The 107,050-nt window shown below is 41.6% G+C and overlaps 1 protein-coding gene and 1 pseudogene across 3 annotated transcripts; one reads left to right on the top strand and one right to left on the bottom strand.

Annotated features, from left to right (window-relative positions):
• Positions 1-9,052: 9,052 nt before the first annotated feature.
• Positions 9,053-87,520, bottom strand: MFSD14B (major facilitator superfamily domain containing 14B). Of its 3 annotated transcripts, XM_005582282.5 has the most exons (12): positions 87,134-87,520; positions 49,989-50,084; positions 39,189-39,251; positions 29,715-29,842; positions 26,856-26,970; positions 22,820-23,038; positions 21,032-21,145; positions 18,241-18,312; positions 15,814-15,926; positions 13,589-13,686; positions 11,516-11,658; positions 9,053-10,786 (listed from the first exon to the last, which is right to left on the bottom strand). In XM_005582282.5, exons 1-12 carry the CDS (start codon positions 87,239-87,241, stop codon positions 10,535-10,537), a joined length of 1,521 nt encoding a protein of 506 aa, XP_005582339.1. In that variant the 5' UTR covers positions 87,242-87,520; the 3' UTR covers positions 9,053-10,534. The 3 variants fall into 3 exon arrangements, with proteins under 3 accessions (XP_005582339.1, XP_073874046.1, XP_073874047.1); XM_074017945.1 differs by lacking the exon at positions 15,814-15,926; XM_074017946.1 differs by lacking the exons at positions 26,856-26,970; positions 29,715-29,842; positions 39,189-39,251; positions 49,989-50,084; positions 87,134-87,520 and adding an exon at positions 26,563-26,686.
• Positions 35,213-35,826, top strand: LOC102146963 (threonylcarbamoyl-AMP synthase pseudogene; annotated as a pseudogene).
• Positions 87,521-107,050: the final 19,530 nt, after the last annotated feature.

Raw genomic sequence — 107,050 nt, 5'->3', positions numbered from 1 at the left:
ATATGCCTGGAGGACATTATGATAAGTGAAATATGCCAGATGCAGGAAGACAAATACTACATGATCTCACTTATATATAGAATCTATAAAAGCCAAACCCAGAAAAATAACAATGGTCACCAGGTGCTTGGGTGTGGGAAGAAAAAGGGCAGTGTTGGCAAAGGGTGCAAACTTTGAGTTCTAAGTTGAAGTTCTAGACATCTAATGTACAACATGATGCATATTGTTAATATAGGTACTTGAAGTTTGTTGCGCTGGGTCTAACTTTAAAAATGGCCATCTAACACTGCCACCTAGTGGTCACTGCAGTTTAAAACAATGACAAAATAATCACTCCACTTCCAAGACAAGCAAAAGTGGCTTTATAAAAATGACACTGTTGGCCGGGCGCGGTGGCTCACGCCTGTAATCCCTGTACTTTGGGAGGCCGAGACGGGCGGATCACGAGGTCAGGAGATCGAGACCATCCTGGCTAACACGGTGAAACCCCGTCTCTACTAAAATACAAAAAATTAGCCGGGCGCGGTGGCGGCACCTGTAGTCCCAGCTACTCGGGAGGCTGAGGCAGGAGAATGGCGCGAACCCGGGAGGCGGAGCTTGCAGTGAGCCGAGATGGTGCCACTGCACTCCAGCCTGGGCGACAGAGTGAAGACTCCGCCTCAAAAAAAAAAAAAAAAAAAAAAAAAAAATGACACTGTTGGCCCGGTGTGGTGGCTTATGCCTATAATCTCAGCACTTTGGGAGGCCAAGGCGGGTGGATCACCTCATGTCAGGAGCTCAAGACCAGTCTGACGAACATGGTGAAACTGTCTCTACTAAAAATACAAACATTAGCCAGACGTGGTGGTTCACGCCTGCAGTCCCAGCTACTTGGAAGGCTGAAAGGCAGAGTTTGCAGTGAGCCAAGATCACACCACTGCACTCCAGCCTGGGCAACAGAGTGAGACTCGGTCTCAAAAAAAAAAGAAAAAAAAAAGTTAAAAACAGCTTTCTAACAATGCCCATGAAAAACAATTTAAAATATATGCCCCATTAACAAAACCACAAACAAAAGACCTAGATATTCTAATACACCTTATTAAAATATTTGACAGTCCACTTATCTTTACATGTTCTGCATTCTTGAATATTCTAAATGATTCAGTTTAATCAAGCTAATCTCAGATGGGACTGAAAAAAAAATTCATGCTGAAATATAAAGGGACTAATAACCTCCACATTACTATTCCCATTCATGGGTTTTTTCCTAACTTTTCAGGTTATGTTCCTTTTTATAAATTTTAGAAAATGCGAGTCTTTTTATTTTTATCCCAAATGAATCTCTACCCATTAGCATTTCACCTTCTTGACCCTCATTCCCACTGATTTCTCTCTTTTCTCCACATTCTTTTCTGTACCTTGGTGCCTGTATGTTGTTTTTTCAATAATAAGGGCCTTTCCCACTTCAGAGAGGAGTCCTGCCTCAAATGCAAGCTGGCCTAGCCTCCCTACACACCTGGGACTGTCCAGAGGGACAATCCCAGAATACAATAGGGAGATCAAGGATAAAAGAGGTTCCTTAGCTCATTCAATAAAGACAAGCCAAACTTCCTGTTAGCAACCTAGATGGAGGCCGGGCACGGTGGCTCACGCCTGTAATCCCAACACTTTGGGATGCCCAGGCAGGCGGATCACCTTAGGTGAGGAGTTCGAGACCAGCCTGACCAACATGGCAAAACCTGTCTCTACTAAAATACCAAAAAAAAAAAAAAAAAAAAAAATTAGCCAGGGATGGTGCACGTCTAGTAATCCCAGCTACTTGGGAGGGTGAAGCACAAGTATCACTTGAACCTGGGAGGTGGAGGTTGCAGTGAGCGAAGATGCAAGATGGTGCCACTGCACCCCGGCCTGGGTGAGAGAGCGAGATTCTGTCTCAAAACAAACAAAACAAGCCTAGATGGAGGAAACAGCCACTGCCTTCAGACTCTATCACCTAGCAGTGGAATCACATGGATGCCTTGGTGAAACACTGAATACAGTAATGACATGAACATACACATGTTAACAGAACAGGGGAGAAAAGACCTAGCAACATCTTGCCTCTCCAACATAAAAGAGCAGCTCCTTTGGATGTATAATGCTCAGGAAACACAAAAATTCTAGATGAAGGTTTTTAAACATTCCAATTCAGTTTTGCAAAGGATATAGTTGAATAAAGAGTATACTTTGTTCATGCCTGCTCCGTCTTCATTGCTAGATATGTGTGCAGTGTGGTGGTTGTCTTTTCTACATTTAGAGAAAGGTATATTAGTCCATTCTCATGCTTCTATAAAGAACTGCCCAATACAGGGTAATTTATAAAGTTTATTTCACACCACAGTTCCACAGGGCTGGGGAGGCCTCAGGAAACTTAAAATCATGATGGAGGGAAAGCAAACAAGTCCTTCACATGCTGACAGGAAGAAGTGCCAAGCAAAAGGGGGGAAAGCCCCTTATAAAACCATCAGATCTTGTGAGAACTCACTGTCACGAGAAGAGCAGCATGGGTGTAACCGCGCCCATGATTCATTTACCTCCCACCAGGTCCCTCCCATGACACAGGATTATGGGAACCCCAATTCAAGATGAGATTTGGGTGGGTACACAGCCAAATCGTATTGTTCTGCCCCTGGCCCCTCCCAAATCTCATGTCCTCACATTTCAAAATACAATCATGCCCTCCCAACAGTCCCCTTAAGCCTTAACTAACTCCAGCATTAACTCAGAAGTCTGAGTCCAAAGTCTCATCTGACACAAGGCAGCAAGACCCTTCTACCTATGAGCCTGTAAAATCAAAGGCAAGTTAGTTACTTCCTATATACAATGTGGGTAGAGGCATTGGGTAAATACACCTGTTGCAAATGGGAGAAACTGGCCAAAACAAATGGGCTACAGGACTGATGCAAGTCCAAAATCCAGCAAGGCAGCCAAATCTTAAAGCTCTGAATGATCTCCTTTGACTCCACGTCTCACCTCCAGGGCATTCTGATGCAAGAGGTGGGCTCCCACAGCTTTGGGCAGCTCCACCCCTGTGGCTTTGCAGGGGTTGTCTGCAGCTTCTCCAGGCACACAGTGCAAGCTGTAGGTGGATCTACCATTCTGGGGTCTGGAGGACGGTGGCCCTCTTCTCCCAGTTCCACTAGGCAGTGCCCCAGTGGGGACTCTGGGGGCTGTGACCACACATTTCCCTCTCGCACTGCCCAAGCAGAGATTCTCCATGAGAGCACCACCCCTGTAGAAAACGTATGCCTGGACATCCGTGTATTTCCATACATCCTCTGAAATCTAGGTGGAGGTTCCCAAACTTCAATTCTTGACTTCTGTGTACCCGCAGGCCCAACACCACGTGTAAGCCAGCAAGGCCTGGGGCTTGCACCCTCTGAAGCAACGGCCTCAACTGTACATTGGCCCCTTTTAGCCACAGATGGGACGCAGGGCACCAAGTCCCGAGACTGCACAAAGCAGCAAGGTCCTAGGCCTGGCTGAGGAAACAATTTTTTCCTCCTAGGCCCCTGGGCCTATGATAGGAGGGGCTGCCATGAAGACTTCTGACATGCCTGGAGACATTTTCCCCATTACCTTGGTGATTATCATTTGGCTCCTCCTTACTTATGCAAATTTTTGCAACCAGCTGGATTTTCTCCTTAGAAAATTGGTTTTTTCTTTTCTATTGCACTGTCAGGCTTCAAATTTTCTGAACTTTTATGCTCTGCTTCTCTTTTAAACGTAAAGTGCCAATTCCAAACCATATTTTTGTGAATACATAAAACTGAATGCTTTTAACAGCACCTAAATCACCTCTTGAACCCTTTGCTGCTTGGAGATTTCTTATACCATATACCCTAAATCATCTCTCTGAAATTCAACGTTCCACAGATCTCTAGAGCCACGGCAAAATGCTGCCAGTCTCTTTGCTAAAACATAGGAAGAGTCACATTTGGTTTCCAACACATTGCTCCTCTCCATCTGAGACCACCTCAACCTGGACTTCGTTGTCCATATCTCTATCAGCATGTTGGTCAAAGCCATTCAACAAGTCTCTTAAGAAGCTCCAAACTTTCCCACATCTTCCTTTCTTCTTCTGAGCCCTCCAAACTGTTCCAATCTCTGCCTGTTACTCAGTTCCAAAGTCACGTCCACATTTTCGGGTATCTTGACAGCAGTCCCCCACTATCTGGTACCTCGTTTGACAGAAAATGGAGCCAGTTGATGGCTGCACAGAAGCACGCACACACACGTAGCAGGTATGTTGATGGTACCAATGATTCAGTCCCTCAATTCTTCTGTCGTCCTCTGCTCGGCATGCCCATTTCTTTGTCAACTGGCTGTTAGTTCTACCAACAGAGGACACTACAGGGAGACTGCAAACTGAAGAGGGGGAGGCACTGACTGCTTCCCGTCTGCTTCTCACAGCTTAATTCCAACAATGCTCCTTCACCCTGGCAAAGGCAGTTCCCTCCCATAGCTGCAGCTGAACTGAGTTAGCAGTTTTGCAGTTTTTCCAACATATGCAAATTAGGTACACTGTGCCAGCCCCAGCCACTACCCCTCATGGACCTTTTCTCTAAACCTAGAAATACCACCACCAACCAGCAGGTGGCCCCTCCTCAGACGTCTGACTCAATTACATAGGGACCCTTCTGTAAGTTGCAATAATTCAAACTTACACCCTTTGTTCCTTCAGCCCTGGGGAAACTGCTGTTGTCACCCTTACAATACCTTAGAGTAGTTCTCAAACTGTGATCCTAGGACCAGCAACACTGGCATTTCCTGAGAACTTGTTAAGACATTCAGGTTCTTAAGCATCCCAGCCTATTGAGTAAGTAACTCTGATGGTGTCACCAGGAATCTGTGTTTAATGAGCCCTGACGCATGCTGAAGTTTGAGAACCACTGCCCACTGACTTGGAGTTCTTATTTCACTCACTCAGCTGCCTCCTTAACATTTACAGTTGACAATTCTATGTTACCGGTTTCAATAACATGTGTAACACTCTAACATAGTTGCTACTGGAGTAAAGAGATCAGATGGCTTCAGTGAATTCTACCAAATGCTTTAAAAAGTATTAAATATTTCTCAAGCTCTTCCACAAAACAAATGGAAACATTTCCTAACTCATTTTGAGGCAAACACTACCCTGATATCAAAGCCAGACAGACCTTATAAGAATGAAAACTACAGGCTAATATCCTTTATGAATATAGATGCAAACATCAAAAAATTCTAGTACACTGAATCCAGCAGCATATTAAAGTTATTATTCACTATGAACAAGTGGGGTCTATCTCAATAATGTAAGGGTGAGTCAACATATGAAAATCAATGTAATACACTACATTAATAGAATGAGGGGGGGAAATCACATGAACACACATCTGCTGCTGCTGCTGCCAAAAAAAAAAAAAAAAAAGCGTTTGACAAAATTCAACACTCTTTCATGATAGAAACACTGAACTTCCTATTTCAAACTAGTACTAGAGGGGAACTTCCCACATGATAAAATGTGTCTATGAAAAATTCACAACTAATACACTCATTGGTGAATAACTGAAAGCTTTCCCTCTATGATCATGAATAAGACAAGGATGCTTGCTTTTGACACTGCTATACAACAATGTACTGGAAGTTCTAACCAGAAAATTAGGCAAGAAAAATAAATCCAAAGACATTCAAATTAGAATAGAAGCAGTAAAATTATGTCCATTTGCAGATGACGTGACCTAATGCATAGAAAGTCCTCAAGAATACACACACACACACACAACTGGAGTAAAGAAATTCAACAAAATGGTAGGAAACAAGATCAACACACAAGAATCAGTTATATTTCTATACACTAGCAATGAACAACCTGAAAATGAAATCTAGAAAATAATTCAATTTTCAATAGCATCAAAAAGGAAAAAATACTCAGGAATAAATTTAAGCTAGGAGGAACAAGACTTGTACACTAAAAACTACAACTCATTACTGAAAGAAATTACAGGCATAAATGGAAAGACATCTCACGTTCATGTGCAGGAAGGCTTAATACTGTTAAGACGATTGTACTACCCAAAGTGATCTATAGTCAATACAATCCCTATCAAAATCCTTTTTTTTTCTTCTTTTTTTGGTGGTGGGGGAGGAGGAGAGCACGCAGGGAAGAATGGAAAAGCCAAAACTAAAATTCATAAGGAATCACAAGGGATACTGAATAGCCAAAACAATACTGAAAACAAAGGTGGAAGACTCATACCTCCTAATTTCAACAATTACCACATAAAAGCTATGGTAATTAAAGTCGTGGTGCTGGGCATAAGAATAGGCATATTGACCAATGGGATAGAATAAAAAATCCAGAAACAAATCTATATATCTATCTATGGTCACCTTTTTAGACGAGGTGCTAAGACCATTCAATGGAGAAAGTATAGTCTCTTCAACGCGGTAATGAGATTACAAATACCCAGACACAGAAGAATGAAGCCAGACTCCTACCTGACATCTTATACAAAAACCCACTCATGATGAGTTAAAGAACTAAATACATAAGAACTAAAACGTAAAACTATAGGAGGAACACACAATCTTCATGACCCTGGATTTGGTAATGTATTTATTCTTAGCCATGACACCAAAAGCACAAGCAACAACAGAAAAAAATTGCTAAACTTGATTTCATCAAAAACTACAACCTTGTACATGAAAGGGTACCATCAACAAAGTGAAAAGACAACCCACATAATGTGAAAAAATACTGCAAACCATGTATCTGATAATCACGTATCTGATAGAAATAATACCCAGAATACATGAACTATGTTTATAATGCAACAACAGAATTGTAAAACAGAGAAAAGGACTCAAATAAATTTATCCAAAGACAATATACAAATGGCAAACACACACATGAAAAGATGCCCAACTTGGTTAGGCATTAAGAGAAATGCAAATCAAAACCACAATGAGGGGCCGGGTGCGGTGGCACACGCCTGTAATCCCAGCACTTTGGGAGGCCAAGGTGGGCGGATCACTTGGTCGGGAGTTTGAAACCAGCCCAGCCAACATGGTGAAACCCCGTCTCTACTAAAAATACAAAAATTAGCCAGGCATGGTGGTGAGTGCCTAATCCCAGCTAGTCAAGAGGCTGAGGCAGGAGAATTGCTTGAACCCAGGAGGTGGAAGTGGCAGTCACTCCAGCCTGGGTGACAGAGCAAGACTCCGTCTCAAAACACACACACACACACACAGAGATCATTTCAAACCCACTAGATGGCTATAACCAACAAAACAGAAAATAACAAGTGTTAATAAGGATATAGAGATTGGAGCCTTCCTACACTGCTGATGGAAACTGAAGTGCGCAACTGCTGCAGAGAACAGTTCGGTGGTTTTTCAAACAGTTAAACATAAAGTTACTACAGAACCCAGCAATCTAACTCCCAACTATATACCTATGATGAGTTCAAAACATATGTTTGCACAAAAACTTGTACACAAATGTTCACCACAGGATTATTCATAATAGCCAAAAGGAGGGAGAAAGTTCAAATGTCCATCACCTGATAAATGAATTTTTAAAACGTGTATGTATATACAATGGAGTATTATTCAGCCTTAAAAAGGAATAAAATTTGGACATACTATAACATGAATGAACCTTGAAAACATGTGAAAGAAGCCAGACACAAAAGGTCATATACTGCATGACTCCATTCATATGAAATGTTCAAAACAGGCAAATTTCAAGAGACAAAGTAGATTAACGGTTGCCAGGGGAGGGGAAAGGGAGGATTGAGAGTGAATGCTAAAGGGCACAGGATTTCTTTTTGGGAAAAGTAAAGTTCAGGCATAACCTTGTGAATATATTTAAAACATAGAATTAATTGTACACTTTAGAATGGCTGAAATGGTAAATCTTTTCGAAATTTAAAACTAATTTTAAAAAATGATGTTTGTCATGCTGGGATATTTGTTAAAATGGGTAAAGTAACTGCAATTGTGATAAGCAATGATAAAAAAAGATGCCATGAGAGCATTTATTTCAAATGGTGGTAAAATATACATATAAAGTTATCCTTTTAATCATTTTTAAGGATACAGTCCAGTGGCATTAAGTACACTTTCACACTTTTGTACAACCTACCATTACCATCTCAGAACTTTTCTTACCTTGCAAAATGAAACTTTGTACCCATTAAATAACAGCTTCCTACTTCTCCCTCCCCAAGGTGAGCACTACTCTGCTTTCTGAATGTAACTACTCTAGGCATATCATTAAGTGGCACAATACAGTATTTGTCTTTTTGTGATTGTCTTGTTTCACTTAGCATAATGTGTTAAATGCTCATTCATTTTGCACCATATGTCAGAATTTCCTTCCTTTTCAAGGCTGAATAATAGTTTGCTGTATGGATATACCTATTTTGTTTATCCATTCATCATCAGTCAATGGGCACTTAGGTTCTTTTTTCCATCTTTTGGCTGTTATGAATGCTGTGAACATGGATATATGCATTTCTGTTCTGTCCCTGTTTTTTAAAAATAAAAATACAGATGGTCTCCAACTTCATGACAGTATAAAAGTGATACACATTCAGTAGAAACCATACTTCAAATTTTTATTTTTTTCCCAGGCTAGCAATATGTGGTATGATACTCTCTCATGACACTAAGCAGTGGCAAGTGAGCTGCAGCTCCCAATCACTATGCAATCAGGAGGGTAAACAACCAATACTCTACCATGCTGATAATGAAAGTGCTGAAGCTTCTAAGCTGTAACAAATGCATTTGCAACATATGATATTTTCAACTTACAATGGGCTTATCAGGATTGGAACCCCATCGGTAAGTCAAGGAGCATCTGTAGTTATGATGTTTTTGACGGGAGACTTTGAAGGAATTTTGTTAAAAATAAAATTTTTTTGAAAATACAAACCTTTTGCATCAGCTGAAAGATTACAACTCAGTTTAACTGAAACTCACCCAACAGAGAACACAAAAGAGCAATGATACTATTTGCTTTAAAAAAAAGACACAAAAGACATAAAAGTATCCACTGTAAATTTATTATGCATTAAGAAGCTTAACCTAAAAACCAATAGCATAGTAAAAAGATATGTTATCTCTGTTCATAGCAGAACAGGTTTCAAAATATATTTTCTTTTAAATGTATTCAGTCAGTACACAATCCTTTATAAAAGTTGTATATATTTTTTCTGTCAATACCTTCATTACATTTATAAATACAAGATTTACACAGCACCCCATCAGAAAAAAATTAAAACCCTTTACAAATATCTACATATATTTCATACCTATAAAACTTTCAAAGGAGTGCTCTGTTAAAGGTGGGCCCTAGTTAATGGTCCATTTACCGGTGCAGCAAAATACATATAAATCTGTAAAGTTTTCTTTGTCCATAAAACATCTCAAAAAACAGCAAGACACTTATCATGAAACTCAGCTTCATAAAACCTTATTTTAGAAAGCAACTTAATGTGCATATTCCCATGCGATTCGAAAGTCAAACAGATTGAAATAAAGATGAATTAAAAACAAATGCATACTACAACAGAGCAGTTAAGGCAGGAGTGTAATGAATGAGAAGTAGGACATGGGAGACATAGGAAGAAGCAAATCATAATGATGCCTATGAGTCTGAACTTGGATATAAACTTCACTTGTATCCAGTTATTAACTCTCATCCTACTTAGGAATTTCCAAATTGTTACTAACTTTCTTAGAAGCAGCCTACAATTTCTGTGTTGTCACCAGAATGCTTGAGTTGTTTTTTTCTTCTGTAAAATCACCTCGGACCAAACCAGGACACTAGGTCCAGGAATCTGCGTTGTGAGTTTTACATGATTTAAGTTTGTAATAAAAATTTCTTTCATCTAGTAAAGGTAATCACTATTCAATATTATTTATGTCCAGAAGTGTATATATGCTGAGTTTCATTCTAGCCAAGAATAGGAAGTAGAATAAAAGGAGACTAGGTTTTTATTTGACCTTTGAACAAAGACAATAGATCCCTGATACTGAGTGACTCTTAAGAGTGGCCACTCATCAACACCTATGGGCTGATTCAGAGAAACAGGAAGGTAGAAATTAAGAAGACATTCTTTACCTGAAATCTTGCCAGAGATGGCAGTCCCACTATAGTTCTGTACCTTTTGCTGAAAAGGGCATGGAAAGACTGCTGTCACTTAGTCTACAGTCATTACAGGAAAGCCATCCTTTCTACCAGAGAGATGACTTTTTCTATTTGAGTTTCACCTTGAGAGTTGCACATTATTTGCAGGGAAGTATTTCAAATCTTATCTTATTCTAATGTATAAACAGGAAAAAAAATGTAAGAGAAAAAAAAAAAAACAGGAGGAGGAAGAGCAGAACGATGGTGGTGGTATTTATCAAACTTGGCCCTGAAGGATGCCGCTAGCATCTCCCATCCAGCACCATGAAGTCACCAGGGGTGTGGCTCCCTCCATGGCTCTCAGAGATGGCGTATGCAGAATCCCACCTTCTGCCGAGTTTACAACTCAGTGCACTGATTCCCAGGCTCCTCAAATGAAGAGAGCTCCCAAATGCTGCTATCTTGCAGCAGTGGTTCAATGTCCTCATCACTGCCCCGTTCTGGGGTGTTAGTCAGGCTGCCGCTGCTGCTGTTACTGTGTTTTTGAACTCCACTGGCTTTACTGTATTCAGGAATGAATAAGGCAACCAGAAAAGACACAAGGACTATACATGCCCCAAATAAAAATGGTGGGCCTGGGATGACAGCTCCCTGATGGATGTGGAAAACAAATGGAGACCAAGAATACAGTTAGTCTTTTAACTCGAAATTATTCCTAGATTACCCAAAAAAACACACCACCAAAAAGTGAATCATATTCTCATAAGCAAATGTTTCATTAAATGTCAAGGCAAACTCCACTAGAGCTTGGTGTTTGGAATATGAAAAAGGGCAACTAATTAACTGCTTTCTGTACCACTTCTAAATAGCTTCAGCAAAACTGTAAGCTTTTAAGCAACAGCTGTTAACCTATAATCCCATCCTATGACTTCAGATCATGCACCTTTGTACGTTAACATTAATTCCAGCTTTATATAGATATCTATACTAAATATGGCTTAGAGGGAACAAGGGAAGAAATTTCAAATAAATAGCACAAAAAGTACCTTAGCTCAATTTTTAGCTGGATTTTTAGGTCATTTCAAATTTTAACTGGTCTGGGCTTAGCCAGAGAATAGCACAGTGATTGTGTAGGTGAAAACAGAATCTGAACAAAGTTAAGACGTATCTTTTACATAAGATATTAATTAAATCACTAAAATGACCCCTCCCTGATCCTGAGAAGCAATGAACACAATACTTATTGCTGTCAAATAAAATATAGTAACATAAGTATATAAGTAAGTTATAAGTAAGAATGCTCTCCAAATTTAAGGTCACAGGATTTTGCTATAATCATACATAACTGTTGTTACAAAACTAGACTTACGACCAAATTACCTGCAGGGGAACGTTGTTAGAATTCAATTTCGGGCCCAACTCAGTCAGTTCCACATGGAACATGTAGAATATGAAGCCATACAGTGCTGGCCCCAGGCCATTGCATAGTCCTCTTATTCCAGTTATGATCCCCTGGGCAACTCCTAAATCAGAACAAAGAAAAGAATGCCAGTCTTCTCGGAAAGGCATCACAAGATTTGGAGCTGAACAGTACTTTCTCACAACCAAGATATACTAATTTGGCAAGACTGAGGAGAAAGCATGCTAATGAAAGTAGATTAGGAAGACTTCATCCATTATAAAATAAAATCCAAAACTTTAATATCCTCCCATTTCAGGCAATTTCCACTTTTCTGTCAACTGAGATTTCCCTGCTGTGGTCATTTCTGGTGCTTTCACAACAAAAACCTGCTCTTCACCTCTGCCAGCCCTGGTCTCAGGAATACAGATCAGTCCCCACTAGGCAGACTTCATCTTCACAGGTGTATTCCAGGCCTGTCTCCCTAGAGACCTACACTGAAAAACCCAGAAGTGCCAAATGCTTTCTAACATAGCAAGTAAAAAGTTAGCTTGAACTGTATGAAATGAATGTTTCTGTAAATCAAAAATGGTAGTATATAATTCAGCCTAATACAATGTGTTCCAAAACTTTTATATGCTGACATTCAGAAACATGTATATTGACATGAATAAGTATAAAAACAGTCAAAAGAAAATCCATGCCCTAAATGACAGGATGGTGTCTGTCAGATGCCAAGGCAGTGACAGTACTCCATGGATGGGTCACATCTTCACTTCAGACACAGCACCTCCCTGAGGATGCAAGCCAAGTGAGTTACTGTAGTCAGGAGTGACGACATACAGAATGTGTGGTCTTCAAGGGACAATATTTAACAATGAATATGAGTAAGATACCTAACTTCTGATATAGAAAAAAAAAAGCAATGAATAAACTATCCTTTCCAATATAGTTTTTTACTAAAACTTTTTAAAGGGCTCTTAGGCATTAAAATTTTTTCTCCCTCTAAAATTCTCTACTACTTCTTCCTGAATACAATGAGGTGAGCCATTAGCAGATAGAGAAGGAAAGGGATTAAATCTAGCCATGGGAACTGCTTGAAAGGAAAGCAGGCCAGGCACGGGGGCTCACGCCTGTAATCTCAGCACTTTGAGAGTCCAAGGCAGGTAAACTGAGCCCAGGAGTTTGAGACCAGCCTGGGCAACATGGTGAAACCCCATCTCTACTAAAAATACAAAAAATTAGCTGGGCATGGTAGTGTGCATCTCTAGTCCCTGGTACTTGGGAGGCTGACTGGGAGATCACTTGAGCCCAGGAGGCGGAGGCTGCAGGGAGCCAAGATTGCACCACTACACTCCAGCCTGGGTGACAGAGTGAGATCCTGTGGGAGGTGGGGGTAGAGGATGGGGGGTGGGGGGTGGGGGTAGGAAGGGTGGAAAAAGAGGGAGGAAGGGAGGACAGGACAAGACAGGACAGGAAGGGAAGCAGAAGCACGGGAAGGATGAGATATGGATCTAGATGGTGGAAAGCTATTTTCCACATAGCAGTCTTAATTTTAATTTAATCTCTCACTCAACGTCTAACTATCAACAACCACACAGACTTTTTCTTACTACTCTCAAATACTATTTTCTAAATTACGCTCACAGACTATGAGTTATTCCAAATACATTTTAGTGAATAAAGTAATTAAGTAACTCGTGGTTAACTGGTTTTTCATTATTTAATAGACATCTGTTAAAATGTGACTATAGTCTGCTTAATTGTGACACTAAAGAAGAAAAGAGGTATCAAAACTGAAAAGGGAATATTAATAGTTCTAATTGTTAGTAATCTGAACTGCTAAGTCTAGCTTTAAAAAATATAAGTGTAAGATTAAAGCAGAGAGGAAAACAGAATGTTTCTATCTGACAAAGAAAATAGGTATGATCCTTGAGAAGGGGCCACATGGCTGTCAGCTCCTGCTGTCGATGGGGAGAACTCAGAGCTTCTCCGGCTTCTAGCAGGGAGGTCTACCACTGAAGGAGAAAAACAAGGGCGGGCAGTGACCTCACCTTGCTGATCTGACTCTGCATTCCGAGAGACGAGGGCACTGATTGCTGGAAATGTGATGCTGGACATGGCAGCCACGGTCCCTGCTGCCCACATCATCCTGCAATGACAGGACAGGCACAGTCAGGCAGCAGGCCAGCCTCAAAGAGCTCACTATTCAGAATGCAATCAGTGGCAAAAGTACAAATGCCTTCTGTTTTCTCCTGTTACATTTTATTTATTTTTTTGTCTCTAAAAATGCATTCTTTTTTAAACCTACAAGGTTACATATCACATTGTAGAAAACTAATGGCCTAGGATGCGGACAGAAGGGCCAGGAAACCTTTGTTTATTGATTTTACTTCTTTTACAAACTTTTCTTCTCTCTGGTCTCCCTATTGCCGTCTTCAGACATAACCTCAATGAAGTTCGCAAGGAGATTTTTGTTTCTATAAATATCACATTTTCTCCACTGACTTCTCATTTTTTCTTTGTACCTCTCAAAGGCTCACCTTCACACTGCCCTTGAGCTACACAGTTTGCTACCCCTCAACAGCATGGTGTGCCTCCAACTGGAAAAACAGACCCTGCTTTCCTCTTTAGACCTTTGTCCTTCTCTCAATAAAAGAGTTTTAACAGTATGAAGTGTGAGTGAGTAAAGTCAGGCCCCAACTTTGGGATGGTCATTACTGAAAAAGAAAAACCTTACATGATGACAGTCTTTTTAACACTGCATGGATGTGACTAAATCACCTACTGAAGCAAAGTTCACAGGAGCAAAATCAAAAAGAACAAGGAGAATCAAACAAGTTAATCTGGTAAAAAGTCACAGACAGCTACGGGCAGTGGCTCATGACTGTAATCCCAGCACTTCGGGAGGCCAAGCCAGGAGGATTGCTTGAGCCCAGGAGTTCAAGACTAGCATGGGCAACATGAGACCTTGTCTGTACAAAAAAAAAAAAAAAATCAAAATATTAGCCTGGCGTGGTGGTGCATGTACATACTCCCAGCTACTCAGGAGGCTGAGGTGGGAGGATCGCTTGAGCCTGGGAGCTTGAGGCTGCAGTAAGCCATGATTGTGCCACTGTACTCTGGCCTAGGCAACAGAACCAGACCCTCTCTCTCAAAAAAAAAAAAAGAGCAAGCGGATCAAATGAAATTCCGAATTTCCGAATGGGCACATGTACTTACTCCCCAAACTAAACACTGATAACTAAGGCAATTCTAGTTTCTCTAAATTATGTTGTCTGTTTATGTGTCCAAAGTAAGGACCAGCTCTACCATCTAAAATGGAGATGGCATTTCTGCATTTGCCCACCAGGCACATGGAGAAACCTGCCACATTAACAAAACAAAACTCACAATTCCTTCTATTTTTTCTTATTCCACTGAGCTTATTTTGACCTTCCTTGCTGTTTATGGGAATCTAATATGGTAGTAATAACTGCGGCAGAATGCACATGGTTTTGGAAGAAATCTTTGTGTTCAAACTCAAATGATTTATTAAGGTTATGTTATTGCCCCAAGGTCACTCAATTAATGATAGCTAATGATAGTCAATGATAGTGAAGCTTGCCATAATCAGTCATTTTTTTGTATCTTTTTGTTTTGCTTTTGACTATATTCAGTGTCTCAAAATTGGCGTATGTGGCCAGGTGAGGTGGCTCATGCCTATAATCCCAGCACTTTGGGAGGCTGAGGCGGGCAGATCGCAAGGTCATGAGTTCGAGATCAGCCTGGCCAACATGGTGAAACCCCATCTCTACTAAAAACACAAAAATTAGCTGGGCGTGGTGGTACACGCCTGTAATCCTAGCTACTCAGGAGCCTGAGGCAGAAGAATTGCTTGAACTCAGGTGGCAGAGGTTGCAGTGAGCTGAGATCGTGCCACTGCACTCCAGCCTGGGCAACAGAGTGAGACTCCGTCTCAGGGAAGGAAAAAAAAAAAAAACTGGCATATGCTTTAAAAAGTAGACATAAAACTTTATTTGGGGGCTGGAGGGAAGAGAGAGATACATTCAATTAAGGAACAATTCTGTGAAAGTCCAATGACATGAAGGCAGTCTTTATAAATAATCCTGTTATCTAGCTACACATTTCCCCAAATTAAAGCCTAATGGTTTCTGCAACGTTGAATACACGAAACCAGTAAAATAACCCTTGCTTCCTTCTCATCATACCCGTCCACCCCAAGCTCCCTAAGAGGCATCTGTCTGGCAGTTTATGAGAATCTAAGAGTGAGGCTTACCAGGCCTGAGATCCGAAACCGTACCAGGCTAACTGGAGCATCTGGAAGCCCAAGCCAAGGAGGACAGTATTCTTATTTCCTAATGATCTCATCAAGATGCTAAGAAAGGCCGTCTGCAAATTAAAGGAGACAACTCTGAAAAACCACATCAACACACAGAATTAAAATACAAGCTCTGTGTGTGAAGACCTTTCCCTGATGACCAAGGACCTCTAAGGGCACACTGCCTGACCTGCAACTTCAGAGTCTAGACAGAACTGATGACTCTCTACAGGGGTGGAGTGTTGGGGGCTCCCAGCCTGACCTGGGGCTCAACGCTTTCAGCCCCCTCCCTAAGAAGCCTGTCTACCTGGTGCTCTGCTGGCACTTCCCGAAAGAATATCACAACTGTTCACCAGTTACCATGATTGACAGGGACAGCCTCAGTCTCTTTGGAGAAATGCTAATCACTTAAGTATCTGTGAATAGCAAACTCCTGCTGAACATTTACAGAACATAAGAGCTTCTGCTGGAAGGTTATGAAGTTGGAATTGATGTAAGTTTGATTTTAACAAATATATACTCTGCTAAATATAACTAGAGTGAGACAGTCTGAAAAGGGATTGGATAAAAGATGATTGGGCTGGCCGGGTGCAGTGGCTCACGCCTGTAATCCCAGCACTTTGGAAGGCCGAGGCAGGCAGATCACGAGGTCAGGAGTTCGAGACCAGCCTGGCCAGCACAGTGAAACCCTGTCTCTATTAAAAATACAAAAATTAGCCAGGCATGGTGGCGCATACCTGTAGTCCCAGCTACTTGGGAGGCTGAGGCAGTAGAATCACTTGAACTCGAGAGGTGGAGGTTGCAGTGAGCCGAAATCACACCACTGCACTCCAACTCCAGCCTGGGTAACAGAGGGAGACTCCATCTCAAAAAAAAAAAAAAAAAAAAAGATGGCTGGGCTAACTAACTAGAGTTAATGTTTGATTTTGTAAAAAACCAAAATGATCAACTTGAAATGTTAACATAATTTACATTTGCAACACATTTCAACAAAAACAAAAATGGCCTTTGCCTTGATGCATTCCCATAAGCCTTGTCAAATGGAGTATTTTCGTAAAGCAGTTTTGCAGCCTTCTCATTTCTCCCTGAGAGAGGGTTACCACAGAAGAATGCTCTGCTTCCCTGGTAGCCATTTCAGGGAAACAACCGTAGGCAGTACCACACAATACAGTGAATGTGCCTCAGCACAACAGTGAATTAATTTGAGGACAATATGCTTCACCTTTTCCGGTACTGTATTTACAATAGATGGGGAAATGGTTAATGCTCTTTACTCACTGAAAATTTTATATATGTATATATTTTCCCCCCCTCTCTTTTGAGACAGTCGTACTCTGTCACCCAGGCTAGAGTGCAGTGGCACCATCTCGGCTCCCTGCAACCTCCACTTCCCAGGTTCAAGCGATTCTCCTGCATCAGCCTCCTGAGTAGCTGGGATTACAAGAACGTGCCACCACACCCAGCTGATTTTTGTATTTTTAGTACAGACAGGGTTTTACCATATTGGCCAGGCTGGTCTGGAACTCCTGATCTCAGGTGATCCACCTGCCTCGGCCTCCCAAAGTGCTGGGATTACAGGTGTGAGCCACCATGTCCGGCCCTCACTGAATATATTTTAATGCTCTGATTCATATTTCTTCAGTCCTGGGAACAGTAGGAGTTGGAGCAGTTACCAATTTTCATTTCTGCTTTTCACTTCTACTTACATTTCAAGATTAAAATAACACTGAAACATTTTCTTAGTTGATTTTGCAATCCAGAGATAGATTATAATTATTTACTATTTTGGATGGTGTAAAAGCAAATAAAATAATTGACCCAGCAGAGGTTATGACAAATATTCTAAAAAGTAGGGAAAGTTGTATCAAAGTTCTCCTAAATCATCTTCTCCGAGAAAACACTAAATGGCAGATGACACCGGTGCAAGGGGAGCACCAGAGGCCCCCAGCGGCCTGGGACAGGGAACCACTGTGGTGAGAAGGCTTAGGCAGTGGCATCGGGCCAGGGCCCCTGAGCTGAGAGAGGCAAGGCTGAAGACAAGGAGTGGATGCCAGTCACCAAGCTGGGCTGCCTGGTCAAGGACATAATTTTTAACACATTGTTTTAAATAAAAACATAAAAAATTTCCCCTAAATTACACCCTCAAAAAAGAAAATAACCTCAACACATTATGTAAGAAGGAATAGTTTTGTGGACCACATTCACATCAGTTTTCTTGATCTGGTATTATACTATAGCTGTGCAAGACCTTACCATAGCAGGGGGTGAGGGACTGAGGTAGCAGTTCAGGGAATATCTCCCTGTATTTTTATATGTGGCTTCCTGTGAAACTATGGTTATCAGGATTTTTTTTAATTTTTAAAGTATAGATAAAATGATACTCACCTGAGCCACAATAGACAGAATTCCTACCATAGCTATGAATGCTGCAATTTTAACAGATCCAAAACCTATGACCTAAGGAAATGGAATGAAAACACTTTAGTAATATAGATATTATAAAATAATAAGGAATATTATGTTCTATTACAGTAAGTTGAGGAAAATTCATAAAACCAGTGGCAAATTAAGACAGTGCTGAAAGCTGAACCTGTGTAACCACTAATTTATATCTAAAACTGATATAAGAAATCATTATAAGCAGGAACAACTTGTGTTATTTTCAGACATTTTCTATTATATGTCTACCTGTTGTTTTATATATCCTCTCCATCCCCAAACCACAAATTGATAAATATCAAGTAATAAAAAATGAAAAGAAAATGACTGACTTTTGATGCTACCAATACAGCACTGCTCATTAGCAAAGCTAGCGGCTTTCAACTTTGCCTGCACATTAAAATCATGATGTGAGCAAAAGACAAGGGATAAGGAGAGCAAGGGAAGGAGAGCAGTGAGATGCTGGAAGACCACTGGAGACCAATTAAATCAGGCTCTCTGAGGGTATGACACAGGCACTGGTATGTTTTAAAAGCTCCCATGGTGATTCTAACAAGCAGCCAAAGTAACCAGGCAATGATTTCTAAGCCTCTGACCATAACAGTATCTCTGAAATGTCTACAACTTTTAAGTCTTAAATATCAAGTTTTTAAAAAGTTAGCTTATTTTGGGGCTGGGCGCAGTGGCTCATGCCTGTAATCCCAGCACTTTGGGAGGCCGAGGTGGGCAGATCATCAGGTCAGGAGTTCGAGACCAGCCTGACCAACACGGTGAAACCCCATCTCTGCTAAAAATACAAAAAATTATCCAGACGTGGTGGCGCACGCCTATAATCCCAGCTACTCAGAAGGCTGAGGCAGGAGAACAGCTTGAACCCGGGAGGCAGAGGTTGCAGTGAGCCAAGATTATGCCATTGTATTCCAGCCTGGGCAACAAAGCGAGACTTCGTCTCAAGAAAAAAAAAAAAGTTACATTATTTTGCCCTATATTAAAATTCAGGAAAAGGACCTTAAAAATTATGGGATTAAATTATATACATTGTTCTCATTTCATAAATGAGTGTCTTGCTTCCAGGCACACAACTGGCTAATGAAAAAGACCTAGGAAAACTATCAGAATGAAGAATTTAATATATTTCATTTTTAAATATCACCAGAAAAAGAGGAATTTATCTTAGGAGGAAGCTTGCTCTGTCAAAGTAAACCATTAGGAAAAGGCCTGCCTTGCAGTGAAATCAGTAAAAGAGCACAGGATGCAATGGAAGGCAGTTTAGGTCTGAGCAATCCCAGAGAGCTGAAGAACGGTCGGAAAGGGTAAGTTTTTGGTTTTCTTTTTTTTAATTGCCTTAAGTCAATTATCTGTTTTGAGGGACAAAATGGGGTATAAATTTTTTTAAAGTGTAAAAGACTCTAGAGAGGGAAGATTTTGATTAACGCTTTTGAGCCCCTCTGAAGTCCACAGCAGCAGTTGAGCCATGACCTACTGAAGATGCCTCAGCAAGCTGGCTTCAGTCAGACTTGGAACAAGGGCATGTCTGAAATAAGTTTTATCTGTTAAATTTAATATTATTAAAGATTTAAAACATTACAGTATATGAATGTTACAGCAGCTTTATGCTCAACTGTCAAATTGGAAGCAAGTAAGGTGTCATTCAGTGGCAAATCCAAACAAATGCCAAAAACAAAATGAGCTATCAAGCCATGAAAGAACATTAAATGCATATTATTAATTGAAAGAAACTAATCTAAAAAGGCTACATACGGAATGAAAAAGGCAAAACTATGGAGACAATAAAGAGATCAGTGGTTGCCAGGGGTTGGTGGTGGAGGGAGAGATGAACAGGCATAGCACAAGGGATTTTTGCAGTGAAAATTCACTGTGTTGATACTGTAAGGGTGGATACATGTTATCATGTCATCATACATTTGTCCAAACCCACAGAATGTACAACACTAAGCATGAACCCTAATGTAAACTGTGGACTTTATGTTAAGATAATTTGTCAATGTAGGTTCATCAGCTGTAAAAATTTCCCCACCCTGGTGGCAGATGTTGATAGTGGAGGAGGCTATGCATGTGTGGGGATAGGGGATATATGGGAAATCTCCATATTTTACTCTCAATTTTGCTGTGAACCTAAAACTGTTGTAGAAAAATAGTCTATTTAAAAAAAAAAAAAAAAAAAAAAAAACTGGCCGGGCATGGTGGCTCATGCCTGTAATCGTAGCACTTTGGGAGCTGAGGCGGGTGGATCACTTGAGGTCAGGAGTTTGAGACCAGCCTGGCCAACATGGTGAAACCCTGTCTCTACTAAAAATACAAAAATTAGCTGGGCATGGTGGTGCATGCCTATAATCCCAGCTACTCGGGAGGTTGAGATAGGAGAATCGTTTGAACTTGGAAGGTGGAGGTTGCAGTGAGCCAAGATCATGCCATTGGACTCCAGCCTAGGGGACAAGAGCAAAACTCTGTCTCAAAAAAAAAAAAAAAAAAAAAAAAATTATGTTTCTGCTAATTCTGATTCTCAAGAAAAAAAATTTTCCACAGTAATTATCTTACTATAAATCATTGCATTAAAGGTGCCCTGTTTAGTAATTATATGCCAGCACCTACATTTATAACTAGAAGCAAGTTCACATGTTTTTTCCTCTGCAGTGGTTTCCTCAAAATATCTTTAGACAAATCTCCATCTTTGATTTTCCTGGTATTGAAAGGCTACTAGCCACTCACTACTCACCTGCCTAAGATAGAGAAAAAAACTTGAATACTGTCCAGCTTCAGGAAGGTATGAAAGAAACACGGTGATGCAGATTAGTAAGACAGTAGAATCTTTTCCAACTTTCTTCAACGACTGAGAATAAGCAGAAAGAACACACTTAAAATGCCAATACCCATTTATGTTGCCAATGTTCTGGGACATTAGCTTCATTATTTTGATCTATTAAGATGAATAACAAAAGTCAAATGGTTATAAAAGGAAGTTCTATCACCATCTTTCTGAGAAAGTTACAAGTCTTAATTTCAGAGGTATGTATTTCAAATCATATAGCTAAAAAGAAGGAGAAAAAAAACCCCCACAAAACACACTTATTCATCTTTGTTAACACACTGATTAAAATTCCTGAACAGATCCTGAACTTCCTATAAACAAAACCTGGAAATACATTCCTACAGAACCTTTTAAGAAAATCACTTCTCTCGATTCATAATGTAACTTCTTTAAAGTCATATTCAGTACAGAGGTTTCCATATATGTAAATTCACTCTATTCTTCAAAGTGTTCATATTCAATTTATCTGTATATCTGGTAGACAGATAAGTATGTTCCAGCCATAGGGTCAAACTGGTAAGAACTTGTTGAATGTTACAACCTTGTTGAAAAATCCTTCTTACATACATAGGATTGTTGAATAGAACCAAATGGTAAGTTAATACCAAAGGAATGGAAAGTGCTGCAGAGTTTCTAGGTCATCAGACCATAGCTTTTATGTAATTAATAGCAAAAGCAGCTTGTTTGTTGAGACTTTGCTGGGCAACAGACACTACGCTAGTTAATTTATACACATTAACAATAATCCTCACAATTGCCCTGAAAAGTAAGCCACAGTTGCTCTACTTCACAGAGGAGCTTTGATGTGTAACTTGATCACTACAAAAGAAGGTGGGAAGCCTAACTGGCTGGCTCCCAACCCCACTACTGGCTTCCTTCTCTAAATATTTCTTTTGGTGTCTGACATTGTGACAATAATAGAACAAGCAGGATCCCTAGGTCATGTGCTCGTGGTATTTTAGAAAAAGTAATTTTTAACTAATTAAATGAATTTTTCTGAAAGGTAAACTTGGGGGACAAAAAGTGAAAACCAAACCACTGGTTCTTTTCTTTGTGTACAAATTTTTTTTTCCCCAAGAACAATTTCAAACCAGGTAGGGTAGAGAGAAGGTGAGACATAAGATACTTTTTCCAGCTGTGTGACACATCACCTTCCCATGCCAAAAAAAAAGAAGGGGGTGGAGGAGAGGAGAGGGAGGGAAGGAGGGAAGGAGGGAGGGAGAGAGGGAGAGAGGGAGGGAGACAGGGAGGGAGAGACATATTATAGAAAACAATAATCTGTAACATACAAATTAAATATCTCTGGTCAAAATTAAAATAACTCATTCAAACCAAAGGCATTTATCCTTTTTGAGTTAAAATGAGTGAAAATGACCACTTCAAATGATCACTTTCACTTATTTTGTTTAAAAAGGATGAAAACAACCATGCAAAAAGAAACTTTCTTCCCAAATTCTCATCAAGAATTAACTAGACATTTTCTCTCTCTTCCCCTAAGACATGCTTAAGTACCAATTCTATATGTTTCTTAATACAAAGACTAAATCCCTTACTTGCAATTAATTTTGTTTTTCTATTTTTACTAAAGAAATAACTCAACAACTGCTAGGATCTTTGAGACTGCACATACATACTTTCATTTGCTTGGCTTAGAAAGACATTTAGGAAAGTAAATATTTCCATATTTTTATTTACCGCAAAAGGGTCCGCTTGTTTCCAAGAAATCTGAGCTCCCCAGGAAACCGGTCTCATTTTCTCAGGCAGAGATTCTGGAACAGCCACTAAGATGAAGCAGATGTCCAGAAGAGCCACCACTGTAGCCACCAGCACAACGAGGCTGTCTCCATAACTGGCAGAAAGATATGCTCCAATGGCCGGGCTGCTGACAAGACTAGCCGCAAAGGTGGCTGAGACCTGTGGGAAAGCACACTCTCACCCAGGGTCCCACAGGTAAACACCTGTGGGGAAAGCATCTCCTTACCCAGGTCCTGCCTGCTGCAGGTGCACACCTTCAGGAAAGCACACTCAACCAGGCTCCCACAGGTGCATACCTGCAGCCATGCCTCCCTAGCTTTAAGTAAGACAAAAGAAATGTGTTGCATATAAATTTTAAGAATGAAAAAGAATTAAAGGGATTTAAGAATGTGTTCACAAACTATTAACTAACTGGAGATACCCTGCAGAGCTACAAGAGTGAAAAACAATTATCTTATTAGAAATAAAAACTGTAAAAACCTTCCCCACAAATAAAACATTAGCTCTTTGGTCTTCTTTAACTGGGGACTGGGGATGTGAGACGGTATGAAAAGAATTCCTGTAGGGCTGATGACAAAACCTATGAACTACTCAGGAACTGTGCTTGATTTAATCTTCTAAAAACACTGCACCGTTTGAACATTTTATCATGTGGTGGTCATTTCATTAGCACTGCTGGGGGTCAGGGGGAACCATCTGCTATTCTTAGGAAAAAAACTATTAACAACAAAGAATTCGTTGAGGTGGAAGTTGAAGCTTTTTGACTAGACAGCTGTAGATTTGTCTCTCTGTCACCACCTGACCACAGAACCAGCTAAGCACACCCACAACCTAAAGCCACAGTGAAGCCCTTCACACTGCATTTCTATAAGCATGTGGAATGCCCACTTTATTTAGAACACAATCTGAATGGTCAGATGCTTATTGGGCAAACTCCAAATTATAACCACACTAAATGTCAAATGCATATCTCTAAGTTAGCTTTTTAAACTTCTAATGGATTTTATTAAAAATCATAAAAATTCTGGCAATAAAAAAAATTTTTATCCATCATCTCCCAACTGAATAAAAAAACACTATATCTGAAATTAGTATTATACTAAAAGTACTATAAAAGCTAAAAATAAGTGTTTTTGAAGGGAAAAAAAAGAATGTGGAAAATTCCAATTTGGGGAATAGGAATCCTTCATTCAATATTTACTGAGTATCTACTATGTACCAAAGACAACAAAGCTCTTGCCCTCAGTTTTTCCCGCTTTATTCAAGAGTATCAGGGCAACCAAATAACTGCATTATAAACTGCAACAACATGCAAAGTTATGGGAACATTCCTACACTCTTCTCAGGTGTTAGGGCAGCACTGCTGCAGCATCTTCAGGTGTTAAAGGGTCTATGGCCTCATGAAACTCTGCAAAATGTGTCTATCTTAAAGCCTAAAGTAGCCTACTTGCTTAGTTTGTTTTTTTATCTAAACTCCTCTTTCATTTAACATTCAATACAACTCTGATGAATAAATCTAAAGAATGATTTCACCACAACAAACTCTTAGTGTTAACTCACTTATTAATTTGACTAATCATTGCTGTAGCCCTGAAAGAATTACTACTTTCTTGGTTTAATGAAGAAGTTTGAGTAAGGAAGTTGCACATATTTTTATATTGTTCTTTAATGGGTCTCAAAATGCTCCTTAGAACTTGATTGACACATTCTGTAATTAATTGGCAATAAATTCTCCTATATCTGTAAGATAGGTAGACTGCAATCCAGGCAGCCTTGCATGCTGAGTTGCTTATGCTGGCTGGGAGCACACTTCAGCTGAGTGCTGTCTCAGTCCGGATGTGCACGCTCACTGATTTCTCTCAGTGCCCCTATGAGTAGACATTAATCCTAACTGCCATTATACAATGAGGAGTTGAGCTGGAGAGGGTAATGAAGTCACAGGCACTTCTGGTTAGAACTCTCTTAAATCTTTCCTGAAAGCACTACTGCTCAGCACAACAGCTGTGTGAATGGTTTCTCAGCTGAAAGGGAGGAACAAAAATCTAATAATATTGCAGAAAAATGAGTATCTCAACAGTATTTCCCATGCTGCAGAAGAAAGCTGTCCCTCACCACTCTGTTGGCCAAGCCTTATGGGCACATGTTGAACATGAACAACCTGCCTTCTTTTTTCTTTTTTTTTTGGCGGGGGCGCGGGGGGGTGGGCAACTTTTGGAGTTGGGGGGGTGGAATTTTTTTTTTTTTGAGGCGGGTCTGACTGTTGCCAGCCTGGAGGGCAGTGGCGCAATCTTGGCTTACTGCAACCTCCGCCTCCCGGGTTCATGCAATCCTCCTGCCTCAGCCTCCCAAGTAGCTGGGATTACAGGTGCACACCACCACGCTCAGCTAATTTTTGTATTTTTAGTAGAAACGGGGTTTCACCATGTTGGCCAGGATGGTCTTGATTTCTTGACCTTGTGATCTGCCCCCGCCTCAGCCTCCCAAAGTCCTGAGATTACAGGCGTGAGCCACCGCACCCGGCCTATTTCTGTTTTGGGTGTTCCTGAGTGAGCTCCAAATCTTGCCTTATTTGAAGCTTTCCTATCAGCTTCTATCTCTGTCCTCCTCCATCACGACTCTGGAGAAGCCCCTTTTTGGGGCATGGCATGAGAGGGACATTCAGGAGTGGAGGGAAGAAGCAAGGAGAGAGAGTGAAGGTAGAATAGTCAGAGGGAAGTGGGGTTGAAAGAGTAGTTTTCAAACTACTGATGTCTAAAGTCAACAAAGTAAAAACTGTTGTGTTCTGTGAAACGGTAGTAACTCATTTATATGCCCATCATTGATTCAGGAAGTTATTCATTCAGTCAGCGATGAATGAGAACTTACTCTACTCCAGGAAGCAGATTTAAAACACCCAGGAAAAGGAGATAAATAACCTAAGTTTCTGGCATTCAATCTCTCTCCAGCCTATTCCCCACAACCTAGCCAGATCATCTTTCTTCTTCCACTTTCTTATTCTGAATGTTTTCAAATACAGAGGAAGATGGGAGAATCGTACAAAGCATACTTCCATGTCTCACAGGTTCAGGCTTGGAACACATACCCACCCATGCACATCCACATGCTATGCTATCTTTTCCCTGAACTATCTGAAAATAACTGGCAGAGTCCTGACACTGATGTAAAACACTTCAGCTATCTTCTAACAAGTCTTTCTTCTACATAACCATAATGCCATTACCATGCCTGAGAAAATTAGAAACACTGTCTGGTGTGAAATTATCAGAAAAACGGTCTCCTATAACTTTTGTTATTCAGCAACTATGTATTTGATGAATGAGTGAACGTAGTCCTTTTCTACATACCATGTCCCAAATGTATGTCCAAAACACACAACCACCAATAGAGTTAACAATGGATTAACATTGCTGACGTTCAGCACCTCTCCAATTAAAATTAGGTGCACAAAGACTCGTGCACCTTGACTGCTTAACACTCCTCAGGATCAGATAACAAGAAACAAATCAGAATAATTTTTTTAAAAATTCAAATATTCAATTGTAATCCCCATTGTTGAAGATGGGGCCTGGTAGGAGGTGACTGGATCACGGGGGCAGTTTCTCAGGAATGGTTTAGCACCACCTTCCTTGGTTGTAATAGTGAGTGAATTCTTTGAGATCTGGTCGTTTAAAAGTGTGTAGCACCTCCATCTTCGCTCTCTCTTCCTCCTGCTCCAGTCATGTGAAGATGCCTGCTCCGGCTCTGCCTTCCATCATGAGTAAAAGCTTCCTGAGGCCTCCCCAGAAGCAGAAGCCTCTATGCTTCCTTTATAGCCTGCAGAACTGTGAGACAATTAAACCTCTTTTCTTTATAAATTACCCAGTCTCAGATATTTCTTTATAGCAGTGCAGGAAAGGACTAATTCACTTTCCAGTAAATTTCTAATACAATGTTAATTACTATTCTGGTTAAAAAAATATATAGTCTATTATCTTACCCATCCATAAGCTGTACTTCGCTCGTGCTCCTGAGTGACATCAGCTACGTAGGCAAATATTACAGAGAACGTGACCGAGAAGACTCCAGACACAGAAATCATCGCAAAATACCACCTATAAAAAGATTATTTTAATGACCCAAGAGTATATGTACACCTTTATTACCTGAGCCAAAGACATCATGTCAAGATTAAACATAAAGAAATAAGTATACTTGTATATGTATATATACTTAAATATACCAAAAAAATTTAAGACAGGAAGAAGTAGAAGTAATTTCATCATTGTTCAAAGGGGGTCAGTACATGCCCCCTAAAAAAACAAAAGAAGAGGAAAAACGGAAAGAATAAAGGGATTAGGTAAAAGTTTTATTTTTAAAGGTAGCCGACAGGAAAAAAACCTTCTCAAATATCCTAGCTATAAGTAAGAAAAAGACATACAACAAATGATTTGAAGATCTACATAAAAGCAGAAATCATAATGAAAAATATTATATTAGTGTAATTAAGACCAAAAATTTCTATCATGTGATAGATGCTTTTTTAAAAACCTAGTTTAAAATTAACAAAAAAAAAATCTTATAGAACAAAAAGTGGGGTTTACTTCAGGATAGACAAATATTTAATATTTAAAAATCTATAATATAATTATTCATTTTAGTAGCTCTAACGAGAAAAGGGGATCACAGATCACGAGGTCAGGAGATCGAGACCATCCTGGCTAACACGGTGAAACCCCATCTCTACTAAAAATACAAAAAATTAGCCAGGAGTGGTGGCGGGCGCCTGAAGTCCCAGCTACTCAGGAGGCTGAGGCAGGAGAATGGCGTGAACCCAGGAGGCAGAGCTTGCCAGTGAGCCGAGATTGCACCACTGCACTCCAGCCTGGGCAACAGAGCGAGACTCCATCTCAAAAAAAAAAAAACAAGAGAAAAGGCAAATAATATCCATTAATGCTATAAAGTCATCAAAATCTGACATGTACTCTTAATGTTTTTTAAAAATCTGTGTATACAATAGGAATATTTTTCAGTCTAAAAACTAGCTTAACACCTAATGACGAAACACTACAATACTCCCTTTTTATATATATAAAGAAAAATAAGACCAAAATCATCACTTTGATTTACTAATATTCATTAGTGAAAGCAATTAGCAAAAGCAGTGAGCAGTATGAAAACAGGAAGGAAAGAGATAAAATTACAGATGATATTAACATACCTAGAAAACCAAGCAATTAGAAGAGCTCATGTTGCAGCAGAACAAAAAGGATAAAATTTATAGGAACAAAACTTAACAAGAAATGTACAAGATCTAAAGAAAAAATTTTAAGCTAAAAAAAGGACATTAAAAAGTCCCAACTCATTGGAAAAGCATGACATCTTGGACATAAACACTCAATACCAAAAAATTCATCAACTCATAGAAAATAAAATGATTATGGGTACCCAATAAATTTAGAATGTGATAGATGTTAGCATGAAATTCCTACCAAATAATCAAATGAAAATATTTTCACACGAGCCCCCCCCAAAAAAATATATTAATAGGATTAAAAACCAAAACAAAACTTCCATATGTAAGTGTGTTCTTCACATAAGAGCATCTCTGCAATAGGAATACACACCAAAATACCATCTTCTGTTATCCAAAAAAAACCAACTAAGTTACAGCTCACATGCAAATTCCGACCCACCTTTGGTAACTAAATGGGCTTTGGTCACATGCTAAATACTCTCCTGATTTATACAAAGGAAAAAAAAAAAAGGGGCTGGGCACAGTGGCTCATGCCTGTAATCCCAGCACTTTGGAAGGCCGAGGCAGGTAACCAGGAGTCAGGAGTTCAAGGGAAGTCTCACCAATATAGTGAGACCCCGTCCCTACTAAAAATACAAAAATTAGCCATCTGTAGTCCCAGCTACTCAGGAGGCTGAGGCAGGAGAATTGCTTGAACCTGGGAGGCAGAGGTTGCAGTGAGCCAAGATACTGCACTCCAGCCTGGTCGACAGGGGAAGACACTCCATCTCAAAAAAAAGAAGGAAAAAAAACGAACTCAAATTCACATTATGATTTAAAATAGGCTATCAGCCTTACTATAGTATATTTTAAAGTGACTCCCGCCTATTATGATATAAACTATGTTTGTGTCAGTGCCCCATAGCGATGAGCTGACAAATATAATATATTTACAAAGTCAACTAAAAGCCACAGTGATGAAGACAGGAGATTGTTAGCCCATTTCCAGGGTTAAACTCCCATACCTGACATCATAGCAACATCAGCTGCCTGAAGAGGCATCTTTTATTTCTATTTCTTCACCTAAATAACTTATCTCAGACTTAATTCTAGAATGTCTTCACTTCCCCATTTATAAAATGGATATAATGACAACTGTCCAAACTGGCTTTCAGTATTACCAGAGAAATCAAATGAAAACACAAGTACGGGGCCGGGCGCGGTGGCTCACGCCTGTAATCCCAGCACTTTGGGAGGCCGAGGCGGGCGGATCACAAGGTCAGGAGATCGAGACCACGGTGAAACCCCGTCTCTACTAAAAATACAAAAAATTAGCCGGGCGCGGTTGTGGGCGCCTGTAGTCCCAGCTACTCGGGAGGCTGAGGCAGGAGAATGGCGTGAACCCGGGAGGCGGAGCTTGCAGTGAGCCGAGATCGCGCCACTGCACTCCAGCCTGGGCGACAGAGCGAGACTCCGTCTCAAAAAAAAAAAAAAAAAAGAAAAAAAAAAGAAAACACAAGTACAACTGCTTTGTTAATAGTTAAGAAGTGCTCTGCAAATGTAAGTATAATTTACATGTGACTCAAAACAGGCAGTCGGGAGGTGAAGGGCCAAGTCACTCACCATGGGCTGATCCTCATCAGCGGGATTGGGAAGCAGGTGAAGAATACAGTGCCGAGAAGAAAGGGTTTCCTCCCCCACACATCAGACAGGGCACCTATGAGTGGGGCACTCAAAAAAGAGAGCAGACCCTGGAGAAGAAACAGAAGAAAAGGTTAGTTTTGTAATTTGATCCCTCAACTACCTGTAATTCATATTTTCTAAATGCATTAGCTCTAATTCATTGTACTGGCCCCGAAACAGAATAATAATTTGAAACATTAAATACAAACTAATATTTAAAAAATAAAATTAGGCCTGGCATGGTGGCTCACGCCTGTAATCCCAGCACTTTGGAAGGCCGAGGCAAGTGGATCACCTGAGGTCAGGAGTTCAAGACCAGTCTGGCCAACATGGTGAAACCCCATCTCTACTAAAAATACAAAATTACAAAAAATTAGCTGGTCTTGGTGGCAGGCGCCTGTAATCCCAGCTACTCAGGAGGTTGAGGCAGGAGAATCACTTGAACCCGAGACGCAGAGGTTGCAGTGAACCAAGATCACACCTTTGCACTCTAGGCTGGGCAACAAGAGCAAAACTCTTGTCTAATTAAAATAAAATATAAAATAAAATAATGTAAAAACAAAAATGTAAATGTTCTATCAGAAAGGGAAGGAAGAAGTAAAAAAGCTTGTTTTCCAGAAGGAATCAGAAAAGAGAGATGATATGATATATATATATACACACACACCCCCACATTTGGCCCTTAAGATGAACACACACCAAGCATATGGGAAGAAGCTAGAAATTTAAATCACTTTAATAAATATATATGGCATATCAATTCTGCACAAAACTCTGCATTAACTGGTACAATGACACCCAAATGAATGTACACCATATACTATCCCCAGGGCCTCACAGGGATAAAGAAGAGGAGTGTACATATGCTTAATGCTCAAAAGCAAACAAGATTCTTTGTCAACTTTGTCAATCAAAGTAAAGTTCTCTCTGCCTGATGAGTTTAGGAAGAAGGAGATAATCCAACTTGAATAACAACTACAGTTGAAACTAAGGGGAAGAGTGTGAGACACAGGTAACACCACACAGAAGCAAAGGAAGTCAAGGAACTCACATTCACTGCTTGCCCACTATTTGCCAGTCACTCTGTTGGCTGGCCACCTTCATTTCAATGCTACAGATAAGCAGCAGAGTGGGGAGAGCAGGGATGGACAAGAGTAGAAAAATGCTGATGAATAATGAAATAGGTGATGAGTACACAGATATTCATTACACGATTCTTTTGTGTATCTGAATTTCCATGATACATTTTAAAAATTCCTCACCACATCACATAAATAGGACACTCCAAAACCTGGCTCCTGATACACATCCTATGCTGTGGCTGCATGCAATACTTCCAGTTTTCTGGACATACAATGTTCCTGTGTGCCAATGGGCCTTTGCATGGGCCTTTGCATGCATGTCCATCCCACACTTGGAGCCTAGAAACTGCTAGTGATTCTTACCAACTCTGGGAGAGAAGCACCTCCTCTCCTCTATCTAGTCTCTTAGTTCTTCTATTATGATTTCAACACTCCATTAAATCACTTGTTATTTGTCTATCTTCTCTACTGGACTCAAAATTGAGATTAAGGTCAGAAGGATGAGGTTTCTTCTTATCTCTGTACCCGGGGTGCCCATCACAGGGCCTGGTAAACACCGGTTTTCAAATACATTTGGTGAATTGAATAGAACTTTTTGGAGAAAATCAACTCACAGAAGTCTCCAAGTTCACATAGCTCAAAAGAAAGAGGAACAGATTCCAATACCCTATCAGCCACCAACTGATTAACCCAGGACAGCAGACAAACTGATAAGCGGAACGACTCAAAGTGAAGCAGCTTCGTTGTCTGGGGAAATACCCAAGGTTCATCATCTTGCACCAAGAAGAATAAGGACATGGGCACACATGGGTGGGTGAAGGAGGGGAAAGTTTAATAGGCAAATGAAAGAAGAGAGCTTCCTCATACAAAAGAAGGATTATTTTTAATACTTTATATAAAAGCAGCTGTGGGTAAGTTGAGCTTCAGGCACAGCTAGATGGACACAGGGAAGGAGTTGTTCATGTGGTGTCATCTGGGTTCTCTCACCAATTCTTAGTAAGGTGTCTCAACACAGTAAGCAGGACAGTTTTTGCAATCCTAGGCTTACTACAAGTTAAGTAACCCCAGTAGACTGAGAAAATCTCAATAGCTCTAGCAGGAAATTCCTCTGGAGAAATATCACTGATCTAGTTCGGATCATTTGCCCATTGTCCATGTATCTAGTTTAAATCACTACACAGTCAACCTTCTGTATATGCAGGCTCCATATCTGTAGATTCATCCAATCATGGATGAAAAATATTTGGAAGAAAACAATTAAAAATAAGAATACAACAATAAAAAATACAAATTAAAAAAATACAGTGTAACAACTATTTACATAGTATTAGGTATTATAAGTGATCTAGAGATGAATTATAGTATAAGAAGACTGAGAATGAGTGGCCTAACAGGTAGAAAGAAAACTATGCTAGGCCAAGTGAAGAAAGCAAGTAAAGAAAGCCTTTTAAGAATGAAAAAGGGGCCGGGCGCGGTGGCTCACACCTGTAATCCCAGCACTCTGGGAGGTCGAGGTGGGCGGATCACCTGGCCAGGAGTTCAAGACCAGCCTGGCCATGGTGAAACCCTGTCTCTACTAAAAATACAAAAAATTTGCCGGGCATGCTGGTGTGCGCCTGTAGTCCCAGCTACTCGGGAGGCTGAGGCAGGAGAGTCGCTTGAACCCAGGAGGCAGAGGTTGCAGTGAGCTGAGATTGCGCCATTCCACTCCAGCCTGGGCAACAAGAGCGAAACTCTGTCTCAAAAAAAAAAAAAAAAAGGAAAAAGGATCAGAATAATTCTGGTAGAAAAGTGAGTGTGGAAGTCTACTTGTAATGAATGTAAGACAGTATGGGAAAGAAAGAAATGCGGTAGTAGACTGAGGAGAAAAGGAAAAGAGGTTTTGTTTTTAAGACTGGAGAAATAGAATGCTTGTATGCTGGAAGGAATAATTTAGAGGGAAAATTTAAAATACTGGGGAAAAAAGGCATAATTGCTGAATTCCTGAGAATGGATGAGATATGTGAAGAAGCTGGCTTTAGCAAGGAACAAGGACAGTTCATCCTTAAAAACAGGAGAGGAGGTAGAGTATATGAGAACAGATACATGTAGGTGGATGGTAGATGTGGTGATGGGAGATTGAAATTTCTCTTTGGATTACTTCTATTTATTTAGTGACATAGTTAAGGTCATCAGATGGTGGAAAAGGTATTGCCTCCAGACAGAGTAGCTAGAGAATTAAGTTTTCAAGGGTTGGGGTTTAGCCAACCAAGTGTGACAGAGTAAAAAGAGAGCAAGCTTTATATGCAAAGCAGTGATCATAATGATTGACCACAGAATTAAAGCCAAGAAAGATGAAAGTGAAGATACAGGGTTAGGGGTGACAGTGAAAGGCAGGTAGGATGGGTTTTCAGTGCTGATATATTGAGCTGTAGTACAAAATACAGTAAGCTAGAATGGTAAGGAGGTAGTGGTTATAAGCTAGAATGGTAAGGAGATAGTGGTTGAATACTAGGGTATATAGAGAAACAGTATGTATAATGGTTAGAGTCTGGATGCTGGAAGCAATACTTTTTGGGATAAAATTCTGGTTTGAGCAATTGCATCTGTGAAACAACAGGCAAAGTATTTATCTTTATGTCTCAATTCACTTATCTATGAAAGGGAATAATGAGTACCTATCTCTTAGAAAGTCTGCCATTATTAATACTACGTAATGGTTAGAGTTATTATAAGTGAATGGCTAACTTAGGGTGGAGGGAAATAGATCAAGGAACTGAAAGACCACTATTATTGGAAGGATAATCTGTGTGGATATTGAAACAACCAAGAAATAAGACAGGTCTTGGCCGGGCGCGGTGGCTCACGCCTGTAATCCCAGCACTTTGGGAGGCGAGGCAGGTGTATCATGAGGTCAAGAGTTGGAGACCAGCTTGGCCAACATGGTGAAACCCCGTCTCTACTAAAAACACAAAAATTAGCCAGGTGTGGTGGTGTGTGCCTATAATCCCAGCTACTCAGGAGGCTGAGGCAGGAGAATCACTTGAACCCGGACAGTGGGGAGTTGCAGTGAGCTGAGATGACACCGCTGCACTCCAGCCTAGGCGACAGGGCGGGACTCCATCTCAAAAAAAAAAAAAAAAAAAAAAGACAGGTCTTGAATATTGCTAAAATTTCCTATTCAGCCACTGGTAAGATTATATTGTCGCACATTAGTGGTAAACACCAATTACCTAAATTTGGTCATAATAGTTGTTAAAAACAAAATTTTTAAAGTATTGATTTTAAAACTAAGTTTAACGTAGAATATTTTTTAGTAAATTTAAAAATTTACCCAAATTGTTATTTCACAATTTTTTCTTTCATATTTGTAGAATATACTTCTCTTTTTTTTTTTTTTTTTTTTTTGAGACGGAGTCTCGCTCTGTCGCCCAGGCTGGAGTGCAGTGGCCGGATCTCAGCTCACTGCAAGCTCCGCCTCCCGGGTTCACGCCATTCTCCTGCCTCAGCCTCCCGAGTAGCTGGGACTACAGGCGCCCGCCACCTACTTCAATAACAGCAACAAAAGGTTTCTCAACAATCTAGAATTGTTCAGAGTGAGTATGAAAAGTTATATTAGCAGTTCATAAAGGTCTGTTTTATGTGGCAACACAATACATTGTTATAAAGCATAATGTATTTATGGAAGTAGAAGGTAGTTCTTTCCAAGTTTATGAAAAAAAAAATTTCAGATTTTTAACTACTTCCCATTTTGAATTCATTGTTTCTTTCCAAGTTTATGAGAAAAAACATTTCAGATTTTTAACTACTTTCCATTTTGAATTCATTGTTTCTGATATAAGTTAAATGTATTTTTACTTTAGGATTCTAATGGTTTTGTGAGGATTATTCCAAACAAAAAAGTGGTAAATTGGGAATTTTATTTAGAAATGTACTTATGCATAAACTCTATATGTTATTAACACTTTAGTCATAGTTCTCTGTTTAACTGGAAACAGAAAGTCTGTAAACAATTTCTAGGTTGTGTTTCACTTATTTATGTGTCCACAATGTTTGGTAAATAATAAAAGTACCCAAATGGGAGGATGTCTCTGGTTGGCCCGGCTAATTTTGTATTTTTAGTAGAGACAGGGTTTCTCCATGTTGGTCAGGCTGGTCTCAAACTTCCAACCTCAGGTGATCCACCCACCTCGGCCTCCCAAAGTGCTGGGATTACAGGTGTGAGCCACCGTGCCTGACCCAGCCTGACTTTTTTTTATGCAATGTGTCTTTCTGAACACTGTAGACCAAGCCCCAGAAGCTGCACCTGTGGGAAAGGCCATTATTTGTTATTTGTAGTCAGTCCAGGGAGATCCGAGGACCACAGTGGCTGCCAGTATGGGACTGAGTGAGGGGGCAAGCCCAGAGCGTTCAGCCATGGCTGAGCTGCACACCAGCACCATGGTAGCCATCCCCACCGATATGCCACATGGCCTGGCCTGTGCAGCAAGCTGCCCTGCGCACTGTGTACCGTCTCAAGGGCTGCAGGAAGGCCAAGTGACTGGCTGTATGAGAGTACCCCAGGAGCTCCTGAAAGATCTACTGCCAGGACCAGTGCCCCCAGAGATGGAACGTTCAGAGGAGCTCAACAAGGACCCAAACACCTTTAACTCCTCTTATAAGGCATCCAGATTCCTGATTATGCCTTTATGTAAGACTTGGCCAAGATGTATGAGCATCCTCTTGCTCTCACTAGCGCCAACCTCAGCTCCCAGGACAGTTCTCTGAATGTCATGGAGTTATAAGACCTCTGGCCTCAGTTGTCCTTGGTCATTGATGGGGGACTAACTAGGGATAGCCAGACCCCTGAGTGTTGCCTTGGCTCAACTGTGGTTGACTTATCTGTGCATAGAAAGTTAGGCATCATTCATCCAGGCTGTGTCCTGGAAAGTACTCTAGCCTTCCTTCAACAGAGGTATGGGCTGCTCCCCTCACATGCATCCTACTTGTGAAACTCAGGAAGCAGGAAGGCCCATGGCCTGGTGCTGGATACCATGTGTCCGTCCACTGATAATTGCCAAGCCCTCATTTGCAGAGGCCACTGGAGCTCCTGCACTAGTCCGACTTTTTTTTTTTTTTGAGACGGAGTTTCGTTCTTGTTGCCCAGGCTGGAGTGCAATGGCACGATCTTGGTTCACTGCAACCTCCGACTCCCAGGTTCAAGCAATTCTCCTGCCTCAGCCTCCCGAGTAGCTGGGGTTATAGGCATTTGCCACCACGCCTGGCTAATTTTGCATTTTTAGTAGAGACAGGGTTTCTCCATGTTGGTCAGGCTGGTCTCAAACTCCCAACCTCAGGTGATCCGCCCACCTCGGCTTCTCAAAGTGCTGGAATTGCAGGCGTGAGCCACTGCACCTGACCTAGCCTGACTTTTTTTTTCCACGATGTGTCTTTCTGAACACTGTAGACCAAGCCCCAGAAGCTGCACCTGTGGGAAAAGCTGTATTTATTATTTGTAGTCTCATGTAATATCAGCCAAAGGCTGAAGAGGTTAACAACATTCCTAGGTGGCCTTATTCTAATAAGTTTATTTTTTTTAAGTGAAAAGTAATTGAAATAGCAGATTTAGAATCTAATGAGAGCCTCCTCTCTGCTGGGTGGTAGCATTCAAAATGGTTCAGACCAGCTGAAAGTGCCAATGCTGTTTAAAAAGTCTCAGGTGACCAAAGGCATGGGTTGGCCTCCTGAAGCTGGAACCACATAGAGGCACGGGCCAAACACTCTCTCCTCTGAACCAGTGGGGCCAGTGGTGTCAAGTACTGTAACTGCTGGTGGGGAGAGCAGTCATTTTCGTCTAACACTGGGACGTCTGCTCAGTTGGTGGGGGTTGTCCAAATTAAAGAATATTGAGAAATAAATCTTCACTATCCTTTCAGTCAGGGACTTTTTTCTTATTTATTTATAAATTAAGTTGTAGTTATACCTATAACACTTTTATCTAAGTCCAGTGTTCTCAGTAGCCTTTTGTCTATTTATATGTACTAAGTGTTCAACATAATTACTGTTGGGCATTTGAACTTTGCTTTTCTTTAGTAAAAAGACATGACGCTATAAAAAAAAAAAGTACCCAAATGATAAAAAATAAATAAAATGCTGTTTTACATATAAATATCCTCAACTTCTTTCTGAAAACAGGCAAATAATATTTATTAATTTATTAGTATTTAATATTATTTATTATATGAGTGTTTTGTAAGAGCTATGAAAACAGCGAATTACAATGGCTAAATTCGGCACATTACTAGGGCATAATTTTTTTTTGGGGGGGGAGACAGAGTCTCCCTCTGTTGCCCAGGCTGGAGTACAGTGGCGTGATCTTGGCTCACTGCAACCTCCATCCCCCAGGTTCAAGCGATTCTCCTTCCTCAGCCTCCCCAGCAGCTGGGACTACAGGCACCCACCACCACACCCGGCTAATTCTTTGTATTTTTGGTAGAGACAGGATTTCACTGTGTTAAGCCAGGATGGTTCCATCTCTGATCTTGTGATCTGTCCGCCTCGGCCTCCCAAAGTGCTGGGATTACAGGTGTGAACCACCACGTGCGGCCTTGGGAATAATTTTAAGTATGTTGTTCAGTACAAAGTATAATTATGCATAGATTGACATTATCTAAACTGGAAAGCACAAATTAGACCCTATACTCATATGCTTTACTATAACAGACTAAAAAATACTATTATACTTTAAACCCCTATTTAACCCTTTTCCTACTTAGAAAAAACAAGTGCAGTTCACCGCCAGCATTCATTTAATTTTACATACACACACTCTTTGAGGCTGAAGCAAAGCTGGCTGATTTTTCAATGCGAAAGTAAAATATAAAAAGTGTTCTTAGAGTTATTTCTAAACAGAACATCAGAATAACCTGAATCATCAGAACTGTCTATTTCAAAATACTGGATTCATCAAATGAACTTTAAGCTGATAACTGTTCAAGAACAATGTTAACACCACAGGTAGAAGTGCTGCGTTTTCTAGGATTTGACATTTTCAGTGACAGAATGTTACTATAGTTTGTAACTGGAAATACCACTACTGAAAACAGAAGGAAGGCGAGGCGCAGTGGCTCATGTCTGTGATTGCAGGACTGTGGGAGACCAAGGCGAGCAGATCACTTGAGGTCAGCAGTTCAAGACCAGCCTGGCCAACATGGTGAAACCCCATCTCTACTAAAAATACAAAAAATTAGCTGAGCATAGTGGCGGGCATCTGAAATCCCAGCTACTCGGAAGGCTGAGGCAGGAGAATCGCTTGAACCCAGGAGGTGGAGGTTGCAGTGAGCTGAGATCATACCACTGCACTCCAGCCTGGGCAACAGAGCGAGACTCCATCTCAAAAATAAAATTATTTAAAAGAATGAGGAAAGGTCAGGTGCGGTGGCTCACGCCTGTAATCCCAGCACTTTGGGAGGCCAAGGCAGGTGGATCACAAGGTCAAGAGATCAAGACCATCCTGACCAACATGGTGAAATCCTGTTTCTACTAAAAATACAAAAATCAGCTGGGCGTGGTAGCACATGCCTGTAGTCCCACCTACTCGGGAGGCTGAGGCAGGAGAACTCCTTAAACCCAGGAGGCGGAGGCTGCAGTGAGCCGAGATGACACCACTGTACTCCAGCCTGGTGACAGAGCGAGACGCCGTCTCAAAAAAAAAAAAAAAAAAAAGAATGAGGAAAAAGAATGCTATCAGTAGAATGATGTCTTTTGTTTCCAAAGTCTATATACTAAAGCAATGCAAAAATAATAATAAAAGCAACATATTTTGTGGCAAAGTTATCTTGGAGTAAATGCAGCACCACTAGTGAGTATTCTCGGTGCAAACAGGAAAACGGTTAAAAGCCGTTTTTATATATATCATATTAAAATCGACATAATGAATTAAGACTAATTATATCAAGTGGTTATTATAAAGCTATGGCCAATGTATCAGCTGGGCTTCCTTCTTCCTCAGATACACTTCTTTTTAATATACCTAAAAAGAAGACGGTAGCAATTGCCCACTTTATTCTGTTGACAGGCACAGAAGTTAAAAGTTACATAATTAAACCCTTTATGACCTGTTGTGTACACAATAATAAAAATGAAGTTAGGCCTATAGAGTATTCACACTGCTATTTGCCAGTAAACCATTCTATGCCTTATGTATTTGTGTTGTATTTTAAAGTGACTTTTAATGACCCAGCTAAAAATTTAGATTTCAGTCCCCAGAACAAATAGTATTTGTTTCCCAAAGTCCCACTAAAACGTCCAGAATTAAACTACCAAGGATTCCTGGCTTTGGTTCATTACAAACTACATAAAATTTTTTTCTTACCTTAACACCTTGAATGAGACCATTCATGAGGAATGTGTGTTGAGAAAATGTTTCATGTAGAACCTACAAAAGCAAACAAACATCAAGACAAATTCAAATTTAAGTTAAAGGAAAAATTTTCTGTCTCTCTTAATGGCATGCTACATAAATGAGCCCTGCAATGAAAAATTATAAAATATCAATAAAATCCAAAAAAATAAATAAACAAACTGTGGTACATCCAGACTATCACTAAAAAGAAATGAGCTACCAAGTCACTAAAAAACGTGGAGGAATCTCAAATGCACATAGCTAAGTGAAACCAACCTGAAAGGCTACATATCGTATTGTATAATTCCAAGTATATGACATTCTGGAAAAGGTAAAACTATGGAAACAATAAAAAGATCAGTGGTGGCCAGGGATTGTGAAGGAAGGAGGGATGAATAGTCAGAGCACAGAGGATTTTTAGGGCAATGAAAATGCTTTGTATGATACCATGATGGTGGATATATGCATTATCAAAACTCAGAGTATAGAATACCAAGAGTGAACCCTAAACTATAGAATTTGGGTGATAACAGTATGTCAATGTAAGTTCATCAAATAAAACAAATGTATCCCTTTAGAAAGGAATGTCCATAGTAAAAAAAAAAAAAAAAAAAAAAAAAAGGCTATGTGTATGTAGGGGAAGGGATACAGGGGAAATCTCTGTACCTTCCTCTCAATTTTGCTGTGAACCTTAAATGACTCTTTAAAAAATTAAGTCTTTAAAAAAAGGAAATTAAAATCTACTCACAAATTATTTCCAACCTTTTCTCTAACAACATTATTTTTAAGGTTTAGAAAAAGTTTGTCATCTCAACTACTGACATTTGAACTCTACTTGCATGTACTGAAGAAAAAGAAAAGCAAATGAAGGACACCAAATATTTCAAGTGAAAATATCAAAGTTCTCAGAAAAATCTTCCAAAAATAATAAATTTAAGTCACAGAGATATAGAAATTTTCTTTAAAGAATAATATAAAGACTAGAACTGTTGAATAACTTGATTTGTCACACACATCACAAAAATATGGTAAAATGCAAAACAAAAAAAGTGTATTTAAAAAAAATGCTTATCGGATCATGCCAATTTTTTTTTGGAGATGGAGTCTCACAGTCGCCCAGGCTGGAGTGCAGTGGTGCAATCTCAGCTCACTGCAACCTCTGCCTCTCAGGTTCAAGCAATTCTCCTGCCTCATCCTCCCGAGTAGCTGGGACTACAGGCGCTCACCACCATGCCCAGCTAATTTTTGTATTTTTAGTAGAGATGGAGTTTCACCATATTGGCCAGGCTGGTCTTGAACTCCTGACCTTGTGATCCACCCACCTCGGCCTCCCAAAGTGTTGGGATTACAGGCGTGAGCCACTACTCCCGGCCTGATCATGTTCATTATTAACCCATTATCTCTCAGTCCCACATTCTCCCTTCTATACTCTACTCTGTCAGATCAGAGCTAAGAGACTATGGACATTTCTCTGACTCCCCTTCCCCACAAGCTTCCTCTTAGTTTCTTGCAGTGGGAAATAGAGGGTGGAGTAAGTGCTGGTCAACACTGCACCAACACCTCCAGGGTTCTCTCATGCTGTCAAAGGAGCAGCAGTGTTGGTCCTTCCCTAATCCCACCTCAAACCTTACCCTCTCAACCTCAGACCGCTGCTATAATTCTACATGGAAAATGATGCAAACTTGCATTCCCTTTGTACAGGTGATGCAGTTTAGGAATAAGACACCATCATTTTAATTTGGCAAAACTGTATCTATGGATGAATGACAGAATATATACTCACTGAGCTACACACTAAACTAAATAGATCTCACGTAATTTCGGACAGTATGGGCCCATTTCAAGCAATCAAGCTACCATGCAGGCAATTCCTCTAAAAATTTTCAATCCATGCTTTTAGAAACTCTTCTACCGTTTTCTACCCACCCTCCCCAGCAAAAGGAAACAGTGAACCCTTACTAGAGAAGAAAGTAAAACAAGTCAGTAATTTAAAAAGGCTAACCTTCATAAAATAAAGAAGTTGTAAATAAAACAGCTATATTCTACTCAGGCTTTTGATAAAGTTTAAAAACCAAAATAAAGTATGTAAATAATTTAGCTACAAAAGGCAACAAATGTTATCAGAATAAAGTAAGCCTAATAATAAAAGGTGTATTAAATATCTCAGAGATCAAAGCTTTCATTGTTAACATCTCTATATTTAAAAAATCTCAAGCTTAGCCAGGCACAGTGGCATATACCTGTAATCCTAGCTACTGAGGAAGCTGAAGTGGGAGGATTGGCTTGAGCCCAGAAGATCAAGACTGCAGTGAGTTATGATTGCGCCACTGCACTCTATCCTGGACAACAAAGCAAGACCTTGTATCTATCTATCGATCGATCAATTTATCTATTGATCTATCTATCTAAATAAATAAATAAATAAATAACTCAAGGAAAATATCCCCTGTAAGTATTCTTGAGATGGACTACAGTAAACATAAAATAAAATGGCATTTGCTTGAAAAAAAAAAAAAGGAAACATTTTAAAAGAAAAAAAATGACATTTGCTTCTCACCTTTAAAACAGTAACTATAAAGTTTTAAGAAATGAACTGTCTTCTAGTATAACAAAGCTTAGAAATATCTACATGTAATAAACATACACAGAGCCGTGTTTCTCCACTTCCACAGATAAAACAGAAAAAAATATGAAATCAAATTTACAGCATTCCTGGAAAGCCAAGAATCATAGCACTTCTGGATGATACAAAACAGATGAGAAAAGGCTGACAACAAAACCTGAAAGAGCTGAAGAAAAGTAGCACTTGAAGGTGAAAGAGAAGACCCTGAAGAAGTTCATTTTCCAGAACCCAGAAAGAAACCTCCCAAACCAGAGGAGTAGGAAAAAATAGCCATAAATGAAAGAGTACTAAAAGGTCACAAAGTAAGCTCCCTGCTGTCTTCCTCTCCAGGGATTGTTATTGTGATAACAATCACAAGCATAGTTCTCTGAAAACTGTGGGACTTCTAAGTGGGATACTTGTAGAACTGAATGGGATGAGATTCAAAAAGGACGGTGCCCCAGATCTCTTAAGCTGCCAAAAGTGCACAAAGCCCTATGACCACATAATTCCATAGAGTACTTCAGTACAGTAGAATATCCACACTTTCACAGAGCAAGAGTGCCTATAACCAGTCCCTGCATTAAATGTTAGGGAATAAGGCTTTCCACCTGGGCTGAAGAACTACACTCTAGTAACCACAGGTATCTAGACTACAGGTGGAAAACTGGCTACAACTTGACCGTAAACTTGAAATAGCCTTTGCAAAATTATGACTGAGACAGTTAAAGATCTAACTTAACTGACTCCATCTTACTTCTGACCTCCAAGCTGTCCTTGTTCATTCCTGGGCATAGCATGAACTAACTTTGGGAGAAACTTAGTTTATAGTTTTTAAAATAAAGACAATAGCCCTTTCCCAAAGCAGACTTCCTTCTTGCCTGGGGACTAGACTGCCTTTGCAGGACCAACATTAGCCACAAGATTAGAAATTATGGGTATGAATTAGGCAACTGGAGGCTACAGGATTCAGACCCTCCCTAAACTGCTCCTAGTATCACTGCTTGCGATATTCTGCAGACCCTACATTTAATGGATCAGCTGGCACCACCCAGACTGATAAACTGGCTCATCTGATCTTGTGGCCCCCACTCAGGAACTGACTCAACTCAAGAAGACAGCTTCGACCCCCTATGATTTCATCCATGACCCATTCTGTAGTGTGGTTCATCTTCCTCAAGATTGCCTTGGTCTAAGATCTGCCTTTGTGTCTCCATATATTTTATAATCAGCTCTTCAATAGCCACAAAATAACCTGTTAAGAATTTTGATTATGATTGCATTGACTACAGATTAACTGGGGAAGAACAGACATATTGTCTTTCTTTGTTGTTGTCTGATTCAAAGTCTCACTCTGTCACCCAGGCTTGGGTGCAGTGGCACGATCTCCGCTCACCACAACCTCACCTCCCGAGTTCAAGCGATTCTCCTGCCTCAGTCTCCTGAGTAGCTGGGATTACAGGAGTGCGCCACCACGCCTGACTAATTTAGTAGAGATGGGGTTTCGCCAAGGTTGATCTTGAACAAAATAGGGAAACAGATGTCATTCGACAAATACCACAGTAAAAACTGTTGCAGACAAGCATTTATGGATACTAAAATTAGTAGGCCAAAGAAAACGAACAAGATATCTGCATAGTCTCAAAGTATTTCTCCACAACACACTCGAGACCAGGAGTTCAAGACCAGCCTCGCTGAAACCCCGTATCTACTAAAAATAAAATTAGCCGAGTGTGGTGGCACACGCCTGTAGTCCCAGCTACTCAGGAGGTTGGGGCAGGAGAATCACTTGAACCCGGGAGGCAGAGGTTGCAGTGAGCCGAGATCACGCCACTGCACCCCAGCCTGGGCGACAGAGTGAGACTCTCAACCAAAGAATTAATAAAAAAGAAAAACAAAAAAAGAAGACAACAATATGTCCATTCTTCCACAATCAATCTATAGTCGATGCAATCATAATCAAAATTCTTGGCAAATTATTTTGTGGATATTGAAGAGCTGATTATAAAATATACAGAGACATAAAAAAGCCTTAGACCAAGGCAATCTTTAGGAAAATGAACCACACTAAAGAATTTATACAAGATATTATGGCTGTGCACAGTGGCTCACACCTGCAATCCCAGCACTTTGGGAGACTGAGGCAGGCAGATCACCTGAGGTCAGGAGTTCGAGACCAGCCTGGCCAACATGGTGAAACCCGGTCTCTACTAAAAATATAAAAATTAGCCAGGCATGGTGGTGCACGCCTGCCTGTAATTCCAGCTACTCAGGAGGCTGAAGCAGGAGAATCACTTGAACCCGGAAGACGGAGGTAGCAGTGAGCCGAGATCGCACCACTGCACTCCAGCCTGGGTGATAAGAGTAAGACTCCATTGCCCAAAAAATAAAAATAAAAAAAATAATGCCTGCAGTGAGCAAAGACTGCACCACTGCACTCCAGCCTGGGCGACACAGCGAGACTCCGTCTCAAAAAATAAATAAATAAATAAATAAATAAATAAATAAATAAATATATATATATACACATATATATATATATATACACACACACACACACACACACAGCTCAACAGAATACTAAAAAAATTAGAAACAAACCCATATGTGGATGGCTGTCTCATTTATGACAAAGGTGACACAGTACAGTGGGGAAAGAAGAATTTTTTCAGTAAATGATGCTGGTTCAACTATATATTCTTTTGCAACCAACGTGAATACTGACCCCCTACCAAACACGATGATCTTTTTAGATTATAGGACTACATGAGAACAGTAAACCAATAAAGGCTTGTGGTAGAAAAAGTTTTCTTAAACAGGATTTTTTAAAAGCACTAACCATAAGGAAAAATAAATTGAACTACATAAAAACTTAAATTCAATTAAAATTAGTGTCATCCAAAGGCATTAAGAGAGCAGAAAGGCAATCCCAGGCTGGGCATTCTGGCTCACATCTGTAATCCCAGCACTTTGGGAAGTCAAGGTGGGCAGATCACTTGAGGTCAGGAGTTCAAGATCAGCATACCCAACATGGTAAAACCCCATTTCTACTAAAAATACATAAATTAGCCGGGCATGGTGGCACACGCCTGTATTCCAAGCTACTTGGGAGGCTGAGGCAGGAGAATTGCTTGAACCCGGGAGGTGGAGGTTGCAGTGAACCAATACCACACCACTGCACTCCAGCCTAGGCAACAGAACAAGATTCCATCTCAAAAAAAAAAAAAAAAAAGGAAGAAAGGCAATCCAAGAATAAGGAAAAGATATCAACAATAAGTATATATGTGTGTATAGAGACAAATGTACACATGAAAAAAAACTGTACCCAGAATATATAAAGAACTCCTACAAATAAGAAAAAGGCATACAACCCAATTTTAAAAAAACTGATGTCGCTTGAACTGACACTTAACAAAAAGATAGTCACATGGCCAAAAGATATATGTTATATATAAAGGGAGTTAACTTCATTGGTCATTAGAAATATGCAAATTAAGACCATAATGTACCCACCAGAATGAAATTCAAATTGCCGGTGAAGATATGGAGTCTGCCTGGCTGAAGAGTAAACTGTTCACCCACTCTGGAAAACTTTTAGCACTACATAGTGACGCTGAACACAACCATGCAATTTTACTCCCAGATATATACTCCAAGAAACACGTATACATGTTCACCAAAAGATATATACAAGAAATATTGCAACAGCAATATATGTAATCGGCAAAAACTGGAAACGCAAATGTCCAACACCCAAATGGATTTGTGTCAATAGACTCCGGGACCATCTCTAAGTTCAGCAATTTGCTAAGAGGATTCCAGGACTCTGAAACTGTTACACTTACAGTTTATTACAGCAAAAGGACACAAAGTAAAATCAGCAAAGGGAAAAGGGACATCAGGTAAAGTCTGGAGGAAACCAGGTGCATGCTTCTAAGAGTCCTCTCCCAGTGGAGTCACACATAAAGCATTTAATTCCTCCAGCAATAAACTGCAACAATGGCCAGGCACAGTGGCGCAAGCCTATAATCCCAGCACTTTGGGAGTCCGAAGCGGGTGAATCACTTGAGGCCAGGAGTTTGAGACCAGTCTGGCCAACATGACAAAACCCCATCTCTACTAAAAATACAAAAACTAGCCAGGACTCGGGAGGCTGAGGCAGGGGAATCACCTGAACCCAGGAGGCGGAGCTGCTGTGAGCCGAGATAGCGCAACTGCACTCTAGCCTGGGCAACAGAGCCAGGCTCTGTCTTGGGGGAAAAAAAAAGAAAAGAAAAAGAAAAAGAGAAACTGTAACAACATTATGTGAAGTGTTGTCTACTATGGAAGCTCACAAAAGCCTAGGAGTTCAGGGTTTTTCTTGGCGGGTGATCTTGAAGGCACACAATGAATGACCAGTTACCAAAGCTCTAGTTCATGAGAAGGAAAGGAGGTGTTCATCATAAATAATGCTGTTTGCACAAACTGGAACAGTGAAGTTCAAAGATTCATTCTTATTGAATGCAGAATATTCTAAGAGCTCAATTGGGGCCTGTCAAGGACCAGTCACAGAAAATGGTCCTCTTGGGAACATGAAAGATTTGAGCAACTCGGGCCTTCTCAGTTAATCCTTTCCTGCCCAAGATAACAGAAAATTGTATGTGGTTATGTAACAACACACTCTACAACAATGAAATGTTGCTACATACAACATGGATTAATCTCATAAACGTACTCAGCCAAAAAAGCCAGACAACAAAGAGTATACATTGTATGATTCCACTCATATAATATTAAACACACAAACACAAAGGCCAAACTGTCATATTAGAAATGTGTCAAGGACAGAAATTACTTAGGATTGTTTCTGAGAGTGTGGTACAATGCTGGATATGTAAGTGTACTTACTGTATAAAAAAATTCATCAAGCTGTGTATTTATAATTTGCACATCTTTCTGTACACATTATACTTCAAATTAAAAGCTTACACAAAAAGGTATCTGGTTCCTATTTTAGCCATGAGGAAACTTTAGGAAAATATATCATTCTATAGAATCATATTTTCCTCAGTTCAAACTCCTAACACAGCTCAAAATCCTAAAATTTTATATTGTGAGGGTAGAAGAACATCTTTCCTATTTTCTGGTTTTTAGGACAATCAGGGAAATACAGAAATTGAAAAGTGCATAAAGTACTGAGGTATCAGCTAATCCAGTGGTTTTTCTAACTATATTACTCAGAAATATTATAGGAACCCTCTAATGGTTTGATTTGAATTTCTTTCTCTCTCTCTCTCTTTCTTATTTTTTTTATTTTAATTTTAATTTTTTTGAGAAGGAGTCTCACTCTGTTGCCCAGGCTGGAGTACAGTGGTGTGATCCCGGCTCACCACAATCTCCGCCTCCCAGGTTCAAGCGAGTCTCCTGCCTCAGCCTCCCGAGCAGCTGGGACTACAGGTGCATGCCACCATGCCTGGCTACTTTTTGTATCTTTAGTAGAGACGGGGATTCACCAAGTTGGCCAGGCTAATCTTGAACTCCTTGACCTTGTGATCCGCCCATCTCAGCCTCCCAAAGTGCTGACATTACAGGCGTGAGCCATTGCACCCGGCCTTGAATTTTTTTTTTAATGTATTACAAACCCAACCTCTACAAGAAAAAAAAGATTGTCAGACTTCTCACATTTGACATGACAGTATAAAAAGATTAACAAATTATCTTTCAATACAGCTGTATGAACCTATTTCTGTGCTCTGGAATTCAACCAAAGGCATAAAACAAACTGGGAGCATTTATTTATTAAGTTCCTGAACTTCAGGCAGTAACGGTGGTTTTAGTTTTGAGCTGCTACCAGACTCCTGCCCCTCCCCCAACCCCAGCTGTGTGGGGTATGTTAGTTTAAACATGACATGCTGCTGCCTGAGAGGACTCATTGGATTTGGAGTGTTGTCAAGTTAACAGGGCAAACACGGAAGACTGGTGGACTAGGCCCGGGATAGATACAACAGGTAGTTGTAGGAGGTGAGACAGCCACAAGAGGCTTGAAAAGCTCTCCCCAAATCGGTTGACTCTAGACTATATACATGCATATAAGAGACTGGAACACACTCAAGCCACCCATTTTTAAAACATGAAATGAGTTTTAGAGATGGATGGTGGTGACAGATACCCAACATTATGAAATGTATCTAATACTACTGAGCTGTATCCTTCAAAAGAGTGAAAATGGTAAGTTTGTTATGTGTATTTTACCATAATTTTTTTAAATGGAAAAAAAAAAGAGTGATCTGGTTTGTCTATATTCATACTAAAAATGTGTCCTGAACAAACACATGTATTTGTTCAAGGAATATATTTATTAAGCACCAACCATATCCCAGGCAGCACTACGCAAACAGTGAAGAAAATTAGAATCTCATGAAACTCAAAATGGGACTAATTATCCTCATTAACTAATAACAAATAACCTACTATAGGTTTCCTACTATGAAGGAAAAACTGCAATAAGAAAAAAAGAAGGATTAAGGAAGCAGGCAATGTTTAAGTCCTCTGTTCCACCCAAATTATAATTTTAATTAATCAAACTGTATTTTTTTTTTTTGAGATGGAGTTTTGCTCTTTTTGTTCAGGTGGAGTGCAATGGCACCATCTCAGCTCACCACAACCTCCACCTTCCAGGTTCAAGCAAATTCTCCTGCCTCAGACGCCTGAGTAGCTGGGATTACAGGCACGTGCCACCATGCCTGGCTAATTTTGTATTTTTAGTAGGGACGGGGTTTCTCAATGTTGGTCAGGCTGGTCTTGAACTCCCAACCTCAGGTGATCCACCAGCCTTGGCCTTCCAAAGTGCTGGGATTACAGGCGTGAGCCACTGCATCAGGCCTCAAACTGTATTTGAAATGTGCCAGAAGAAAAAACTTTAAAAGGTTCATAGCAAAGTCTTATGTAAGGCTAACGGGCTAACAGCCACCCTCTAAAGTTCTCTGCTGTCTAAACCTTATTTAAGAACAATGATTATCTGTACCCAGAGGGATTCTTCAGTAAGGCAAAATGATTAGGAAGAGTTGAGCTCCAAAGTTTTATTTTTTTAATTTTGTTTTTTTAGAGATGGGGTCTTGCTATGTTGCCCAGGCTAGACTTGAACTCCTGAGCTCAAGCAACCCTCCTACCTCAGCCTGCTAAATAGCTGGGCCTAAAGGCATATGCTACTGTTCCCAGCCCATCAATAATTTTTAAAGAATAATTAAAACAACTGAAACTTAACTCCAATTTAAAATACTTTATTAAAATTAAGCATTAAATAGTTGTAAGCCACCTAAGATCTGCCCCGTCATCTTTTCTTTGGCATCTCCCTTCCTTCTAACCACATCATAGACCAAACATACAAGTTCTTGCTAAGATATTCAATACCACCTCTGAAGAAAATGGCTATCGATAAGCTACGAAAAACTGAAATTTAGACATTCCTACAATTATTACTCATTGTTACAAAGTACTCACCAATCTGCTATTTACTATGTTCTTAAGTCAAAGACCATTAACATCCCCATAAAGAAATTACAGACTTCAACAATGCTTTGCAATTTCCTGTAGGACAGGACCCTATGAGTCGGTGGCCTGTTATGAACCCAGTCACACAGAGCAGCAGGTGAGTGAGCATTACCACCTGAGCTCTGCCCCCTGTCAGATTAGCAGTGGCATTAGATTCTCATAGGGGTGGGAACCCTACTCTGAACTATGCATGTGAGGGACCTAAGTTGCGCTCATTATGAGAATCTAATGCCTGATGATCTGAGGTGGAACAGATTCACCCTGAAACCCTCCCCCAACCAACCCACTTCTGTGGAAAAATTGTCTTCCACGAAACCAGTCCCTGGTACTAAAAAGGTTGGGAATTGCTGCTTTAAAGCATCTTAAAGATCTTCCTAAACATATACAGTTCATTTGTGTAACAGCACCCCCAAGTCTGGTTCAATAGGAGTGCAGTGCTACCCAGGAATATTTAAAGAGGTGTTTGTGTTACACGTTGTTCAGAAACTACAAAGGAAAAAAAAAAAAAATGAAACAAGCTGTTTTAAATCACTATCAAGAGCTACTCCCAAACACGTATCTAGACATACACAGTGATACATGCCTAAGAACTTACCTCTTTCTCTTACAAAACAAAAACCCAGTTCAGCGATACTTACAGTCAACATTGGAGTTGTCAACAGGCCCCAAGCAAAGAATTCAAGGAAGATGACAATAGCAGCATGGTACACACTTGGTCGGCCAAAGCCTTGTAGCTAAAAAATAAAGTTATTATGAAAATTAGCAAAGAAATATAAGAAATCTATTATCTTTAAATGGTACAGAAAAAAGGTGTAAAATAAAGTTAGGGCCTACCTCGGTCATTTAAAATAAAACTTCATTTGGTGTTATCCCTGATGCTTTCACTTCCCCCTAATAAGGGAAGGTGCTAAGATTATAGCACAGGCTGAAGCCTGTAATCCCAGCACTCTGGGGGGCCAAGGCAGGCAGATCACAATGTCAGGAGTTCAAGACCAGCATGGTCAACATAGTGAAACCCCACCTCTACTAAAAAATACAAAAATTAACCAGGCATGGTGGCGGGCTACTTGGTGCCAGTTACTTCGGAGGCTGAGACAGAAGAATTGCTTGAACCCGGGCACCAGAGGTTGCAGTGAGCTGAAATCCTACCACTGTACTCCCACCTGGGTGACACAGCAAGACTCTATATCTCAGGAAAAAAAAAAAGAAATAAATAAAAGAGAAAAAGATTATAGACTTTTGATCTGTCCCATCAATGCAAATCACTGGAGCTTTAGTAGAAAATCAACTGGGTCTTCAAGAGACTGAGGTTTCAGGATCTGACTGCTCTGTCCCTTGCAAATTATGTGTTCCTTAGCAACTTAACTTCTCTAGGGCTGAAGTTTCTTTACCTACATAATAAGAGAGATGGGTATGGGTATCACATGCTCAAAGGCCTGAGGGACAGCTCGGACCCCTTTAAATCAGTATGGAATATCTTGAGATATCCCAATTCCAGAGATGTTTAGAAGCAGAGGATGAAAAGTGTGCAATGTCTGTGCACGCTCTTATTTATCATCTCTCCCACAGATTACTGCAAACCCTGCCGTGACTCGTTTTCCCTGTCCCCTCCAAACTTGTGGTAACATTACACTCAGAGTGAACTTTTTAAAAATACAAATCTTATTCCATCACTCCTATGGAAAATTGCAAAAACAAAGAGCTACAAATTGCTCTCATCCCTGTACACACACATTTTCACAATATGACTTTGCTGCCAATTCCATCAAAAGGTTCAGTCTATTTCTCCACGTCCCTAGATCAAAGCTGGTTTGACAACTTCCTGTAACCAACAGTCAGGTGAAGTGAAAACATGGATTTCTGAACCTAGATTGCCAAAGATCTTCAAGACTACCACAAGGAGAAATCTCTTCCTGCCACAGGAGTATGAGAGGGTAAGAAACTCTCCCTATCAAGGCCTCACAGACAAACCAGTTAACAGCCATCACCAACTGTCAGACATAGGAGCAAGGCCATCTTAGACGACCCAATTATAATCAAGCCTACAGGTGACTACAGAAGCATGAGACACATCGAGAGAAATCAGTGAAGAACTCTTGCTGAGTTTCACTCACACCACTAACCCAAAGAATTGCAATAAATGCTTATTGTTTTAAGCCATTAAGTATTAGGGTTGTTTCTTATGTAGCTTTTTTTTTTTTTCTGAGATGAAGTCTCGCTTTGTTGCCCAGGCTGGAGTGCAGTGGTATAATCTCAGCTTACTGCAAAGTGCTGGGATTACAGGCATGAGCCCCCATACCTGGCCCACACTCTTTTTAATAGCTAACTACTCAGCATCTCACTGTATGAATGTGCCATAATTTTAACCATTCCAATATTGATAAGAGTACATGGAATTTTCACTTATTTAAAACTGCTGCAATTAATTTTTTTAAATTTTGAAATAATATTAAACCTACAGAAAAGTTGCAAAAAACAAGAGTTCCTGTATATCCCCTTCACCCAGCTTCCCCAAATGTTAAAATCTTCTATAACCATGGTATAATTATCTAAAACAGGAAATTAGCATTGCTACAAAACTTTAATCTACATACCTTCTTTGAATTTTGCCATTTTTCCCATTTTCTTTTTCTGGTTCAGAATCTAATCAAAGATTTAACACCGCATTTAGTTCTCACATTTCTTTAGGCTCTTCCAATCTAAGTCAGCTCCCAAGACTTTTATTTTTTTACTTTCATGATCTTGATACTTTCAAGGAATACTAGTATACTCTTTACCAATAATTTTACATAGCGTTCCTCAATTTGAATTAATCTAATATTCTCTCATGATTAGATTGAGGTTATACATTTTATTTTTAAAAAAATATGTCACATCTCATAAAATTCACCATTTTCAAGTGCACAAGTCAGTGGTTTTTAGAATATTCACAAGGTTGTACAACCATCACTACTATCTAACTCCAGAACATGTTTATCACCCCCCAAAAGAAGCCCTACACCCATTAGGAGACATTATTTATTTCCTTCTCCCCCTACTCCCCCTCAGAACCACTAATCTACTTTCTGTTTCTATGGATTTGCCTATTCTGGGATTATACATAAATAGAATTCATAAATGGAATCACATAACATGTAGCCTTTTGTGTCTAGCTTCTTCCAATCAGCATTTTTTCAAGGTTCATCCATGTTGTAGCATGTATCAGTATTTCATTCAATTTTATAGCTAAATAATATTCCGCTGCATCAAGATACTGCATTTTGTTTATCCATGCATCAGTTCATAGACACTCAGGCTGTTTCCATCTTTGGCTATTATGAATAATGCTGCTATAAACATGGATATAGAAGTTTTTGTATGAACATGTTTCCAATTCCCCTGGCCATACACATAAGGGTGAAAATGCTGGGACTATTAATATCCTTTTATTAGCATTCTAGGATAAATTTCTAGAAGTGAAGTTGCAGGGTGAAAGAATATATACATTTTAATTTAGAATCCAATTATAATTTAAAAGTTTCACTAATTATAAGTCAAAAAAATACTTTATCTTATGTCACCTAATCAACTAATATCTCTAACATATAAAAAGCTTCTAAAAATGTTAAGCAAAAGACTAACAGCCCAATAAAAAGATAGGCAAGAAATATGAATCAGTTCACTGAAGAAATCAAATGTCCCTTCAGTAGTCTCATTTGTAGTAAGAAAACTACAAAATTAAGCTAAATTCAAACACAAGTTCTCAGTATCAGACATTAAAAATTCAAACATTTATAAACTTCTATTGATGATGCAATTGAAAAGAAACAAAAACTGCAAATAGGAACTAAAAATAGTACACCACTATGGAAGAAAATGCGGCAACATCTAGACAAACTACATATTTATCCTTTGAAGCAACAATTCTCTTTATCCCTAAACTATGAGATGCCATATGCACAAAGCTAAAACACTGTAACAGCAAAAATTAACTCTGGGCCAGGGGAAGTGGCTCACACCTATACTCACAGCACTTTGGGAGGCTGAGGCAGATCAATCACTTGAGGTCAGGAGTTCATGACAAGCCTGGCCATCAAAGTGAAACTAGAAATGCAAAAACTAGCAGGGCATGGTGGCGGGTGCCTGTAATCCCAGCTACTAGGGAGGCTGAGGCAGAAGAATGGCTTGAACCTGGAAGGAGGAGGTTGCAGTGAGTCGAGATCACGCCATTGCACTCTACAGTGTCATTAACAATTTAAAAAAAGAACAACTTACAGTCTCATTAACAATTTTTTGGGGAATACCTGTCCCGCCATATCCTAAGACTACATAGTAATTTTTAAATTTTTTGACAGGTGCAGTGGCTCATGCCTGTAATCCCAGCACTTTGGGAGGCAAGGCAGGCAGTTCGGGACCAGCCTAGCCAACATGGCGAAACCCCATCTCTACTAAAAACATAAAAATTAGCCGGGCATGACGGCGAGCAACTGTAATCCTAGCGGCTCAGGAGGCTGAGGCAGGAGAATCACTGGAACCCAGGAGGCGGAGGCTGCAGTAGGCCGAGATCGTATCACTGCACTCCAGCCTGGGGGGACACAGCGAGACTCCGTCTCAAATAATAATAATTTTTAAATTTTTCCTAATTTGATTTTTTTAATGGTTATCTAATTTTATTTTGTATTTCCCTTACTCCCAATGAGGCTGAGCTTCTTTCCTATATCAGGAATTTGCATTTCTTTTTCTGTGAATTGCCTATTCATCTTCTGTCAATTTTTTATTGGTGACCTTAATCTTTCATATTGATTTATAGGACCCTTTTAGAATTAATATTAAAAAGATTTATACAATGCAACATCAAATTATCATTCTCAGCCAGGAGTGGTGGTGTGCACCTATAGTCCCAGCTACTTGGAAGGATCACATGAGCCTAGGAGTTCAAGTCCAGCCTGGGCAACACAGCAAGAACCCCATCTCTTAGAGGGGAAAAAACAAAACAAAACAGGCCCAGTGCAGTAGCTCATGCCAGTAATCCTAGCACTTTGTGAGGCTCAGGTGGCAGGTGGGAGATTTACTTGAGGCTAGGAGTTCAACAGCAGTATAGACAACATAGTAAGACTCGATCTCTCCCAAAAATTTTAAAATTAACCAGGCATGGTGACATGTGTCTGTAGTACCACCTCCTCAGGAGGCTGAGGCAGGAGGATCGCTGGAGCTCGGGAGTTTAAGGCTGCAATGAGCTATGACTGCGCCACTGCACTCTAGCCTAGGCCACAAAGTGAGACGCCAGTCTCGTTTAGGAAAAAAGTCATCATCCTCACCTACCAGCATCAATACTCTCTAAAAATAAAAGCACAAATACACAAATCAACAATAGCTAGAGACTTCAATACCCATTTTCAGTAACTGATAGAACAATTAGAAGATCAGTGAGAAATAGAAGACTTTGGTAACACAGTGCACTAAACCCAACAGACATTTATTGAACACTCTTCCCAACAAGATAGAAATTCTTATGTGCATATGAGAAGACTGTAAAACAAGTCTGAATGAATTTAAAAGGAGTTAATTTATATAATTTATACAAACTATGTTCTTGACCACACAGAATGAAATTAGACATCAACATAACAAAATTTGGAAAATTCATGAATATTAAAATATTAAAACATACTCCTAAATAATAGATAAAAGAAATCACAAGGAATGTTACAAAACTTTCATTTGAACAAAAATGAAAACACGACACCAGTTGAATGCAGCTTAAAGCAGCGCTTAACAGGAAGTGTACAGCCGTAGATATGTGGTTATAAAAGATATCGAATCAATAATTTAACCTTCCACCCTAAGAAATAGAAAAGAGCAAGCTAAACTCAAAGCAAGAAAAGAAAGTAAGATCAGAGCAGATACAAACGTGATACAGAATAGAAAAGCAATACAGAAAAATCAACAAAATCAGGTCGGGTGCAGTGTGAGCCTAGCACTTTGCGAGGTCAAGGCGGGCAGAACACTTGAACCCAGGAGTTAAAGACCAGCTTGGGTAACATGGTGAAATCTTGTCTCTACTAAAAATACAAAAAAAAAAGAAAGTTTACCCAAGGATGGTGGCACACACACCTATAGTCCCAGCTACTTGGGAGGCTGCAGTGGACGAATTGCCTGAGTCCGAGAAGTTGAGGCTGCAATGAGCCATGATCATACCACTGTACTCCAGTCTGGGATAAGGGAGTGAAATCTTGCCTAAAAAAGAAAGAAAAAAAAAAAAAAAAGGAGGCCGGGCGCAATGGCCTGTAATCCCAGCACTTTGGGAGGCTGAGGCAGGCGGATCACGAAGTCAGGAGATCGAGACCATCCTGGCTAACATGGTGAAACCCCATCTCTACTAAAAATAAAAAATAAAAAATAAATTAGCCGGGCATAGTGGCGGACACCTGTAGTCCCAGCTACTCGGGAGGCTGAGGCAGGAGAATCGCTTGAACCCAGGAGGCGGCGGAGCATGCAGTGAGCAGAGATTGTGCCACTGCAATCCAGCCTGGGCAACAGAGCGAGACTCCGTCTCAAAAAAAAAAAAAAAAAAAAAAAAAAAAACGGAAAAAGGAAAGGGAAAAGAAAAATCAACAAAAAAAAATCAAATATCAAACTAATGGACAAACCAAGAAAAGAGGAGACCTGAATTACTAACACCAGAAATGAAAGAGAAGATAACAATGGTCAACCTTACAGAAATAGCAAGGATTATAAGGTAGTCTTATAGACAATTAGCCAAAAAACTGGATAAATGAAATAAAATGGACAAACTCCTAGAAACACATAACCTACTAAAAATGAATCATGAATAAACAGAAAATAAAAATAGACCTATAACCAGTAAGGAGACTGATTCAGTAATCAAAAACCTCCCAGAATTCCAGCAAAGAGTTAAAGAATTAAACCTCTTCCTAAGATATGAAGAGGAAGGAGCACTTTCTAACTCACTCTCTGAAGCCAGTATTACAGTAGTTGCCCCCTTATCCAAGGAAGACACATTCCAAGAACTGTAGTGGATGCCTTGAAAAGTACCAAATCCTATACAGCTGTTCCTCCACTTACAAAGGGGTTACGTCTCAATAAACCAACTATAAGTTGAAAATACACTAAGTTGACGCTTTAGACTTATGACATATTCAACCTATGATGGGCTTATCCAGACAACACAATCATAAGTAGAGGTGCATACTGAACGCATACTGCTTTTGCATCAAGGTAAAGGTGAAAAATCTAAGTTCAACCATCAAATTTGGGACCATCTATATATACTGTTTTTTTCCTACATACATCTATGATTAAGTTTAATTTTTAATTAGGCACAGTCCTCATGTGCTTTTGGTCATTATTAAATAAAATAAGGGCTACTTGAACACAAGCATTATGATACTGCAGTCCATCTGATAACTGATGGCTAACTAACAGATGGGCAGCACATACAGTGTAAATGCTGGACGAAAGGACAGAGCAAGATGGCACAGTATTTCATCACACTACTCAGAACGTGATGTGCAACTTAAAACTTACGAATTTTTATTTCTGGAATTTTCCATTTAGGATTATCAAACCTCAGCCCACTTCGGGTAACTGAAACCTCAGAAAGCAAAACCACAGAAAGCAAAATCACAGATCAGGGAGTACTGCCATACTCTAAAAAAGCCAGACAAAGACACTACAAGAAAACTATAGGGCCAGGCACAGTGGCTCACACCTGTAATCCCAGCACTCTGGGAGGCCGAGGCAAGTGGATCACAAGGTCAAGAGTTCGACACCAGCCTGGCCAACACGGTGAAACCACGCCTCTACTAAGAATACAAAAATTAGCCAGGCGTGGTAGTGCGTGCCTGTAATCCTAGCTACTCAGGAGACTGAGGCAAGAAAATTGCTTGAACCTGGGAGGCGGAAGTTGCAGTGAGCTGAGATCACACCCCTGCACTCCAGCCTGGGTGACAGAGCAAGACTCCATCTCAAAAAAAAAAAAAAAAAAGAAAAAGAAAACTACAGAACAATTTCCTTATGCACATTGATGCAAAAATCCTCAACAAAATATTAGCAAACCAAATTCAACAGTTTATTAAGCAGTTTATTATGGTTATACACCATAACCAAGGACTTATTCTAAGACTGTAATAACAGTTCACCTATGAAAACCAATCAACGTGGCCGGGCACGGTGGCTCACGCCTGTAATCCCAGCACTTTGGGAGGCCGAGACGGGCGGATCACGAGGTCAGGAGATCGAGATCATCCTGGCTAACACGGTGAAACCCCATCTCTACTAAAAATGCAAAAAATTAGCCGGGCGTGGCGGTGGGCGCCTGTAGTCCCAGCTACTTGGGAGGCTGAAGCAGGAGAACTGCGTGAACCCGGGAGGCGGAGCTTGCAGTGAGCCGAGATCGCGCCACTGCACTCCAGCCTGGGCGCTGAGCGAGACTCCGTCTCAAAAAAAAAAAAGAAAAGAAAACCAATCAATGTAATACATCACATTAAAATACGGAGGAAAAACCCACAAACTCATCTTAAATGACGAAGTAAAAGCATCTGACAAAATCCAACACTTTCATAATAAAAACACTTAGAAAACTAAGAAAAGAATAAAATTATCTCAAATAATAAAGGCCAAATATGAAAAACCCACACTTCACATCATATTCAATGGAGAAAGGCTGGAAACTTTTCCTCTAAGAACAGAAACAAGACAAGGATGCCCACTTTCACCACTTCTATTCAGTATAATACAACACTAGAAATTCTAGCCAGAGTAATATGGCAAGAAAAAGAAATGGCATCCAAACTGGAAATGAAGAAGTAAAATTATCTCTGTTCACAGATGACAAGATCTTGTAAGTAGAAGACCCTAAAAATTCCACACACAAAAAAACCTGTTACAAATAATACATGAATTTAACAAAGTTACAGGATACAAAAATCAACATTAAAAATCAGCTGCATTTCTATACACTAAAGATTACCAATTTTAAAATGAAACTTAAAAAATTCAAATTGGGGCCGGGCGCGGTGGCTCAAGCCTGTAATCCCAGCACTTTGGGAGGCCGAGATGGGCGGATCACGAGGTCAGGAGATCGAGACCATCCTGGCTAACACGGTGAAACCCCGTCTCTACTAAGAAATACAAAAAATAGCCGGGCGAGGTGGCAGCGCCTGTAGTCCCAGCTACTCGGGAGGCTGAGGCCGGAGAATGGCGTGAACCCGGGAGGCGGAGCTTGCAGTGAGCTGAGATCCGGCCACTGCACTCCAGCCTGGGCTACAGAGCGAGACTCCGTCTCAAAAAAAAAAAAAAAAAAAAAAAAAAATTCAAATTGGGCTGAGTACAGTGGCTCACACCTGTAATCCTAACATTTTGGGAGACCAAGGCAGGAAGACAGCTTGAGCTCAGGAATTTGAGGCCCTCCCAGGCTACACAGTGAGACCTTGTCTCTACTAATAATCAAAAAACGGCTGGGCATGGTGGCTCACGCCTGTAATCCCAGCATTTTGGGAAGCCGAGGCAGGCAGATCACGTGAAGTTGGGAGTTCAAGGCCAGCCTGATCAACATGGTGAAACCCTGTCGCTACTAAAAATACAAAATTAGCTGAGTGTGGTGGCACGTGCCTGTAATCCTAGCTACATGGGAGTCTGAGGCAAGAGAATCGCTTGAAGCCAGGAGGCGGAGGTTGTGGTGAGCCAAGATCACACCATCGCTCTCCAGCCTGGGCAACAAGAGTGAAACTGTGTCTCAAAAAAATAAAATCATCAAAAAACTTAGCCAGACGTGCTGGCACACATCTGTGGTCCCAGCAACTCAGGAGGCTGAGGTGGGAGGATCACGTGAAACTGGGAGTTCAAGGTCGCAGTGAGCTATGATCACCCCACTGCACTACAGCCTGGGCAAGAGTGACACCCAGCCTCAAAAAAAAAAAAAATTCAAGTTGCAATAGCATCATAAAGAATAAGTTACTTAGGAATAAATTTAACCAAGAAAGTAAATGATTTCTACGCTTAAAACTTTAAGACACTGCTGAAAGAAATTAAAGAAGGTATAAATAAACATAAAGACATCCCATGTTCATGGATTTAAAGACTTAACATAGTCAGGGTATCATTGTTACCAAAAGTGATCTGTAGATTCAATGCCAGTCCTATCAAAATCCCAACGATTTTTTTTTTTTGCAAGAAGAGAAAACTCCATCCTAAAACTTATATAGAATCTGAAGGGACCCCCAATAGCCAAAATAATCTTGAAAAAGAAAAAAAAGTTATCTCACACTTTCTGAATTCAGAACTTACTATAAACATATGGCAATCAAAACAGTGTGGTTCTGGCATAAAAACAGACATACAGACCAACGGAATTAAAAGCCCAAGCGGAGCCGGGCGTAGTGGCTCACGCCTGTAATCTCAACAGTTTGGGAGGCCAAGATGGGCATATCACGAGGTCAGGAGATCGAGACCAGCCAGACCAATATGGTGAAACCCCATCTCTACTAAAAATGCAAAAAATTAGCTGGGCATGGTGGTGAGCACCCGTAGTCCCAGCTACTCGGGAGGCTGAGGCAGGAGAATGGCATGAATCTGGGAGGCGGAGCTTGCAGTGAGCCAAGATTGTGCCACTGCACTCCAGCCTGGGCGACAGAGCAAGACTCTGTCGCAAAAAAAAAAAAAAAAACAAACCCCCGAGTGGGCCTGGCAGTGTGTCCTTGTATTTCTACCTACTGAGGAAGCTGAGACAAGAGAATCACTTGAGCCCAGGAGTTCAAGTCCAGCCTGGGCAACATGGCAAAAAATAAATTAAAAGCTTGGAAATAAAAAGCCCGGAAGTAAATACATATATGTAACAAATGATATGCAACAAGGGTACCAAAATCATTTAATGAGAAAGGAAGGACACTCTCTCAGCAAATGGTGATGGAAAAACTGGATATCCACATTAAAACGAATGAAGTTGGATCGCTACCCTAAACCACATATAAAAGTTAACTCAAAATGGACCAAAAATCTAAACATAAAAGTAAAACCTATGAAACTCTTAGAAGAAAACATGGAGGAAAGCTTCATGGTATTGGATTTGACAATAACTTCTTGGATATGGCACCAAAAGAACAGCCAACGAAAGAAAAGACACATAAATCAAACTTCATCAAAGTGAAAAACCTTCGTATATCAAAGGATACTATCAAGACAGTGAAAAGGCAACCCAATTAAAAACAGGCAAGGAAATTGAACAGACCTCTCTAAAAGAGATACACAAATGGCCAAGAAGCACATGAAAAGATACACATAGGCCAGGCGCAGGGGCTCATGTAGGTATGTAATCCCAGCACTTTGGGAGGCCGAGGCAGACAGATCACTTGAGATGAGGAGTTTGAAACCAGCTTGGAGGCCGGGCGCGGTGGCTCAAGCCTGTAATCCCAGCACTTTGGGAGGCCGAGACGGGCGGATCACGAGGTCAGGAGATCGAGACCATCCTGGTGAACACCGTGAAACCCCGTCTCTACTAAAAAATACAAAAAACTAGCCAGGCGAGGTGGCGGGCGCCTGTAGTCCCAGCTACTCGGGGGGCTGAGGCAGGAGAATGGCGTAAACCTGGGAGGCGGAGCTTGCAGTGAGCTGAGATCCGGCCACTGCACTCCAGCCCGGGCTACAGAGCGAGACTCCGTCTCAAAAAAAAAAAAAAAAAGAAACCAGCTTGGCCAACATGGTGAAACCCTGTCTCCCAGCACTTTGGGAGGCCGAGGCAGACGGATCACTTGAGATGAGGAGTTTGAAACCAGCTTGGCCAACATGGTGAAACCCTGTCTCTAGTAAAAATACAAAAATTAGCCAGGCATGGTGGCGCATGCCTGTGTTCCTAGCTACTCTGGAGGCTGAAGCAGGAGAACTGCTTGAACCTGTGAGGCAGAGGTTGCAGTGAGCCGAGACTGCACCACTGCACTCCTGCCTAAGAGACAGAGCAAAACTCTGTCCCACCCCCCAAAAAAAAGAAAGAAAAAGAAAAGATACACATCACTAATCATTAGGGGAATGCAAATCAAAACCATAATGAGATATCACCACATACTCATTAGGATGGCTACTGTCTTAATCTGTTTTGTGCTGCTATAACAGGATACTTGAGACTGGGCAGTTTATAAAGCACAGAAATTTATTTTCTCACAGTTTTGAAGGCAGAGAAGTCCAAAACAAGGTGTTAGCATCTGGGGTGGACATTCTCTCACAAAGCAGAAGGTGGAAAGGCAAAAGAGGGTGAGCCCTCTCCCACAAGCCCTTTTTAATAGCAGCATTATTCCATTGATAATGGTGTAGCCCTCATGATAAATCCTTCCCAACAGGCGCCATCTCCCAATACTCCTGCATTGGAAATTAAGTTCCCAACACATGAATTTTGGGAGACACATTCAGACTACAGCAGCTGTGATTTTTTTTCTTCAATAAGAAAATAAGTGCTGGCAAGGATGTGAAGAAATTAGAAGCCTTGCACACTGTTGGTAGGAATGTAAAATGGTGCAGCCCCTATGGAAAAAGTTTGGCAGGTACTCAAAAAATTAAAAATAGAATTACTTCATGACCCAGCAATTCCACTTTTGGGTACATATTCAAAAGAAACAATAGCAGGGACTTCAACAGATTTTTATACACCCATATTCACAGCAGAATTCTTCACAATAGCCAAACAGTAGAAGCAACCCAAGTGTTCATCAACTTATGAATGTTTACACAAAATATGGTAATGTATACAATGGAATATCATTCAACCTCAAAAAAAAAAAAAAAAAAAAAAGGAAACTGACTGTCACAACATGGATGAACCTTAAGGACATTGTAGTAAGTGAAATAAGCCAGTCATGGCCGGGCACGGTGGCTCACGCCTGTAATCCCAGCATTTTGGGGGGTCGAGGCAGGTGGATCACCTGAGGTCAGGAGTTCGAGACCAGCCTGGCCAACATGGTGCAACCCCGTCTCTACTAAAATACAAAAAAATTAGCCAGGCGTGGTGGCAGGCACCTGTAATCCCAGCTACTCGGGAGGCTGAGGCAAAAGAATTGCTTGAACCTGGGAGGCGGAGGTTGCACTGAGCCAAGATTGTGCCATTGCAAAAAAGGAAGGAAGGAAGGCAGGGAGGGAGGGAGGAAGAGAGGAAGGGAGGGAGGAAGGAAGGAAGGAAGGGAAGGAGGGAGGGAGGGAGGGAGGGGAAAGAAAAGAAAGGAAGGAAAGGAAAGAAAGGAAAGAAAGAAGAGGAGAGGAGAGGCCAGTCACAAAAAATCAAGTGTGGCATAATTTCACTTATATGAGGTACCTACAGTAATTAAATTCATAGTAAATAGAATAGTGACTACCAGGGACTAGAGAGTTACTGCTTAATGGGCACAGAGTTCAGTTTGGGATGATGAAAAAATTCTAGAGACAGACTGTGGTAATGAGTACACAACAATGTGAATGTACTTAATGCTACTGAACTATGTTATGTATATATACTAAAATAAAAATAAGTAACTCAAAATACATCATGGACCTAAAAATAAAATGCAAAACTATTAGCTTCTAGAGGATTATCAGGTGAAAATATAAGTGACCTTGGTCACATGGTTTCAAGATGAGTCTGTAGACACAAGATTAAAGTCATGCCACATGCAAGAAAAAGTTGATATATTGGACTTCACTAAAATTAAAAACCTCTGCTCTGCAAAAGACACCGGTAAGTGAAAGAAAAGATAAGCCACAGATTGGAAGAAAGTATCTGCAACAATCTTATCTGATAAAGAACTTCAACCAAGAACACAGAAAGCGCTCTTACAAGTCACTAATACCACAACAACCAAATTTAAAAATGGGCAAATGATCTGAGAAAAGACAGAGACGGAGAGTGACAGTTAATGGATAGAGACACAGACTCTTTTAGGGGAGATGAAAATGTTCTAGAATTAGATAGTGATAGTTCTACAACACTGTGAATATATATTAAAAAAACTGAACTGTATACTTTTAAAATGATGAACTATATGGTACGTGAATATATATCTCAATTTTTAAAATACCATAGAGAAAAAAGAAAGGAGAGATTCCTTTTCTGCCTCTGGAATACTTTAACTGTATGTGAAGCCTAGAACTGACAGAGGCATGTGAACCAGAGCAACTCCATCTTGAATAGGAGCTGGGTAAATGAGACTGAAACCTACTGGGCTGTATTCCCAGACAGTTAAGGAATTCTAACTCACAGGATGAAGATAGGAGCACAAGACACAGGTCATAAAGACCTTGCTGATAAAGCAGGTTGCAGTAAAGAAGCTGGCTAACACCCACCAAAAACAAGACAGAAACAAGAGTGACCTCTGGTCATCCTCACTGCTATACTCCCACCAGTGCCATGACAGTTTACAAATGCCATGGCAAGATCAGGAAGTTACCCTATAGGTCTAAAATGGAGAGGCATGAATAATCCACCCTTTGTTTAGCATACAATCAAGAAAAAGCCATAAAAATGGGCAACCAGCAGCCCTCAGGGCTGCTCTGTCTATGGAGTAGTCATTCTTTTATTCCTCTACTTTCCTAATAAACTTGCTTTCACTTTAGGGACTTGCCCTGAATTCTTTCTTGTGCGAGGTCTATCCAGGAATCCTCTCTTGGGGTCGGGATTGGGACCCCTTTCCTGTAACACAACTACAGCAGCCACCTTGAGACCATGAGAGCCAGACAAATCAACACACTGAAGATGGAAAGAACCTGGTCCTTGACGCAAAATCAAGGACCACTCCTGGAACTGTCTTTCCATCAGATTTCTTGTTAAATGAGGTAATAAATCCCAATCATAAACAAGAAAAAGGAGGAGGGGGTAACAGGATCGCAACGGTCTCCTCATAGATGATACACAGATGGCAAATATGCCTATAAAAAGATGTTCACTGCCAGGCGCAGTGGCTCATGCCTATAATCCCAGGACTTCGGGAGGCCGAGGCAGGCGGATCACCTGAGGTCAGGAGTTCGAGACCAGTCTTGCCAACACAGTGAAACCCCATCTCTACTAAAAATACAAAAAAAATTTGCTGTACATGGTGGCTGGCACCTGTAATCCCAGCTATTCAGGAGGCTGAGGCAGGAGAATCGCTTGAAACCTGGAAGGCGGAGGTTGCAGTGAGCCAAGATCATGCCACTGCACTCCAGCCTGGGTGACAGAGCAAGATTCTGTCTCAAAAACAACAACAAAAAAATCAGCCTGTGTTTGAGGGTCCTCTTTTCTATTGCAGTTGACCCCGCACGAAAGAGTGAAACTCCATCTCAAAAAAAAAAAAAAAAAAAGGTAGAAAAGATGTTCATTATGTGTCACCGTCATTTTAAAATACAAACTAAAACGAAATTGTGAGAAGGATGGACCTGAAATGCACAAATGAAAGAAGCGAGTCTGAAAGGCTACAAAGTGTAAGATACCATTTAAAGGACATTCTGGAAAAAGCAAAACTATAGATAGTACCAGATCAGTGGTAGCTGGAGTTGGAGGGTAGGGTTAAATGGATGAAGCACAGGACACTTTCAGGTAGTAAAATTGTTCTGCATGACATTTTAATGATAGGTAAACGGCATCACACATTTTTCAAAACCAGCAGAACTTCAGAGAACAAGAGTGAGCCTCAGTACATGGTAACTTTTAGAAAACATTTCAGAGGTGGGGAATCCCAGGATGGAATGCAGAATGTAGCAAAAGAATCTAATTGTAGTACAAACACATGAAACAACCTTCACTAAAGGGGGTATGGGGGAAGGCAGTGATCCAAGTAACTTTAGGAAATAGTGGAGTTTTGTTTTTTTTTTTTTTTCACTTGGAAGCTGGAATTTTATCATAGGTAACAAACATATTAGTTGTTTTCTTTTTTTTTTTTTAAAGACCAGAGGCAAAAAAGCTGCGCATAAATGAAACTGGCTCAATTTCCCCATAGAAATTATATTTACAGGTCTTTGAATAAACATAGAAACTCACTCTTGGCCGGGCGCGGTGGCTCAAGCCTGTAATCCCAGCACTTTGGGAGGCCGAGACGGGCGGATCACGAGGTCAGGAGATCGAGACCATCCTGGCTAACACGGTGAAACCCCGTCTCTACTAAAAAAATACAAAAAACTAGCCAGGCGAGGTGGCGGGCGCCTGTAGTCCCAGCTACTCGGGAGGCTGAGGCAGGAGAATAGCATGAACCTGGGAGGCAGAGGCTGCAGTGAGCCGAGATTGCACTCCAGCCTGGGCAACGAACGAAACTCTGTCTCCAAAAAAAAAAAAAAGAAAAGGCTTTTTCTCTGGCAATACTCAGCTCAGTGACTGGCTTTCCATGTGGCAAGAAACAGGACCTAGATCTACCACCTGGCATTTCTGTAACTTAAACAACTGTTACGCTATAGTTGAAAGTTGTACTCCACGGAAATAAAGGTTAACAATTCTGAAACCATGTATACTGTGATTGACCAATTAAATAAACTGGATGGCAGATGGTGGAAGCCAGGTTTCTCACTGCTGGAGTGGAAGGTTACAAATAAACAAGAGAAGGAAGCAAGAATGATCCATGTAATCATGAATTAGAGTTGGACACATCATTATAAACTCATTTTTAATTTCATATAGATACACATGGTCACAAATGGAAATACTTACAAATGTGTGTATTATATACATGTGTTTCCTCACTCTATCAGCTGAAAGAGCCTAAAAGAAATGACACCCTAGAAACTCAACAGCAATAAGCACATCTAGCGTGACATCTCGGTTTCAAATGCCATTCTCAAATAAAAGAAACCAAGGCTCCTTGGAGAAACAGCTAATTCTGGGACTAGAGTGGGAAATATGTAAGAGGAGCGTGGAGTATCTTGTAATCCCAGAATATAAGCATGGCAGGCCAGGTCTCACTAACTCAGGCCTCCAAAACAACTATTTCTGTACAGACTGAGTAGTTAAGTTAAATTTTAAAAGCTGAAAGAGCCAGCCAGGCACGGTGGCTCACATCTGTAATCCTAGCCACTCTGGGAGACCAAGGTGGGCGGATCACCTGAAGTCAGGACTTTGAAACCAGCCTGGCCAAAATGGTGAAACCCCATCTCTACTAAAAATCCAAAAAATTAACTGGGCGTGGTGGTAGGTGCCGGTAATCCCAGTTACTTTGGAGACTGAGGCAGGAAAATCGCTTGAACCCAGGAGGCGGAGGTGTAGTAAGCCAAGATTGCGCCACTGCACTCCAGCCTCAGTGACAGAGCGAGCCTCCATCTCGAGGGGCGTGGGCGGGGAAAAGCCAGTACCCTTATGCAAAGGCTGGAATTTAACAAAAGCCCACCAAGAGTTTTGCCTAGGCCTTTCCTGGGCCTTAAAGCACGACAAAACAATGAAGGAATTCTTAAGGCCCATTTAGGATTAAACAAGTTTTACTGTGGGTCTAAAGAAACTTCTCAGGCCTCCACAAACAAGTGTATTGGCGTATAAAGGAACTCCCCAAACCTCCGTGATTTAGCAGGAGACAAGATAAGGGTAATCACCCCAGCACCTGGACCCATTTAGATTAAGTAAATTTACTGAGGCTCCAGAGGAAGGTGTTCAAGACTCAGACCTTAGTTACAGACTAAAAGAAGTTAATCATTTATGTCTTTAGACGAATGCACACTTACAGATAGATATGTAACTTAGAAGGTATATAAGCTATGTAAACTTTGTGATATTGAGTTGGCCTGGTGATAACTTTCAGGTATTCTCCCCGTAACCCATCACAGAAATAAAAACTCTCTTCCTCCCCAGTTCATCTGCATCTCGTTATTGGGCCACAAGAAACAGCAGCCCCACCCTCAGTTTGGTCCGGGAACATAAGTGTTTAAAAAAAAAAAAAGAAGATGGGGTATATATGTCAAAGCACTCCCAGTGGCCAAAGCTAGAACAATTTGAACAAGAAAATAAAGCAATATTGGATTTGGGGATAATCCCTCTGTTGCCCAGGCTGGAGTGCAATGGTGCAATCTCACCTCACTGCAACCTTCGCCTCCCGGGTTCAAGAAATTTTCATGCCTCAGCCTTCTCAGTAGCTGAAACTACAGGCGTGTGCCACCACACCTGGCTAATTTTTGTATTTTAGTAGAGATGGAGTTTCAGTATGTTGCCTGAGACTCAGTATGTGGTCTCAAACTTCTGAGCTCAGGCAATCCGTCTGCCTCAGCCTCCCAAAGTGCTAGGATTACAGGTGTGAGCCACTGCACCTGGTGCCAACCCCACTTTGAATAAATAGAACCCAATGCAGAGTTCACAAATACCAATTATATGGGTATATTACAAATATACCCATATAATTTATTATCTGAGAAGCTGCTGACATCCCATGACTTTCCTGAGCAGAGGCAGGTACTTCACTACCATACCCCTGCAGCTTCTTTTCCATTTAGCACACATCCTCCTCCTATAATACACAACTCTCTCAAAGACATGCTCTAATAGTGTTTCTCTAAATGCATCCTGAACTCAGAGATAACAAACATTTGTTGTGGCAGAAAAGACTGGCTTCCTACACTGCCCACTCCTCAGCTACTCAGGAGGCTGAGGAGGATCGCTTGCTAACATCTTCTCAGTTTTGTTCATGTTTCATTAACTGCATGCTTAAGCTTACCATGGTCACCATCTTGACACTGCAGGCTAGAGAGCTCACTAGGTCCTGAAGCTGAATCTAATTCAACCATAGTAATTCCATGATTTAAGACAGGAATGAGCTACATGGTACAACTGTGGTCAATGAGATATAAGGGAAAACATGTGGGAGGGCTTATGGACAGTTTTTCACTCTCTAAGGGATGCATGACAAAACAGTATTACTTCCAGTCTGGGGGCATTGCTATGTAATGATATGCTAGAGTTGCTCAGTCATCTTGAGACCACAAGGGGTCAATCCTGAAGATCAAAAGCCAGCACACTGGGAAGAGCAAATAAGAATATAATGAGTCTAGGTCCTTGGCAATATCATTAGGCTGCTGTGCTAAGCACTCTATTCCTGGAGTTTATGTGCAATAATAAATCCCCTTATTATAAAATACATCAGGTATAGGCATTTTGCACAATGCTAACTTATTTAAAATGAAATATTCTTTTTATTTTTATGAGCAAGTTAAGAAATCAAGAATATAACTGTCTAAACTGTTGACTCTACTGTACTTCTAAACAAAAAAATATATATTATTCTAAAATATATTCAAATTGAAAACTGGTGCTTCCCTAATTTGAACATACTGCCACAAGGCCAGCACGGTGGTTCATTCCTGTAATCCCAGCACTTTGGGAGGCCGAGGCGGGCGGATGACTTAAGGTCAGGAATTCAAGACCAGCCTGGCCAATATGGTGAAACCCCGTCTCTATTAAAAATACAAAAATTAGCCAGGTGTGGTGGCACAAGCCTGTAGTCCCAGCTACTTGGGAAGCTGAGGCAGGAGAATCACTTGAACCCAGGAGGCAGAGGTTGCAGTAAGCCAAGATCACACCACTGCACTCCAGCCTGGCAATAGAGTGAGACTACGTCTCAAAAAAACAAAAAACAAAAAACCACACATTGCTTTTAAATACAAAGAAAATACTCCCACTATACTGCAATCTTTCAGTTCAATTGAAGATCTTGAGACAGATATTACACATTTAACAACAGCTATAATCTTCCTCGAAGGCAGTCTAAGGAGTCTTGAGAAGTCAGGGTGGAGCTACAGTTAAGAGAAGGTACAAGGCATGTATAGTCTGAATGCTGAAAATAGGAAGCCCAGCACTGGGAAGGATCAAGAACAAGTATCAATAATAAGGATGAACAGTGTGTATCAGGAGAGCAAAATAACAGAAATGTCAGCATTCCCAAGGGTTTCTTTAGAGTGTCCCTTCTCCCACCCCTCAATCTCCTGCTCTCTTTCAATCTTATGGGCTCAGTTGACACTACAACTTTGATACAAATAACCAGTGTCTCTACCTCCAACATCTCTCCCTGATTCCTATCTCTAGATTTTCTCACCATCCAGCCTCAAAAACACATATCTGGAAAAAAGAAAGGGGGTTGTGGGGAGGCGCAATGGTTCATGCCTGTAATCCCAACACACTGGGAAGCCAAGGCAGAAGGATCACTGGAGCCCAGGGGTTCAAGACCAGCCTGGGCAATTTAGTGAGATCTTGTCTCTACTAAAAAAAAAAAAAAAAAAAAAAAAAATTTTTTTGACATGGGGTGTTGCCCAGGCTGGATTGCAGTGGCATGATCGTGGCTTACTGCAACCTCCGCCTCTTACGTTCAAGGGATTCTCCTGCCTCAGCCTCCGGAGTAGCTGGGACTACAGGTCCCCACTACCATACCTGGCTAATTTTCTCTATATTTAGTAGAGACGGGGTTTCACTATGTTGGCCAGGCTGGTCTCAAACTCCTGACCTCAGGCGATCCGTCTGCCTCAGCCTCCCAAAGTGCTGGGATTACAGGCCTAAGCCCCCATACCTGGCCAAAATATTTTTTAAAGAGTTCACATCCAAGGGTAGTCAGCACTCTCAAAGTCAACAATACCAAAAGAAAACTAATCATAGTAATTAATTTCTCCTCCTGACTTCTCTAGTGATAGTACTGTACTGATTTTTTACCTGATTAGATTTTCTCATTCCCCAAAATTCAATCTGCTTCTAGCTCCTCTACTATTTCCTTAACATCTCTCACATTAATCACCTTTCTTTTTCCTTTTTTTTTTTTTTTTTTTGTTTCAAAGACAGAGTCTCACTCTGTTGCACAGGCTGGAGTGCAGTGGCTTGATCACAGCTCACTGTAGCCACAATCTCCCAGGCTCAAGTGATCCTTCTGCTTCCCAGGTAGCTGGGACTACAGACACACACCACCAAGCTCAGCATTTTGTTTTGTTTTGTTTCGTTTTTGGTAGAGACACTAGGCTGGCATCAAATTCTGGGGCTCCAGCAATCCTCCTGCATCTGCCTCCCAAAGTAATGGAATTACAGGTGTGAGCTACCATACCCAGCCAATCTTTTTCTACTAGGTCAAGACCCTGGTCCAGAAGCTCTTTTCTCCCAAGGTTTTGCCTCCTTATCAATCACTTAACTCTTGTGTCTCTCCACACTCAGGCATTGCATCAGATAAATCTTCCTGAAGAACAATCATGAGCATAGTTTCTCATTGTTCCCAAGATCAAACTTGTCTAAACTTTGAAGAAAGGAAGTAATAAGCTATGCATAGTTACATAGGCAGCATTTGAATTGAGGTGCTCCTAATTCCTAGAGACTGTGCTCTTCATCAACCAGCCTTGCATGTATCAGTACTACCCAACTCTTTCCAGCCACTATCAAAAAATATTGTTTCATGCTCTGTGACATAAAGGAGAAGGAAAGAAAAGAAATTTAACGAAGTATTACATATTTCAAAACATAAATGTTCAAGCATGTCTACACTAGACAAAAATCAAAGCAGTCACATGTGCACATCCATATGCGGGATCAACATGTGTCCTCAGGCATGTATATTATACTGGGTAACCCATTCTTTCATCTTCATAAGCTGAGCTCACTAATCCTCCCCCGATAAGATTAAAAATGAATGGACTGTCTTGATGCAGCTTCAACTATCATCTCCAAACAAAAAAAGCTCACAAACATCTCTCTCTCAAAATGACGTCCCAGCTACTTTTACTGACTAGAAAATAATGACTTAGATGTCCTGGCAACACCTTCAATTCAACATATGAAAAGCATCTCTACAAACTGCCTTTCCTTCCAATCATTCCAATTTCTATTAATGGATCCTGGTTACAGGGTTAGTCTGTATGACACTATCCATTATGCCTGTTTCCCTTATGAGTGGGGTAAACATTTATCACACAAATGAGACACTTTTTTTTTTTTTTTTAGACGGAGTCTCGCTCTGTTTCCCAGGCTGGAGTGCAGTGGCACGATCTCCTATCACTGCAAGCTCTGCCTCCCGGGTTCACGCCACTCTCCTGCCTCAGCCTCCTGAGTAGCTGGGACTACAGGCGCCTGACACCACGCCCGGCTAATTTTTTGTATTTTAGTAGAGATGGAGTTTCATTGTGTTAGCCAGGATGGTCTCGATCTCCTGACCTCGTGATCCACCCGCCTCAGCCTCCCAAAGTGCTGGGATTACAAGTGTGAGCCACCGCACCCAGCCGAGACACTTTTAAGAGTAAAAGAGGGGTCAAGCATGGGGCTAATGCCTGTAATCCCAGCACTTTGGGAGGCCGACGTGGGAGCACTGCCTAAGGCCAAGAGTTTGAGACTATCCTGGGCAACATAGTGAGACCCCATCTCTGCAAAAAAAATTAACAAATTAGCCAGGCATGGGGGTGCACACCTATAGTCCTAGCTACTCCAGAGGCTCAGGTGAGAGAATCACTTAAGCCCAGGAGTTTGAGGCTAAAGTGAGCCATTATCATACCACTGCACTCCAGCCTGGGCAACAGGGCAAGATCTTGTCTCAAATAAATAAGGAATAAAAGGGGGTCCTTGTTAAGAATTAAGCATAGGATGGGCGCAGAGGCTCACACCTGTAATCCCAGCAATTTGGGAGGCCAAGGCGGGCAGATCACTTGAGGTCAGGAGTTTGAGACCAGCCTGGCCAACATGGTGAAGCTTCGTCCCTACTGGGGAAAAAAAAAAAATACAAAAATTAGCTGGAGGTGACAGTGTATGCTTGTAGTCCCAGCAATTTGGGAGGCTGACGCAAGAGAATCACTTGAACGTGGGAGGCGGAGGTTGCAGCAAGCCGAGATTCCACCACCGCACTCCAGCCTGGGCAACAGTGAGACTCTGTCTCAACAACAACAAAAAGACAGAATTAAGTGTAGACAAAAGGCATAAACTGAGATGTCTGATCACCCTACTTATGAAAAGCACACATAATACGGAAAAAATTATCAAGTAGAAGCAAGGAAACCTGAGTTCTATTTCTGGCTCTGCTGCTAACTATTAATAGCTTCCTGACTTTAACCAATTTTCTGGCCTTTAGTGCTTTCATACATATACTGAGAAAACTAGGACTGGCGTCTAAGGCCCCTTATAGCCTCTAGTGCATATATATCTGAAAGCTGGATCAACTCACACAAAAGGGGGATCCTTAGACAGGCAATGAGGAAGGAGGGAAGATAGGTCAGAAAACAAGAAAGAGCTTGAGGCAACCCAAACAATCAGGACCAGGAAGTCTGTGAGGCAACGGTGTGTCTAACTTCCAGTATTCATGTGTCCTTTCCATTGGTCTTTTTATTTTTTTCTTTTGGCTTTGTAACTGATATACATGTTTACCGGAAAACATATAAATGAAAATAAACAGGCAAGAAATTATATTAAAATCAACAAAAATCTCAATACCAGCAATGATCACTAGTGTTTTAAACTTTGGTATAAACCCTTCCAGACATTTTTCCATGCAAATATATAAACGCATTTTTAATGTGATAAAAGCTGTGTAGCCAATTGACATAAAAATATATTCACCATATGCATATCAATAGGCATATAATCATTTCATCACTTTTAACGGCAGCTTAGTACTCCACCTAATGTATGTGCCACAACTGTTTCACCAAGTCCCTTTTAAATTACAATCTTTCATGAATATATATAATTAATACACACATATCTTACAAATAAACCTCCATGGTCTTGTCCCAATAGTGCCTTACAGTAAGTTCCTTGAAGAGTGACTGTCAGGTCAATCGGTATGGGCTTTTTTTTAGTGTACATTAACTGGCCTCCATAAGTTTTCCACCCAAGCAGTATATCACAAAAGAATGGTAACTTAAGAATTTCTCTAAAGCAGTATTCAAGATGCCTAAAGCTAAAAAAAACTCCACATTTCACTACACACCATCTTATGACTCTTTTTTCATGACCCATGATACTCACATGTATCTGGCTGGCTAATAGTTTAAAATATAAAGCCACTATTTTTCTTCAGGGAACACATTACCATGTTACAGATCTTAAATGAAGTTTCTGTACTTCTACTGTATCACAGTATAAAGAGAGATTCTTCTACATTACGTGCAAAAGACACTTTCATTTAATTACTTATTTCAAAGATCCATGCACAAAGAACTACTAATACATAAAATTCATACTCTTTTGCTATTTTTAAATTGAAGCAATTAGTTAGATGAATAGTAATTACCAAGAAGCAGACTAACCACAGAATTTTAAATTTTTCTTCAGATCTCCTCCTGGCTTGACCTAATTTAACAATAGACAATGTAGAGCAGAGAAGCTATTTAGGCAGGACTACAATGCCTAACTCTGTGACAGCACACAAATGACAACAAAAAACAATGCTCAGATAACTCAGGAGTCTTTTTCCTACCTCTACTGTTGAATATGAAAAACAAAATTGCCTATCTAGGCAACATAAGGAACTGAGCTATCAAATAAAAATTAGATTTGAGAACAGAGATGAGGAAAGTCCCAGCTCCATTGTTCAGTCAGCCTGGTCACTTTCAGCAAGTCAATTTATCTCCATGCACTGATGTTTCTCACCATTAAATCATGCACTGCTCTACCACCTACTTCAAAGCTATCATGAGAATTGATGAGTCATAGTCAATAAAAACATATCACATTCTTTAGAACATTAATTAGAATATTCATGAATTCTAAAAAAAATTATAGCAAAACCAGGTGAGATACACTCACGCAATTAAGATTAAATTTAAAAGGCAAGAAAACATCCAGATTTTTAGGTGCTTAGTTATTCTGCCTCAGTGGACAGGTCTAATACTGTATATAAATAATATTAATATGATTTCTAGTAGAACAATAGATTTCAAAAAAAAAGTAAGTACAGAAAGGGATGTGGGAAGCATAGGAAAATGAAGATGGTGAGGGAAAAAACTTGTTTACACTATACATAGTGCCTTTCCTAGGAAGTGCCCCTTCCCACCCACCTTAATGAATGTCACAGTAGACACGAGAGTGTTCTCCATAAAAATATTGAGAGGATGGCCCAGAGCTGATGCGAAAGTTAAGAAAAGGTAGAAAACCACCGGGGCAAAATAGTAATATGCATATTGAAATACTGATTTTATAAGAGGAAGAAACTTCTAAGCCAGAGAGAAGACAACTGTTAATTTAAAATTAATATAAATGGATAGAAAAAAATCTGAAAAGCTGAGTTTTTCATCCATCTCAAGAAAGAGCCACAAAATCCATCTTTAACAAAGTGGAAAAAAAATAGTTAATAGTAATGAAAATTACCCTACTGCTTTAGACAACCAAGACAAACTGGATGCCAGGCAATGAAGGACAGAGATCCCTGAAAATCAGGAAAGAAAAGATGAGCTGCTCTAGTAGGAAGAACCCAGACAAAGGCCTGGAGGACAACTTCCTGAGTTGACATGAAAATGAGAGCTAATGGAGATCAAGGCAGAACAGAGTAATGGAGAGAAGAGAGATAGAAGGCCAGAGATCTGCGGAAGATGCACTTCAAGAATTCAGCAGGATACTGATAAGCACATGCATGTGACATAATTACCAAAAACCAGGGAAAAAACATCTGACCAGTATACAGATCTGGCCAGATGTCACTCTGAGCCTATGCATGTTTCCACCAACTAACCTTAAAAAACTTATTTCACTCACATAGTGCTGAGTACAAAATCAGGAAAACCTTGCCTGGGTAGTGGAGAATAATTAGTCCTACAATGAGTAGTACTGCTCCAAATGTGCCTAATAAGATAACTGCAGATTAGACAATGCAGAAAAACTATATAAACACACGATATGTTCTATACATACATGAAATTAAGAAAGTAATTTCATTTACAATAGCATCTAAAAGAAAAAAAAAATCTAAAAATAAATTTAACCAAGGAGGTGAAAGACTTACACACTGAAAACTGCAAATCGTTACCAAAAACAAATTTCACCTAAATAAAGACATTTATGTGCACAGGAAGGAAGACTTACTATCACTAAGCTATACTATTCAATGTGATTTACAGATTCAATACAATCCCTACACAACAAGACCTTCTCTCAAAAAAATAAGTAAAGAATAAAAAGGAAGTCATTATTAAGAATTAAGGGTCACCTCAAATTCATATGGAATTGCAAAGGACACCAAATAGCCAAAACAATCTTGAAAAATTACAAAATTGGAAAACGCACACTTCCTGATTTCAAAACTACAAAGCTACAGAGATCAAAATAGCGTGGTACTTGCATAAGGATAGACATACACCAATGGAGTAGAATGGAAACTCCAGAAATAAGCCGTGAATGCCAACTGATTTTAAGGGTGCCATAAAAGAAAGGTCTCTTGAACAAATGCTGTTAGAGCAACTAATTTTTCTTTTTTTTTTTTTTTTTTTGGAGACGGAGTCTCTCTCTGTCGCCCAGGCTGGAATGCAGTGGCCGGATCTCAGCTCGCTGCAAGCTCCGCCTCCCGGGTTTACGCCATTCTCCTGCCTCAGCCTCCCGAGTAGCTGGGACTACAGGCGCCCGCCACCTCGCCCGGCTAGTTTTTTTTTGTATTTTTTAGTAGAGACGGGGCTTCACCGTGTTAGCCAGGATGGTCTCGATCTCCTGACCTCGTGATCCGCCCGTCTCGGCCTCCCAAAGTGCTGGGATTACAGGCTTGAGCCACCGCGCCCGGCCTAGAGCAACTAATTTTTCACATGTAAAAGAATAAAGTTGGACCCCTACTTCACATTATATATGAAAATCAACTCAAAGGGATTAATGGCCTACACATAAGAGCTAAAAACATAAAACAGATAAATATTGGATTTGATAATAGATTCTTATTTTTGACACTAAAAATACAAGAAGAGGCCGGGCGCGGTGGCTCAAGCCTGTAATCCCAGCACTTTGGGAGGCCGAGGCGGGTGGATCACGAGGTCAGGAGATCGAGACTATCCTGGCTAACATGGTGAAACCCCGTCTCTACTAAAAATACAAAAAACTAGCCGGGCGTGGTGGCGGGCGCCTGTAGTCTCAGCTACTTGGGAGGCTGAGGCGGGAGAATGGCGTGAACCCGGGAGGCGGAGCTTGCAGTGAGCCGAGATCACGCCACTGCACTCCAGCCCAGGAGACACAGCGAGACTCCGTCTCAAAAAAAAAAAAAAAAAAAAAAAAAATACAAGAAGAGAGAGAGAAAGAAGTTGGGCTTTCTTAAACCACAAACTTTTAAAATGAACCAAAGACCTATCATTAGACTTAAAACTATAAAACTTAGAAGAAAACATAAGGCAAAAACTTCATGGTATGAATTTGGCAATGACTTCTTGGATATGACAACAAAAACCCAGGCAACAAAGTAAAAATAGATACACTTATTTTTACTTAAATAACCCAATTTAAAAATGGGCAAAGAGGCCAGGCATGGTGGCTCATGCCTGTAATCCCTGCACTTTGGGAGGCCCAGGCGGGTGGATTGCTTGAGCACAGGAGTTTTAGACTACCCTGGGTAACATGACAAAACTGCAACTCTACAAAAAATACAAAAATTAGCTGAGCTTGCTGGTGCGCGCCTGTACTCTCAGCTACTCGGGAGGCTGAGGTGGGAGGATCGCCTGAGCCTGGGGAGGTGGAGGCTCCCGAGCCGGGATCATGCCACTGCACTCCAGCCCTGAGCAAGAGAGAGAGACCATGTCTCCAAAAAAAAAAAAAAGAGGAAAATTCTGACACATGGCACACACAGACAAACCTTGAGGACATTATGCGAGGTGAAATAAGTCAATCATAAAAAGGTATGGATGAATACCGTATGATTCCATATATATGAGGTATCTAAAGCAAGTCAAACACATAGAAAGAGAAAGGAGAATGGTGATTGTCAGGGAATGGGAGGGTGGCAAAAAATGGAAAGTTGTTGTTTCATGGGTATAGAATTTGTTTTGAAAGAAGAAAAAGTTCTGGAAACTGGCTGCAGAACAATGTGAATATACTTACACTACTGAAGTCTACACTTAAGAATGGTTAAGATGGTAACTTCTTTGCTATGTGTATTTTACCACAATTAAACAATTTTTTTACATCAACTGTATTTCTATATAATGGCAACAAACAATTGCGAATTTAAATTTTAAAAATTTACATTTATGTAATGATACCATTTACAATAACGTCAAGAAATACGAAACGGAACAATTTGACAAAAGATGGGAAAGACATGTCAACTGAAAACTACAAAACTCAGCTGAAAGAAATTACATATCTAAAATAAATGGAGATACTACATTCATGCATCAGAAGACTTGATCAATTCTTCCCAAACAGATCTTCAGGGCAAAAGAATACCAATGGCAATCCCAAAACGTTTTCTTGTGGAAATTGCCAGGCTAATTCTAAAATGCAAAGACACGGAATCACTAAAACGACTTTAAAAAATAACAAGATCAGGGGACTAACCTAGTTTTCAAGTCTTATGAACCTCCAGTAATCAAGACTGCATGGTATTGATGTAAAGACAAATAGATCAAAGGAACAGAATAAAGAGTTCAGAGACTGACTGATATACAGACAATTGATTTTTGATAAAGATGCAAAAGCAAGCCGGGTGCGGTGGCTCACGCCTGTAATCCCAACACTTTGGGAGGCTGAGATGGGCGGATCACGAGGTCAGGAGTTCAAGACTAGCCTGACCAACATGGTAAAACCCTGTCTCTATTAAAAATACAAAAATTAGGCCAGGCGCAGTGGCTCACACCTGTAATCCCAGCACTTTGGGAGGCCAAGATGGGCGGATCACGAGGTCAGATCGAGACCATCCTGGCTAACACAGTGAAACTCCATCTCTACTAAAAATACAAAAAATAAGCCAGGCGTGGTGGCGGGCGCGTGTAGTCCCAGCTACTCACTCGGAGGCTGAGGCAGGAGAATGGCGTGAACCCGGGAGGCGGAGCTTGCAGTGAGCCAAGATTGCACCACTGCACTCCAGCCTGGGTGACAGCCAGACTCCGTCTCAAAAAAAAAAAAATTAGCCAAGCATGGTGGCATGTGCTTGTAATCCCAGCTACTCAGGAGGCTGAGTCAGGAGAATCACTTGAACCTGGGAAGTGGAGGTTACAGTGAGCCAAGACTGCGCCACTGCACTCTAGCCTGGGCGACAAGACAAGACGCCATTTCCAAAAAAAAAAAAAAAAAGATGCAAAAGCTATTCAATAAATAAAAACGTACTTTTCAGCAAATGAACAACTGATTATTCATAAACAATTTCCATTTTTATCTTGCACCATATAAAAATGTAATCAAAATGAAACATAAACCCAATTGTAAAATCTAAAACTATAAAGCTTCCATAAACATAGAAGGAAGGCCAAGCACAATGATTCACGCCTGTAATCCCAGCACTTTTGGAGGCCGAGGCGGGTGGATATTAAGGTCAGTAGATTGAGCTCACGCCTGAAATCCCAGCACTTTGGGAGGCTGAGGTGAGTAGATCACAAGGTCAGGAGATGGAGACCATCCTGGCAAACATGGTGAAACCCCGTCTCTACTAAAAATACAAAAAATTAGCTGGGCGTGGTAGCAGATGCCTATAGTTCCAGCTACTCAGGAGGCTGAGGCAGGAGAGTGGCATGAACTCGGGAGGCGGAGCTTGCAGTGAGCTGAGATTGCACCACTGCACTTGAGCCTGGGTGACAGAGTGAGACTCTGCCTCAAAAAAATAATAATAATAATAATACAAAAAAAAAATTAGCCAGGCGTGGTGGCACGCACCTGTGCCTATAGTCCCAGCTACTTGGGAGGCTGAGGCAGGAGAATCGCTGGAACCCAAGAGATGCAGATTGCAGTGAGCCGAAATTGTGCCACTGCACTCCAGCCTGGGCAACAGAGCATGAGACTCCATCTAATAAAAAGAAAAAATAGAAGGAAATTCCTATGATTTGGGATTAGGCAACAATTTCTTAAATATGAAACCAAAACCCTGATCTATAAAAGAAAAAATTGATAAATTTCATCAAAATTTAAAATTCCTGTTCTTCAAGACACTGCTGAGAGAATGAAAAGATCAACTACAGACTAGAATGTATTTGCAAATCATTTGACAAGGGACTTGCATTCCAAATATATAAAGAACTCTCAGAACTCAATTATAAGAAGACAACCAACCAACAACAACAACAACAACAAAAAATAGGCAAAAGACAAGAAAAGACATTTTGCCAAAAGGGATACACAGATGACATATAGGCTTAGGGAAGATGGGCACATGGCTCACACCTGTAATCCCAGCACTTTGGGAGGCTGAGGCAGGCGGACTACTTGAATCCAGGAGTTCAAGACCAGTCTGGGCAACACAGCAAGACCCCATCTCTACAAAAAACTAAAAAATTAGCTGGGTATGGTGGCATATGCCTGTAGTCCCAGTTACTCGAGAGGTTTAGGTGGGAGAATTACCTGCGCCCAGGAGGTCAAGGCTGCAGTGAGCCAAGATCATGCCACTGCACCCCAGCCTGGGTAACCAAAGTGAGACTCTGCCAGAGGCAAAAACAAAAAAAAACAAACAAAAAACAAAACAAAACAAAACAAAAAAAACCTTGGCCGGGCACAGTGGCTCACGCCTGTAATCCCACCACTTTGGTTTGTGAAGCCGAGATGGGCAGATCACGAGGTCAGGAGATCCAGACTATCCTGGCTAACACGGTGAAACCCCGTCTCTACTAAAAATACAAAAAATTAGCTGGGCGTGGTAGCAGATGCCTATAGTCCCAGCTACTCAGGAGGCTGAGGCAGGAGAATGGCGTGAACCCGGGAGGCAGAGCTTGCACTGAGCCAAGATCAAGTCACTGCACTCCAGCCTGGGCGAGACAGTGAGACTCCGTCTCGAAAAAAAAAAAATGATGTAAAGATATTGAATACCACTAGCCATAGGGAAGCACAAATTAAAAGAACAATGAGACATCACTAAAGACCAATTGGAAGGGCTAAAATCGGCCAGGTGTAAGGACGTGGATGAACTAGAATTATCATACAGTGCTAGCTGCAATGTAATACTGTACAATTACTTTTAAAATAATTAGTTTAGCAATTTATTTTATTATTTTTTTAAAGACGGAGGTCTCACCATGTTGCCCAGGCTGGTCTCAAACTCCCGGGCTCAGGCAATCCTCCTGCCTCGGCCTCCCAAAGTGCTGGGATTACAAGCATGAGCCACCATGCCCGGCCAGCCGATTCTTAAAAAGTTAAATACATCTACCATATGACCCAGCCATTCCACTCCTATTTACTTTTAAAAAAGTGTATTATGTACAAAGATTGGTACACAGATGTTCACAGCAGCTTTATTTGTAATAGCCAAAAACTGGTGAGAAGCCGAAAGTCCATCAACAAGGGAATGTACAAATGTGGTTCATCCACAAAATGGAATACTACTCAGTAATTAAAAAGAATGAACTGTGGATTTACATAACATTGATAAATCTCAAAATAATTTAGGCTGAACTTTTTAAAAGCCAAAGAGGAGAATATGCTGTATTTATAAAATAACAAAAAAAAAAATGCTAGAAAATTCAAACCAGCCAGGCGTGGTGGCTCACGCCTGTAATTCCAGCACTTTGGAAGGCCGAGGCGGGCGGATCGCCTGAGGTCAGGAGTTTGAGACCAGCCTGACCAACATGGAGAAACCCCGTCTCTACTAAAAATACAAAATTAGCCAGGCATGGTGGTGCATGCCTGTAATCCGTGCTACTGGGGAGGCTGAGGCAGGAGAATCACTTGAACCCCGGAGGCAGAGGTTGCGGTGAACCATTATCGCACCACTGCACTCCAGCCTGGGCAACAAGAATGAAACTCCATCTCTTAAAAAAAAAAAAAAAAAAGGAAGAAAATTCAAGCCAATATATAGTGACAGAATAGATAAATTATTGCCTGGAAATGGAGGTGCAGAGGGACGTAAAAACAAACATTTGAGGGTGATGAATATGTTTACTATCTTGATTATGATAATGGTTTCACAGGTGTATAGACACGTCGCAACACAAAACTGTGCACTCCAAACACATACAGTTCATTTTATGTCAATTAAACTGAATAAGGTTGTTTAAAAAGGACAAGCAAATACAAAGCTAACTATAAAAAAGTCAGACTAAGGCTGGGCACAGTGGCTCACACCTGCAATCCCAATGCTTTGGGAGGCCAAGGCAGGAGGATTATTTGAAGCCAGGAGTTCAAGACCAGCTTGGACAACAAAACAAGATCACATCTCTACAAATAAAAATTTAAAAATTTGCCAGTCATGGTGGGACGTACGTGTAGTCCCAGCTACCAGGAAGGTGAGGCAGGAAGATCACTTGAGCCCAGGAGTTCCCAGCTACACTGAGCCATAATCACACCACTGCACTCCAGCCTGGATGAAAGAGCAAGACTCTTGTCTCAAAAGTAAAAAAATAAATTAATACACATTAAGAATAGATTTCTCTCCAATTCTCACAGAACAATGCTCTTGCTCTTGCTATGCCATAACCTCTTTCTCCATAGCATATCTGACGATTTCATAACCACTTGTGAAAGTTCTACGACATGCTGAACTGGAGGAAGGGAAGAGGGAAAGGGGAAGACAGAACACATGTAAGAAACCGAGAAATTTCTTTTTTTTTTTTTTTTTTGAGACGGAGTCTCGCTCTCTCGCCCAGGCTGGAGTGCAGTGGCCCGATCTCGGCTCACTGCAAGCTCCGCCTCCCGGGTTCACATCATTCTCCTGCCTCAGCCTCCCAAGTAGCTGGGACTACAGGCGCCTGCCACCACGCCCGGCTAATTTTTTGCATTTTTAGTAGAGATGGGGTTTCACCGTGTTAGCCAGGACAGTCTCAATCTCCTGACCTCGTGATCCACCTGCCTCAGCCTCCCAAAGTGCTGGGATTACAGGCATGAGCCACCTCACCCAGCTGAAACTGAGAAATTTCAAAAATGCTTCCATAGGGTAAAAGTATGTTTACATGTATACAGCCAACAGGATACCTAACAGTAAGAAAAAATTAATGTATTCCTGTTATGCAGAGGAGGTTGTATGCACTTTTACCATTACCATTGAATACTTTCCTGGATATTCTAGTTTATTTAAAATCAAAATAACATACAAAATTATCACCACATGCAATATTTGTGAATATTTATCCAGAAGATGCTAGAAAATTAAATATTTTTTGAAAGAAAAAGCACAAGTTACCAATGCAGAGTACCAGCCAGGCATGGTGGCTCATGCCTATAATCCCAGCACTTTTGAGAGGCTTAGGCTAGAGGATTACTTGAGGCCAGGAGTTCAAGACAAGCCTGGACAACATAGTGAGACCCAATCTCTACAAAAAAATTTAAAAACTAGCCAGGCATAGTGCCACATGCCTATAGTCCTTGCTACTAGGGAGGCCGAGGCAGGAGGTTTGAACCCAGGAGTTCAAGGTTACAGCAAGCTATGATTGTGCGCCACAGAACTCCAGCCTGGATGACAGAGTGAGGCCCCACTTCTTTAAAGGGAAAAAAAAAAAAAAAAAGTGGGGGGGCCGGGCACTGTGGCTCACGCCTGTAATTCCAGCACTTTGGGAGGCCAAGAAGGGTGGATCACCTGAGGTCAGGAGTTCAAGACCAGCCTGACCAACATGGAGAAACCCCGTCTCTACTAAAAATACAAAATTACCCAGGCATGGTGGCACATGCCTGCAATCCCAGCTACTCGGGAGGCTGAGGCACGAGAATCACTTGAACCCGGGAGGCAGAGGCTGCAGTGAGCCGAGATTGCACCATTGCACTCCAGCCTGGGAAACAAACAAAAGCAAAACTCTGCCTCAAATAAAAAAAAAAAAAATGTACACCAAGAATCCCTACAGAAGGTGAAAAGAGCCTAAGAGGTCATTATTCACAACTTTATGCCAATTAATTTGACATTTTAGAGAAAATGGGCAAATTCCCAACAAAACACAACTTACTGAAACTGACAGAACTAAAAATCAAACAGAAAACCTACACTGTTCTAGAATTAACCTCCAAAAGGCCAAGAACTATAAAGTTCTAGAACTGTATTACCAATCTTAGACAAACTCTTCTAGAGAATAGAAAACCAAACTATCCAACTTGTTTTTAAGGCAGATACCATTTGGATATCTGTCTCCTCCAAATCTCATGTTGAAATGTGACCCCCAATGTTGGAGGTGGGGCCTAGCGGCAGGTGTTTGGGTCATGGTGGCTGATCTCTGCTCAGTTGTGTGGTGTCCTTCTCGCGGTAATGAGTAAGTTCTAGCTCCATTAGTTACCACAAGATCTGATTGGTTTTGTTTATTGTGTGTTTCTGAGACAGAGTCTCACTCTGTCACCCAGGGTGGAGTGCAGTGGCGCCTCCCAGTTTCAAATGATTCTCCCGTCTCAGCCACCCAGGAAGCTAGGAATACAGGCATGCTCCATCACATCTGGCTAATTTTTGTATATTTAGTAGAGACAGGGTTTCACTATGTTGGCCACGCTGGTCTCGAACTGCTGACCTTAAGTGATCCACCGAACACGGCCAAGATCTCATTGCTAAAAGGAGCCTGGCACCTCCTCCCCTCTCTCTTGCTCCCTCCCCCACACATGATAAGCGGCTTCCCCTTCGCCTTCTGCCATGATTGCAAGCTTTCTGAGGCCCTCACCAGAAGTAGATGCTGGTGCTACACTTCCTGTACAGACTAAAGAACCTCTTTTCTTGATAAATTCCCCAGTCTCAGCCTCCGCCTCCCAGGTTCAAGCGATTCTCCTGCCTCAGCCTCCTGAGTAGCTGGGACTACAGGCACACGCCACCGTGCCCAGCTAACTTTTGTATTTTTATAGAGACGGGATTTCAATATATTGGCCACGATGGTCTTGATCTCTTGACCTCGTGATCCACCCACATCAGCCTCCCAAAGTGCTGGGATTACAGGTGTGAGCCACCGCACCCAGCTGCATACCTCCCTTTTCTAGAAGGAAATGATCTCTTGGAGCAAATACTTGATTATCTTTTATTTTTCAGATTATGACATCTCTTTGCCAGTATCTTTTTCTGGTCAATATACCTTTTTGCCAAACAAGGTAGAAAAAAGTTGAAGGGCCAGGCACAGTGGTTCTAACCTGTAACCCCAACACTGGGAGGCTGAGACAGGAGGATCATTTGAGCCCAGGAGTTTGAGACCAGCCTGGGAAACAGAGCAAGACTCCATCTCTACAAAAGTAAATTAAAAAAAAAAAAAAAGCCAGGCATGGTGGCACATATCTGTTGTCCCAGCTACTCAGGAGGCCGAGGTGAGAGGACTGCTTGAGCCCAAGAATTCAACGCTGCAGTGAGCCATGACTGGCCACTGAATCCCAGCCTGGATGACAGAGCAAGACCCTATCTCAAAAAAAAAAAAAACCAAAAAACAAAAAACAAAAAACAAAAAAGTTATCAGCTGGACAATCTTCCCTGTGATTACCAGTAGCATCTAAGAACCTGAAATCATGAGTGTCACTGAAACCAAGCTGTAAGGAAATTCCAACACATTAAAATGAAATCAGTTCATACAGGGGCTATAGGACACAGCACCCGGAGGTGACATTAGAAACTGCAAACAGGAAAAATGCATAATTCAGGGGTACTAGCATATGACACGAACACATACCATCAAAAGCATTCACTGTTCTCCCAACGTCCACACACTCAGAAAAACACTGCTACCTGCTCACGCTAGTCTTCTATCTACAGCAAACACCAAGAAAACTCAGTATTCATCAGTTTATTAACATCAACTCCATGTGTTCTCAGAGAGGAGGAAAGACCAGGAAGGAACCTACCCGTGCCCAAAATCAAGTTACCATCAGGATTCAACGGAGAAAGAATTGGGGAATAAACTGAGTCTAGGTTTTTTTGAGTAAATATCCCTCACAAATTTCTGCTCTTAGGCACATAAATTTAGCAACTTTAATTTTTAGGTTGGGGTCTAGTTCCTGTCAACATTAGGAAATGGGAGACAACTACTCCTTTTATCACAGTCAGAAGATCACCTATAGATTGTGATCGTTCAATCATACATGCGAAGATTATTAAAAAATAATAACATTAATATGTATTAAGGGCTTACTAGATGCCAAGTTGCAGCAACCCTCACAACCCTATGAGGTAAATGCCATTATTAATCAGGAGTTACGTTAACTTGCCAAACTGTGGAAACTGGGATTCCAAGCATGCTCGTCTAATCACTACGCTAATAATGCTTCAACCTGCCAATCTATTTTTTATTCTGTAAGTCATAAGGAGCCAATGAAAAAAATTAAGGACAGCAGTAATGATCATCTTCACATGCTAGAACACACTACTCAGCCATGTGCAAGGTGGACTGACGCTGGGGTGAGCAAGGGTCTTGAAAGAGATAGTCCAAGTCTGGGTCAAAAATGCTGAGGAAATGAGCACAAGAATGCATAGGAGAGGATAAAAACCTAAAATCTGTATCTAATAAACTTAGCTGGACTTTCTGGTTGTTGTAAGCATGGGAAGGGGTGAAGGAAGCTACCTCGCAGGTTACTAGCTGGGCCACCGGTTAGTTATTACTGTCCATCAATTCATGGCAGACAGAAGGAGGAACTGGTGCTTTAGTTTTGTGTAGCAAGCAGGAAGAGGACAAGTCTACCTAACACGAATCAAAATGAGAGAAAGCAATTCTACAGAATTCCTCTCCCCCGACAAGATAAGCTTCTCATATTACAGATCTTAACTTTGAAATGCTTTTCAAAAATAGGGAGTCACTTGGGCTGGGAGGGGACTTCAACTAAGTACTCATCTTACAGATTAGGCACTGAGGAGCAAGGCTGTTTCAATACCCTGTCCAGAGTGCGCACTGTTCAGGCAAAATCAGGACGAAAAACCAGCTCTGCCGGCTCCGTTCTACCTACTGCTCCTCCTGCTTCACCTGCCCTCCCAAACTACAAATAGGGATTTACATCCCCCAAATACGTTCATGTAAACACTTAGCATTCTTCAACTAAAAACAAAATCAGGTATGTACGCTAAAAATCTAAAGCCAAAAAGCATATATTTAAATTTCTACTTTTCTTTGGGAAAACTTTCCCATTGTGTCAGAGTTTCTATTCACTATAACATTCTCTATATTTCAGGTACTAAGACCAAAAAACAAAAAATCCTTTTTAAACTCAGGCCTTAAAGAAACGACAAACCCTCTCGGACATTCCACCATATGAAACCACTGACACAGACAAGGCCTGTTCTGCCGAAACCAGGCCAATTAAGTCAGGGCTCAATTGCTTCTGTATTATTGTCAGAAGCCATCTCGACCTCAAGTAAAAGTAAAACTGGAGAAAGAGGCCGGCCTAACTTGCTCCTCGGCTGGTCCCCAGCAACGCCCCTGAAACTCTGCTCCCCATCGCTGCGACCGCCCCTCCGACGCCGGGAGGACACGGAAGGAGCAGCGAGGCGCTGCCCAGCATCTGCCGCCAACTTCCCGGTCGACGGTCTGATTCAAATGCTCCCTACCCGTTTTCCATGTAGACTTGGGCAGAAATGCGCCAGGAAAACTGTTATCCACTGTTACAGGGATGCAGAACTCTGAAATAACCGAATGACTACTTATATTCACTGTCCCATGTCTAGCGCCTTTTGAAACAATAACCAAATCCTGTAAAGTTCTGTCTGCAGTCACCAGGAAAAACTTGTATTCGGGATGGAAAAACTTGTATTCGGGATGAATTCGCCTCCCCCCACCCCATGGAAAAAGACTGGCTTTCCGAGAGCCGAAGCCCCCGCCCGGAGCGACGGACTCGCGGGCCCCGCGTGCGACCCCACCCAGCCTTCCCGGGATTCAGGCCGCCGGGCCCCGCGCCCGCGCTCACCCAGCTGCTCCCCGCGGCCTGCGCGCCCGCGCGCTTCTCCGGCATGGCTCCCGCCTCAGGCTCCGACGCCGCCTTCTCCTCTGGCTCCGGCGGCGGCTCCACGCTCATGCCGCGGCCATGCCCGCGCCAGCTCGAGGCGCTCCGGGACGACGGCGACGCCGCGGAAGCGGCGGCGGTGCCCGCGCCCTCATGGGCTCTGCGGCCCGCGGCGGCCTGAGGGTCGGGCGGCGGCGCCAGCGGCGGCGCCGAGGGCTGAGGAGGCGGCGGAGGCTGAAGCTGCGGATCAGGTTAGCAAAGGACCGCAGCTCTTGCAACCAACCGCTTAGGAAACCGCTCCGACCCCGACTCCCGCAGTTGCCGCCGGCGTCAGGGGCGGGCTGGACGGTCAAGAGACTGTGCCCCGCCCCGCCTCCCCACAGGCCGGCGCCAGGCAGGAGGCCCCGCCCCGCACCTCAGCTCCCGCCTCGAGAACGGGTCCCGCGCCTGACTAGCCTCCAGCGACGCCACGCCCACTTCAGACCCCGCCTTCACCTCGCGACTGGCGCCTTAACGTCAGGACTTCGCGGCGCGCGGGAAATACGTCATCTCGAGAACCCCCGACGTCTGATTTCTTTTTCCGGAGAGTGTGGACTGAGCCTAGCAAGTAGGGAGGAGCAAACTCGGGAGGGTTTGGTAGTGATTGCAGTTCAGTTTTTGGTCTTGGTTTGCGCCAACCTACCAACCTCTCAAGTTTTTCTATGATTCTCCAAGAAGAAAATAATGTAATAACAATGTTTCCCAGAAGTACTTGAACACAACACTTTTTCTTGAAACATGATTAATATCTTGCAGAATGTGTAGGAAACAGTTGGAAAAGCCTGGCTTTTTATGTTTATTTAATTTGAAAGATATTTACCGAATACTGAAGTATAAAAAAGCTTAGAGGCCTGGTGCAGTGGCTCACGCCTGTAATCCCAGCACTTTGGGAGGCCGAGGGGGCTGGATCACCTGAGGTCAGGAGTTAAGAGACCAGCCTGGCCACGTGGCCCACGCCTGTAATCCCAGCTACTCTGGAGGCTGAGGCAGGAGAATAGTTTGAACCTGGGAGCCGAGGTTGCAGTGAGCCGAGATAGCGTCACTGCACTCCAGCCTGGGTGACAGAGTGAGGCTCTGTCTCAAAAAAAGAAAAAGAAAAAGACTACAAAACAATAATATATTTTGATCTTTTTACAAACATCAATAGAAAAAAGAATAAAATTATTTCTATTAACAGGATTAATAATTTTAATTGAATTAAAGTTATTTCATTTAAGAATTTTTTCAGGCCGGGCGGGGTGGCTCACGCCTGTAATCCCAGCACTTTGGCAGGCAGAGATGGGCGGATTGCCTGAGGTCAAGAGTTCCAGACCAGCCTGGCCAACATGGTGAAACCACATCTCTACTAAAAATACAAAAATTAGCCAGGCGTGGTGGTGGGCGCCTGTAATCCCAGCTACTTGGGAGGCTGAGGCAAGAGAATCGCTTGAACCCAGGAGGCGGAGGTTGCAGTCAGCCGAGATGTGCCACTGCACTCCAGCCTGGGTGACAGAGTGAGACTTCGTCTAAAAAAAAAAAAAAAAAAAGCCTCTCTTTCTCTTCCCACCCAACACCCCCAAACACACACACACACTTTGCAGAAGTCTTTGACTGTTACTTTTTATTTGAGACAGAGTCTCGCTCTGTTACCCAGGCTACAGTTACCCAGCCTAGATCAGTGGCGTGATCTAGGCTCACTGCAACGTCTGTCTCCCGCATTCAAGCGACTCTCCTGCCTGAGCCTGTGGAGTAGCTGGGATTACACGTGCACGTCACCACACCTGGCTAATTTTTGTATTTTCAGTAGAGACAGGGTTTAACCATGTTGACTGGGCTGGTCTTGAATTTCTGACCTCAAGTGATCCGCCCCCCTCGGACTCACCATGCTGGCCTGGCCTTTTTTTTTTTTTTTTCCGAGACAAAATTTCGCTCTTGTCGCCCAGCCTAGATCAGTGGCTCGATCTCAGCTCACTGCAACCTCTGCCTCCTGGGCTCAAGCAATTCTCCTGCCTCAGCCTTTCAAGTAGCTGGGATTACAGGTGCATGCCACGACATAACTAACTTTTATATTTTTAGTAGAGACAAGTTCACCATGTTGGCCAGGCTGTTCTTGAATTCCTGATCTCAGGTGATCCACCCTCCTCAGCCTCCCAAAGTGCTGGGATTACAGGCGTGAGCCACTACACCCAGATTTGTCTACTTTTCTGAATGATTGTTTTAAATAATAGTTTTCAAAACACAAAGGGAATATATGCATTATATCATGCTGTTTGAGTATTACGTTTATGCCACTTATGAGCTTGGGTATCATTTTCTGATTCCTGTATCCATGAAACAGAAAATTTTGTAGACTTTTTTTGTTTTGTTTTGAGACAGTCTCGCTCTGTTGCCCAGTTCGGAGTACAGGGCATGATCTCAGCTCACTGCAACCTCCGCCTCCTGGGTTCAAATGATTGTGGTGCCTCAGCCTCCCGAGTAGCTGGGACTACAGGCACCTGCAACCACACCCAGCCAACTTTTGTATTTTTAGTAGAGACAGGGTTTCACCATGTTGGCTGAACTGGCCTCCAACTCCTGACCTCAAGTGATCTGCCCGTCTCAACATTCCAAAGTGCTGGGATTAGGGGCGTGAGCCACTGTGCCCAGCCTGGACTGTCTTCTTAAATAGACTCACAATAAAGTTATTCTAGAGGGAATAATGAAGTTTTTGAAGTTTATTTTCTTTATCACAAAAGCCACTGAAGTTTGCTATAATACTAGCAGTGTATATATTTAACTATAGAATAGGCTGTGATTCTACTGAGGCAAATTTATAAATTATACTAGATAAGTATACCATTATATCTTTGATGGTTGATATTGCCATATCAACTATGTCAGAGTAATATATGCTAATACAGTTCTTTTTCCTAAGAGGAGAAATTCAAACAATTTGCTTTTTTTTTTTTTTTTTTTTTTTTTTTTTGATACAGAATCTTGCTCTGTCGCCTAGGCTAGAGCTCAGTGGCGCGATCACAGCTCACTGTAGCCTTGACCTCCTGGGCTCAAGTGATCCTCCCACCTCAGCCTCCTGGGTAGTTGGGACCACAGATGCATAAAACCATGCCTGGACCTTTTTCATTTTTGGTAGAGACAGTGTCTCACTATGTTGCCCAGGCTGGTCTCCAACTCCTGGGCTCAAGCAATCTTCCTACCTCAGCCTCCCAAAGTACTGGGATTATAGGTGTGAGCCACTGTGCCTAGCCTTGCTGATTTCTATTTAATACTTTTGTTGAGATTTTTAGCTTTAAATAAATGAATTATCTGGTCTTGAAGCTGGATTCTAAGATTGGGTTAAACTTAATGCTAAAATAGGGTATCTAATAACTGAGAGTCTTTAATCCCCAAGACTATTCTCTGGTTTAATGATTCACTAGAAGAACCCCAAAAAGCTATTTTACTCATAGTTACAGTTTATTATAGTGAAAGGATACAGATGAAAATCAGCAAAGGTAAGAGGCAGCAGAGTCCACGAGAGACCACGCACAAGCTTCCAGTTATCCTTTCTGAGTCTATGGGCAGCACTTAATTCTCCCAGCAATGATATGGATCTGGGTGCTGTGTTCTCTCTCTCTCTACTTATGTGAGTGTGTGTGTGTGTTAACAATACATGTAGTTTCAGAATTTCTAACTCTGTGGAAGCAAGTTTTCCAACTATAGTGTTTATGTACAGTTTTTTTTGTCTTTATCCTGATAGCCAGTCAAAACACTTTTCCAAATCAATTCAATTTCTATTTTATTTACACAAATCAATTCTTTTTTGATTGAGTAATCAATCAAAATTTGATTTATTTATTTATTTACTCAAATCAATTTATTTTTTTCCCATTCACTTTGGTGAGGTTATAAAATACCTTTGTAATATAATTAAGTTCATTTGTCCTACTGGCCATTCTATCCTAAGATCCCACTTTACTTTGCATAAAGTTAACTCTCTGCAGTGTATAGTTAATGTGGATTTTGACAAATGGATGGGCCAGGTGCAGTGGCTCAGGCCTGTAAGGCCTTTGGGAGGTTGAGGTGGGAGGATCACTTGAGACCAGGAGTTCAAGAGAAATAGGTAGAGTTATGCATTTACCACCACACAACCCTAAATATTCCCTTGTGTGGTCACTTTGTAATCAACAGAAAGGGGTAAATGGTATTGAATTCATCACTTTTATATATAATTTGAATCTTTTTAAAAGTATGATGCAATTGAGTTGTTCAATAACGTATGTGAGTCTCCTTGTACTGGCAGTTGTCTGCTGGGAAGGAAATCCAGAGCTGGCACCTGCATGGCCCAGATCCCAGCCAAGGTGTATAAAGCAATACCTCCACGTGGTATCTTTGTTGCTCTTTCTCCACCTGTCTGCTGTTCCCTGTGTGAAAGGATATCAGACTGTCTTATGATAATTGTCTAAATGTTTAAAACACACTTCACTTAATTTTGTTTGTTCCAAGCACTACTTTGTAATTGCAATTATAACCTAATGTGTTAAGATAAACTTATTTTCACAGATTTTTTTTTTTTTTATTTTGAGATGGAATATCGCTCTCTCACCCAGGCTGGAGTGTGGGGTGCAGTGGTGCAATTTCGGCTCACTGCAACCTCCACCTCTCAGGCTCAAGCAATTCTCCTATCTCAGCTTCCCAAGTAGCTGGGATTACAGGTGCATACTACCACACCCAGATAATTTTTTTTTTTTTTTTTTTTTTGAGATGGACTCTTGCTCTGTCGCCCAGACTGGAGTGCAGTGGTGCGATTTTGGCTCACTGCAAACCTCTGCCTCCCGGGCCCAAGCGATTCTCCTGTCTTGGCCTCCCAATAGCTTGGGACCACAGGCGCATACTACCAGACCCAGATAATTTTTTTGTTTTTTCAGACGGCGTCTCGCTCTGTCACCTAGGCTAGAGTATAGTGGCCCAATATCAGTTCACTGCAACCTCCACCTCCTGAGTTCAAACAATTCTCTGGCCTCAGCCTCCTGAGGAGCTGGGATCACCATGACGCCCAGATAACTTTTGTATTTTTAGTAGAGATGGGGCTTCACCATGTTGGCCAGGCTGGTCTCAAACTCCTGATCTCAGGTGATCTGCCCGCCTTGGTCTCCCAAAGTGCTGGGATTACAAGGGTAAGCCACTGCGCCTGGCAACAGATTTTACTTTAAGATAAAATTCTAATCAAAACTTGTTTTCAGTATTTGCAATGCATAGTCAGTCCTATTTGAGAGTATTCAGTTTGGTTGGTGCTTTTTTTTTTTTTTTTTTCCCATGGAGAACTATGCTTACTGAACCTCCTCAATTATTTGCCTTCCATTCAGCACTAGCCTAAAAGGCAGATGTGAATTGCCATCTGAAAAAAAAGTATATTTGGCAATTATACATACCAAGATGATTCAGAGTCAGATGGACCAGGCAAACGTTTTATAAAAAGGGTGGGATTTTAGTTAGAATGGTGATCATTAAAAAGTCAGGAAACAACAGATGCTGGAGAGGATGTGGAGAAATAGCAATGCTTTTACACTGTTGGTGGGAGTGTAAACTAGTTCAACCATTGTAGAAGACAGTGTGGTGATTCCTCAAGGATCTAGAACTAGAAGTATCATTTGACCCAGTGACCCCATTACTGGGTATATACCCGCAGGATTATAAATCATGCTACTATAAAGACACCTGCACATGTATGTTTATTGTGGCACTATTCACAATAGCAAAAAAGTGGAACCAACCCAAACGTCCATCAGTGATAGACTGGATTAAGAAAATGTGGCACCTATACACCATGGAATACTATGCAGCCATAAAAAAGGATGAGTTCATGTCCTTTGTAGGGACATGGATGAAGCTGGAAACCATCATTCTGAGCAAACTATCACGAAGACAGAAAACCTTGACACAGGGCAGGAAACATCACACACGGGGGCCTGTTGTGGAGTGGGGGCAGGGGGAGGGATAGCATTAGGAGAAATACCTAATGTAAATGATGAGTTAATGGATGCAGCAAACCAACATGGCACACGTATACCTATGTAACAAACCTGCACATTGTGCACATGTACCCTAGAACTTAAAGTGTAATAATAATAAGGTGGAATTTTGAGTGACCCAGGCAAAGGGTTTATTCTACAATGTGTGTGAATCATGTAAAAAGTAGGAATGTAAGGACATTTTTCCTTGCCCTACTTCTGTTTCACATGCTGGAAATGTATGCAGCATGCTGCCTGCTGTCCCTGTAGTCTTCACAACCGTCTCCATGCCAGAAGCAGGAATTGCTGATGTAGGTCAACTCCTCTTTTTCCTTGTCACCCTCGCATAGTCAATGATCAAATCTTGCTTATGCCCTTTCTCACCTCCTATCTCTTTCACCACTCATACATCAAAGCAACTGTTATGCCCTCTTTATTTTATATGTCAGATTGTTCTATGCCTGCTTACTGCCTTAGTTCATACCCTTCCAATTTCACAGTAGTTTGCTGTATATCTTTGGGTTCACTTCCACTTATGCATGTACTCTTCACACAGAATTAGTCTTTCTCACCAAAAGCAATTGTGACAAAAGCAAAAATTGACAAATGGGATCTAATTAAATGTAAGAGCTTCTACATAGTTAAGAAACTATCAATAAACAGCCTACAGAATAGGAGAAAATTTTTGCAAACTATGCATCTGACAAAAGTCTAATATCCAGCCTCTATTAATATAAGGAACTCAAACAAATCAACAAGAAAAAAAACCAACCCCATTAAAAAGTAGGCAAAGGACACGAGCAGACAATTTTCAAAAGAAAACATACATGCGGCCAATGAACATATGAAAAAAAGTTCAGTATCACTTATCATTAGAGAAATGCAAATCAAAACCACAATGAGATACCATCTCACACCAGTCAGGATAGCCATTATTAAAAAGTCAAAAACTAACAGATTCTGACAAGGTTGCAGAGAGAAGGGAATGCTTTTACACTGTTGGCGGGAGTGTAAATTAGTTCAAACCATTGTGGAAAGCACTGTGACAATTCCTTGAAGAGCTAAAAACAGAACTATCATTCAACGTAGCAGTCCCATCACTGGGTATATTACCCAGAGGAATATAAATCATTCTATCATAAAGACACATGCACATGTATGTTTATGGTGGCACTATTCACAATAGCAAAGACATGGAATCAACCTAAATGGCCATCAATGACAGATTGGATAAAGAAAATGTGGTACATACATGCCATGGAATAGTATGCAGCCATAGGAAATAATGAGATCATATCTTTTGCTTGACCACTCATGGAGCTGAAGGCTATTATCCTTAGCAAACTAGCACACAAACAGAAAACCAAATACCACATGTTCTCACTTACAGGTGGGAGCTAATTGATAAGAACTCAATGACACAAATAGGGGAACAAGAGACAGTGGGGACTACTTGAGGGTGGAGGGTGGGAGGAGGGAGAGGATTTGAAAAAAAATAACTATTGGGTATTAGGCTTAGTACCTGGGTGACAAAACAATCTGTACAACAAACCCCCATGACACTAGGTTACCTATATAACAAACCTGCACACGTACCCCTAAACCTAAAAGTTTGAAAAAAAATGGTCTTTCTGAAATACAAATCTATCTTACTACGTCACTTTCTTGCTAAAAATTCTTCAAGATATCCCATTTTCATGAAGGAAAGGCCTCTGGCGCGTTAGCATGACATGAATGCCTCAGGCTCTGCCCTCTGCCCACCTGTCAGCCTTATCTCCTGGCATTTTTCTACACCCATGTCATTGGGCTCCCATCACCTGTGAGGCTCCCTCAGTCTGAAATAGCCTCTTTCTCCTTCTCCTCCAGCCATTTGTCTAATTCCTGTTTATAGGAATTCCAATTCCTGTTAAGACTCAGCTCAGGTATGATCTCCACCAGGTCTTCTCCAAGTTTCCCTTTCCATATTGCAAAACCTTTCCTTGCACCTTCTGTACACGTTGTTTAGATTTCTGTCAACATATAGTTCTCTGAATGTTAAAAAAAAAAAAAAATACATAATCTTGTTGGGCACTGTGGCTCATACCTGTAATCCCAGCACTTTGGGAGGCCAAGGCAGGCAGATCACTTGAGGTCAGGGGTTTGAGACCAGCCTGGCCAACATGGAGAAACCTCATCTCTACTAAAATACAAAAATTAGCCAGGTGTGGTGGTGTGTGCCTGTAATCCCAGCTACTCGGGAGGCTGAGGCAGGAGAATCGCTTGAAACCGGGAGACAGAGGTTGCATGAGCCAAGATTGCGCCACTGCACTCCAGCCTGGCAACACAGTGAGACTCCGTCTCAAAAAACAAAAACAAATAAACAAACAAACAAAAAATCTTACCCAAGAGATAGTGAGCACATACCCACATTTTATTTATCTCAGTAATAAGGGAACCCATAAAGTGGGTTCAAAAGAGAATTTGAAAAACTAGGATTATTACAGTCAGTGTGAACAAAATGGAAGGATGAATTAATGTCGGTACATTAGATGTAGCCCCGGTTAATGTCCTATTGGGCAATCAAACTGTAGCAGTTGGGGTTCTCATTTTTCCACCATGGAAAAGAAAACCAACTCATCAGTTTCTTAGGAGACAATTTCTAACTTTACAGGGTTGTAAAATATCTGAGCCTAATCAGTCATAATATCAAAAATAAATAATCAAAACCCTTTGAGTCAGAAGACCCTTGGGTGGGTTTGTCAGACAGTCGTCTTATAGCATGACATTGATGGAAGTGGAATCTCTTTACTTTGTTTCCAAGTTTTGAGTAATTTTGCCTAGCACTACTATCATTGTCTACCCTGATGCTATACTTTTTAATTCACTCAATCCTGGCACACACTGTGAACTTGAGAGAATGTAAGCATTGGTGTTCAAACTAGGGTATGTATACCCCTTGTAATATGGAAAGACTTTTCGGGGGTTACGTGGCCATGGATAGCTTTTAGATCACCAATTTCCAGGCCCTCGTCCTAGGTGTGTACTTTTTCTTACAGCTAACCTGCTCCCTGAAGTGTCTCTGTTCTCCAAGTTCCTGTTTTCCTCCCAGTCCAATCACCCTTCCGCCACCTCACCAAAGCCTCCCACCCATCCCAGCCTGCTCATGAGCACACCCTGAGACCTAAACACTCCCATTTTCCATTAAGCAAAAGAGCCAAATTGGCCTCAAAAGTCTGACAAAAATATACTGAAAGCCAGTCTACAATATCCTGGAAAATACATTCTTTATCTACAAACTAATGGTAAACTTAAATGTCAACTTAAAAGTGTACAGTGGGTGTTAAACAGTTTGTTAACATTTTTTTTTTCCTTAGGAGACAGGGTCTCACACTATCACCTAGGCTGGAGTACAGTGACACGATCATAGCTCACTGCAGCCTCAAATTCCTGTGCTTAAGCAATCTTCCCACTTCAGCCTCCAGAGTAGCTAAGACTACTGGCATGCACCACCATGCCCAGCTAGTTTGTTGTTGTTGCTGTTGTAGAGCCAAGGTTGGTTTCACTTTGTTGCTCGGTCTGGTCTCAAACTCCTGGCCTCAAGGATTCTCCTGCCTTGGCCTCCCCAAGTGCTGGGGTTAAAGGCACAAGCCACTGCACCTGACCAACATTCTTTTAAGGATCAACAAGCACAATACTGAAGGCCACTGTGTAGGAGGAAAATTCCGTACCTCCGAACTCCAGTGGAAGCCACAGCCAAGACACTCGTCTTCTTGCTGTTGACTCGCTGAGCATTGTGTCACCTCCTTTGGTTAGTTTGCCTTTCCCTTCGGCCTGGTCAGCTGATCCTTTTCCACTGGTTTGATTTTAACACTTTGAGTGCTGGCTTAAACCACCCCTTTCTGTCTGTTCCCATTCCTCACTGCCTTAGTTGAATGAGTGAGAAGGTCTTAGGATTGATCCCATCCTGGTTCCCCTGTGGAGAGTGTTTGGGAAGTGCCAGTCAATGTAGCCTGGATCACATTACTATAATTATAAAGTCTCCTGGTCACTTTCCCTGTTACTTTTTACCCTGTGCACATATTTTTGTCGTATTTATCACAATTATCTGTATACCAAATAGACTCTTTCTGAATGTTCATCTTTTTGACAATACTTTTTTTTTTTTTTTTTTTTTTTGTTGAGACAGAGTCTCGCTTTGTCGCCCAGACTGGAGTGCAGTGGCCGGATCTCAGCTCACTGCAAGCTCCGCCTCCCGGGTTCACGCCATTCTCCTGCCTCAGCCTCCCGAGTAGCTGGGACTACAGACGCCCGCCACCTCGCCCGGCTAGGTTTTTGTATTTTTTAGTAGAGACGGGGTTTCACCGTGTTAGCCAGGATGGTCTCGATCTCCTGACCTCGTGATCCGCCCGTCTCGGCCTCCCAAAGTGCTGGGATTACAGGCTTGAGCCACCGTGCCCGGCCGACAATACTTTTTATTGTTCATCTGTTAGCCAATAGTTGAACTGAAATAAATCCAACTGGCCCAGTAGACTGCAAGCATCCTGAAGACAAGTATTTGTTTTATTTGCAATTGTACATCCAGGGTCAACACAAAGAAAGAACGGTAGCACATTTATTGAGACATGACAGGCCAATAGTAAGCCCTTTAATACATAGTCATTGAGTCATTAGGGCAAACCATGGGCATTGTCTGCATATTAAATGCAGGGAAACAGAATTAGAGAGATTGGTTATGGCATCTGAGATCACATAGCAATAAGTGGTGCCAGGATTCAAGTTGGGGCAGAATGACCCTGGAGGTTTTGGCCTCAAGTCAATACTGGCTCGCAAATTAGATTTCTTTTCTTTTTTTTTTTTTTTTTTTTTTTTTTGAGACGGAGTCTCACTCTGTCGCCCAGGCTGGAGAGCAGTGGCCGGATCTCAGCTCACTGCAAGCTCCGCCTCCCAGGTTTATGCCATTCTCCTGCCTCAGCCTCCCGAGTAGCTGGGACTACAGGCGCCCGCCACCTCGCCCGGCTAGTTTTTTTTTTTTTTGTATTTTTAGTAGAGATGGGGTTTCACCGTGTTAGCCAGGATGGTCTCGATCTCCTGACCTCATGATCCGCCCGTCTCAGCCTCCCAAAGTGCTGGGATTACAGGCTTGAGCCACCGCGCCTGGCCGCAAATTGGATTTCTTGAATTGTATGGGTAATGAATAAAACAGCCTTGTGTTGCTGACTTGTATTCAATAGGCTTTCAGAGGACCAGGGCCCAGGTGACCTACTGAGACCCAGAATGGGAGGAACATACCTCCCATCTGTGGGGTGGGGAACTCAGCAGCAGCTAGTGGGCTGTGGGGCACCCTGGCCTTGCACTCAGGGCTCGAAGGGCATGGGAGCATCACAGTGAAAGCCACCATCATGAGAGAAAGGCCCAAAAATACAGATGGACTTGCACTTGAGTCCACTGGGCATGTCCTCATGGGCAAGACTAGGGTGACACTTGGGTAGGGACTAAACCCCGGCATGAGCAGATGTGGATAGTGAGGAGGTGCTCAGATGTGTGAGGCTACAGCCTCACGTTCATGTGGTAGACTGTTTTAGGCTAGGGAAGCTTGGGATACTCTGGCTTCATTACAGTTGTTCAAGAAATTATGGAAGTAATGCATTGTTCTCTTAGCAGACAAACTTTATTTTCTTTATCTTATTATAAATCTTTTGCAAAAAAAAAAAGATAGTGCTAAATAAAATTGTCTTTTCTCTTAGGACATGTTTGCTACTGAGTTTGTGAAGCTAATATCTTCATACTTGACCCATTAGCTTGAAGTCAAATTTCAATATTATTGTAATTTCTAACAATATTTCCATTATTTTCCAGTTCCTGCACTTAGCCATGAAAACCAATGTCACTTTGACTGAGTTACTTCATTTCTGTGAGCTCATCTATTAAATAAGGCAGTTGAATGAGCTGTTTTCTACTATCCTTTCAAAATCTCAAAGACAGTGACTGAGAGCCTGACTCTTTAAATGCTCAAAGTGAATTACTATTGATTTTTGCCTTTAAGTCATTACTTAATGTGGTTATGACTTGTTTGATGTTAGTGAGTCTTTGATTAGGGTCCATTTCCAAGGTTAGCTTTGTTTCCATAGAAATGCAACTGCTATTCCATGACCTGAGTTAAAACCAACGGCCAAATTGTACCCTGTATGGAAGATTGGGGTTTCTTGTCATCCAACTTGAGAACCACGGACCCTAGTGAAGCCCATGAAATAGAGAAGATAAACTCAGATGAAAATACAATATAAATTGCCAAACCAGACTGAGGTACAGTCCATCAATTGATGAAGGCACTTCAACCAAATAGATGTCTTGAAAAATTATAGATGATAAAGTATCAAATGGCCAGATACATTGACAGGGATTTTATTGATTTTACAAAGGATGATATAGTTTCACTGACACTGGAGTATAAGAAATATAACAGCAGGCCGGGCGCGGTGGCTCACGCCTGTAATCCCCGCACTTTGGGAGGCCGAGACGGGCGGATCACGAGGTCAGGAGATCGAGATCATCCTGGCTGACACGGTGAAACCCCGTCTCTACTAAAAATACAAAAAATTAGCCGGGCGTGGTGGCGGGCGCCTGTAGTCCCAGCTATTGGGGAGGCTGAGGCAGGAGAATGGCGTGAACCCGGGAGGCGGAGCTTGCAGTGAGCCGAGATCGCACCACTGCACTCCAGCCTAGGCGACAGAGCAAGACTCCATCTCAAAAAAAAAAAAAAAAAAAAAAGAAATATAACAACAGAAAGATACTGCCTCCCACCTCCTCCAACCCCAAGAACTTTCAGTAACAGAATTTCAAACTAAACCTTTCCTTTTCTTTTCATCTTTTCTCTTCTCTTTTCTTTCTTTTTGAAACAGAGTCTCACCCCGACTCCTGGGCTGGAGTGCAGTGGCGTGATCTTGGCTCACTGCAACCTCCAACTCCCAGATTCAAGTGATTCTGCTGCCTCAGCCTCCCAAGTAGCTAGGACTATATGTGCACGCCACCACACCGGGCTAATTTTTGTATTTTTAGTAGAGATGGGGTTTCACCATGTTGGCCAGGCTGGTCTGGAACTCCTAACCTAAGGTGATCCACCCACCTTGGCCTCCCAAAGTGCTGGGATTAGAGGAGTGTGCCACCGCGCCCAGCCAGACTAAACTTTTCTAAATGTCATGTGGAGGATAAAATTATTTGTACAAATGTTTTCATAAGTATATTATAAAGCATTTCAACACCTAGTAATCCACTACTAAAGACATTAATTTTTAAAAATCATTGTGATATTTGGTACCATTATATAATAGAAAATAAGGTAAACATGCAGACTGTATACAGTCCAATTCAATTATCAAATACGAGCAAAACCTATTAGATCAATTTCTGGCTTTTTTGAAGAAATCGAATCAAGTTTATTCAATTGCACCTTATGGTCTCAATGTAACAGGAAAGGGAAGAGGGTGCTAAAACCAACCTCCTTTGATAACCTCCAATTAGATGACCAACTGGCCTGATTTGCCTGGGACTAAGGGTTATCAGGATGTGGAACATTCAGTGTTAAAACCAGGGCAGTCCCGGGCCTACTGGGACAGCTCGTCCTCTTCATCCCTCCAGTTCTTTTTAAAATATGTGGAATATCCACATTTCTTTATCCTGGGACTTTTCTGCTTGCATGTAGGCACTCCAGGAAGTCACAAAGCTGCACGATGGCGGGGCTGAGGAATCAGCCAAGGAATCAGCCACGTCTCCGGGGCATCCGCCTCTTGCATTAGAGGTGTCTTCAGCTCTATCTTTGGGTGTCCAGACTGCCACCAGGTAGCTAACACAGAACTGTCCTGGGCAACTTTTGTCTTTGGTACTCTGTGCTTTCCCTGTTGACATCCTCAGCTGCCACCTCCACAGACCTCGCACTGTATTCCCTGTGGCTCATGCCCGTGAACAGTCTCTACAGGGACTTGCTTGCAGCACACTGTTAACTAATTGACAAATATGCCAGCTACTGAAGCTCAAAGTGTGACCTCTTCCAGAAGTGCTGGGGTCTTAAGAGGTTATTCTCAGAGCTCAAAAATCTTTCAAAGACACAAAGCTAGACAGTAAAAATGGTTAGCTCTGGGGAAACCAAAGTGCAAAGCACTTAATAGCAAGAGTTGTTTCTTCCTGAGTACCATGTGTTGGGTACCATGCTAAATATTTCACAAACATTAATTCATATAGTTCTACAATAGCCCTGTGTGGTAGGTACCGAATCAAGCCCATTTCACAGGTAGAGAGGCTGAGGCTGAGCTTGGTAATATGCCCTGCCCCATATCACAGAGCCAGAAAGATCAGAGCCTGATTTGAACCGGACTCCATGCTTATACACCTCCAAAATCAGGCTCTTTTTTCCCCCACAATGAATAGGTGTTTTGTTTTTTTTTTTCTGGTATCACACACATACATACACACACATACACTATATATATATATATAGTTTTTGTAGAGGGACAGGGTGTCGCTCCATTGCCCAGGCTGGAATGCAGTGGCGCAATCATAACCTCAAACTCCTGGGCTCTAGGAATCCTCCTGCCTCGGCCTCCCAAGTAGCTAGGACTGTAACCATGCCCAGGTAATTTTTTTCTTCCCAGAAACAGGGTCTCACTATGTTGCCCAAGTTGGTCTTGAATTCCTAGGCTCAAGCAATCTTCCAGCCTCAGCCTCCCAAAATCCTGGGCTTACAGGTCTGAGCCACCGTGCCGGACCTCACATGTTAGGTGTTTTTTGTTTGTTTGTTTTTTGCTTTGAGTTGGAGTTTCGCTCCTATTGCCAGGCTGGAGTGTAGTGGTGCAATCTCAGCTCACTGCAACCTCCGCCTCCTGGGTTCAAGCGATTCTCCTGCCTCAGCCTCCCAAGTAGCTGGGATTACAGGCACCCACCACCATGCCAAGCTAATTTTTTGTATTTTTTGTATTTTTAGTAGACACAGGGTTTTGCCATGTTGGCCAGGCTTGTCTCGAACTCCTGACCTCAGGTGATCCACCCACCTCGGCCTCCCAAAGTGCTGGGATTACAGGCGTGAGCCACCGCGCCCAGCCACGTTAGGTTTTAATGAGGTCTCTTAGTTTGCAGCTAGGATCAAGTCCTCTCTCTCACCCCTCACTGATTCAGCCACATACAATTATTTTGATCACCTGCTATGCACCTGTGGTGTTCTTGGCACTAGGAATCCTGCTGTGAGTGAAGCTGAGCTCCTGCCTGTGTGAAGCCTGGGCCACATGGGTCTTCCAGATGTGCTCTGAAGTCACTGTCAAAAGTCATGGGCACTGAAGAGTTTCATGTGCCTGACACTAGGGAAGATACCAAATTCTACATTTGCCTCCAACGGGCACAAATGTCAGTTTCCATCAAGCTCCACCCTGTCCAGGTGACTCCAGTTGTGGCTCTTTTCATACTATCTCCCCTTCTCCTACAAGTGCCACCAACAGGCCGAGGTGGGGAGCTGGGTTTAGAGATGCTGGTCTGAACCTCAGGTGAAATCCTCTCCCTTATGTTGCAGGAGAATGGGTGCGCAGATGGAGAATCAGCACTCTTCTCAGGATTGGAAGGTGCTGTGGCTGGGGGAGTCTGCATTATGTTCTGCGCTGTGAGCTTTTCCAGAATTCCACTCCACAGGCACACGTCTGCTGTGTATGCATTTCTTTTTTCTTTTTTTTTTGAAACAGAGTCTCACTCTGTCACCCAGGCTGGAGTGCAGTGGCGCAATCTTGGCTCACTGCAAGCTCCACCTCCTGGGTTCGTGCCATTCTTCTGGCTCAACCTACCACAGTAGCTGGGACTACAGGCACCCACCACCATGCCCGGCTAATGTTTTGTATTTTTAGTAGAGACAGGGTTTCACCATGTTAGCCAGGATGGTCTCGATCTCCTGACCTCATGGTCTGCCCGCCTCGACCTCCCAAAGTGCTGGGATTACAGGCGTGAGCCACCGCGCCAGGCCTTTGCATTTCTTGATATAAATCAGAAGTCCCTGAGTTCTCCAGTCTTGAATGTCTATGTCACATGTCTACCCGCATCTGAGGATGCTGGAAGTCGAGTCTGTTAGGAGGCCCCTGAATATGTGCTTGTCCCGTTGGTGCTTCCAGGAGGTTGCCTAACCCCTCATTTCTCTTTTGTTCTGTGTTTCTTGCTCTAGGTTATTGCTCCATTTTCTGTAGGTCACCTCCTGCCACCTCTTCTCCAGGGTGATGGTGTTTGCAACACACAGTTCCTTGTCTTGGTTTCCTAAGCATCTTACTTCTGAAGGTGAGATACTGGCTGTAACAATTAAGAAACTATTATTACAAGCTTGGGGATAACACTAGGTACTTAAGAAAACAACGAATCAAACCTGAGCTTCAGATAAGGATCACAGGATTAATGCCTGCCTTGTACCTGATGACCGGGATAAAGACCAGGTGCCTCCAGAAGTGACTCTCCTCAGGTCCCAGCCAGCTGACAACTGCATACACTGATTATCTCTTTCTCTCCTTTTCTTTATCTGCATACTGGTTTCCAGGCCTTTGCTCACCCTGAAGGAGTCTCTGTTGCAAAAAATTGAGGTGAAATTCACGTAATATAAAATTAGCCAATTTAAAACACACATTTCAGAGGCACTTAGTATATTCACAAGGTTGTAAGAAACATCACCTCTAGTTCTAAAATATTTTCTTCACACCAAAGGAGACCAACCCCTGTACCCACCAAGCAGTCACTCGCTGTTCCCTCCTCCCCCTAGCCCCTGGTACCCACCAATCTGCTTTGTGTTTCTATGAATTTACCTATCTTGCATGTTCCATATAATTGGAATCATACCACAACATATGACCTTCAATTTCTGCCTTCTTTCACTTGTCATAATGTTTTCTGGGTTCATCTACATTGTCAATGAAGTATCAATACCTCATTTATTTTTAAAAATCGTGGTAAAATATACATAACAAAAATTTATCATTTTAACCATTTCCTTTTTTTTTTTTCTTTGAGACAGAGTCTCCCTCTATTGCCCAGGCTGGAGTTCAGGGGCATAATCTTGGCTCACTGCAACCTCTGCCTCCCGGGCTCAAGCGATTCTCATGCCTCAGCCTCCCGAGTAGCTGGGATTACAGGTGTGCAGCACCATGCCTGGCTAATTTTTGTATTTTTAGTAGAGATGGAGTTTTACCATGTTGGCCAGGCTGGTCTCGAACTCCTGACCTCAGGTGATCCACCCATCTGGGCCTCCCAAAGTGTTCCACCCACCTGGGCCTCCCAAAGTGCTGCAATTACAGGCGTGAGCCACCATGCCTGGCCCATTTTAACCACGGTTCTGTAACATTTAAGTACATTCTCATTTTGGGACAACCTACACCACTGTCCATCTCCAGAACTTTTTCACCTTCCCAAACTGAAACTCCAAGTCCATTATAGACTTTCCACTCCCTGTCCCCCAAATCCCTGACAACCACCATTCTACTTTCTGTCTGCCCGACTGTGAGTATTCTAGGTACCTCCTATAAGTCAAATCATACAGTGTTTTTCCTTTTGTGACTGAGTTATTTAACTTACTATAATGTTTTCAAGGTTCATCAGTGTGTCAAAATTTCCATCTTTTTAAAGTGAGTTGAGATCACGCCACTGCACTCTAGCCTGGGTGACAGAGTAAGACTCCGTCTCAAAAAAAAAAAAATATATATATATATAGTTATCCTTGTAGGCATGATGTGGTACCTCATTGTGGTCTTGATTTGCATTTCCCTAATAAGTAATGATGCTGAATATCTTTTCATGTGCTTGTTGACTATTTGTATATCTTTAGAGAAATGTCTAAGTCCTTTACCCATATTTTAATCTTTCTGTTATTTAGTTGTAACATTTCTTCCAGATATTGGACCTAGGAGCTCCCTTTAAAGATCTTGGGCCATAGGTATTATATTGGTTCATTTTCTGTTACCTATATCAGAATTCCTGAAACTAGGTATTTTATAAATAAAACGAATTTATTTCTTACAGTTATGGAGGCTGAGAAATCCAAGGTTGAGGGACTGCCTCTGGTATTCCTGTCTCTTCTCCTTCTTCCACTAAAGGCCTGGTTGCCTTGACTGCTTCCAAGAGACTGGCAGGGAAAAGCAGTCTCACCATCCACAAATATTAGCTAGATGGTAAGCCTCCAACCCTCAATAATGAACGTGCCTACTGAGGGAAACACAGCCAACTCCAAATATAATGGGATTTTCTTGTGTTGTTTGTTTGTTTGAGACAGGGTCTTCCTCTGTCTCCCAGGCTGGGGTGCAGTGGTGCCATCTTGGTCCACAGGTCTAAACCTAAACCTTGGTTCACTGACGCGATCCTCCTACCTCAGCCTCCTGAGTAGCTGGGACTATAGGTGTGTGCCACCACATCCCGCTAATTTTTTATTTTTTAGTAATAAAATGTTTTGCCACGTTGCCCAGGCTGGTCTCAAACTCCTGGGCTCAAGCAATCCTCTGGCCTTGACCTCCCAAAATGATGGGATTACAGGCGTTAGCCACTGCACCAGGCCAAAATTAGTTTAGACCAGATCAGATTGTCCTACTTAATAGCTTTTACTCTGAGATATTGGTTAAGCTCACAGAGCTGGGAAAACTCACTGAGTCTAAGCCCCGGGGTGGTGGCACCTGCCCCAACCTCCACATTGCCCAAACCTTGCAGAGGCAGGAAGTTCCTCCTTCCTGATGCTGCAATCAGTCCTAGTCAGTTTCAGAATTTGGGGTCATATGCAGATTACAAAAGGCCATCTTCAAAGAAGCTGCTTATAGATTTCATGAAGTTTCTTAGGAAGTGAAACTTTCTGATGTATAGACAGCAAATGGTTTCCAAGAAGAATAGTACTGCTCACATAACAGTGCAGTATGAGCCAGGTACAGTGGCTCATGCCTGTAATCCCAGCACCTTGGAAGGTCGAGGCAAGCAGATCACCTGAGGTCAGGAGTTTGAGACCAGCCTGATCAACATGGAGAAACCCCATCTCTACTAAAAATACAAAAAGTTAGCCGGGCATGATGGTACATGCCTGTCATCTCAGCTACTTGGGTGGCTGAGGCAGGAGAATCACTTGAACCTGGGAGGCAGAGATTGCAGTGAGCCAAGATCGCACCACTGCACTCCAATCTAGGCAATAAGAGCGAAACTCTGTCTGAACAAAACAAAACAAACAAAAGAACAGTGCAGTATAACCTGAAATGGGGTATACAAGCATCTTTTCACCCATGATAGGCCATTCCTTACAAGGAATCCCATTATTCACTTTAAAAAAGAAATGGCGGCCGGGTGCAGTGGCTCATGCCTATAATCCCAGCACTTTGGGAGGCCGAGGCGGGCGGATCATGAGGTCAGGAGTCATGAGGTCAGGAGTTGAAGACCAGCCTGGCCAACCTGGTAAAACCTCATCTCTACTAAAAATACAAAAATTAGCTGGGCATGGTGGTGCGTGCCTGTAATCCCAGCTACTCAGGAGGCTGAAGCAGGAGAACTGCTTGAACCAGGGAGGCAGAGGTTGCAGTGAGCCGAGATTAGGCCATAGCACTCCAGCCTGGGCAACAGAGCAAGACTCTGTCTCGGGGTGGAAAAAAAAAAAGAAATGGCTATGTTAAAGTTTTGACAGTAAATAATTTGTAAGTCATTCCTCTCATATGGTGAAAACAATATCTACTCTCCTATAATGAAAAAAAACTTTTTTTTTTTTTTTTTTGAGACAGAGTCTGACTCTGTCGCCCAAGCTGGAGTGCAGTGGCACAATCTCGGCTCACTACAGCCTCTGCCTCCCAGTTTCAAGCAATTCTCCTGCCTCAGCCTCCCAAGTAACTGGGACTACAGACGCGCATCACCACGCTCAGCTAACTTTTTT

This window comes from Macaca fascicularis, chromosome 15 (genome assembly GCF_037993035.2).
Source record: "Macaca fascicularis isolate 582-1 chromosome 15, T2T-MFA8v1.1".
Taxonomy (NCBI): Eukaryota; Metazoa; Chordata; class Mammalia; order Primates; family Cercopithecidae; genus Macaca; species Macaca fascicularis.
This window is presented reverse-complemented; position numbering and strand designations above follow the sequence as displayed.

Excerpts from the sequence above, each read along its gene's own strand:
- MFSD14B (XM_005582282.5), bottom strand. The coding sequence starts at position 87,241 with ATGAGCGTGGAGCCGCCGCCGGAGCCAGAGGAGAAGGCGGCGTCGGAG. Across the intron at positions 26,971-29,714 it reads CTGATGAGGATCAGCCCATG|GTGGTATTTTGCGATGATTT; the intron begins GTGAGTGACTTG and ends ATCTTTTTATAG. Across the intron at positions 15,927-18,240 it reads TTCTGTCTATTGTGGCTCAG|ACGGCCTTTCTTAGCATCTT; the intron begins GTGAGTATCATT and ends TTTAATTTGCAG.